This window comes from Nymphaea colorata, chromosome 3 (assembly GCF_008831285.2).
Source record: "Nymphaea colorata isolate Beijing-Zhang1983 chromosome 3, ASM883128v2, whole genome shotgun sequence".
In the NCBI taxonomy this organism is placed as follows: Eukaryota; Viridiplantae; Streptophyta; class Magnoliopsida; order Nymphaeales; family Nymphaeaceae; genus Nymphaea; species Nymphaea colorata.
In genome coordinates this window covers 4,785,738-4,895,109 of record NC_045140.1, presented here as the reverse complement: position 1 = coordinate 4,895,109, position 109,372 = coordinate 4,785,738, and the positions used below count along the sequence as shown (strand labels likewise).

General features: G+C 37.3%; 5 protein-coding genes across 15 annotated transcripts; 4 read left to right on the top strand and 1 right to left on the bottom strand.

Annotated features, from left to right (window-relative positions):
• Window positions 1-11,559: 11,559 nt before the first annotated feature.
• LOC116250258 (isopentenyl-diphosphate Delta-isomerase I) lies at window positions 11,560-17,505 on the top strand. The gene is made up of 6 exons (XM_031623855.2): window positions 11,560-12,170; window positions 13,902-13,957; window positions 14,834-14,925; window positions 16,517-16,619; window positions 16,712-16,849; window positions 16,939-17,505. The coding sequence occupies exons 1-6, from the start codon at window positions 11,920-11,922 to the stop codon at window positions 17,190-17,192; spliced, it is 894 nt and encodes a 297-aa protein (XP_031479715.1). The 5' UTR covers window positions 11,560-11,919; the 3' UTR covers window positions 17,193-17,505.
• A 4,495-nt stretch (window positions 17,506-22,000) lies between these two features.
• Window positions 22,001-28,866, top strand: LOC116251565 (poly(A)-specific ribonuclease PARN-like). 4 transcript variants are annotated; one of them, XM_050077184.1, is made up of 9 exons: window positions 22,260-22,398; window positions 22,595-22,698; window positions 24,063-24,193; window positions 24,350-24,538; window positions 24,625-24,737; window positions 25,804-25,920; window positions 26,330-26,444; window positions 26,545-26,760; window positions 27,890-28,866. In XM_050077184.1, exons 2-9 carry the CDS (start codon window positions 22,613-22,615, stop codon window positions 28,540-28,542), a joined length of 1,620 nt encoding a protein of 539 aa, XP_049933141.1. In that variant the 5' UTR covers window positions 22,260-22,398; window positions 22,595-22,612; the 3' UTR covers window positions 28,543-28,866. The 4 variants fall into 4 exon arrangements, with proteins under 4 accessions (XP_031481767.1, XP_031481769.1, XP_031481768.1 ...); XM_031625907.2 differs by lacking the exon at window positions 22,595-22,698 and having other exon boundaries at window positions 22,001-22,398; XM_031625909.2 differs by lacking the exon at window positions 22,595-22,698 and having other exon boundaries at window positions 22,001-22,398; window positions 26,545-26,747; window positions 27,890-28,064.
• Window positions 28,867-30,469: 1,603 nt separating this feature from the next.
• LOC116251387 (molybdopterin biosynthesis protein CNX1) lies at window positions 30,470-59,170 on the top strand. Of its 8 annotated transcripts, none has more exons than XR_007572759.1 (15): window positions 30,470-30,593; window positions 31,145-31,302; window positions 35,093-35,219; window positions 38,861-38,991; window positions 40,703-40,804; window positions 40,889-40,972; window positions 41,052-41,279; window positions 45,023-45,213; window positions 45,601-45,705; window positions 45,827-46,147; window positions 50,917-51,074; window positions 57,004-57,110; window positions 57,581-57,848; window positions 57,944-58,000; window positions 58,232-58,288. XR_007572759.1 is itself a non-coding variant. In XM_031625633.2 (15 exons), exons 1-14 carry the CDS (start codon window positions 30,485-30,487, stop codon window positions 58,442-58,444), a joined length of 2,091 nt encoding a protein of 696 aa, XP_031481493.1. In that variant the 5' UTR covers window positions 30,470-30,484; the 3' UTR covers window positions 58,445-58,487; window positions 58,740-59,170. The 8 variants fall into 8 exon arrangements, 6 of the variants coding, with proteins under 6 accessions (XP_031481493.1, XP_049932528.1, XP_049932527.1 ...); XM_031625633.2 differs by lacking the exon at window positions 57,581-57,848 and adding an exon at window positions 58,740-59,170 and having other exon boundaries at window positions 58,232-58,487; XM_050076570.1 differs by lacking the exons at window positions 30,470-30,593; window positions 57,581-57,848 and adding exons at window positions 30,604-30,726; window positions 58,740-59,170 and having other exon boundaries at window positions 58,232-58,487.
• A 4,648-nt stretch (window positions 59,171-63,818) lies between these two features.
• LOC126409881 (probable sphingolipid transporter spinster homolog 3) lies at window positions 63,819-66,708 on the bottom strand. Its single transcript, XM_050076590.1, has 4 exons — window positions 66,703-66,708; window positions 65,934-66,053; window positions 65,693-65,812; window positions 63,819-64,100 (listed from the first exon to the last, which is right to left on the bottom strand). The coding sequence occupies exons 1-4, from the start codon at window positions 66,706-66,708 to the stop codon at window positions 63,909-63,911; spliced, it is 438 nt and encodes a 145-aa protein (XP_049932547.1). The 3' UTR covers window positions 63,819-63,908.
• A 20,846-nt stretch (window positions 66,709-87,554) lies between these two features.
• LOC116250514 (uncharacterized) lies at window positions 87,555-108,354 on the top strand. The gene is made up of 16 exons (XM_031624184.2): window positions 87,555-87,706; window positions 89,441-89,599; window positions 90,664-90,716; window positions 91,128-91,165; window positions 91,859-91,949; window positions 92,230-92,335; window positions 92,435-92,505; window positions 94,529-94,598; window positions 98,164-98,226; window positions 99,080-99,151; window positions 99,233-99,334; window positions 103,025-103,099; window positions 104,992-105,105; window positions 105,489-105,605; window positions 107,210-107,266; window positions 108,042-108,354. The coding sequence occupies exons 1-16, from the start codon at window positions 87,680-87,682 to the stop codon at window positions 108,099-108,101; spliced, it is 1,275 nt and encodes a 424-aa protein (XP_031480044.1). The 5' UTR covers window positions 87,555-87,679; the 3' UTR covers window positions 108,102-108,354.
• The last annotated feature ends 1,018 nt before the right edge of the window (window positions 108,355-109,372 follow it).

The following is a 109,372-nucleotide window of genomic DNA, read 5'->3' as shown; positions in this document are numbered from 1 at the left end:
ACAATAGAGCAAGAGGAAGATGAAGAAGAAGAAAAGTAAGTCAGATTTAGGGGTTTCTTTCTAAGGGGATCCTCACAATCCTCTTCTACAGAGTGATTAAACATTAAGCATTGCTGGGTATAAATAGCCAGCCCCTTAGGTTTTCCCCAAATCCTAGCAACAGTTAGCGTGAGAGATTTTTTAGGAAAATGTTGAGATAAAGTTGAACTTTATCTTGTGAGAAGTTTTGTGTAAATCTCGTAACTGCAAAACAGTTACGAGATATCCGGATAGGGCTCAATGGCCACTATCCAACACCCAAAAGGATGGATAGTTTAGTAACTTGTTTCTTTTCCCATTTTGAAAGTATGTATTTGTGATAATGAAGAAAATAGGAAAGAATTAAATAAATATTCAATCTCTTATTATATTTTTAAAGGATAAAAATGTGCCAAGCCGCGAAGGGGATGATTTCTTGATTCCAAATATACATATCATGTATTTGATCAAATCAAATTATTTTTCTCTCTGCTTATTTGTAATAGCTTCCAGGGAAGCAACTGATAATCAAATGAAATGAATCATAGCTGTGGACAGCTGTTATGATCAACTATAATAATAATAAAGCTTGCTCTTTAGAAAAGCTTGGCATGGAATGGAGTGTCTCCAAACGACCTGATATTGGATACGTGAGGGCCGGTACGTGGTTGGTACTTATTTTGAGTGCCGTGAGGGCCGGTCACCGATATACAAGTTCAAGCATAATGAAACATCACAAAGGGGTATTGAAAGCAGATCTAGTACTATAATGAATGTCTCTCAATCAACCAAGTGATAGGATGAAATACTCCTCTACTCACTCGAATATGACATGATATTGAAAGTTTTGAATTCGTGGAATTGTCTTTGAAATTAGCAAAATTTTCAATACTTAAAAGGTGGAAATAAGGAACTGATGCCTTCATGCAAAGGCATTTGGTTTGGGGGAATTTGATTCTTCTGTTTCATTTGGATTCGAGCACCATGGAAAGGTTCAAGAAGGTAAATGGATCACGCGTTTAGGTGTTGCAGCACTAAACAAACGCCTCCTTTCTTTGTATTGTTGCCAACAATTCCCAACTCAAGTGCTCGCTTGTTCTTTTAAAAGAGAACACAAAGTAACCACGGATGAGCTGCAGTCCCGAGTCTCCTAATCGTGTTGCTCTTGACATCCTAACTTATGGATAATATTTTAATTTTTATTCTTTTTTTATTTTAAAAGTGTATTTTTTATCAATTCGATTCTCAAGCAATTGCGATTATGATACGATTTACGGATTCTCATGATAATTTGATTTTTAGATTCATTACAGAAAGCAATAGCGATATCATTAGTAAAATTTAAGTTGCAAATATAAAAGCTAAGTTATTTTTTCGAAAGTAAGAAATGTAAGCTTGCTCGAGCTCGATCAACTATACACCGTCAAGCGCTAGTTGGGCTCACTTAACTCTTTTAACTCATTTATGTTAACCTGTCTTGTTTTTTTACTTGTTTAACTACTTCAACTATAATGAACCATTTTTATGTAGTTGAGTAGAGCCGAATTTAAACAAGTCGAATTCTTATAACTAGAACACGAGACATTTTATATTTGGAGTATACATTTAAACTTGAGTTACACTTGTTACTCAAGTTGAGCTTTTTCGAGCGAGTTCGAGCCGAACCCGACTTGGCTTGGCTCATTGTCCTTTGAGGACCCATTTTGGATTCTTGAAAAGTTGGACTATATATTTACAACTTATTCTCTACCATTTCATCTCCTTGGAATTGATGTTCCAAATTATTCTCATCAAGTCTGGTATATTTGCGCCTTAGCCTCTCCTTCTCTCCTGCCTATACATGTTAGAGGTAAACTAATAACGTTACGTTTGCACCATGCAATCAAGAGTTGCATTTTAATAGATCCAGCTAAATTTGTAGCAAGTGAGCGTTGAGCTAAGGATAGCGACCGTACCATACCACTTAAAAATAAGCAACCATCACCCCAATGCTTAGTGAGAAATTGCTGCCAGTTCAAGTTAGGGTGGGCATCGGCCAGGCCGGCTTGATTCGAAGCCTCATTTTGGCAGCCCGTATTCAGGCCCAACCAACTTGGATGGAGCCCGAGCCCCGTTCGGGCCTGGTTCAATTTTAAATAGATATTATATATGTATGAAGAAAAATATATAAATATATATCTAAAATTAATAATTATTTTATTGAGCCCAGCCCAACCTTATACTAATCTGGGCTCAAGGCCGGCCGGGGGCCGGTGTCCACTCTTACTCAACGTTGTTGGTAAAATTGTTTCCATGCACTTAATTTTTGCAAAAAGGACAGCTGCCAATATAAAATGCGGCTACAGTAAAATCACATACTTATACTGCGACATAGGTCATGTTTTGAGATTATCATGTTTAACGCTTGAGCAGGGCTAAGTAGTTAGTTTTTGGGTGAATGGGGGTTTCCACCATTCAGAAAAGGCTGAAGCTTCCACCCAAACCTCTTATTTTCCCAATGTACAGGGTTTGTTTTTGGTGCTTCGGCATGTCGGCCCCGCCGTGCTTCAACTTTCACATCAGTAGTCCTTCTTTGTAACACAATGGTTGATGTCACATGAATTCAAATCGGACACAAAACAAAAATAAAGAGATAGTTAGTTTTAGTTTTCTCTTTAGAAACAGAAGTTAGGTTCGATATTTAAAAACAGTTCAAAACGGAAAACAAAACCTGATTGGGGGATGCATCAGCCAAAATCAAACTCAAAATTGACACAAGCAACAAAGTTAGTAATAAATCAGTTGTCAGCTAATGAAAGACAATAATTTAGCATCTTTCGGAAAATTTTTGTCAAATCCCAGCCTAGTCAGAGTCAGTCCAGCCCCGAGAGGCAGAGAATAGTCTGTTGAGTTGATAGGCCAGTAAAAGTCTGATCGTCAATTCGATTTTTCGTAGCCCCTATTTCTTTGAACTGCAAAGGATATGTTTGTGGCTTACCACTTCAAACTCTGGTGCCACAATAGCCTTAGACCTCATAGATAGGAGGAAAGGAGAAGAGGCTTCGCCCTCTATGTCCAATTAAAGAAAGTGAGATGACATCAACGATTTATGAACATGAACTTACATTACACAAATGGGACAACATAAAAAGAATTGGAGGAGGCAGAGTTCATTGCATAAACACACTAAAAAAAAGGAAACTGTAGAAGAAGGGAAAGTTCGGAAGATAAGTCATTATCCGGCCCAATAAATGCACATGACAGTAACATGCCATGGCAACATCAAGCATATTAAGAAAGCAAAAACTACTTGGGACCATGAGCCATGAAAGGCACATCGTCACAATCTTATAAGGAGTAAGGACATCAACCCCCAACCTAGAGGTCAAGGTCAAGGCGAGTGTTTATAGACCACGAACGGTTTGTGGTGGAGCCGTTTGGAAGATTTTTTTTCTTCCAGTTCTTCTCTTCAATGAAGCGTAAAAGTAGAATCTGATTGCATCATGCAACGAACTTATGTTTGGTTGTCTGCAGGTTACGTTTACGTCATGCACGTTGTCCAATGTATGTTGAAAAAGCTGGTGGCGAAACCGACAGTTTTCCTTTTTCTAACGCTTACCTAAGGCTCCGTTTCAAAGAAATTTTACCATGTTGGTACTGTTTTTTCCTGCAACATCAAACATAAGAAACTTTACCTTCTGTTTTTCATTGATTTTGGAAAAAAATTTCATGCAAAAAAAGTTGAACCTCTTTTAAGCCCGACTTTTTTTCATAGTAATTTTACTGTTTTGTGCATCAAACGACTTTACCTTGTGTTTTTCATTGATTTTGGAAAAAAATTTCATGCAAAAAAAGTTGAACCTCTTTTAAGCCCGACTTTTTTTCATAGTAATTTTACTGTTTTGTGCATCAAACGACTTTACCTTGTGTTTTTCATTGATTTTGGAAAAAAATTTCATGCAAAAAAAATTGAACCTCTTTTAAGCCCGATCAAACGCTGCCTAAGAGATACCACTTTAGAACCCCAAAGGCAGCACCCATATGCTTCAAAGGTTTTGGCTTGTTTTGAGTAATACATCATTCAACTCAAATGTCATTACACCATTTGCAGCACAAACAAACACCGTAAATACACAACATCAACCACGGGATTCGAACATCGGACCCCTTCATTGAGAGTCAGTTTATTGCGCCCCTTCAGGCAGATGGGAGAGTTAAGAAATGTCGCTTTTGAGTTCAAAACCTTGGATCTTATCTCAATTTTACCACTTTATTCTTGAAAAATTTTCAACGGCAGGATCATCCAATCCTGAAGCCGGATGGATAAAAAAAGTCGGGTGGAAAATATTTGTCTCACCTTCAAATACAAACAACCTGAATTTTTTTTTGAAAAAAAAAAATCCTGCTTCAATGTGTACATAACCAGAATTCTCTTGTTTATTGCCCTGCTTTTCCAAATACATACTACCTAGAGTTTACATGAAGATTTTGTTTACTTGCAGGAAAAAGCTGAATGCACGCAGCAGTTTTATTGACAAAGTTATAATTAGAATGCGAAATAAGTTTATTCTATGCAAGGGCAGTGCTGTACATATCGATAATGGGGTTGTTACAGAAACATACTCATACGGCTGATACGAATTGGCCAGAATGTCAGCTTTTCAGTGTTTATTTTATGCACATAATTTTATAAATAAATGTGCGCTCTTAGTTCATTAAAAGGGAGGCTGATGCAGTTGAATTGAGAGTATGAGACATTGTATTTGGCGCATATTTATGCTTCTCGTATCATTGGCCCAAATTGTTTCAGCGAAGCTACCAAGGGCTCATACAACACTATGTGTATTTATTGTGGCAAAGAAAGAATGCCTTGTCATCACTCGTATCACTTTCTTTAATTAATTTGAGAACAACAAGAACACGGTCTCAATCAATGGCATACTTGCTTTACCTTTTTTTTTTCAAAGTTTCTCCTTTTAGTTTATGCTATTAATCAAATATTTGCTTGTGTATTTTATTTTATATTTCTAAAAAATAAAATAAATAAGGTAGCATTTGGATGACACCCACCAACAAAAAAAAGTTGGGTAAAAAAAACGAGGCTTCGGTAAATGTGGTTTTTTAACGTGGTTGGAGTGTTGAGTGACACATCTAAAAGGGCGCTTTTATGAAGAAGTTAATGGAGGTTATGTTGGGAGTATCTTTAGACATGGCTCGGATCGTATTTTAGTCCAAAATGTCATGCTAGGGCATCGTTAAACACGCCCACCTATTAATATATTTTTTTAGTTTGTGCCATTAATCAAATATTTGCTTCTGTTATTCGTGTTTATATTTCTAAAAAAACAGAAAAAAAAAAAGCATTTGGACGACACACTAAAAAGATTATTTTGTAAAAATCATGTTTTTGTTAAAATTTAGTGTTTTAATTAGTCCCTGAAACTTGGTTGTGTGTTTGACCTTAGAGATGTCAATATATCTTATTTGAATTAAATATGTTTCTAAAAAATCAGATATAAAAAATTAATATTTTGTTATGAAATCAAATCAAATTTGAATATACATAAATACTTGATCAGATTCAAATTATTTAAATAATTATTATATATCCAATATATTTACATTTTAAAAATAAGCTACATTTTGTTCAAAACTTGAACTCAGATATGAATTTTAAAACTAGATTCAAATTGTGAATTTTTTCTTTGTTTGCATTCGAATCCGATTGTATGAAAATCTAAAAAAGCATATACATGTAAGAGTATATCTGATTCAAATTTGATCCGTTCACATTTTTATATAAACAAAAACCTAAAGGAGCACTTTTATGAAAAAAATTTGAAGGAGTCAAATTATTTTGAATTTTTTTTTTTTGGTTAAATTGATTTTTCCACAAATCTAGTTTTGATTGTTACTCTGATTCATGCCTTAGACGATGTTTTAGCGCCAGTCAAACGCGTCCAACCATGAGTATCTAAGACAAACAGCAATCTGCATCAGATATAGGTGGCAACTTGGCATGTCCGATTCAGCATTAAAGTTGCGTGGACCTCGTTTCACATCTCGGCCGGGTTGTGACATGACCCGCAATGAACCAGAACAATGGATCTACCTCTTATGATCTTATCCTAGATGTGATAGGAACAAGTAATCCGGTTCAAGAGGCCTGTATAAAATCAAGCGGCCACACCACGTTCTGACTGTCCATTCTTGTCATATGCTTGCCGACAGCATGCTCAAGTGCTTTGTACGCAGAGTTCTCAGTACACCAATCAAACAGGGTTTACAATGCGTGGGTGAACAAACTTACAAAGGACGTCGCGGTCTTGGCCTTTAGCTCCTCATCTAGTTGAACTCAAAGATGAACGCGGAAAGGCATCGTCTGGATCGGCATGTGTGTGTCCTTTTCGACTTGGATTTTCATTGGACGGAAATCACCGTAACCGCATGCATTTCTAATGAGTTTGAATTCATCCTTTTATGGACGTGGTTCGGATCTACCGTCGTTATTTCAAGATTAAGTTTTGAATCGCCAGCCAGCCCCAGTCTCTTTCGGCTCTGGCCCACTCGTAGGTCCAATCTAACTTATGCCACCTGTCATTTACATGTATAATTTTTAAATATAAAAGTTCATAAATTCAATCCGTTGACATTCCTTCCGACCTCAACACCAAATCTGAAATCCTATTTCACAATCTGAATCCGAATTTTGAATTGGATTTTATCAATTTTTTAAGAGTGTTAGATATGAAATATTTGTTTAAAAATAAATTCGTTCTAAACCTGTATCGAGATCCGATCAAATGTGATTTATTAAATCTGAATCCGATCTAATTTCTTAATGGGATATTAAAATTTTGTTTTAATATCTTATTTTTTGAGATTAATTCAGTTGGATATCCAATTTAAATCAAATATAATAACATCCCGACCGGTACTTTAAGTGCTCGACCCAAAAAAGATCGGGCTTTCTTCAGGGGTTCGATCTTTGAATCCAAGTAGGGCCGAACTGAATTTTAATACAAAAAATATATTATGTAATTAAAAAATATTATTTTTTTCAATATAAAAAATAAATTTTTCATTGGTTGGAGTGGGGCCATGGCCCAGGCGCCTCCCACCCCTTCCCTCCATCCCTGGACGCAACTAGGCCTGATAACCTATATATAATAATATTATTATTATAATATATATATATAATTTTATTACAGGCGAATCGGGTTTAGTAATGTTTATTTATATATATAGTTAGCTCAAACCCGGAATCAGGTATTGATGGTTGCGCAGTGGGAGTCGGACTTCTTATCGGCCCAGCACCTTCCTGCGACCTTCAAGAATGCCGCTAAGACCCTCAACCCCTTTTCAGTCTTGTGCCGACGTAAAATTCAACGTTTGATCTCTTTCTCAACAACGGCTCCCATCTGGTCAGGTGTTGAATTTGAGAGTTTCAAATTGAATAAAGTCAATAGTTTAGGTGACGAGTGTTATCAATGTCAGTGCATATCAGCCCCTACCTATGGAGGGCATTGGATTGCTCAAGAAACAAAAATGATGGGGGAAATTGTGTATCTTGGCATAAATCTGACTTTAGAACTCGTTTGGTAACGAGAACAATTTATTACTGTTTGCTAAATGAGAGTAGTGTATCTGGTACTTGCTCGTTTTATCACATGTTACAATTTTGGAAATTTCAATTTAATATAATCAATGGCCTGATGTTGGTTATCAAACTTAAGTATTTGGAATCCTAAGACATCAATGCACAAGTTGAGTGAACAAACAACACCCCAAAGTACTAAAAGTAGACCCTTTAACTTAAGGAGAACATGAGTTACCCATGAGCTTTACCTCTTTTCAGAGTGGTAGGATGAAATGCTCCCCCTACCCACCCAAACGTAAGCATAAGCATCACTTGAAGAAAACAAGTTGTCTAAAAATTAGCCAAATATTTTAAATGTTAGAAAGGGGAGGAGGGAGAAATTTCGAGCAAAAAGGCAATCCTGCTATTTGTCAACCAGGGTGTGTGGATAACAAACCACGTTTAGTAAGAGAAACTCCATTGATCTGCACCCATGTGGGCAACTGCCCACACATGGCTCTATCCCTTATATTTCTATTTAGTGTTGTTAAAAACATTATAAAATGGATATTTACGATGACCAGTTGTTTGACCATAATTTTTAATAATAGGATAGTGGTATCAAAGCAGACGATTTCTCGAAGGGAACTTGAAAGATGAGAACGCTGTGATGATAACAAACAAGTGGTGCTGAAAAATGTTGGCTTGTTTGGTGCCCTAAGGGTTTAGGCATGTTCGTCGGACACTGGTTCAAGTGACCGCGTTGGTGTTGGTCAGATGGAGATCACACATTCCGAAGATGGTGTCTGGGCGTCAGGAGCAAAAGGGCCAACAGAGCCGCTCGCTGAAACAAATAGAGTGAGACCCGACGTAGAAACGGATTGTCCAGGAGGGCAAGTGCCCTTAGTGTTGACATGTCTCGAGGAAGGAGCATGTGCACGGGTTGACAACACAGCTTGGAAGTTTGTAATTTAGTGGTCGTCGGAGATGTTCCGAACTTTACTAAGAAAAAAAAAAGTGCAAACAGTGACAAAAAAGTGAGATGATACTGAGGAATGGATGTAGATAGGCACTTGGAGGAATGACGACGTTCTGACAGGGCCTCATGGCCACGACTTGCTGATGGCCGACAATGGGATAAACCTGGGTGATGGTGTGCCGAGTGCTTAGCACTCCTCATCTAGTCTACAGTCCCGAAGAAAATATGAATGCTTCCGCTAGCTTAAGAGAGAGTCGGCTGGCCGAGGGCTTTGGGGAACGCCTTCGGTGCCGTGCGGGCTCGAGAAACTCGGCCCGTGACACATACTTTGCAATGATTTTTAGTGACACAAAACCAAAAAAAAACAACAATCTCACCTTTGCTGATTTCAATTTTTCTATAGGCTGGCAATTAATTGATATTTTGGCGGTTCATCTGTCCTTAGTTAACTAAATTCCAACAATTTTTCACGACATTGGTCACAGGTGTCACATTGTTCAAAACCGTGCGTTGCTCAAGCAAGTTTTGTCATTTGTGGTGATTTTCTGGCTTCCTCGTTTTTGCCCTGTGGAACAAAGTTCTTGCGAAGATTAACTATTCGATTTTGCGAGTTTCCTGTGGGGTGGGGTGATGGTGTGAGTGCAAGGGCCAACGCTTGATTGCATGGGAGAAGGCAATCAAGGATGGAGTCTCTTGGAGGTTAGGGAGAGGGAAGTGCAGTTTTAGTATGCTAATTGGGGTGGGACTATTGTTGATGAAGCTTTGCACGAGGATGAATGGAGTTTATAGGAGGAGTATGAAAAGATCCCTGTTTGTCAACCCTTAGACTCAGACATCATATTGAACCCGTCTTTTGGCCTCATGTTCTAGGGCTGACGACATTTGGTCGGGTTCTAGTTTGGGTCATGTGGAGGAGCCCTAGGGAAGCAACATTTGGACCAAGGATGCACATCCTTGGGTTAGATGGTTCGCATATGTAGCTTGTAAGGGTAGACTCCCGACACAAGATCGTCACAAGAAGAGGGGTATGTCATGTGAGAACAGGTACTCGGTTTATCAGTGGCGGAGCTAAGATTTTTCATCCGTGGGGCACTTGTGTAGGTGGCACAATGTTGGTGTGGGCATTGCATATAAATTTAGAATCATAACAATGTGAAGTTAACACATTATAATGAAATTTTTGATGGGCTGGAGTGGACAATAGCCCATACCAGCCAACAAGTAGTTCCGCTACTTGGTTTATCAGTGGCGAAGGTTCTATCCAAGTAGCTTCCAAAGTGATTCAGGGTGCTCGTTGGGTGGCCGTCAGTGCTTTGACAGGAGGGGAGAGTTATCGCTCTGCTGTCGTTCAATAACACCTTTTACAGAAACAGAATTGTTGTGCTTTACACTTCTTCATTTCTGTTTTTGAAGAGTATAGCTCAAAAAATGGCTCACTTGTAGGGGTGGAGCAAGAATTTTCATGAACAAAAAGACCAATTAAAGTTTCTAAATTTTAACTTCTCCTCATTATATAAAACAAATAAAATTTTCTAAAACTTATATGTAAATTAAAAAAAAAAATGTCCACCCTTGCTCACTTGAATTGAACATATGGCAAAAGGAAAAGGAGAACTGAGTCTCCCGCTGATCTTGCAATAGTTTTGTCATATTTTGTGAGATAATTGTGATGTTGACGTTATCTCCCTATTACCGCTGATGTGAGCTGCAGTTTTTTTTTTGTCTTTGCTGTTGTTTGTTTTTGTGTATCGCATTTTTATTTGATATTTGTATATCAGCTTAATAATATATTAGAGGATGAGTCCAGCAGGTTTGATGCGAGAAAAGTAGTCGGAAAAGTTGCTATAATGTCAATGAAAGTCGATTTACCTTACCTTTTAGTACACTCCTTACCTTTTAGTACCTTCCTGAAATTTGAGCAACCCCATGACGCTGATGTGCCCGGTTTTGCACCAGAGTACATGCGAACAAATTACCCCAACATTCATAAAGAAAAGGCACATTTATGACACAACAAACTTAACCCATCTTTTCCTATTATTGAACGACCTTGTTCAACTGAAATTCCAAATAAAAATGTTGCGTTAATTTTTAAATCCGGCGGCAACAATGTAAAAGCCGATTGTACGTTAGGCCGATAATAAGAAAGGGTGTGTTAGGTGTCAGAAATTAGATGAGATCCTTAGTTTAACAAGCACGCCATGTTTTTGTTTTAGGTTGTGTTTGTTTTACAATGGATTGAGATTCGCAATGATATGAGATCTATGGACTGAAAGTTGGATCTGTCTCCTTCTCTTTTTAATCGACTTTAAATTTATGATTTTTAACATGTACCATCCGACTTTAAATTTATGGTTTTTTTTTAATATGTACCATAAGTTACTGAGATGTTAATTTGTTTAAATTGAGAATCTCTGAAGACACACATTTTTTTTGCAAGATATGAAGGATATCATCACGACCTTAAATATTTACTCTTTATTTATTCATCTTTTTTTGTTAATTGTTCGTGCTTTTATATTGTTTTCAAATTTTTTAATTTAAGGTATTTTAAATTTTTATTTATTAACACAACTCTAAGGTTCGGACTCCAATTCAATTCACCGATTTACCGAAACCAATCGGTTTTCCGATTCGTTTCACAAACAAATTTTAATAGCATTGGACAAAACTACCTTTAATCGTAAATTAGAAGGCCCTTTTTAGGACGGGGAAATTTAAATATAAAAATCGATGTTTATAAAAAGACAAAGAAAACCTTAGGGCAGAGTCCGAGCTCTGGGAGTAGGGGTTCCCTTCTTAACCACCTGTCACTCGAACCAGCCTCGCCCGTGATGTGGTCAGATGGGGCAGATTTATGTGCAGGCACACGTGCAAAGAGGGCAGTCGGGTGCAATGGCGATGGGCGATGCTGTAAAATATTGAATAAGCAAATCAACAGATTCCAACAAATGTTACAACTGTTGCTTCCGTCGTTTCCGTCCGCCATGATTTTATGGGCACAGATGGATGGACCCATGGTCCCCATAGCCCGACATTCAACTCTTAAGAGCGGCGGTGGTTGCTCCTCTCTGTGCTCCTTAGATCTCTTCTCTCCCACGCTCTCTCCCACAGTTTGAGCGCGTACTTGTTCCCAGATTGGGACGGACCCCCAAAGGTCGGGCCTCTTTCTGTCTCCATGATTGTCAGCGGCGGGACTCGATAGGGAAAGGCAGGGAGAGAGGAGGAAGAAAGGGGCAAAAGGAGAAACTTTTCTTTTTTCTTTTTTAGTTGTTACCGAGAAATAAAGAGGGAGCCAGAGAGGAGGGACTCTGGCGAACTGGTGGCTTGCTATAAAAGCGGTCGCAGGCAGAAAGGGCGAGCCATGTCCGCTTCTACGACGCTGTTCCTCAGCAGAGCCATCCGTTGTTCGACGTCGCATTGTGCTGCCCTCCGGCCTTCCCCTTCCTTCGCGGACTTCCGGTCCCGGTCCCTGACTCTAGTCCGACAGATCTTACCCGCCGCCCGATCGGCGCCGGTCCAGCTCAGGAGAACCGCAGTGTCGGTCGTCCAGATGGGAGAGGTAGCGGATGCCGCGATGGATGCTGTCCAGAGACGGCTCATGTTTGAGGATGAGTAAGGCCTGCTCTCATCATCATCATCGTCATCTTTTCTTCTTTCCCCCACCCACGCCCCTTTTTTTTTTCTTTGACTTTTCGTATGCAACGGATCGGATAAAGAATGAGCACCTGAGTCCGAGAGAATTAGGCGAGTGCCTTTTTTGCGGTTTAATGCGCTTGCTTTTGATTATTTTTTTTTAATTTAGAGGAGTTGATCTGGAATGTCGAGATGGACGATGAGGCAGATGAGGACTTCGTCCATGCACAAGATGAAATGGGGGCTAAATCCATTCGATATTTTACGATTTTCCCAGATCCACGAGGAGAATTTCGTTACTAGGCCTTCTGTAGTTTCCAATGAGCAGGGCGATCTTCCCTTTTGGTTTTTGTTCCTTTTCTGCGTTGACCTACTTGTTTAGTTAGGGGGAGTGAATGCAGTAGATTTTTCAGAAATAAAAGGGGAAACAAGTGCATAATTTGAAGAAGCGCATGGATTGTTCTGACGGCTTTGGTGAAGGAAAGGGAAGACGAAGAAGGAATGAGGGACAAAAAAAAAAAATCCACGGAAGCTTGAATATGCTTCTTCATATCAGGACGTTGCACGTTTTTTAGCTTCCACCAGTGCGGGTCGAACAACCATTTGAAAATTCTGTTATTAATGTACGGAAATTGACAAACGTCATTTTTTTCACGAAAATGATTGCTTGAGATCCATTTGAGAAGCAACAGTAGCCGATATAACAAATAACAATGGCCGAAGTGTTGTTTCACATTTTTAACGATCGCAAATTATTTAACGGTAATTATGAATTGTTTAACACTTTTTAATCACTGCAAGAGGCTGATGTTTGGATAATCATGAAAAAGCATAATAGCCCATAGTCGCTTTCTTTTTCTCCTTTGAATTTGATTCAGAAGGCAAACGCTTATCACTTTAGCAATCTCGAAGAAAATGAAAGAGATTCTCCAACCTCCGTAGCTCCGTTACTTGGTTTCGAGTCTTTCGACTGTTAGTGGTGTGCGGAAGCGTCTAAATATTTCTATGAAAGTATTACCGCATGTAAGCTTAGGCTATCTAATGAGTGGGCCGATAATTACAGTTTTTGCAGTAAGAATTGTTTCTGTGTTTTTAACGTCACATGTTAATGTGATTCTGCCTTACGGAAAGGTGCTACTTTTGTATCACCAGACAATTGGCGTTTTGGCTGGATTATGGGACCAAAGGCATGATAATAGAGCAACCATAAACCCTCGACTTCGTAGTACACAATCTGACAGCGAGGCTGCTGAGCTTTATGGTGCATCGCTAAGGACAAGATGGTGAATGAGTTTATCCTCTTAGGACTTTCTTGGAAAGTGTCTGCATATTTCTGAACCCAGCTTATGCTGACTGATTGCTACAATATTTGATCTGTAATTCCAGATCCAGATAGACGTACAATTTTATGAAGTTGGATGCATTCAACTGGAGTTATTTGCTTATAACATGTAGATGCTGAACCCAGTGACAAATGCGAATCTTATAGCTAAAATTTTTTGCTTTTAGTATTTTGATGTTACGCAATTGTAATAAAGGACGGATGATACTTTATAGCATAATGCCCTTCTTCATGGTGTTTCTAGTGTATTATCTAGTTTTCTTAATGCCTATTTGACGTTTTTTAATGTGCACAAGAAGCAATAGGCAGTATCTTCCTAGTATCCATGAGCATAACTGTTTGTAATACATATTTTTGTACTTTGGCAGGTGCATTTTGGTGGACGAAGAGGATCATGTTATTGGCCATGATTCAAAATACAATTGTAAGTCATTGAATTTAGGTCTTTACCTGATACTCTTGCTTAGACAGAGTATGAATCATCAGAGTGTGAGTTTCCATCATATGTATCAATCATGAAAGGCTTTAGTGTTCTAAATCCTAGTAAATTAAGCGTACATGCTTTATAAATAATGGTTTACAATTTACATTTTACAAGAAATAATAGTTTGTTAAGCTCTTCAAGTATTGTTACCTTTAACTGGTGAAAAATGATTGTAATACTAATAACTCATCTTTCAGTAAAAATACTCTTATGTGGCTGGTTGAGGTCAATTTGAAGATCAGGCACAGTACGGCCAAAAAAAGCATTGGCTTCAATACCTATCGTGATGGATCAGTGGATTGAAAACATTTGTCATTGTCTGTGTGCAGTATTGAGTAGTCTTCTGAAAATCATGGGCTGAATTATGAACTTATTTTGTTATAGGTTCTCTTTTTACACCTTGAAAATTCATTATGAAAAATCCTACTTGCCATTCTGTTAGTCTAAATTTAACTTCTTTTGAGAAAGAATGCGAATATGGACCTCAGGTGTGATTTTATTACAAAAAGGTAAATTACTGGGGCCATCATCTCAGCATCTTTCCTGTATAAATCCATGCATCTTTGGAGAAGAATTGACAACTCATCTTGCTTTCCCAACCTTGTGTTATGGGTAAATCCTTGCCCTATACATCTACAGAAAATCATGTGAAATTGTTGATGATGGCAAGGGAAGACTGTCACATATTTAGAATTCAATGCACATGTATACAGTGTATTTATGTTCTTCAATTATACCCTTTCACGTTTCTTCTTCTTTATTTATCAAATAGCTTTCTATAATAGTCTGTTCATATCATTAATCTTGTTGTAACAGGTCATTTAATGGAGAAAATAGAAGCTGAAAATTTGCTACACCGAGCATTCAGTGTCTTCTTGTTCAACTCAAAATATGAATTGCTCCTTCAGGTATGTCAGTATTTTCGTTTTCTGACAAGCATATGATCAATTTTTGGTCAAACATATTGGTGTAGTCAGCTTTACAAAAATGTTGTGATTTGGTTTTTGCACCTAAAAAACACAGCCATTCAGTAACTAGCACCAGTTCAATTTGCTTATATAAGCCTAACCAGAGTCTTTTTGGGGCATGGGTACTTCTTTATATGCTTTGCAATTACCTTTTGGTTTTAGTAGTCCATTTTGCACATGAATGCATGTTTACAGCCACGGTTTGTTTATAATTGACAGTGTTGGCTTCTGCTTTAGTGTAGAAGCTTTGCCAGTGTGTGCAATAGTCATGTTTCGTGGTCCTTAAGGTTATTAGAAAATGCATAGAAAGAACAGGTTCTCTCTTTGTGACCAGGTCATTCCACATGAAATTATGAAAGAATTTGAAAGTGTTGTAGACTGGCCTGCCATTGCCGTGAAACCACATTTGGAATATGAATGTACTTCATTTGGTCTCTAGTCTCAATCCTAGCATGTACAGGCACCTAACCACCTCTGGAAGGGATTTACCTGTCCACAGGGTATGTTGTATGTACGTGGATTATGCTGTCTTATGCACTTAAAGAAGTAGAATAGTAAAATAATTTTTCCTTGTTTGTGCTATCGACATGCTGTTTATATTTTTCTTCTCAAAAGAGTGAAATTCCGAAAATGGCATGATTCTTCCGTGTGATGTGAATGTAGTAAGCCCGTGGAAATCTTTAGGATGTGGCATGCTAAGCATGGCTAAACCTAGAAGTTTGTCTGTTGATTTTATATGGATATTAAATGATTTCTTGTATCAAATTTAAGAGCTACCATGCTAATTTTTGTGGTTAGCGAAATGATTTGAGTCTATGTCACCGGAGTGTGGGGTGTGGGTGTGGATGCGACAATTTTTCAAAAAAGTTTGGGTGCGGGTGCAGCAAGGGTGTATATATATGTGTGTGTATAATATTTATATAGATCAGTTGTTACATAGTTATTTAGCTGTTTAGTAGCCTTATTTATTTATATTTATATATAAACTTTTTGTATTAAAGATAATTTAGTTATCTGCACATTGAAAATGTCAGTTTGACTCGGTTCGGCTGACCAAATCGAATGTGCTGTGTCAAAGAAGCACCAGCGTCGACACAGGTGCGACACGGGTGCAGCAGCCATTTAGAAGCACTCATGTGGCATCAATTTGAATGTGTGAATTTATTTGTGTTCTGTCTGCTCTTTGTGATCCCTTTATATTTTAATTATTGTAAAGTGCATTACTTATGGGTGTCAACTATGAAAAAAAACAGGTGATTGTGTGTAGCTGCTGAATTCCCTTGCTTTTCTCATTTCTCGGCAACAAAATCTTTTTTTGTTTGAACTATTTGAATTATAGCCATCACAGTAAATTGGTTCTTTTGTTGAAGTATATTCAGTTGGTGAAGTATGTTAGAAATTGTAAAACAAGCTTGGCGTGCCTCAGAATTTGCATAAAGAAACTCTTCGTTTTGTGAATAGTGCCTTTGTGTGGTTGATCCCAGTCATGGGTGAAAATTAGTAGCGTTACAGTTGATGTTCTCTTCCACAGCAACGCTCTGCTACAAAAGTTACCTTTCCCCTTGTCTGGACAAACACCTGCTGCAGCCACCCTCTTTTTCGAGAGTCAGAGCTCATCGAGGAAGACTGCCTCGGTATGTCACTGTAGATTTTCATTATTGTGTTTTTCCTTTCTATTTTTCCTTTGCTTCATTCTTGTTCATTTTTTCTGATCTTTCCTACCCAGGGGTGAGGAATGCCGCACAAAGAAAGCTACTTGATGAGTTGGGAATTCCCGCCAAGGATCTGCCTGTTGACCAATTTGTACCACTTGGCCGTATGCTATACAAGGCACCCTCTGATGGCAAGTGGGGAGAACATGAGCGTAAGTTTCCGGTGAAGGTGCCATTACGTTAACAGTTTTTAATCATTTCGCTTCTTTGTACTAAATGCTGGAGTGTTTCTTCTTTTCAGTGGATTATTTGCTTTTCATTGTCCGGGATGTTGAAGTGAACCCGAATCCAGATGAAGTGGCAGATATCAAGTATGTTAACCAGGAGCAGCTAAGAGAGCTGCTCAGGAAAGCAGATGCTGGTGAGGAGGGTCTCAAGCTTTCTCCCTGGTTTAGGCTAGTCGTCGACAATTTCCTGCCCAAGTGGTGGAATCATGTTGAAAATGGCACTCTGAAGGAGGCGGCAGACATGAAGACTATACACAAGCTAGCTTAGAAACGCTTGCCCATGTTTCATTGGCTTTTATATTGGTCCTAAATAACTGGAATTACCTAACAGCTTCACCAAAATGCGTAGCCTTAAGTTTCCGTCTCAGTTTCAGGATTTCTCCTCTTTCTCGGCTTGTAGTCTTGTAATGTTTCTAGACTTTTGATCCTATTCTCCTCTCTTGATCTTTGCCGAAGCTTGATAATATCATTAACCTTTACTGGAATGATATGTATAAGATCATGCTTCGAGAATGTTGTGCTCATCGTATGCATGACGAATGCTTTAATGTTGATAATATGAGATGCATGTTGTTGTTTTAGGATGTTCGATGTAGCTTGGCTTGAATGCTCTTCAAATAGTAACATACTGTAATATATCCACAGGTATTCACAGTCGCAGCAGCAGTAGTTGAAAGTCCTTTTATTTACGAACGGTGTGTTTAAAACCTGTTTTCTAGACAACACCTTTTTTTTTCTTTCTTTAAAGAATAAGCTTGGTGCAGCGGGTTTTTATGGTTCAAATTCTACTGCTTCGATTGTCTTTTGTTCAAAGATCACCTTGAGCTTCAGCTGCGTAACATCTGCCCTACCTGCAGGAATGTCTAAATTATACGTTGACATTTTTTATGATTATTCAGAGCAAGGATGGAGGGAATTTAGCATGAAGTACATGAGAACAAGAAAGGGACAATCTAACGAGAACCTTGAAAACCAAACTGCAAGGTCTTGTAGCAGAAGTATAAGAAAGAAGTTATTCTTGCTTCCCTTTTTTTTTTTTCAGTTGTCCTGTTCTCATCTTTCTGCTGGGGTAGGCCAATGGAATATCTCCCTTCATTTATCTGTGCTTTGGAGGTTTTTATCTCAGTGAAGCCTTTGAGGTTTTGCCCAGGGCTGGGCTTTGAGCCGGGAGGATTCGCTACAAGCTAACAAATCGTGAAGCCCCGTCATCTGGCTGATCATGAGCTCCTGACGGATGAGGTGAGGCCAATTTATCTTTATATGAAAAAGCTAAAACTACGATTCTTTCTTTCTATGATGAATCGAGTGAAGTTAAGAATTTGCGGAAGGTTAAAAAAAAATGAGTAAAGAATAGGAAAGTAAAAACTATTAAATTCTCTTTTTCCCTTTTTGTAGGCAAGTTCATGCTTGGCATAGTCTTGCATGATTAGACATCATCATCTATCTCTTTCTGTCCTCTATTGATGATATGATAGTGGCTTAGCACTATAGAAGAACTCATATTGTGAACAAGCATGCACATGCATGCTGCATACACAGACATGCGTGGAAGCACAAGCAGAAATATACATACCTCTTTTCCTTCCAATATCCTCTTCGACAGGTGGTGCTTTCAGGAGACGTTGTGCACAGATGGTAAGAAGAAGCTGTTTTGAAGGGTTACGAAAAGAGGGGTGATGGAAGAAAAGGGCAGAGGTTATGGAGAAAGCCTGCACCCTCTGTCTGCCTTATAAGGACACAGTTCCGAAAGTTGATCGAGAAATAAGTTGAGACGATTGCTCCTCTACTGATAGCAAGAAAAATGGAAGCCATACAATGGAAAAGTACCTGCACCATTGTCTTGGTGCGATCTGCCACCGTATAAAGGCCACCTGTCTTGGAGATAACGACATCTTGGGATGGTCCACAAATGGCTTCATCCATCTTGATCTTTTGAGGTCTTCACACGACAGTGGTGCTGGCTTCTTCTCTTGTATGTGCTTGTGTTACTTGATCCGTGATATTGGTCCCTGATAAACTGGGGATCCTAGAATGAATTGGATGGAAGCTATGTCAAGCTATATCGTAATCAATGACTGAAATCGGAACATTGCGAGATCTGGATCGCAATTTGTATCGATTAAACAAATAATTGGAATACACAAAGTGACGCATTCTCGAAGGGCTACACATTCTTCTTGCGGATCAATGATGATTATAATATCAGGTAACCCCGTCATATATTGATACTGCTCATATACATTTGAAAGTGAGATATTAGATTATGTAAAATAAAGATGCATACAAATTTGAGCTCCTAACCTTCTTTAATTCAATAAAAAATTGATAGGCTAAAAATCCTTTGAGAAATAACATCTGTCCAGGTAGCCTTGAACTCCACTTTTCCTGAAAAACAGTGTTATGGCCTTAAAATAGTTTGAATGTTTTGTTACATATTTGACCTCATTTGGTTTAGGGGTGCATGGACGGTGAAGTTTTGCCGAAACATACCGGCAGGAGGATGGCCTCCCACCTTTTATTAAACCAAACTGTACAGCTAGAGTAAGCGCATTAAAAACAAGAAATAGAGATATACAGACACGTACAGAGGAACAAGAAAATCTACTAGCCAATGGAAGACAAGATTTCAGGGGCAGGATCAAGATCAAACACAGATATTGTGTTTGTGGATCTCACCAGGGTTAAATTATTCTCTCACACCATATGCCATACAAGCCTTGATATAGTGCATAAATATTACAGGCCATTGACAAAGGAAGGTCAATCACCTTCATATGAGATACTCTGGGGCTTTGCATATATCATCTGGTGACATTAAGCATAGCAAGTCAGGTCGAGTAAGGTATATGAACTTACCTACCAGACATTGAAGCCTCCCTGTATCAACTTCAGGTTCGCACGAACTCACATTCAAGTTCGAGTCAATAGGAGTGTCTGCAGGCCAGACATTAATCTTCCCAGTCTCCTTTAAAATGTCTAAAACATATTTTATTCAGCACAAGAAAATGCCTTCTTTTTTTTGACAGGGCAACTTCAATACTAAGAAAGTACTTGGGTCGTCCAAATGGATTCTGCGTCATTTCCTATTAATACGATAACATCGACATGAATCAGAATCATAGTGACCTTTTTACCTTCTCTCTTGACAAAGAGAGTATTATTGGAGTGACATCTTTGGGATCCAATTTTCTCAAGCATTCTGCTAAGTTTCAAGTACCAAGCTTTAGGAGATCGTTTCCATCTATACATAACTCAGGATGATGTATAATATCTCATCTTCTAAGTCTCTTTGTAAGAAGGTATTTTTAACATCTAACTAGTGAAGACTCCAATTGTAATTGCAGGCAATAGACAGAAGTAATGCTATTTGAATGAATAAGTTCAAATGGTGCATCGGTAACGCTATCTGAAAATGAAAATTTCGGTCTAGTCATCTTAGCAAAATGACAGACATCACATACATGACTATCGTAAGAGCAGTTAGGAAATAAACATCTAAGTATGTGAGCCAATGGATGCCCAAGACGTTTGTGGCTTTGTGCCATCTTTCTCTAGCTTTGTTATTATCTACTCAAAGGTTCTTCAGTCACCAACATTGGAAAAGCAAAGTCTATAGTTCTTATTGGGTCAGTAAAAGCGAAGTTTCCTCCGTAAGGTTTTTAAATTCTGACCGGATTAGTCGATGATTATGACTAATCCGGCCAGAATTTAAAAATCTTATGCATGAACCAGTGCCGGAGCCGATCATGTTATATGTTGTGGCCCCTAACAGGAGACCGTGTGTTGTTATCTTGAAATAACCAAAATGCGCTTACTGATTAAATGGTAGACCATTCCTATAAGGGCAAAAGTGAAATATAAAAAAAAAATCCCCCACCAATTAAAATTACCAAAATGTCATTGTCTTAAAATGCAGGAACATGTCTTCCCATATTAAACGCGTGACATGGAAAGCCCCTCGTAGCGGAGCCATTTTTTTTTTGCTGAAGGCGCCAATTATTAATTTATTTATGTTTTAAGCTTTAAAGGATACTTATATATAAATAAATAAATAAATTTGGGCTATACACCAATTATTAATTTAGTTATTTTTTAAACTTTAAGGATACTTGTATATCAAAAATAAATGAAAATTTGGTTGGTATCAATGTAAAAATAAAACAACTTTTTTGTGGCCTAGTGCTGCCAATGGCCTACATCAGCCTGCGCCTACCCAGTTACTAGCTGGTATTACATGCTAGCAATATCGTCTACTATTTTGGAAAATTTTTGGTATCTAAAACTTTACACTTTTAAATTTTAAGTTTTCAAATCCTTTATATTAACAATAATACAAATTTGTATGTTTGAAAGTTATATAAATTATACCATGGATTTGTGAATTTTGCATCTCAGACTCCACTGATATCGAATCAGGTCCCCTCCCATCTGACTTGCAATGCATGAACTTGAGTTTGGGCCTCCTGTTAAATTAGACCCTTCGTTTTTAAATCCTCATAGTTCATGCTTCTTCAAAAGCACTAGCTTCCATGGGATGAACAAGGATATTTTTCAATGATATCAATATGGCTATGCATCTCGGCCTATACCTATCAGATTGATCCTTACCTTTGGCCATAGGACACAACTTCGATATAAGCGTGTTTTCAACTTTTCACTTAATAGACAAATTTAAAATTTATTTTTTTTAAATGCATAAAATAAGAAATAAGGTAATATGTTCAGATTACGTAATATATATATATATATATATACATATTGTTTTTGAGGTTATCGAAAGTGAGAAGCTGAAATCCTTCGGCCATCTTGATTTTTGTCTAATTATAGCATCCGATACAATGCATTAGTTGAACATGATTAAGAAACCGAAGTATTTTTTGAGTCTAAATTCGAATGGAAAAATCCACAGATCCATTAAAGTGGCCGAAATATTTTCCAGTATAAATTTCAATGGAGAAATCCACAAATCCATTAAAAAGTTGGCGATAAGTTCTTCTTTGCAAATTTTATGTAAAAAACGGCATTTAAAGAGACAGCTAGAAGTGCTATGCTTTTCCAATTGAGAAGCCCTGAAAGGAACATTTCCACAAACTAAACTTCTCTCCGCGCTTCCTAACCGGCACAAAGACTTCTGGAAATTGCAGCGTCCTTAAGCCCTAAACCCCGAGCATGTGGCCGAGACTGCGGAGGGGTTTCTGCAGCAGGAGCACGAAGGAATGGAGGGTGAAGCAGGTGGTGCGGTCGAACTTCGATTCCCTCCTGGGGGAGGTGAAGGAGCGCATTCGCGACGCCGATTTCATTTCCATCTCCACTCAGAAATCGGGGCTTTACTCTTCTCCGTGGCGCCGGATTCTTCCCATTGACACTGCCGAGACGGCCTACAGCAAAGCGAAGGACGCGGCGGAGAGATTCCAGCTCTTCCAGTTTGCTATCTGCCCTTTCCGCTTCGACGGTGTGAAGGTCGTCGCCTTCCCGTGAGTGTCTATTCATTTTTTCTTCATTTCTCCTTCTTGTCGTCATTCAGTCGGAGAAACTAGAAATTCTTCGCGTCCGTGATGTTTTAGTTTGAATGACGCCACGCGGGCTCTTTTGATGCACAATTTTTGCGTTCAAGTGGGACCTGCTTGATTTTGTAGATAATCGTGCTGGTGACCAGTGTTGTTTGCGTAGGTAATTACTGGTAATTTCATGCTTGGAATGCGTAAATTTATCTGGAGACGGGAAGAGGATAGCTGGTGCTGGTTATATGTTGGTGGGGCATGTTGGTTATGCTGGTAACGTGACCATCTATATATTAGAATAACTTCGGATTGTTAAACCAAGTGTTATATAAAGGTGTCCTTGAATTGGACACTGAAAGTGGAATTCATAATAGTGACCTGACTGTCCGGTCAGAGAGAATGATGAATGTGAGCGACTCCCTGGTAGATGGTTCTTTGTGATATGTTATTTGTTGTGTAGGATTTTAGGTGAATCTGGCATTTCCTGATAATGTATTTCAGAGGTTGTGGATCACAGATCCGGTACAATCTAATTGTTCAAAAATTTTGTAATGTCAACTCAGAAATCAGTATGTTAATCGTCACTTCAAGTTTCTGACTTTTATAATGCGCGGATGTGATATTCACCATTTTCCCCTTACATCAGTTTACGTGAATGTGTGAGTAAAATCTGTAACGATCAGGGCAGAAATTCTCAAGATTTTACAACGTTATAAGAACTTTTCTCGGCATCTAAAAAACTGAACTCAAAGGATTTGATCTTGGAATATGTGTCTACTTTTTAGGTATTTGAATTTTTAACATGATAATTACATCTGTGTGATTGAAGTTTAGGATTAATAAAACATAAAGGGTTAGTTTTCACTGTGGAAAATCCTGGTTATGAACGCCTTAATAGAGCCTAGGCCATCTTAAAATTAAGGACAGCATGCCATCCCAGTACAGCTCTATAGGGGCCTAGTCTGGGCCGAGGCAATCCAAAAGGAAATTAAGAAAAACTGCATATATATTGAGATTAAATTATCCATATCGAAAGACAAAAGTTGATATTAAAGGGTAAAAAAAGGAAGAGTACATGATGCAAATCGTCATACATATAAAGGACATGGAAATACACACACACACACACACACACACATATAATCATAATTATGACAATGAAAGCAGGTATGCATGACAAATAGATCTAATAAGTAATAGTAATATCATGAAAAGAGAGATACCTGCAAATAATTAAACAACACTCCCACTCAAAACTCAGCTCAATGAGTCAATAGAAGAAGCGCAAGGCCCCCACAAATATGAGAGGGCGAGAAGGAGCTAGTAAATATTTAGCTCAGTGGACAAGCAATAGCTAGAAAGCCAAACCATGAAAGGTTAAAATTTAAAAATGTTGAAAGCATGAGAAGCAGTTCCCTTTATAATTTTATTAAAAGAAAAAAAGAAAAAGTCTCATGGTTGTCTCCTAGTCAGGCCAGCTTAGTCTCTGAAAAAGTGACCCACTTGGCACCTAGCGCCTCTGCATCTGCCCCTGCATGCCCTTTGACTATTAAGCCTGACACTCCATCAGGCATCAGAATTGATGTCACTCTGGTTAAGATGTAGAACTAAAAAATATTCTTGTTGTTGCAATGCAGGTATAATTTTCACTTATTCCCAAGGGATGAGTTAAACATAGGCATGCCATCACACAGCTTTTCTTGTCAAGTATCATGCCTAACAGCTATGGCTCGTGAAGGCTTTGATTTCAATACTTGCATATACGATGGTGAGCATGACTAAAATGCAATTTTTTGCTTGTCTTTGATTGCAGTAAATAATTTTCCTTTCTGTTTTTTCTTCAGAGAAGCTTGTTTTGATTGAAAAGGTAACTATGAAAAAACTGATCTGTTTTCATATATCCAAGCCCTTCTTTAATCAACAGGCATTTCATATTTATCAAGAGTACAAGAAGCTGCATCAATGCACCAGTCTGCCCTTCTGCTTCCTACTGATCATTTACCATCACCTTCACAAAGTCAGTCAGTTGCAGATTCTGTATTCATTGAAAGGACCAGGTCTCGAGTCCTCCACTGGAGAAATTCTTGTAAAGATTCTAGCAATAATTCAGATGGTGTGCATCCTGTTACTACTTAATAGTGAAAGAACTTTTGATGAATTTTTTCTTAGTATTTTCTTGGTTGGTTTCATTTTCTACAGAGGCATTGGTGAAGTCATTACGGAAGCTTATATTAGGAAGTGAATTATTTGGATCAAGACCGTGCATTAGCGTGGATGTCTGCAATGACCATCAAGCACAACTAGTTTTAGAGGTGGGCAATTGAAGATAGTGTCACACTTTCAATGATATTTCCCCTCCTTTGTACCTTTCTCATGTGATATAAGTTCGTGCAACAAAATTTTCATGCTATGCGGTTTTTATGCAAATATTTCATACTTATAGCAAAATTTGATGTTTAAAACTTTAAATGTTCTGCCATGGACAAATATTTATATTATTTTTTATTTAAATGTTGCTTTTATTTTGAACTTTTTTTGCCATTTTTCATATATACATATCTACATATATATCCTGCCGTACCCCTGTACTCACATTTTCTAAAATTGTTGCGCTTGTACCTGCATCTCCGTACCTGAATCCATACCTGCTTCCATGTGTCTTAGCCCTTATGACAAGCTACAGCTGCACACGCTTGTGCATACTTATAGATGTGTGCATATGCCACACTGTATTAAAATAAGCTCCAATCACAAGATATCTCACATGATTACGAGGAATAGAAGGATGAATCACAAAAGGATTCATTTTCTCAACAACTAGGCACAAAGTGCCTAACATCAGATATAAAAGTATTTAATGACTGACAAACATCATTATTACAAGTGGCAGTAAATAACAGGGGCATCAGCCCCTCAATATATATGCACAAGGCAATCAATGGACTATAGGGCCAATGGCTACAGAATTAGCTATTTGCTATTTCAACATTGCTCAGATCAAAAGAAGATAAAGAATAATAAATGAATGCAAAAAGAATAAAAAATGAAAATACATTTACATTTTACATATATGTATACATGTGTTTGTGCATGTGTATAATATGTATAAGTGAACATGCAGACATTTAAGAAATGGCAAGCCTCGAAAATGCCAGTTGCAATTATGATTGTGATTCCTACCAGTTATGCAGAATGTGGGAAGAGGCTGCTTGAATTGCCTATTTTGATATGTATATACCTATTTGTTTGTGTGTCAGAATGGAATTAAAATCAAATAATTAATATTGCTGTCATAGCCATGTTTACATTGTCTGAGGCTGTTGTAGATTGATCTTGGTGCTTGTTTGCATGATCTTCACTCTGTCTGTGTTGATGCAGATGTTGGGTAAGTTGTCTGATGATCTTGTGCCCTTGGTCGTTCCTGACAAAGATGGTGCACCCACAGCTGTACGTGTTGTCTTGACTAGTTCAATTGAGGATAGAGTTCTTCTTGAGGTACATGTGTTCATGCCATTGTCACAAATTTCATTCTTAGTAAAATATCGGTGAGGTTTTTCTTGGGTATTTATTTGGCAAAGTTATTCTCATCGAGAAAGTTTCAGGAGAATCTCGGCAATATTTCAAAAATTATAACTAAAAAACCTAATTTTAAAAAAATCCTAAAAAATAAAAAATCCCAAAATCTCGCAAAAAATTCACACAAAGTCTGGAGATTTTCCTATTGGCGAGATTTTCAAAATTTCACGATATTTTGCTTTTTTTTATCTGCTTTCTCATAATATGGCAAGTTTTTCAAGAATTTCACAATATCCGTGACAGTGGTTCATGCCAGCTTTTGCTCTTTATGCTGGCTTTTTCGTTCTTCACTAACTGATACTGGTGCCTTTAATTGACATCTGTACAGAATGAGCTTAAGAGTCTCGAGGATGGACGAAACATGGAAGTTCGTGGTTTCAGAGAGGTTATTGATGCAATGTCGGACTCTCAGAAACCCATCATTGCATATAACTGCCTGAATGGTGATCTCTTATGGCTGTTCTTCTCTGATTGACTTGGGCTTAACCTTTAAATGTATGTGCACAGTATGTACTCATCTTTCTTATATCTATTGCTTTGCAGATTTTGCATTTATTCATTCTAAATTTATATCTCCTCTGCCACATACCATGACTGAGTTCATGTGTTCATTGCGGTTTGTCTTCCCATCTGTCCTTGACATCAACCATATATTAAAGGAAGTGCCACCCCTAAAGAAGGCGACTAATTTACATGCTGCTCTGTCATTTTTAAAGAGGCGCTTCTTTTTGCCCATTGATATGGAGGTACCACAGCTAGGTTTGTCCCTTTGATTAGTTCCTTTGCATTTTGTGAAAAGGAAATTAAGTTGTTTCCCTTTCCTGTGCTCACACAAGCACTCACTCGCACACAAGTTTAACCTAGAAACTTATGTATAAGCAGATGGAAAAATTTCATGAAATTTTTAAATTTTATTTGTATTGTACAATACGGACCCGTGTCAATACAACTTGTCTAGGTGAAGAAGACCTAGATTGTACGGGCTCGATATGTGATTACACCCATGTATCGTGCCCGTATCGGGTGTATTGTACGAGACAGGGAGGTGTATTGTACGATACATGCGATACACCCCGTGTCTTATGATACTGGATTAAAATTTGAAAAAGGGCCCCAAGGCCCTTTTCTGCTTCATTCTTTTAAACCGAAACCTTCTCTCTCTCTCTAAACTTACCTAAAAACTGTGAGAGGGAGAGATTTTGCTGGTTTCTCTAAAAATTGCTGATTTAAGGAAGAAACCATTGATTTGATGAACTCGTGATATAGTTTACTAAACTCTATTACACTCTAAGTTTAAAGTCTAAACTCGTATGTGATAGATGCTCTATAAACTTTTGATGGATCATGGATGTTTTAATATATTATTTTGAATCTCTTAGTCTTACTTTTCATTTTTTAATTTGTTGCTGATATATATACATATGCTTCATGAATGATGAATGATGAATGATGAATCATTAATGTTCTTTATGTGTGATGAGTTTTTTTTATATGAAATACATTGGTCTTGATTTTTTTTTATTTTTGGCTATATTTTTATTATTTTTGCTATTTTTTAATGTTTTTTTATTAAAAAAATCAATTTTACAATACGTTACAGTACATTTACACTACGTTACGATACTGCGTATAGGTCAGTCCGACCGATACGTGATACGATACGCCAGTGTCAACATTTTTTATGCCAATGACAGTGTGGTTCTAATCCTTCTCCAGTTAAATTCTGTGAGAAGATATTTGCCCCGGCCAGTCTTTTTCATGGTTAAAGACAGCAGTTTCAAGTTTTGCTGGCTTTGGCAATTGATATCCTGAGTTCAAGGGGCAATTCTTCTAGTTGTAAGCTCAATATTTTGTTGATACAAGTTTTGTCCGACTATTTTTTTTGCAGCTGATGGAGTTGCAGATGGTGAGAACCTTGGAAACAATGTTTTGAGGATAACGTTTTTGTTTGCAAAACTTTGTTCTTTGATGAAATTATCACCTTCTGCTGACAAGTCATCAAACAGTCACAATTATGCATGCATTGAAAGTTACACAAATATCTTTTATCCTTCCCGTGCTATCCTTCAAGAACCTGCAGATGGTGATACCTGCGTATGGATGGATAGTGAAAACAAAGTAAACACGGAAAATTTGATCTTCTTGTGGGGGTTTGGTGGATTTGTTTCATCAGAGGCTCTCAAGAGACAACTGTCTGGCACCCATGATGCTTTCGATGAAGGTTTTGATGTTCGGTTGCTGGATCGAAGCTGTGCAGTTCTATCCTTTTGGAGTGCCAATTCTGCTAAAAGGTTCGTTGAAGACATAGATTTAGGTCTTGATGGGTTCCCTGCACTGCATGAAATGGTCTGCAAGGGGTTGAAAGCTGCTACATACAGGGATTATGAACGAGTTTGCAAGTTGGGTCTTTGGGAGAGTGAACTAGCAGACTCTTTGGAAAGAGCAGCTAATGAGTCAATGGACTCTCCAATCTTGGTGGATGAAGAACCTTTGAGTGCATACAAAGGCGATGAATCCTCATTTCAGCTAAATGTTCTTTGAGAGTGGAAAGAGTTGGTAACGACTGGGTGCTTTTCCAATGTTGGTGAGGGAAGAGCCTTTGAGTAGATAACAAATAACGCATCCTTGCACAACTGAGCATTTGGATGCTCCATTAGTTCTGCAACCAGCCTTAAGTGTTTCTCCATTTTGTTGCCTTTGGGAGATTGTAACAGCATGTTGCATTGGAGGTTATTCAGAAACAACACACAGTTTGGATTTATCGGTGGCTCTGGTCATGAAGTACGAACCAGCGCTTTCTCAATGGCCATGTCGATGGATGAGGTGATTAACCATATTTGAAGTGCAAATCGAAGAGCTTCTAACAGGCATGTGGAAATTGCATTTTCCTCTTTTTCTTTTAGCTTCTAACAAGCTCCATTGGCTGTTACTTTTGTGTGTGTGTGATTCTAAGTGATGGATCTTTCAATATCTTTGTGTCCCTTCCAGGTATTACGCGCAGCTATGCCCATCCATGAGGTTTAATATGAGTTACCCAAAGATCATTTCTTCAAGGCCCCTGTTTTGATAGTATGGAAGAAAAAATTATCAGAGAAGCTTCCGGTATTCTTATGGGTCTTGTTATGCTTGTAATTGACTGCTAGAAAAATAATTGGTGAAAAATTTCTCATAGTTCTCGAGGAAAGTGGTGATTGTTGTTGCCTTTCATGTAGACTTTCTCTTTTCAGTAAATCTTGTGTAGTTGAATCTTTCTGCAGCATCAGTGAGTTCATCATTGCAGTTGTGCCGGCTAAACAGTTGCTTGAGGACCAGGTTCAGGTGGAGACAAGCCCACAAAAGAAGCAGGTTAGGAGGATCTATGAACTATGGTCACTATTGACCTTCCTGCTGGTCTTTGCTGGACGTATAGCACTGATTAGTCAACATGGGCTTGGATGGGACTGCCTCTTGGGCTTTTGCTGGAATCTGCACCTGGCCCAGCTCAGCCTGCTAAACTATGATGGGCACACCTTGATGCTACCAAGCCATGCCTCCTTACTGAACTCTAGCCACCTTATAATTTATTCCAACCCAATCAACGAGATAATGAAGGATAAAGTGGGAAAATACTAATTCTGCAAGTTTAAGTTTAGTTTTGACGGACTGAGCTAGGGGGACCCAGATCAATACCTCTCAGGCTATTATCAATAAACAAATCAAGCAATTCTGATGATAAAAATAAAACAATATGCAGTGAAATGGATAATATTTGTAAATCTGTGAAACTGATATTGCTCTTCACCACTGGTGTTTTAGCCAAAATTGAGTGGAGGAGAGTTAGATTCGCTCTTAAAGAAGTTGTTCTTAGCTTGTCAGGAGATGACATGCTAGAATTGTAGCGAAATTGAGCACATACATAAAAAATGGAGTGACTGATACTGTGGGAAAGTGACTACTTGACACATTGGAAACTAAATTGGACCAATTGTAAGATGAATTTACTGGAACCGAGCTTGAGTTAAGCTATCCTCAGTGCTATGAACATATCTTAAACTTGATCTAGCTTAAGTCGACTTAGTTGAGATAACTTTGTAGAACTAAAGTTCTTAAGTTGTACTTCATGGGCCACTAAAAGTTAAGCTGATTGAACCATAAAGAACTGGTCCTAGGCTTGGTTCAGGTTATAGACAAAAGGCAAAGCTGAAAAACCTGCCATTTCTGGAAAAGCAGGGCCTGCTGAACTCAATTGAGCTAAGTTAAGCCAAAATGAGCTGAAGATACATGCATTTTTTTAACTCGATTAATTCAATTAAGAGTTTATCATTTGATATTAAAAATTAGTAGTTCCTATCTTTAAGCATTTATTTAAGAATGTCTCTCAAGAATTGAGTGATTTTTAAAAGTTAATAATTGATTGAGCGTGTTTTTTATATATATCTAAAAATAAAGAACAGAAATTTGTAGAATGCAAAAAAACTATTTTATAATTAGCTTTTAAATATAAATGCTCTTCGTTAAGAACCGCGTCAAAATCTCGTCGTACTCGCGGAACAGGGAGAGAAAAGCAAGCAGGTGTCTGCAGCGGCAACTAGTGGATCCCAAGCTGACCAAAGGTAGGGGAGTCTCTCTTCTCTCTCACACACACACATTTTCCAATCTTCGATGATTTGTTTCATTTTGCGTCAAACTTGGATCCGATGTTGTGAACTTCCGTGGCTCTTCATTTGGCTTTCTCCAGGAATTAAGGTCCTATATTTCGTGAAGACTAAGGCCTCTAAACTTTTTGGTATCTCAGTTGCTTTCAGTAGGAATCAGGAGTCTCGCACTTGTAGATACTGTTGGCGTTTCAATTTGTTTTAGGGAGAATATTTAGTTCCTGGCGTACACTTCGCTAACGCGGGCCATTAAATTTGTTGTAGTTCCATTTTGACTTAGGGTTTTTAGACGCGGGTATTTCAGTTCGCCTTAGGGGGAATTTTGTCGTTATTTTTTTTGACCGATGGTCATTTTCTTAGTTCATTTTAGATTTCCCAGGATGCCGTCAACCTTCTTTTGTTTGTCTGGATATCATAGGAGTTATTTGCTTAGTATTTCTTTGTCTATGGCGTTTCTTGTGGATTTTTTTTTTGTTCCGGATAATTGTTACGTCTTTCATTTCTACCAGGCACCATGTTATCCGTGGACGACGCGTTGAAGGCCGTGCTTAGTGCCGCTCAGCGTCTAGAGCCTGTGACCGTATCACTTCAAGACGCATTGGGATTGATAGTAGCTGAGGATATCTATGCACCTGACCCCTTGCCTCCCTACAGAGCATCCGTCAAGGTCAACTGGAAGTCCTTTCACCTTTAATGTGGTTACGCTAACATGGTAGCTATTACATTTTTACATGAGTATATGGTTGTTTGGTACGCATAAACTATCGGTGTACTAAAAGCCAAGTAGTTGGAAGTTTTGCTCAAATTTTAAAACAGTATTTTCGTTGTGAATTTTGTTGTAGAACTATTGATGCATCTTGACGCGTAGGTGACGATCGCTCACAATAGGTGGAGATTACATGGTTAATTAATTCTGTTAGTTTTGTAACTCTGTCATGATGATCTTGATATTCTCAGAAAAGGGATAAATGTTCTGTCATGCTCACAATTTCAAGTTTTCTCAGCACAATGGAGAGTCTTCCTAAAGGGAGGACAACTCCTCACGAGCCATAGGGGGCCTTGAGAGGGAATGTATTCCCAGTTACCTTTTGTAAAGCAGCTATGGTGCTATACTAGCTGTCCCAGTCTTCTCCACTATACGTTGAACTTCTCTCCCAAAGTTTTATTGTTTTTTGGATCGTGAATGAAGTGTCATTCATTCATAATATGAGAAAATGACTTAAAATCATCCTCACTCATGCTCACTTCTGTTCATAAGGGAGTGCTTCACAAGAAGATTAGCTAGGAAGAAGCTCAGTTATTAGCCTTATGATTCTTAGAACTTTAAATAGAACTACAAGTCTCTAACTGCTAAGGCAAATTAACTCAGAAAAGCTGATTTTTCCTTAACATAAAACTTGAGCAGCCTATGTTGTTAAACGCGTGCCTAAGCCCCTAGGCTTGGCTGGGTGCCTAGGCTGGATGTTTTAGGCACCCTACCACTTGAAGATGCTTAGGACATCATCTAGGACACTCAGACCCACCTAGATGCTTGGTTGCTTGAGTTTTTTTCTCTTCCTCATCCCCTTAAACAACCTATCTTCTATGTCACATGGGTGCGAGTATGGTACGGGTTCGGGTACGGCGGTATGGGTTTAGAAACGACAATTTTGAAAAATGTGCGTACATAGGTACGACACATTTTATATTCTAAAAAATGATAAAATAAAAAAAAAACATTAATAGTAAGAAAATATAGAATCTTAGTGGAAGGAAAATGTAAAAGAAGGGAAAGTTCAAAATTAAAGAAAAATTAAGTTTGAAAATATAATTTTAAATGTTTTAAAATGCAGCCGTACCCGTGTCGCCGTACCCACGTACTGACATGGGTACCTAGGCAAAAATGACGTACCTGTGTCACGTAGCCTATCTTGTTCTTTTTGATATCATGTGATTTACATTAAAATTATATGTATATATGTCATAGCCACAATTGTCGCGTTATTTTCGAAAATATTGCGATAATAATTAAAAAATGAAGAAAGGAAAATATTGCAATATTTGAAAAAAAACGTTAAAAAATCAAATTATCACGAGTTTAACACGGATTTATCGTAATTTTTTCATTTATGTTTTTTTTCATTTTCTGTTTATATATTTTTTTTCAACTTTTGTTTCATTGTTTTATTTCCTCTTGTTTTAGATATTTAATGTGACCTCCCAAATGCAATACAATACTTATTAGTTTTTCATTTCTTGTATTTTTAACTATTTGATCTTTTATTTTTTAAAAAACTCGAGTTTTTTTTGGCTCTGCTGAAAAATGCCCGAGAAAACCTCACCGATAAAAACCCGACAACAATATTTGTGGCTATATATATGTATATATGCACACACACACACACACACACATAGACACACACTACACTAATGATTGTAGCATAGCTACACAGCCTACACTTATATGTAGTATTGCCAATATAGTTATGTTCATATGTTGTTTTATGTTTTTAATTGTTTGGAATACACATATGCTTGCATGTATATATGTGTTCATGTGTGTTGATCTTTTGAGTTCTTTCTCTTGTTTATTAGAGTTAACATAAAAGGCAATTTTAAGACATTCAAAGTAGTAAACAAAGTTGACATGGAAGCTGTGATTGTTTTGAAGATTTATGTTCCTTGTTTTTTAGAAAAAAAAGTTAGATTAGTAATTTTAGGATTATTTTAGGCTTTTAGATCTTAAAAATTAGAATTAGAGATTAATTAGTTGGTGTATTGAAGTTGGTGCTCTAATTGCAAAGTAGCATTATCATTTGTCACAGAAAACCCATCTTTTTCAAAGAGGACTTGGTAAAAACGTTAAAAACAATGAAAACAAAAAAAATGTTAAAAACCCATCTTTTCTCTTTTTCTGAAAAAAACTCCAAATGAATTTTCACGTTTTTTTTTTGCATTTTAATCACATTTTTTCTCGTTATTTTTAGATTATTTTTGCTTTAAACTTTAAGGTTTAAATTTTCAAACTTAAGTTAAATTATTATCTTCATTTCTAACAGTACTAAAAGTCTAAAACGTCATTTTTTGCCAATTTATCAAGTTTTTTTTTTATATTTTCTTAGTTTTTCAAAATTTTCCTAATTTGTAGGAATTTTTTTTTTACCGAATTTTGTCCCGGATTTTCCCGAGAATTTCAGATTTGTAGGAAAATACCCGAGAAAGACCTCGCCGTTTAAAACCTGTTAACAATATTTGTGACAATGCAAAATAATGATGGTGAATTCTAAACTTGTTCTAATTGTGCTATATGCCCATTAAACTTTAATTGTTGAACTTTGCTAAATTTGCTATTTCAAGCTTTTGCTTATGCTTGTTATAGGGTGTGTCGGGTGAGCATTTTCGCCTATCAGGTATTGTAATTGTTATGGTATTATGAGTTGATAATTGTAGGTTATCCTTGAAAATACTTCATTTTTGCTATTGCTTTTAAAAATTTAACATTGCATTTTTGTTGGTTTTTTTTTTTTGGGACGACTTATGTGCATACCCTGCCCTGGCTTTTGGCTTAACTCACTGTGTAGGTTGTACCTAGCACTTCTGATGACATAGTTAAAACATATTGTTGCAAATATCAGGGAGAGATAATTTGGCATCTTTAGCTTGAGAGGCATTCCCATTATGGATGTGAGAGAATCAGCAAACATGTAGCACTGTTAACCATTGTATCAAATATTGGCTTTTTTGGAAAAAAACAAGTTAAAAAACTGACACACAAAAATAAAAAAGAGCTAGAAGTCATCGTATTTAAAAAAAGTCAAAAAAAAAAAAGATCATGATTTTATGAATTTTTCAGAATGATTTTTTTTATTATATTTTCATTTTCTTTTGAGATTTCTTTTTAAAACTTTAATGACTACTATGCATTTATTTCAATTTTTTTGTAGGAAATTAGTTGAACATTCAAAATTTCATAATTTTTTTATATATTTTATTTTTTTGAATTCCTAGGGTTTTCCTTAGAAAAACAAGCTTGCAGGTTAATACCCGAGAAAAACCTCAGTTGTTAATAGTTAAGGCTGATATTTGTGACTATGCTGTTGACTACTTGGATTTATCTAAAATCTACAGTGCAAAAGGTTTATATGTATATGTGCCTACCCTGCACAATTAGTTAGTTTGTAGGAGTATAAAGCTTTTCAAATGAAATAGTTTCAAAACACAAATGTATTCCTCCATGAAATTACTTTCTTTTTTCCTAGCTTGTGACGTGTTGAAATCCAAGAAACAAGGAGCCATGGCCCATGCAAATGTAGGAGCACTATTTCATTCCTTTAATAGTTTGGCAGCAAGAATGCAATGTCACTTGAGATTTGATCATAATTTTCCCTTACTGTTTCCAGTATGACTGTTGATATGTCTCATGTAAGCTGCTTTAGAAGTCTGGGCGATAATGACTCCTTATAAATTGTTCTTCGTAGGATGGTTATGCTGTAATTGCATCAGATGGGCCTGGTGAATATCCTGTAATTGCTGAATTGAGGGCTGGGAGTGATGCTGTTGGCTTCGTTGTTACTTCTGGAACTGTTGCTTATGTGACAACTGGAGGCATGGATCTTAGACCCAATCTTTTGACTTAGTAGACATGCATATACAACCAATATATGTTCTACAAACTGAATTCTACTTATTCTATGTGAAATTACTACTTGTTTTTCATAGTTGTTGTTATTCATTAAATTTATAATTTGTTGTCATTATTTGTTAGTGCTGGTTTATTAACTAAAAGGTTATCTTATGATGTTCATATTTAATTTGGATCAGTCTATCGTGGTTGGCATCCACCTTGAAATGAGAAAATATTAGATAAATTCAGCGAGTATTACATGAATCGCAGCTTAGATCCAATGATGGTTCTGAAATTTAAGTATTCTTCTTTTAAGCAACCGTACTCAAACACAAGGCAGACAGGGGCGTGTGCATGTGTGTTTTCTGTGTGCATTTGCATTTGCTTGTGAAAATGTTATCTGCACAACCATGCAAGCTTTATAATTTGCTTATGAGTTACAGCAAACTGAATGTGTAAGATATAGCTTCTTGGCATAAAAAATAATTTATGAGTTACATTTTTATCCCTAAAAGTTCCTGAACCCTACTGTGTTTCTGTGTGTATATTGCTAAGACACTACATCAGAATTTGAAAATAATAATACATATAGTAAGTGTACGACCTAGTCTTGCCCAGTTTCAAACTAGAAGGAAAATGAATGCCCGATGGTTATGAAATTCGCAGTCAAACGTGAAAGCTAGAATAGTTCAAGACCCAGTAAGACTAGGGTGTTATGGTCTTTGGTCGTGGCAAACTTGTAATTTTCAGTCATGACCAGGGGTAGCTTAATAATTAGCTAGTCAAAATTAAATTATGCTAATCGTGATTAAGTTTAGCTAATGACAGTTTAAGAACTTAAGCACCCAATTAATGATGGGTTTGAACTTTTAAGCTAGGATTAGATACTAAGCTAAACCGGAACTGAACCTAATAATTTAAATCTAATTAATTGAACAAACCTCCTCAAAATATATTATCGCTTTTCTAAACCTCTTCAAGATAGAATAATATAAAATAGAATATCATAAGTAATAACAAAATAATAACTTTTGGCTATAAATAGGGGTTGCAACCCCCTTTGGGATTCAACATGCGGGAGAAGAGGAAGAGAGAGAAGAGAAAGAGGGGAGAGGAGAAAGAGGGAGGAGAGAAGGAAGAGAGAGAAGAAGAGAAAGAGGGAGGAGAGGAAAGCCTGAGTTTATCATTATGATGTAGGCAACGACCTAGGGCTGGTTTTATATTTTCCGATTGATGGTATAAGGGGAAAGTCCGAGAACAACCCAATATATCGTACCAGAAATGAAAAGTTCGAGAATGACACATGTTTTGACTATAAAGAGTTGAACCCAACTGTAAAACATAAAAGGGCTAGTTTGGGTGGTGCAGGGGTCTGAGGACCGGCGTGATCGGAACCTTCCCTGAATGCAAGGATTGATAAAGTGCTCATTCCCGGGCTACTTAGAGGAGCCCATCCTCATCGTGAGGCATCGAGTGTGAGATGCAGTTACTACAATAACACAGTTGAGCTCACTGACATGTGAGTCACGGTAGTGGTTACCCCAAACTATGCCAATATTCCCGGTTTCTTAGTGTTTGGGACCGTAAGCCGCACAATGGCCCGCCCTAAATACTCCGACGAGCTGGGTGGCATCTGTGATCTTACTCAAGCGGGGGTGCTTGTGTAGGTATCATTGAAAATCATGCTATTGTGAATTGCTTGTCTATCTATTTATTTGTTTGTTTAATTCTTTTTACTGCTATTATTAATGTGATCAGTTAACTGTGTAACTCAGATTAAGTCTGATTCGCTGGATTGGCGAAGAAATCAGCAAACCAAATTTAGTGATGGAGTGAGCTTACTTTGAACTATGATTTGAGTATTATCACCAGTGTTGGAGTGAGCTTACTTTCAGTGATGATACTCACTCATTATTATTAACAATCAATACAATACATAAACCTTACACTCAAATGATATATCAGAGATCTTGCTATGATTTTCATTGTACTTAGCAGCTGTGTTGATGCTATGACTATCTGACTTCATTAGGTCCTCACTATATAATGGATGATGCTCATTGATTGGGTGACTGAAAGGATGAGGGATTGTTGGGAAGTAATGCGACAATGTCATATACGTTTTCCTTATGCACTTTTGTTTGTACATACTTCTATAACTTTATGGTCTTTGAGACTAAGACTTGAGAGCCGTGGCTCTCCAACATATGTATAAAGTAATGTTTTTATTAATATATGTTTTTCCTTAGCAACATTAACTGCTAGGATAGAACGTGCCATGCGCTAATTGCACAAACAAGTTATTTGTATGCAATAGACAGATCGGGCCTGCCAACTACGTAGGTGAGATTGTTCTGCTTCTGCTACACACAATATATATATATATATATATATATATATATATATATATATATATATATATATATATATAAATACACTGCATCTATTTCCTTTTCGTGTTTGTTGTGTATGACATTGAAGAATTACATAATGTATACCACGACGATTGTCTTTCTGCACACATGCATGTGCTTAATTCTTTTGCAAAATGCATGCATGAAAGTTAATTTTCTTGGGACAAAATTTTGATTAAACAAAATTAGCTAGAGTTCCAAATTATTCAATGATACCATCAATATATCTTCTATGGAATTTTATGAATAATATTATCATCTGCGTCATAAAGAAATTTAAGAGAAGATTAGTATGCCATTGTTATGTGACTACCGTTTTATTTCCTCAAATGGAAAATTTCATTCTTTTGAGAAGAGAAAAAAAATCAGTCATGAAGAAATACAGTTGTGAGCTTCTCTGCTAGGACACTAAATTTGATACTGAGAGCTATTTCATGCAGTGTTCATTCCACTTTGCCTACTTGCTTACATTTCTATTCATCAGCCTCCTTTTGACAAGTGAAATGATTGTCAGTTTGTCATGAGCTCGGGCATAGTTATCCTCCATCAAGAAAGAGGAAGGAGGCAGACTGGTCAGAAGGCCGATAGTACATCGGCAAACTCGGTCTGAATCCGAGGCTTCCGCGTCCCCCTACACTTCTTCTTCACTCGAGCCGCCCTTCTGCTCCCTCGGCCGTTTCACCTCCTTTGCCACAATGGCATAGCATTGCCTCCTCTATGACCTCAAACAATTTTGTCATGCTGCCAGTCTGTCAAAAAAGATCCGATGGATCCTTGGCCGGTTTCACTCGGTCAGACTTTCTTTTTGTCTGTACTTACCGACTTGTATGGTTTTTCTATTTCCAGAAAATGTAGCTCTGTTTTGCCATATTAGCTTTTCTATATGACAATCCGCTTTGTCTGTCTGCAGGAATGCACATGAGGGATTCCAATCCCCTAAATGCAATATTATTCATGTTATTTCTTGTCTACTTCTAAGTGTGACTAGTTCAATTTCAAATGACCAGGATAAGTGGGGATGCTACACTTATGAAAGTCTTTTCTTTCTTTCCAAATGTAATGATCTTTTGATGTTATGTTAATGGAGGCCAAGGTCTCATTTTGCATGTAATTGATTTCCTCCTATGAAATTGATCCAATTGCTATGGATTGTAGACTGATTATCAACTATTACTTCATTTGATATGCATTTCATTTGCTTGTATCAGGACCTATTCCTGAGGGTGCAGACTCTGTCGTCCAAGTTGAGGATACTGAACTAGTTGCAGATACAAGTTCTGTGGTAAAAAGGGTTAATATATTAGTTGCAGCAAGCCAAGGCCAAGATATTCGCCCTGTGGTACCATTGCTATTATCATTCTGCCTTTTTCTGGGTGAGAATATCCACAATTGGCTCAGTGCTGCAGACACTGCAAGTCTGAGCTGTTAAGACTAATAGTGCTGCGGTGTTACTATCCAATTGTTTCTGTTTCTTTTAAGAGAAAAATATTTTAGGTGGCAAATGGAATGATGTATGGAACATAATATAATTTCCCAATTTATATACCCTCAGAATTGTCGCACTATCAAGCCGTTAGTATACAAGCTATCTTTATGCTCTTAGTAGAGTAGTTTTGGTCTATATTAAGCACAGAAAATGAATAATCTAGGTTAATGGTTTATAAGAAGATTAACCAATTGGGTTGTCTTGTGAAATCTGGAAAGTAAAACTACATAGATTGGATTTATATGCACCCATTTATCTTATTACATTTAATGCAACATTCATAACAGTATTTGACTTTCAGTATTGAGATTATGCTGGATTTTGATCTTCAACTACACCTCAGTCTAAGAGGACAAAAGGTGGGGCTTGTGAACATGGCAGGATTTAATTGGATAGGTATATATTTTTACACTTCCCAAATCTTTGCTGGGATATGCATGAGTAGGATTGATCCACTAGAGGCCTCAGAAACATGTATGATGATATGGTGTGATAATCCGTGTCCTAGTATTCCTGGTGCTCTTTGTTGCCAAATTGAAAGGCCCAATTCCATGTAATGAGAAGTTTGTTACGTAAATAAAATAATAAGTGTGAACTAGTTATCTATAATAACTTGTTCCGAACCACCTTCTGGAAATTAAGTTCCATTCGTTCTTCTACTCAATGTTTCATCCATTTGCTATTGCTGTTTCTGCAACCAGAAATAATATAATAGTCTCTGCGGACAAAAAAACCAGAAAAATGTATGATTATGTGCAAATTTAGCTAGTCAAGAGAAGTGTTGTGTAAGCAGAGGCAGAGCCAAGAAGTTCCGGCCCCTGCCCATAAGAATTTGCTATTTGATGGTTCACTGAACAGTGAAAACCCTTTCATGTGGCAACCATTAAGATTTACTGACTAAAGTTGCAGAGGACATTCTCTCAAATCTGAACCATTTTCTTGATATAGAATGTGTTTCTAATGTTGGGATTATTACAAAAAGCATGTTTTTTTAAAAAAAATGCATATAAAATGCGAGAAATAAGTCAACCGTTTAAAACTTAAAAAAGCGCCATTTTTTGAAAAAAAAAAGCCAAAACAAAAAATGCATTTTTTTCCATGCTTTTTCTTTTTTTATTTTAGGTGCTTTTTTCACTTTTTTTAATGTCAAACTGCTTTTTTTTATTTTGTAGTTTTTAGTTTTTGCTTGTTTACTTATTTTTTGATGTTTGTGTTATTAGTTTCTCACTAATTTTATTTTCTCCTAATTTTTAGAATTTTTTAAAATTTTTCAAAATTTACCGTATTTTTCCCATTTTTTTCTAGCTCGCTGTATTATACCAAGAAAAACCTCACCATTTAAAATGCAAAAATATTTTTTGTGACCACGATTGGGAATCAAATTTGCTTATTTGTACAAGTGTTCTGGTATGTCTCACGTGTCTTTTTAAAAATTAAAATCTATAATTATCTTTCTTGCACATGTTTCTTTCTGTAAGAATATTGCCAACTTGTCTGGAAAATCAAGAAAAAATTGTCATCTAATCCGTACTCCTCTGAATCCTATTGAAAATGTGTCTTTCAGGGATATGATATTGAAAAGGATGCTTTGGTTATGCGGGCAGGTGAGCTGATTGGCACTGCTGAAATTGGTTTGCTTGCCACCTTGGGTGTGATGGCAGTCAAGGTAAGCCTGTTTATCTCTTTTTACTTTTATGTGTTTCCATGACATTAATGTAATTTTGTGCAAGCTCTCTTTTTCTGCCTGTAGGTCTATCCAAGACCAGTAGTTGGAGTTTTATCTACTGGTGATGAACTTGTGGAACCTGCAACTCGAAACCTTAACTGTGGCCAGGTAGTGAAAGTACAATTTTGGTCTATGCTTATATGATGGCATCTGAAGAAGTTTACTTGTTTGTGTTATTATCTTGCAGATCAGGGATTCAAACCGTGCCATGCTGCTGGCAGCTGCGATGCAGCAGCAATGTAAAGTGCTAGATATGGGTATTGCTTGTGATGATTCAGAAGATCTTGAGAAGATTTTTGACACCAGTATATCTTCCAAAGTTGACATAATTTTGTCTTCTGGGGGTGTTTCAATGGGGGATAAGGATTTGGTCAAGCCTCTGCTGGAGAAAAGAGGAAAGTTCTATTTTGGCAAGGTATGCTTGTTACTCATTCTGTGTTTATACTTGTTAGAGAAGCTGGGAATATTCCCTTCAACTTGAACTTAGATCCTTGAGCTTCAGATACCCCGACCCTTCAGCTCCAGCAATGTCATAAATTCCTTGCTTATGTCACATTTAAGTCCATGTCGTGGTCAAGTAGTCAGCTTGATTCTCCTAGATCCATTTTCTTTCTTTCTGCTGTTTGGTTTCTGTCAGTTAGAAAGTTAAGGGTGTCTGGTAGCCTGAAAAAAAGTGAGGCAAATGTTTTTTGTCGTGAATGGAAGGTGAAAAAATTGTATTGAAAAAGTCAAACCTCCAGAGATTACATTCTTTGTTACCCGAAAATTTCCCTTTTTAAGTGGTGAATAGGTGAAGGTTTCAAAAAGGTTTCACTGGTGTTTGATTTGGGAATGTATGGACAAGTGATTTCACCCTTCTAGTATACACTGAAATGCTTTCCAGGGAATCAAACACCTCTTAGTCAGTAATGCTTTAATACTAAAATATAAACCGACTTCATGGAGCATTATATGCATGTTGGAATTTGGGATTTTTGCCTAGTCGTATAGCAACATGCGTGGTTGGACCCTGCACTGGTTGAGCATCGTTTCATCCTATTATTTTAGAAGGAGCAAGCCCTTGTCAAGTTGCTGAAGTCGGTGAGAGAGCAGTATCACTAATTGAAAACAGTTTTAGTCTACTTTCCATAGAACTTTTTGTTCCCGTATAGGACTTATCCAATTGGATTATGGCTCAGATCGATTGATATCAGCTACAATGGTGAACTCATGTGTGACCATATTGTGCATAGGGCATTGGATACTAATGGATTTCTATACAATGTGAATGCTCAGGTTACTTCCTTGTATTGTCCCTTTGATGCTATTCTTGATGTTAATTTTCACAAAATCTCACCCTTGTTTCAAATATTAATGTGAGTGTTGAGTTCTTAATTTTTTTTTATTGGCTTTCTGTTATTGTGGGTTATTGCAGTGACATAATCATGCATTTACTGGGTTGACCATGAATGATAGCCGATATGAGATCAGCTTGCTTGTATGAACCATGTTCAGTGCAAGCACATGTTCCATGATAATTTTATTCTTAAAGAAACATATGACACATTGATCATACCACATTGATAACTAGAGTGAAGTAAGGGGGAACGTTGACGACTTGGAATTGGATCAGTGGAGAACATGTATGGTTAGGTTTCATTTGTATTTTTCGTGGAATTTGGCATCGTGTTGTTTATGATCTATATTACATGAGTCAGTGCGACATTTTCCAAAAAGGGTTGGTTGTGTGTGTATAAGGGTATCTTTATGTTTGCAGGTTCCTGTAAAGAGCTTATATATACATATCTAAATGAAATCATGTGACTGCATCAAACCACAAAGTATATATAGCATCATGTACCAACAGGCACACCTATGCTGTATCTGCACCAACCCGAGTCAACTCGGGTTTGCTCTCCTGCTTGCTGCCATGTTACATAATTGTGACAGTGATAGTAATTACCTACTACTTGTGTGACATGAGTGCGTGCACGGCTACGGACAGGGGTCCAGAGCATTTTCAGAAAACTATATATGTATATATTCAAAATCACAATTTTTAAACCGATAAATAAGTAGAATAACTAAGATGCCAAAATGTGCACAATAAAACTTGATTGCATTGTACTAAACGGCGCAGCACTTGTCACACTCCTGCAACCCTTTCGTTGCTGGAGAGAAAGAGAGAGGTCTCCCTTGGAGAGGGTGTCACTGAAGAAAGAACCCATCCATGGACAGGTAGAGAAAGGGGTCTCAACAGACCCCCTCTGGCTTTTATAGCTGGACCTTGGAAAAAGGACAATATTTGGACTGGTCAAGTTTGACTAAGTGCAAATTTGGACAGTGATGTACTCAGGTGCATTGAAGTGACATGTCAAGTAACCAAGTCCATGGCATATCTTATGGTGCACCCATTTGGCTACTTGAATTGTTTCTATGTGACATAGCCTAACTGTTTCTGTGTGAGTTAGCCTACTAACCAAACATCTGATTGTATTGTAGGTTGGCTAGGTAGTTACCATCAGTTACCAATGAGAAATTAAGTGCCTTATTCCTTTTCTTTTGAGTCCAGTTGTTGGAGTGGAGGTATTGAAATCCACAACACCATGGGTAATCACTACTATATGTACTGTTCGTAACTTCGTATTGAAGCTCTGGACATTCATCTGTATTTCCATGGGGACTTTGTTACCCGTTCTACGGTTGGATCTTTGGAAGTTCTGTGGATAGCAATTTGTACAGTTTTGGAAAAATATGCAATAGCTGATCGAAGACATCCAAGGAATTGAAAAGATAGTGTCTTGAACTTTCAAGGTACAGGAGAGAGAGGAGTCATGGATCAATATGAGACCCTTGTATAGACTACTTGCCACTTAGGAGTTGGCAATGCCTAGGGATAATAAAAAATAAAATTTCTTCAAAAGTGCATTGGCCTACATGCATAGTCATGGTCCCACAATTATGTCGTCACTAAGGTAGCCTTAAATCCTTTTTGTTAGTTTCCACAGTCAACTATGAGAATTGATCACCACTAGGTAGAACTCTGCTATGTGCATCAAAATGTTGTTCCAGTATAAATTAGTATTTCATTGATTAAAACTTTCTTTTTTGACATCATCTGAGTAAAAGAATGTGTAGTCCTGTTGAAAACTTTGATTTGAATGAAACCGTTAAGTTTTAGTGGCTGGATGGGCAATTTCAGACAGGCTTTTCCATGACAATAAAGAATGGGTATGGAGAAAATGAAATGAATTCCCTTTCCTGAGAACCTCTTGTAGTTTTAAGGAATTTCTCTTGAGAAATTTGTCTTGTAATCCACCTATTGTCGGATTGTTTTTGTGCATTGCTTTCGTCTTTGAAATTGCTTGGGCATAAGATTCTAAAAAAAAATGTTTAGCTTAGGACTTGCTGAATCCTCCTGGGCAGCCTAGTCCTTTATGGTCCACTTGTAGCAGCATCACTGCCCAGGCATGTCTTGTTGCCTTTGGCGCATTGATTTAATGGCTAGGTTGCCTTTATGGTCTTCACCTTTTTCAGAGTGCTACTAGCAAAAAGCACGTGTCCTTGCATCTTAGTTCCAAAGTGAGATTAAATTTTTTAGCAGCATTTATCATGAAAATGGAAAATATGTTGTCTGAAGTCAAAAAGATGAACCACCAAGAAACTGGTCTTCTGGAATGAACTTCAAACTTGTCTCAATTATCTGTAAGTCGGTGTTCAGATAAGCGTCGTGTTTTAGACTCTCATTTCAACAATCGCTGATTATTAACAAATATGTGGTTTGGTATGTCCAACATTTGTGGGTCTCCTTAGGTTTATGTGCTTGTGGAAACTCTTGTTGACCTTTTCTTTTTTTTTTGGCTTGATATCTCAATTTGTGTGTGTTGATACTTGATAGTACATATCTAATCAGCTATGCATTTATTTCTTAAACATGGAAAATACGTGCTCTTTGTATCTTATGTAATCCTTACTGTTTTGTGTGAATTCAATAGGCTAGAAAGGATCTTTCTTCTTCTTCTTTTAAATAATTTATTTTTTGGGTTGCGATGTTCTAATCTGTTATATTGTTGCTAATCCCACATAGTTGGATAGCTTGACTCTGATGGCATCCTTTCCTGTTAAAAAGATTTAACTTTCGGTTATATATTTAGTTTTTGACATATAGGTTGCTTTCAGGTGTTAATGAAACCTGGGAAGCCATTAACTTTTGTGGAAATTACTGTTGATTCAACAATGGGAAGGTCACCAAAGAAGATTCTTGCGTTTGGTTTACCTGGAAATCCTGTGAGTTGCATAGTTGGTTTCCATCTTATGGTTGTTCCAGCAATTCGTTGTCTGGCTGGATGGGCAAATCCAAACCTTGAAAGGTTGGTAAAATGACTCAATGTTCTTGAGGCTAAACTTCATTTAATATGATTGGGTTGTTGAAATTATACTTCCGTGATGTATTTATGCGGTTAAAAGCAACCCATTCTTATGTTGGGGTATGCAACAGGTTGACCTGGTTCTAACTTTCAAATAATTTTCTGCAAAAATATTTTCTTCTTGGCAATAAAATGTAATTTCAGGTTGACTAATATTATTTGGTTCTCTCAGACCATCTCTATGATTTTAGACATGTCAAACAGATCAAACATAGTTTTTCATTTTTGGTCAAATGACTCAATTTTATGTTTTTGGTAGCTGTTATGTGTACATTCACATTGAGCATGGAATTCAAGTTACTGGACTGAATCTTGGAATTAATATGGCAGAGTATCAGCGCGTCTGGAAAAACCAATTAGGACAGATCCTGTCCGTCCAGAATTTCATCGTGCCATTATTAGGTGGCAGTCCAATGATGGGACTGGCCATCCAGGGTTAGTATGACCAAATTGTTATTTGTCCGATGAAGGCTACATGTTCAGTGTAAGAATACTCATTAAAAAGTTTTACGCGTCGTGTGTCTGCTGTGTAACATGTTGCTTCTTGGGTTTGCAGTTTTGTTGCGGAAAGCACTGGTTTACAAACAAGTAGTCGTCTTTTAAGTATGAAAGCTGCAAATTGTTTACTAGAATTGCCAGCAACAGGCACTACACTTCCTGCTGGAACATGTGTTCAAGCTGTTGTAATTGCGGATATAAGCAACTTCCATGCATGTGTGATGCCAGATCATGCATCTTCCTTATGTAACAAGAAGAACAGGGTTGCCAGCAGTGTGGGAAGTGAACTAACAATCGAACAAATCCAAGATGCAAAGGTCAAGGTTGCTGTTCTTACTGTGAGCGATACAGTCGCATCTGGGTCAGGTCCTGATCGTAGGTAAGACTGTTATGATGAAGTTTGAATGTTTTTAATTCCCTAGTAATTGAAGCATTGCCAGCTGCAGAAGCAATTTTCTTCATATTTGTTTTTGCCAGCTGCAGAAAAAATGATTTTAATTTTTTGAGGCTTATTTTAATAATTCCATAACTATTTTGAATTTTTATCAGTGTTTTGTAATAAAATTAGTAGAAAACTCAGGTGGCGTCCTGGAAAAAAGGAATGGGAAAAATCTTTCTGATTCCCATTTTGATGTGTGTGATGACTAAGAAATATATTTCTAGAAATTTATTTCTTAGTTTGATTAAAAAGAAATATATTTTCAAGTTTAGTGGGATGCATCTGGTTCTTGGTGTTCGTTTGCCTCCAATTGAATCCGTTTAGATTCTTCCTTTTTAGTTTGCCTACCATTCCAACCCACCTTCTACGTCATTTGTGGTTCGATCTCCAATTGACTACCAGCATGCCGTACTTCCTGTTTCCTGCTTCTGAAATTTTCAGCATGTACATTTCCAGATTTCAATTCTATATTGCTCAGTGGTTTTGTTCCCAGTCTAACAACTTTGAAGTAAATGCAAGGAGCCCAATGAATGCCACCACTTTGTTAATCACAATATGTCCAACAACAAAGTTCAAACATTAGCTACAACTGCATATGCTTTCAGCATCCTCAGCAAGCGGCATGTAACCTCAAAAGGTGAGGCTGACATGCATCAGATTTGGAGACATGGCCACATACATTTGACAAAATCTCAAGCCATTGTTTGAACTAAACAACCAACATCTCCCATTACAGCTGCCAAGGATCCAAGCAGTTCATATATGCGTTCGATCTGTGCTACAGATCTGTCATCATAAAAAAACACATTTGCTTTTGCATTTATCTCAATCCAACTGCAACCTGACTGCTTCCTTGCTCCCTGTTTCCTCATTAGGGTTCTAATGCTTGCAGCATCTCACCACATTCCTCTTGCTGCATACATATTTGAAACCAGTACATGTACTCCATCTATAGGCTGCAAATTCATGACTTTTTTGGAAGGAATTTCTCCCAGATTCAGATTCCCATGAATTCTACAAGCACTGAGCAGGCTGGGAAAATAAAACTTCCATTGAAGAGAAGCAAATGAAACGCTTTCATAAAAATTCTCGTAGAATCGATTTCCCATTCAGTGGTTAAAAGATCATCAGGAATTTCCCTTATAAATTTCACAGCCTCATTGAGGTGACCAGATCGACCAAGAAGGTCAACCATACAGGCATAATGTTGTGGCCCAGGCATCAATTTCCAATCGTTGCACATGGAATTGAAACATCTTCTCCCTTGATCTACCAAACCACCATGAACAGATGCAACAAATACAAACAAAACCAGAAATAGGCAATGGCACGTGAAAGGAAATGCTTCTTTTAAGTCAACAGAGTACAAATCACTAGCATCATTGTATTTCAGGCTGCATTACATAAGGCAAGATTAACAAGAAAGTGATCACCCTCATGTATGAATAGGCCTTCAGATTATAGTTACCGACAACTGACAAAAATTAGTGCAACGATAGTAGTAGAGCAAAACCAAAATAAACGTAACCACTGCTATCAGAGGCTTCACTCTGAAATACCTACGTGAAGTGGTGCCTTTGATGTCTCTTTGGTAGATCTTCTGGAGCGGGGGCTTTCTGTTTGCAGAGGCTTCTCGATTAAGTTATTCTTCTGCTTCTGCTTCTTCTTCTTCAAGGGCACGTTTGCTGGACGTAGCCATGGATGATGCAGAAACAGAAAATGAAGACGAAGGAAAAGGAGAAGAAGAGGCGGAATGGAGAAAAGGTTAGGGTTTTTCTCTGTAAAGAGGTTTCAGGGAGGGCAAGAGTATGTGGATTGGAGAGGTCTTAGGTGGATGAGCTACGGCATCTAGGAATCACCATTTGAGACCCCTCTGGTTTTCATAGTTCACATCTCGGAATCGCTGCCTTTCGCACAGACGGAGAAAGGCAGCTGCTGCGGAAGACGGAAGGGCGTTCCCTCTTTCCCCTTCTTTCTTCCTCTCGCATGAAAGGGAGCTGCTGCGGGTGATGGCGTCCCCTGTTTCCCCCTCTTTCTTCCTCTCGCACGAGACTCACGCCTTAACGGGCATTTTTTTGCTTCTAGAAATATGTTTCCACCCTCCGGGGTGGAAACATATTTCCGGAAATATTTTTCCGAAAACCCATCCAACGGGCAAAAAAATTTTTCTTCGTTTGATGGGAAGGAAAAATTTTAAAAATTTGAAATTTATTTCCTGTTGAACAGTGCATTTCCAGCCGAGCAAACGTGCCCTCAATGTTTCATAATTTTGTCTGTTGTTTTTTATTTTTGAATTTTTTGTATGCTCTAGATTTTTCCGAGCAAAACAGAATTCTTGGTTAGTATCCAAGAAAAACTTCGCCTCTAAAATCCAAGGACAATACTCATTATTTGTGATACAATGAGTATGACCTGTGAACTGGTGATCCATATTTGAGCCAAGCCAAGTAGTGCCATTTTGTCTTTCAAGAGCAAGATGTTTTGGCTCTTAGTTTTTTGTCGTACATGCCCCTGATGCATCAAGATACACCTCTGTGGCATGTTATTTCACAGGGGCCACTAAATTGATGCAAGAAAAAGTGTTGCAGAGTGACAGCTGTTTTTTAACGAAGTGATTAAAAGAGCAGCATAACACACTGTACATTTCATGTTTGTCATGAAGACTGCCATCTTCATGTGGTTTTCTAGGGTACCTTTGTGTGCTATCTTATTAAAAATATTCTCTGATGGTTGTGTGAATACCCATCTTCAAGTAGTTATTTCCAAATTCTCTTGCTGAACCTCTGAGGCAGTATAGACCGGATCTTAGATGCAGACCCGTTAGGCTTATTTGGGACCTTTCTCTATTTTGGGTTTGGAGTTTTTGTTTGTGTGGACCCAAGAACCAATTCGGATCTTAGGATTAGGCCCTTTAAAAGGGCATATTTTCTGGTGATTAGGGCTAATTAGCATTGTGAGAAACCCTAATTTCTTTTGGTTATTGATTTCCCTTGTTTTTTTCGGCACTTTTCACTTGGTTTGCATTCTTTGGTGCCCTTCCCGCGGGAATTAGAGTGAGGAGCTCTAATCACTGCATCAACCTTTTATTTAAAGCTAAATTGTTGAGAGACAGACTAAGTTTAATTTATTTTGCATCTTTGGGAAGAAATATGTAACGTCCCCTTGCTACTTGTTTGGCCTCCTAGTCTGGGAATCTGGCATGCTTCGAGATATTATGCTTCTGGAAGATGATATTTAGTCCTTATGCATGACACTGGTTGATAACCATCGCTTGGTTATCTAACAGTATTAGGCAATTTTAGAGGGATCTCTCTCTTTTCTTCAGTTGGTTTCTTGTTCTGTGTCATTTTTATTTTTTGTGTTCTCTGTCGCCTCTTACTCTCTCTTTTGCAGATTTCTAATTACTGTAGATGATGAAGTTGGTTTGATTTCTTGGCTATCTTTTGCAAAAGTGTGTTGTAGTCCTTGATCTGCATTACTTCCTGCAAGCATATGACGTATGGAATTTTGTAGAATTGAAAGCACTCTAATTGTTCATAGTATTATCTGAAGAACATGTGTTGATAATATGAAGAGAAACATCAATGGCTGTATCTGTTAATTGGATGCACACAATGAAATGTTTGGAGTTGGAGCTTCAGACTTGGGAGCACACCATGAAATATTGGTCTGGGACAAGTGTGGTGGCAGGCCGACTCTTGGGTGCTTCAGTCGGGCAGCCGTGACCTCCCACGCGAGCCCTCTTCGAACTTCTACAGGCTCCGCCGGCCGACCCACTACAGCAGCTCCCGCCGGCGCCGGCCGACCCACTACAGCAGCTCCCGCCGGCGCCGGCCGACCCACTACAGCAGCTCCCGCCGGCGCCGGCCATTATTTCAGACAACATATTTTGTAGCTCCCCAAACCCATAAGTCCTCTTCTGCAGAAAGCCAGCAAGATGAGTGAACACCATGGCCCTTCTCAAATATTAGGCTGTTATATATTGTGCATCATTATAGAATATATGTACCTCCTTTCGAACTTCCGTCATGAGACATAACAATTCTTCAACAAAATCACATAAACCCTGTATTTAATTTCATGGTAGTTAGTTAAGCAATCAACATAAGCTACACGTTTGTGAATTACAAAACAGGGCTAGTTTGATTTCAATGGAAGATGAGTTTACCTCATCCTCTTGTTCGCTTGGATCGTAAAGACCTGCGTTGTACCACCTCCTCTTCCATCCATCAGATAGAATGGCAAAATCATTGGCCTTGCATTTACATGGTGTCGTGAGTTATTGGTACGACTGGTGGTCAGAGAAATTGTGCCAATTGAGACCTTCGTTTTTTTGTTTCTTTGTCATGTCAAAAGATAGAGTGGAGAAACTTGCTCTGTCTCTCTCAGCCAGAGAACACAGGGGGAAGGAAGCTGATGTGAAGCTCCCTCCTTCTGGACTAGAGTCTCTTTTGGGCAGAGTTCAGAACCTTTCTCACTCTGTGTGTGTGTGTGTGTGTCTGTGTGCGTGGAATGTGGACCCAGAATTCAGAAAATGTGTGCATACATTCCCTGAATCCGTTGCATTGACACATCTTTGTTTGCTTTTGGAACTATGTAAGCCATACATTATCAGATCACTTCATTAAACCAATTTCAATTTTGTGAACGACTATAGTTATAACAGAGTCATGGACCACTAAATTCTTTTGCTTTTATGCTGATTGCAGTGGCCCAAGAGCAGTTTCTGTTATAACTTCCTTATCAGAAAGGTTGGGGGGAGCAAGTGTGGTTGCGACAGCAGTTGTCCCTGATGAGGTGGATAAAATTAAAGAGATTCTGCAAAGATGGAGTGATGTTGAGAAAGTCGATCTGATACTTACTTTAGGTTGAGTTTTTTTATCCTGTGTTCCAATGCAAAGGTCCTCCGTCTCCCCATGCTATATACATATGTGTGTGTGTGTGTGTGTCTATGTATGTATGTAAATCTGGTTTTGTTTCTTTGTGAGTTTGGCATCTAAAACTCATTTCCTTCTCTCTATATACATATATATGTGTGTGTGTGTATGGGTGTACATGTTTTTGTGGTTGTCAAATTGTCTTTGACTTCTAAAACTCATCTTACTTGTCCAAGAACCTAATATGTAAGGAATATGTTCAACCAGTCCCATTTTGCGCCTGGTGTAGCAGACCCTTATTGTTGACATTTTTCACTCAATTCTATAATCTACCTTATGGATTGATCTTTACATTCAAAACATCATGAATTTAGTCTCTTTAAGAACTGAAATTTTCAAGTATTGGGTCTGATATATTTTTGCTTCATCTTGCATGTCATGCTGATATATATGTCTCTAAACACGGATTTAATGTGGAAAACCCTTCAAAACTGAAGGAAAAAACCACGACAGATGTGGAGGAACAACGCTCACTAGCTGCAGTTCTCTCTCTCTCTCTCTCTCTCTTAATTTCATTAAAAAACGAATTAGGGTTAAAACACCCCTCTTAAGTGACGGCAGTCACCACACTTAAGAGATGTACAGGTCGGGTTTGGACCAGCGACCCATCTAGATACAAACTCGTTAACGATCCCTCTCAAGTTGGGCATACATGTCAAACATGTCCAACTTGCTTACATTCTTCTCAAACTGAGTAGACGACAACGCTTTTGTTAACACATCTGCAAATTGATCATCAGACTTTATATATGGTAAGACAAGCTCCTTGGAGTCAATTCTCTCACAAATGAAATGTCGATTAATCTCTACATGCTTGGTCCTATCATGTAACATTGGATTGTTTCCAAGATTTGTAGCAGACTTATTATCCTAGTACATCTTCATAGGTCCATCAATCTTAGTCCTGATATCAGCCATCAACTCTTTTAGCTAGAATAGTTCATAAACTCCTATAACTATAGCACGGTACAGCCTCTGCACTCGAACAGGAACATACATCTTGCCCTTTACTTCTCCACACTACCAGGTTACCTCCCAAATAGATACAATAACCAGTGGTAGACCTTGTATCAATGCAGCCAGCCCAGTCAGCATCAAAATATTCTTCAATCTTCAGTTGATCTTGTCTCACATATAGGGCCTTACAGGATTCTTGTTCAGATAGCACAAGATCCTCTCAGCAGCATTCCAATGAGCATCAGTAGGAGCATGCATGAATTGACTCATCACATTCACGGCAAATGTTGTCGAGTCTAGTGAGAGTTAGATAAATCAACTTCCCAACTAACCGTTGATGTTTCCCTTTAGCTTCATCATCAAGCAGCTTGCCAGCTTCCCATTTTTAATATTGATCTTAGTACTGACATCCATTGGAGTAGGAGATGGTCTGCAGCCAAGTTTCTCGGTCTCTTTTAGCGGGTCAAGAGTGTACTTTATTTGATTTATGACAAGGCCAATACTTGACCTAGCCATTTCTATACCAAGGAAATATTGTAACTTTCCAAGGTCTTGGAGATCAAACTCTGAAGCTAACATCTTTTTCAGCCTTGTAACCTCTTCTTCATCATCTCATGTAACTATCATGTCATCCACATAAACTAAGAGAAGAGCAATCTTGTCCTCCATCTGTTTCACAAATAGGGTGGGGTCTCCATTACCTTGATGGTATTCATGCTTGTTCATCACAAGTTTGAGGCGTTCAAACCATGCTGGAGATGATTGTTTAAGACCATACAAAGCCTTTTTCAATTTGCAGCATTTTTTCTGTTCTTTCATAATCGGGGTTAGACTCATATAAACTGTTTCTTCCAAATCATCATTAAGGAAGACATTATTCACATCAAGTTGATACATTTGCCACTCCTTTGAAACTACTAAAGCAAGAATCACATGGGCAGTCTTCATCTTTGCAATTGGGGCAAATGTTTCCAGATAGTCTATGCCATACTTTTGATTGAAACCTTTTGCGACCAGCCGTGGCTTGTATCTTTCCATGGTTCTATTAGGTTTATACTTAATTGTATAAACCCACTTTGATCCCACAAGATGTGCATCTTTAGGAATATCCACAACTTCTCACGTTCTATTCTTGTGAAGGAATTTCATTTCCTCATGCATGGCAAGAACCCATTTCAGATTCACCTGAGCCTCAACAACAGTCCTGGGAATAATAAAAGTAGAAAGAGAGGATCTGAAGCATTTGTAAACTCTACTAAGCTTTGAATAAGATATAAAGTTACTAATAGGGTGCATAATACATGACATGGTCCTTTTTGTTAGGGCAATAGAAAGTTCTTCAGTGTTCCTATCATTTTTGACATCTTCATCATGCTCCTCACATATTGGACTTGGCTCATTCGAGGGTATCTCAGGATTAAGATTGGTGTCTTCATTCTTTTTATCTTCAACGAGGTGCCTCCTGGAGTAAACTTGTCCAAGTAAATGATCATGCTGCCCTTCACACTGCCCAATAGTATTTGGTAGTTCAATATCATTCCCATATTGCTCGGTCACATCAACTTCTCTATATTGTTCACTCTTATAGTCTAGAAAGTTGGCAAACTGAATCTCTTGCAACTGAGAATATTCTTCCCCATTTCTTCCCAAAGTCTCCCCCTGAAGAGGATTCTTTTGGAAGTAGGAAATATGCTAAAAAAATGTCGCATCTTTGATCACATAACAACGCCCTATGGAGGGATCCAAGCACTTATACCCTTTTTGTGTAGGAGGGTAACCCAAGAATTTACCTTTAATGGCCCAAGTATCTAATTTCTTGACATGTGCATGTGGACTGTGATTATGAATGAAGCAGACACAACCAAACACACGAGGGGGAAGAGCAAATGGATCCCAGCCAGGCGTTGACATCGAGTAAGGAGTCCGCCCATTCAACACACGACTGGGCATATAGTTGTTAAGATAAGGACTGATGAGTACAACATCACCCCAATACTTCTTGGGTGTTAAAACGTGTATAAGGTTTGGGTCATGATGTCTGGATCTGGATCCAGATTCAGACGCCATATTAGGTGTTTCCTTTTTAACATTATGTTTTCTCATTAATGGCACAGCTGTAATATTCTTTGTTTCTAATAGGACTTATTAGTCCATTGTGTAAAAGATTGATTTTATAATATAATCTTAAGGTTCAACAAACAGTTAATGCTGCTGCCGTCCCTATGCTTTGGCACTTCTCTTCTCCTTCTTTCTTGTTTTTCTGGGGATAAGTCTTTGGTGGATGACACACTAATCTGATATTACAAAATCATAGATTGGCACATGTTGAAATAACAGGGCTCCAATGACATCAAGCAAATGATAGTTCTTTCGCTTAGCAAACCCCATTTTGAGGTGGGTTATAAATACAGGATGTCTCATGGACAATTTCCCTTTTCCGAAAGAATGTTTCAATAGAATGAGAAACATACTCACGAGCATTATCAGATCGAAAGATCTGAACAGAAGTATTATACTGTGTTTCAAGAAGAGTAATAAATGTTTCAACGACATGAGCCACTTCACTACGATCTTTCAACAGATAGACAAAAGTGCTGCCAGAGTAATCATCAATAACGTAATGAAGTATTGGAACCCATGACTGGAGGAATTGCCAAAGGGGCCTCACATATCAGAATGAATCAAGGCAAAAGCTTTATTAGATCGACTTTCAGAAATAAGGTACGAAGCCCGAACATGTTTAGCCAATTGGCAGACTTCACATCTTACTAAGTCTATGCTAATGCTGGAAAACAAATCAGGAAACAACAGTCAAAGTAAAACGAAAGGAAGGTGATCGAGTCTCTCGTGCCATCTCAAAACAAGCTGAATTTGATCATCTTTATTCTTTTTCTCATTGATTGTTGTCATAAGAGCAGTCGCAACCTTCAATGGCATTTGATACAACTCTTCAGAAGCAAGACCAATCCCAATCTTCCTCCTCGTCATCAAGTCCTGCAAAACACATTGATCAACAAAAAATATTAAGTCACTGTTCAACTCCTTGGTGATCTTGCTGACAGACAAAAGATTCAAAAGAAGATGAGGGACGTGAAGGGGCATTATGAACTAGATATTTATTTAATAACTCAAGACTCCCTTTCCCAGCTACAAATATAGAAGAACCATCTGCTAGAGTGACCCTCTCCTTCCTAGAGGAGCGGTGGTATTCCTAAAATACCTTGGGATCTCCAGTCCTATGGTGTGTGGCACCACTATCAACAATGCATCCACCAAAGTACAAATTAACTTTATTACCACTCACGACAAGGGCACGATTGATCTTCACATCATTAGAGGGCTCATCCTTGTGAACATCAATGCGCTTAAGTAGGCTTGAAGTTCACGAATCTGATCGGCTGCTTACGTTCTTTTTTCACCAGTGTAATCAGCAACTTCAGGACCAACGGCCATCTTTTTTCCTCCTGGGTTCTTGCTGCCAAGATTATTCTTCCTTTCTGGCTGGAAATCCCAACAGAAATCAACCGTACAACCATTATTTTTTCAATGTGAGAATCTCTGAATGCCTTTCTGGCTCGATCCTGGAGCACGACTAATCAGGACAGACTGCGTGTCGGGCATGGTGTCAGGCGTGGTGTGACCGGTGAGCTATCTGCCACCAGGGGTCCTCAACCTTGTCCAGCGACAAGAGGCGTTGATTCAGGTGGTTCACTCAGGTGATGGCTCCAATGGCAGCGGACTTAGGTGACAGCTTCAGCAATGGCCCACTCAGATGGTGGCTCCAAAAGTTGCTCCAGAGATTGCTCACCAAGAAAAAAAGTCTTCTTCGATCCAAAATTTAGCTCTGATTATGGATGTCAAAGAAGAGAAGAGGAACACAGATCTAACGTGGAAAACCTTTCAAAACTGAAGGAAAATCCACGACAGAGGTGGAGGAACAACGCTCACTAGCTGCAGTTCTCTCTATCTCTTAATTTCATTAAAAACATATTGGAATTAAAACAACCCTCTTAAGTGACGACAGTCATCACACTTAAGAGACAGACAGGTCGGTTCTGGACCAGCGACCCATCCAGATACAAACTCATTGACACAAATTACGTCTGCAAAATTATTTTTCAGAAAAACAAGTCAAGTGACAGTTATGTTTTCTTGGGATAATCTGAGCTTGTAAGTCTGTTATTTTTACTGTATTTACTAGGAAACATGACTATTTTGATTCTTGTCTCTTAGTAATTTCTATGCAGGGTAGTTCCTGTGAACATTTTCTTAAGAAATGTATAATTAACAGTATAAAAGTAAGCTAAAATAATTGTTTCTTGAATTTTCTTGATTTCTTGCAACAAGATAAACAAATAAGGAAGTTTTGATTATATAAAGAAGCAAAAGGAAGAGTGTGTGTGTTTTTGTGTCTGCAAAATTATACTCAGACTAGATCAACTGGGATGTGTGCATCTCTAATATATGATTATTCTAGAGATATACTGATATTCTTATGGTATTGGGATGCTTCGCTGATATAGTCAGGTGGCTCCAAAATGACTATCATGTTTGGTTGTTTCAATATACAGGTACTATTGGTGACTGCACAAAAGCAGAAAGAATCGTCATGTTTATTTGTTAATATCAAGCTATCATGTGAAATATCTGTTTGGGAGATATCATGAAAAAATTTAGAAAGCTATATGAATTGGAAAATAGCAGAAGGATTCATGTTCATTTGTAGACACAATGAGATAAATTAATAGTCTAGATGGATGCTGTTTGTCTTTAAAGTGTTTTTCTAAACGTAGGGCTACACATATTTCCCTTATATCTAAAATGTCTTTGCAGAAACTATGCTTCTTTTTGTAGCGGAGGAAAGAATAACTATCTTCTGATATGTCTTTGTGGCATTTATAGGTGGAACGGGCTTTACTCCCAGAGATGTTACACCTGAAGCAACAAAATGTTTGATTGAGAAAGAGACCCCTGGTCTCTTGCACGTAATGATGCATGACAGTCTGAAGGTATCATTTGCCTCAAAGTAAATGCTTATATTATGGACGTTTAAGGCATTTCTTTGCAGCTATACGCATGCCAATTTAGAGAAGTGTCAACTTCAGAAATGGAAGGTGAAATTTTGATATTTCCAAAAACTTGGTTATATTTAATATGGGCAGAGTCTTTGTACGCTAATCTTGTATAGTTCAACAAATGGCAGTTCATATGTTCAGGCTTAAATTATCAAAATCAGAAGTCTGACACAGGTCATTCAAGACCATAAATGGGCTAGTGGGGACTAGTTGGTCTGTTTCTGTTCAAGTTGATTGACTAAAAATAAATAAATAAATACTATATATACAAAAATGAATATAGAAACATATAAAAAGCACAAGGTCAAGACGAATCACTGGTCTCAACCAACTAGTCAGAATTTTAACTATAGGTTCTGATGTGGATTGCCTCATTTTTCTGACATATATGTTCCAACTTCCAGTTATATGCTCACATGTAGGGAAGCATGTGATTGTGCATCTGCCAGACTTTGTGGGGGCATTTTCAGAAGTCTACCTGGAAAATCATTTTGGTTCTTGGAAGAGCCCATATGGATATCTTGCCACTTTGTTTTGAGATGTTAAATATGTTATTGTACGTAAAAAGTTCAATCTAAAGCAGGACATTTTTTGAAGTGGTTGCATCTAGGAAGACATTGCTGTTTGTTTGCCTGTATAAAACTGCCAAAAGTATGGCTGGCCTTATTGCAGGTGTATGGTTTTTTGCTCCTTGTTCTTGCCTTTTTGCAGTTCCTCAAATCAGCTTTTTAAACTCACTGTGGTTCACGTTTGTTGCTCTGGAATAGGTTACTCCATTTGCTATGCTCTCTCGTGCTGCAGCAGGAATAAGAGGATCAACCCTGGTAAAACCTTTTTCCTCCATCTGTTTGAAAATCTGTTACTGGAGTTTCCTGGTTGTGATATCTTAAATAGTATGGCATGTTTCCTTCCACAATCTGCTTTAGATCCCATATATGAGCTGGAGTAATAACACTTTTAGCATTTTCTCTGATTAAAGGGTTGGAGAAGTAGTTAGTTCTTCTCAGCGTTCTGTTTCTGCATGCTTATTTGTGTTGTTACTCCTGCTGTTTCAGATAATCAATATGCCAGGAAATCCAAATGCAATGGCAGAATGCATAACTGCGTTACTCCCTGCACTTCCACATGCATTCAAGCAGTTGAAAGGAGACAAGAGAGAGAAGCATCCACGTCATGTTCCTCATGCAAATGCAGAGCCAACAGATGTGTGGGAACAAAGTTACAAATCAGCATCTGCCGGCTCTGGAGGTTGCCCTTGCTCCCATTGAGAGCCAAACATGAGAGTTTTAGTTCATTTGCAACGAGGCATAGGTAAGAAATCTTGCCTATGTAAGGGTATATTATTTTCGACCTGTGAGATTAATTCTTCTAAAAATCAAATTATTGTTGCTAAAATCATATCATGCATTTTCTCATGTTCATTTTATGCTGAGAAATTGGATCTCTGACTAGTCACGATTTCGAGAAACAAAAAGTTAGTTGGATATTCTTTACTTTTGATGGGAACGGCGATCACATAAGGAACTAAGAAGCGTTTTAATTGGCTTTATTTGGCTTTGACAGGTAGGTTCATTGACTTGAAATAGTCGACACCATGTCTGACTGTTGGTTGTTGTCAAGTGAAGGAAATCTCTGCTTCGTGCTTTCGCACGTCGTCTAGTGGTTACTAAGGTGTAACAGGGAGATGTTTCTTTCAGACTACAGGTGCATCGTGCATGTACTTATTTTTTCTTTTAAGGGATCAAGAAGCTGTTGATGTGAAATTGTGAATTATAAAATTTTCGTGAAATTGTGGGTGTTACGACTTAGCAGCTTATTGATGCTTGATAGGGAACTAATTGCAATCAAGTGCTTGTACTCGCCAGGTTGTATATGTGGTGTCTGGAACAAAGCAAATCACGTGCATACACATGCAGGCGTGAGAAAAGCAGGTTGCGTTGCCATTGAAGACATGAAAATTTGTTAAAGCTGCCATTTTAATGGCTTTCTGTACTTTCGAAACGTTGAAGCTTCCATTTTAATCGCACTCTTGAATAAGAAGCCAAATCGTCTCAGAATCGGTAGATAGCTGAAGCCATAATTACGTGTCAGAACTGGTAAATACCATGTCTGCAAAATGGCCAAGGTATGGTTAGAGGATTTGTAGTATCGGATTCTAATCCGATCTCTGATGCATTTAGGATCCGACTTATATGCTATCCTATCAAATATTTTTAAGTCACTTAGTAAAAGTATCATTTTCATATTTTCTCTTTTTATTAAGAGTTGTATGGGACTTTAGGTGAGCTTAGAGTTCCTTCAACTTAAGTGTAGCACCTGTTACCTTTTGCAATCCAGAGAATTAGTATCCACTGGAATCAAATTAACTCCCACTGGCCCACCAGCCCAACCAACTTTCAAAACCACAATCAAAACCACACGAGTTGTGAAGCCCTACGGCTGGTCTCCGATGCATACTTTGGTTTGTGCCTGAGTCCGCAGCCATAATGTTCGAGTTACATCTGACTGTCTGCAGCCAAAACCAGATAATTATCATGGCAGATTACTTTGTGCTTGCCTGTCACCCTCATTCTGATCAGTGCAGGTTCTCGTTTATCATTTTAACGTGGCGACAATGGTTCTTTGTGTCTTCGCTTTTGATAAATATGCATTGGTACAGCCATGTGGTCTTGAAATTGCTTAATAATGAAAACCGCAGCTATGGTTGCATCTCCATGCATTGTTTACTTGAATTTTTGTGGCTGTGAATTCCATCATAATCAACTACAGAGGGACAGACTAGAGAGAGAGAGAGAGAGAGAGACATTGAGAAAGGGGGAGAAACGTATGGGAAGGAACGTCAGAAAATACTCCCAGTAACGGATGTTGACATTTTTTACTAGTATATTCATCTTAATTCCATCCACAGGGTGTGGCATAGGAACTTGATTTATACATTAAGATTGTCTTGGAAATATTGGCACAAGAAGGAAATATCATTTCGCGCTAGTAACTACACCCTCCAACTATGGAATATTTTCAAACGCCTACAAGTTGTTCGTAAGCTCCTATTCGTTCTCAGGCAGTTGTTTATGATTATGAAAAGGAGTGTTTGAATTCCAGTTCTTGTTCTTATGTTCTGAAAAGCTAAGTGGTGCAGGTGCGATAAGGGTGGGGATACGGGTACAGACACAACAATTTTTACAATTCTCGGATACGCGGATATGGTAAATATAATATTATCAAAAATTATAAATTGAAAAAAAAACATTAAATTAATAGTTCACTATTAAAGTCACAAACAAAACATTGTTTATCAATATCATCATTCTAGTCATTTATCAGAAAAACAGAAAAAAAGAACCCCAAAGAAAAAGGGAGAAGAGCTCAACTTAACTTAAAATCTGTTTTTTTTTTGCTTGGATCTGGTCTAATCCAGACCCGATCCAAAACGTATCTATGCCGTATCCGCACCCGTATCCCCGTATTGACACGGATACGTGGGCCAAATAGGCGTATCCGTGTGACTTAGCCGAAAACTGATGGCAGGTTAAAAGATTACCTTTTTTTTTAACCAGTGATTACCCATTATTAGAATATAATTGAAATATAACCTTGGGGATGAAGCAGCATTACCAACCCCATCTACAATGCCTTCGGTTGTCTTGATAGTGCTCCAAAACATTGAAGGGTATCGATGGAACAGAAAACTCTTGTTCTCTGCAAAAGCATACCCCCAACAGTACCTTATTCATGTTTTTTATGAGAATGCCATTGCTATAAAATTCAACTTGAGCTAGAGGAGGAAACTGGGAGCATGCTTGCCATGTTATGCCGTTAACATGGGAAGGCATGTTCCCACCTTTTAAAGCATGGGTATCTTGGTAATTATTTATGGCCAAAATGTTCAGATTTCACTTTTGTCCTTGTAGGGGAAGATGCTTCATTTAACAAGTAGAAGCATTTTGGTCATTTTTAGCCTGTAACACATAGTTCCTCATTAGTCATAACATATAACCTTCTCTCGAGGAAACCATACTTGGGTTGAGATCTTGTGGATTGGCTATATAAAAACTCGAAATTAGTACTTTGTCCCTATGCATTCTTTGGCTTGTACAATGAGTTTACTATAATGACACAATACCTGTACCTTATATTAGTACAACTTTGCTGATATGTAAAACAATATTTCTAAAGCTAAAACTAACATTTCAATTACGTTTGGTATGATTCATTTGTTTTTAGTGTTCTATAGATAAGTTGAGCTTGACTTGATCAAGTATAATCTTATTTAGCATGAATCACTTGTGGATATCCGTTCCTTTTAACTGTTTGGGCCTACCCATAACTGTTTATTTTGAAATGACGTGAGATCCTACATGCACGTTATGTTCAAGCGATGCAAAGGGCTGATTTTGAAATAAGCAAGCTGTAGAGAAATACAGCTTAAGACGTTTAGATTTTGGGAAAACCTTGAATATAATGTCACTTATTAGGTTTGCAATTGAAGAACCTTCTTATTTCTGAAACTTGAGGGTGATTCTTATTTTAATGTTTTGAATGATATCACTAATTTAGATAGGTCAAAAAGAAATAATAACTATGTTCTTTCTACCAATCATTTTTTTTTTAAATTCTATATCGAACTGCTATTTCAATAGGTGATTAGATAATCGCCAATGTCATACAAGGAAAGGGTGGTTATACATTGTTCTTAAATTTCTCTCAAATATATGATTTTTTTTTGCAACCTAATTTACGTACACTTATCTATTATTTGAAAAGCTTTTCTCTTTTTATTTGTGCATACACATTCAACGAATATCTCAGCCTTGTCTACCATGTCCATTCCCATATGTCATCAACAAGCTCTTCTTAATCCTAAATGGAAGCAGACGATGCAAGTAGAGATGGATGTTTTACTTTCTCGAGGTACATGGGAATTGGTTTCTCCTTCATCTGATGCAGATATAGTTGGTTGGGTCTATAGACTCTATACTGTCAAATATCTCTCAGATGACTCGAATGAGAGACATAACTTATAAGGGTTGCTTGGTTAGCTAAAGTATATACTTAAACTTATGGTGTGGACTTTTTTGAGACCTTCTCTCATGTTGCCTGATAGGAATGGTTGTTGTTGTAACTGTGCACTATGGATGGAGTCCCTTTCAACTAGATGTTAATAATGTGTTCCTTTATGGTGATTTGGCTAAGACCACTTACATGCAACAGCCGCCTATGCTTTGAATAGGAGAGTGTTTACAGGTTGAAGAAAGCCAAATATGGGCTTAAGCAAGCCCAAGAAAATGGTTTCAAAAGCTATATGAAGTGATGTTGGGTGTTGGTTTTTAGTGTTCTCCGTCTAACTAGTCATTCTTTACTAAAAAGATCATGAAGGACATTCTAGCGATGGTAGTATACATTGATGATATCATTTTTACAAGGGACTCTAAGGAGGAGATTGTTGAAACCTATATGTACTTGCACAAGTACTTTGTCACTAAGGATCTTGACCCACTCAAATATTTCTTGGGAATATAGATAGCAAGGAGTAGGGAAAGCTCCTTGTGGGAATATCTTCTTGATTAGCTCAAGCAGACCCGGATGCTTGGCACCAAACTTGCAAACATTCCTATGAATTTGTATCTCCAATTGTATGAAGATGATTCAGAACGATAGATAGTAAGTCATATCGGTCACTTATTGGCAAATTTCTATAGGATACAGTTATTCAACCATACATCTCTCTAACCATGGGAAAGTTGAGTCAGTTTATGGAGAAACCCCAGAAAATTCATTAGGAAATAGCCATGATGATTCCCAAGTACTTCAAGTCACCTCTTGGCAAAGGACTTTTATTTAAAAAATGCGACCCTCTTAACATCATAGCTTACACGAATGCAGATTATGTGTTAGAGATCGGGTATGGGATCACGGGTCAGGTCCATTGGACTGACTCGATAACAACCATAAATGGTGTGGACAAGGAAAAAAGGGGATTATAGCAAAGAATAGTGGGTGTTTCACACTAATCTAGAATTAGGGTCGACATGTGCGTGTGTTCCTCAAGGTTCTCTTGTAAGGGGTTATACCTATTAGCGGTGGCTGACATTATGTTGGATTGATCAATGACAAGAGATATAAACTAGGTATTGTATCTTTGTAGGAGACAATTTAATTACTTGGAGGAGCAAGAAATAAGTGGTAGTTGCAAGATCTAGCATAGAGTCTGAGAATAGAGCAATGGCTCAAACTACCACTGAGATGCTAACCTGCCTTGGAATAAAGGATTTGCTTCCAATGACGACGATATGTGATAATAGCGCAGCAACTTATATAGATAACAATCTAGTATTTCATGAAATGACCAAATATATTGTAGAATGTCATTATATTCGAGATATGGTTCAAGCAGGAAACATTTATACAGTTCATGTTTCCACGTAAAAGCAAGTTGAGGACATGTTTACTAAACCCTTATGATCTTATTTATATTTGGATTCTCAAAATGTTGCAACAAGTTGAGCAGGATAAATATATATGCTCCAGCTTGAGGGGGAGTGTTGAGAAAAATAGCTAAGTGTGTTGGGCGGTTATTAGAATTCTAGGAAGTTGCTTAGTGAACTAGTTAATATTTTTTATTTTCTTAATGGAATTATTTGTAATCTGTATATCACCCCTCTAATCTCTATTTAAGATAGATTAAGGCTAACCCAATAGATAATTCTCTTTTCTTTCTAACACATTTAACAATTAAGACATAAATGCAGTCAGAACAAATTGATAATTGCATGAAAGAATTAAACCGACACAAACCTGAAGAACACCAACAAGTGGTGATGAGGGCACATCTCCAAAAATAAGGATGGAGACAGTAGACATGGCCATCGAGAGTGGTCTCAAACTGGGTTTGACACAATGACGGCACACATAGTTCACAGGAGCCTGCACACGCAGGACCAGCAAAAGTCCATCAAGCAGGAGCATGTAATATGTATACTACTTGCTCCTCGAACAGCAAATCATTAGAGACAATCACACAGCCAAACCTTCTTCCTACTTTAGTGCCCTGAAATAATTTGTGAATCTAGAACATATGTATTTCAAATTGAAATTTACAGAATATGATCAAATTTAACTCTATATCATATACATGCACATGGTGATGTCTCCGAAACATAGCCAGAAATACCATTCTTAGGTTTTTAAGGGTGAGGTTTTCCTCAGGTAGAAATTATTTTTTTGGGGAAAATTTTGGCGTTTGTTTTCAAAAAACGGAAAAAAAATCTCAAAATTAAGTAAAAATACAGTCAATGAGAAACCAATAAAAAAACATAAAAGTAGACAAAATCATAAAAATGGGGCCCTAGTGATGATAAAAATGACGAAAAATGGTTTAATTTAAGTTTGAAGTTTCAACCAAGGGCAGAGCAGTCAAGGGACCATGGCCAGCCTCAGATTTTCAGAAAAAAAAATTCTTCTTGTATTTTTCAAAAATTTTAAATTAGTCTATATGAAAGTTTTGAAAAATTATGCTTTGGTCTCTGTCAAAACTTTGAAACTATAGTTCCCCCACCCCACCCAACAAAAAAAAAAAAAAGGAAAACCTTCTAGCTCCACCCCTATAGACAACGACAACTAGAACTAAAATTTGACCATCATAATATCATGAAGGATATCCAATATACCAAAGTAGAAGTCACAAATGAAAAGTAGAAAAAATGGAACTGGCAAATACACGACTACAATCAAGATGAAAATTAGAAAATGGAGACTGAAAAAAAAAAAAGAACTGGCAGGTAAAGACCATAATTTGATGGCAACAATGCCTTTTTTGTAAATAACTTCAATGATGGGAATAAAAACGAAAAAAAAGGTAAAACAGTTGCGATAATTGCGTGTTAAATATATGTTTGTGTTTTCTTTATAGAGACACTTTTTTTTTTTTACTTTTTTCACCTTTTTAACGTTAATATTACATTTTTTGACATCTATGGTTATATTCTGAAGATAAACCAGCTTAGAAAAATCCTACTGTCCACAGTCAAGAAAAAGTTTGGGAGCGCATCACACTGTAAATTCTCTAATGGATCAGAAACAAAAGGAGAAAATGAAAAATTCAAAAGCTTGAAATTCCTAATGCCACCACAAAATGCTAAAACATAAAGAAGACATTAAAAATTTTTGAACAGAAAGCAAGAGAAGCTAGAATGCTTGAAGAGTACAAGAGACATGTCAACATATGCTGTATCGCAGTGTCAGCCTAAGGGCTAGCACAATTCACTACTTATCAAGAGATCATGGTCATTAAGCCGTATATACCCACATTGCATGATATGATAGTTTCTCATATGAGATATCCACTAATTTGGCATTCAAAGTTAACACAAAGTTGTTCATACAATTAAAAAAAAGTGTACAAGATATGAAGCAACATTTTTCCTAAGTGCAGTAGCACATGGCGTTAAAATTGCATATACCATAAACCAAAGGAAAGAAAGACATAATCCCTATCAAGCAAGCAAGAGAGAAGAGACCTGTGTTGCAAAAACAAGCAACTCGCCAATTGAGAAAAGGATCACAAAACCATATAACTTGGGTGACAAGAAAGCACAAAAGCAAAATACAGCTCCAAATAAAGTTGCACCAGAGAGAAGCTGCAAAAAGAAATAAATTGTTAAAATACCTGCATAGGCAGCAATGCTGCGACATTTTAATACAGGATCCATAAGTCAGCATGATCCAAACAACATATCAAGCAGGCAAGAGAGAAGAGACCTGTGTTGCAAAAACAAGCAACTCGCCAATTGAGAAAAGGATCACAAAACCATATAACTTGGGTGACAAGAAAGAACAAAAGCAAAATACAGCTCCAAATAAAGTTGCACCAGAGAGAAGCTGCAAAAAGAAATAAATTGTTAAAATACCTGCATAGGCAACAATGCTGCGACATTGTAATACAGGATCCATAAGTCAGCATGATCCAAACAACTTCACAAAAAAGTGACAACATTACTTTGAAATTTATATAAATTCATTAAGCCTAAATATTAAGCATTAAGTTTGTAATGAAAAAACTTCTACAGAAAGTTTAAAAAAAAATTATGTTACAAAATTAGGGCTTTCATTATAAGAGACCATCACTATGTCTATCCTCCAAACCAAAGAATTGTAATTTTAAGACTGTTAAATGGTTTCAAGACTCCAAGGAATAAGTCATATAGAATACAAACTTATTCATTTTGATACCCACTTAAGCATTGAGAGCAATTGAAGTGGTCAATTTCAATGATTTAAAATGAAAATGTGCAAGTTGCAGGTAGCATAAGCTTGTTATTACATTATGTTTATGCAATTCATGTTTTATCTTTTTCGAATTTAATATGTTTAGCATAAAAAATTAAGATTGTGATTTTTTTAAATTAACATACATTGAATATCTAAGTTTGCACCTTTGAGCCATACGAAGATATTGGCTTGGATGTTTCGATCTTTATTTTATTTTATTAAATTTTATACTTTACACTTTAAAGACATAATAAATTACCTTCATTTTCATATATAGACATGTCACACAAGTGTAGGGTTTAAGTACAGTTTTCAAAAAAATTGGGTGTGGGTTAGGTGAGAGTAGTCACACACGGGTATGGGGCATTTAAAAAAAATGGGTGCAAGGACATGGCCATACACACACCCAGAATATTATGCATACATACATACATACATACATACATACATATATATGTATGTATATATGTATGTATGTATAACAATAACAAGGTGCCCCCAATATAAGTCTTACTTATGGTTATGGGGAAATTAAAAAAGATTCAACTCCATGCAGTTTTCCATTGTGCATGAATATTTCAAGATAAATGAACATGCTAAATAAATTTAAGTTCCCAAGAAATTAATTAGACACAAGCCAATTAAGCTGCTCTCTCTCTCTCACTCAACCTACAAAGGGTGCAAATTCCATTAAAAGATGTTTATCTTTTCAGAAATGTGATTAATTGGATGACTTGAAATCTTGAATTCATGCAGGTCTCTCTCTTCCTATGTAGAGTATATGAGTATTAAGAGGCATTAAGGGGATGTTTGATGGCCTGGAAATATCGAATTGGAAATATATTTCTGAAAATATACTTTCTGGAAAAAAGGAATGGGAAAAATATTTCTGATTCCTATTTTGATGTGTGTGTGATGACTGAGAAATATATTTCTGTGTTTGATGATAAGGAAATATATTTTTCACATTTTCAGAAAATTAATTCTTAGTTTGATAATAAGGAAACATTTTTCCACATTTTCTAGAAGAGGAAGATTGATATAGCACATAAACAACAATAACCAGGAAAAGCGTAGACGCATGTGGTAAATTTCAAACTTTACAAGTGGTAAACTTTTAAAACACAATATGATAGGTTTTACTTGCAGCCACGTTTTCTTAATAAGAGTCATACTTTTCATTATGCCCAAAAGCAATGGAAGAAGTGTGAGTGTCATCTCCTTTCCTGTAAATTTTAGTCACGTGCACCCTTCATCCACTACAAACAGTGGTCTTATATGTAATTCAAAAAAACTTGATTAATTAAACCAATTATCGTCCAATCAGGAGGTTAAATGATTAGAGGTGATTTTTGGAACCTCAGAATGTTGGCTCTCACAAAGGACTAACCCTTGAGACCAAATTTACAGCTGACAAGCCCCACATTTGAGAAAACAACATAAAATATACATTATTCAACAAAGTAACCCAACCATAGAAGGCTATGCCCGAAGTTGTAACAAGATATTCAGTAAAATACACCAACAGTAGTCGGTAAAGTATACCAACAATAGGAACAACACAAAGAGAAGAAGGCTGCCTTGTGCAACAGAAGATGCAGAAACAAAGGGAGCACTATGAGAAAGCAGGCACGCAGGATGAAGTAAACCAGTTTACTTGAGCTTTTTGCGATGGAGTAACACGGCAACAAACAGCAGTTCTTGATAAAACAGCCAATTCAGCAAACGATGCACATCTATGCTTGTGTAATCTCCAAAGCCCAACCATCAATAACAAAAGCAACATCCTGGATGCAAAAACCACCAATTCTAACTCCTTTTAGAGAACTCAAAGTATCCACTGGCACTTTTAACTGGACAAAATTATACCATTTTCTATTGTGTGCCTAGTGACAATACATTAGCAGCAAAATGATACTTCAAAGTATTCGGATATCTATGAGTTACAGATAAGGTAGTGATACCCTGAGAGGGAGAAAAAAAAACTTGGTGAATTTGACAACATGAAAACAGATTTGAAATGGCTCCTCACATTCATAAATTTTGTATTATACAATTTATGCAATTACTTGAGATATAAAATGACAAAGTTTGCACCTTAGGCTCTGAGGTGCTTATTCACATTGTAAGCAACACCCTTTCCAAGCTCCTTGCAACTTCATCTTCTGTCCTCCCATTTATTAACAAAAGCTGTCCTTTTGGCTCGGCAAGATCTAACTGACATAAGTTCTACTACCATTTGATAGCTTATGCATGACTAAGTAGTTTCTAATAGAAAGCGCAAGAAATAAGCAAGATCATGTCCAACAGAAACAACATCAGTAAGTTTATCAAAAGGAACAATACTATTAGATCTGGATGCCAGCAGTTTTCCTATTAGCTTTCTCACGTATGCCAACACCATCTGTGCAGGCCTGAGTCTCCATCAACAGCATCACAAAACAAGATCAAGGGCATCTTCCCTTCATCCACATACTGAAGATCTTGCATGTAGGAAGAAAAGAGAACTAAGACCACATTCTGATCACATCCACATACAGTTTGCACACAAAAGAAAGTTATCAAATGCCAAAAAGAGAAAACATTTCAGCTCTTTGTGACGATCTGCCTTGATGAGACAAAGTGACCTGGGCTAGTGAGAAAAGAAGAATGAAGCATGACTAACCAGGAGAAATTAGGTTGCAAGAGAGCGCTATCCGAATGGCTGTATTTTGTTTATCACCAGTAAGCATCCAAAAGTTGATTCCAGCCTTCCGAAGCAGATCGGTTGTTTCAGGAACACCTTCCTGCAATGACATCCAAAAGAAAATGAAGACAATCTACTAAAGTCAAACCAAAAGGAAAGCTCTCGCATGAAACGATACCCCCCAGAGAAGGAAAAAGAGAATCACCTGCAGACGGTCTTCTATAGCAGCAACTCCAAGAACCTCAAGACTGTGTTCCAAACGTTGGCAAACTTCAGCACTTCTCCACTAAAGGGAATGATTTGCATGCATTGACAAACTTTACATCTTCATTATACGACTCAAATATTTCACCAAAGACAGAGTTCAGTCAGAAAGAATCACTTGAATAGAAACCATAAAGTAGAGAAAAATCAAGATCTCAAAACTAAACAGCTCACCTCCCTGTCAACTAGAGAAGCATTAGCCTCTTCAAACAACACAGACCATTCTCTATATTCATCTTCTGATAATTCTCGCCATGCCAAGCAAAGGGTTCGCAACACCAAAAGCTGACCACCGATTCCAAAAAAACAACAAAACCCTAAATCTTCACCATTCATGTTCAAACACTAACCTTTCGACAAAAACCTTGCAAATCTGCTCACAGAGGAACAATCGAGAGAGGAAGAGACGGAGGGCTTCTTCTTCAGCAAGGGCGAGAGAGACGACGAGGGGAGAAGGAGACTCTGAGGGTGAGAGAGAGATGATGAAGGGAGAAGGAGACTCAGAGGGTGAGAAAGACAACGAGCAGCAAGCAGGAGGAGGTAAGGCTGCACAAGAGTCGAGCTCAAAACATCAGCTCGACTCGAGCGACTGCCTTCCAGCTTGAGCTCGACTCGAGCGGCTTGTTTAGATTGTTTATTATCGGTAATGCTTTCCTTTTTAGCTGCATTCGAAGGCTAGCAGACGACGTGGAGATTACCTTTTTCGCTGCATTCGAGGGCTGGCAGATGACGTGGGGAGGAAGAAAAGGGCGCGTTGGGAAAAGAGAGAAAAAGGAAGTGGGGAGGAAGAAAAGGGCGTGTTGGATGCTACTAGTTTAATTACAGAAGTTGAAAAATAAACAATTCCTAAAATGTGGTTGCTTGAAAGGGCAACCCTGTGTCAATTTAGATCTTTGACTTGTGCTCCAACTCCTCCACTGAATGCATCCGCCCTTACATTTCTCCAAAAGTGCCTGCGGCTGCAATGACCAACTTGAAAAAAATGAGAAAATAACCAAAATCCTAACTTGAAATCTATGTTCTCTAAATTAACTGGACCTAAATATAAACAAATTTGAAAGACCGTGAAAGAAACCTACACGACTCTGACTTAAGCTGTCATATCACACTCAAAATCCTAACTCAATCCAGGAAAAAGTTAGACCAATTGAAACTTGTTTGGTTTCTACAAGCAATCTAATTTCTGCACATATATGTAAATTTCTCTAGCAAAAATTCTTTGTTTTCGACATCAACTTTGCAACCACTGGGTCAGATCAGATTCCCTACAATAAAATAAACTAAACCCAAGGGATAAGTCTTGGGAAGCAAAACAAATCAATCATCAAATGTTAAAGTCACCCAAACATCCACAGTTTTGGAATAGAATTATGCAACAATCTCTGCAATTGTAGGAGATTTTCGGTGTAAAGGGTGTGGTTTTGAGCTCTCGGGAAATGTACATGCATAACACTTGGCTTCCTACCAATTATGACAAGCTAACAAACAAAAAACACAAACAAACAATGACGGGATTTACCTGTCTTTGTGCAAACTTTTGCAGCTAGCATTAGTTTCTGTTTCAGCAAAAAATTTATGTAAACTCACTCAAATCAAATTGGATGCCACAACTTTGTTGGGAACTCAAATAAAAACTTGATTTTGAAGTACAAGATCAAACTCTCGTGCAACATGAATCGGCTTTTCCAAAACCACTGTACACCCACAAGAACACTGATGAGTTGGGCTTTTAAACTTCGACATCAGCTGCATGAATCAGAAGACACTGACAATGTAAAAACAAAAAAAAGACACTAATGATAAAAAAGTTAAAAGCTAACGACTCTTTAAAACCCTTTCCTAAGCAAACCTTAAAAGAGAAATCAACAAAAATACTGCCTAGCCTTCACAAGAAAACAAATTGTGATGGGAACATGGAAAGGGGAAGATGGAAAATTTATTACACTCAGCATGAGTGGAATATGTTTGAGGGGTTTCGTCTATTCTACGAATGGACTAGCGGTTTGATAATAAAAAGGACAACATTTTTCAAAAATAGAGGGGCTGGGAGTTCCTCATATGCCATGAAGTCAGGAAACATTACAAGAGATGTCACGTGTTTACTTTTAAATAGTTTACAAATCATCAATTTAAATTACAAGCAAAACGTGCTCGTGTTGTGTAGTTGATATGCCTTTCATTTATCCTCAATACCGTACAAGCATCGGGATTCATTTCGCATCAATGTTGTTGAATCTCTAGAAGGGAAGCCTTTAGATTTTCAAAAAATGAACACAAAGTAATCATCCTCAACCTCTTAGAAAATAAAAAAGAAGAGCATATATTGTCCCAAGGATCACACATCCATGAAAGATTGACGCATTTCAATTCCTTCGAGTTCAGCCTTCATGCCATTTATCTCTTGACAGACACCTTTTTTGTTTTTCTTTGTTTTGCTTTTTTTTTTTCTTTTCTACATTTGGCTTTTGGCCTTTTCATTTTTTCTTGCTTTTCATTTTCTTTTTCAGGCTGACCTTCACCTTTGAGGGAATACCTCGCCACCCCAAAGGCTACTACGAAGCTCCACCGCTTTGGTGGTCAAGTGTAGTTTTGTCACATATCAAACCGCTTCACCTTGCGGGTTTTCAACATGCTAAAAGTTCATAAGTCATTATCTTCGCGGCATAGACATAAATTACCTATATGCCTACCCGGTACTCTTGATTATTAACCCAGAGGAATAACTACACAAGCCCCGAGCCCATCTCTCAGCTCTTATTTTGCTACCTGCCAATATTTTATAAGGCATTATGACTTCTCTCTTAGGATATTTTTCTACTAAACCCTTACATACACTTGATCACTAGAGCCAATAGCATCTCCTAGTCTAATGATAGTTGCTTTGAAAAGGTTCTTGTGAAGTGGTTAGTTTCTCTGCATAGCTCTCTCTCAGCACATGATGGAGCTGTTACTCATGAGTAGGTCGCACTTTATTTTCTTTTGTTTTCTGGTGCCTTACCAAATCCCTTGAATAGCAAGGCAATAACCAAATTAAGATGGAATATATATATATATATATATATATATATATATATATATATATATATATATATATATATATATATATATATATATATTGTACATTTACTATGTGTATACGTATACGTTATGATATTATATGGTATATAGAATATTATGTATTATATACATATATAATATATCATGCATTATATATAGGTAATACATATGTTATGAATTTTGCAATGTATGTTATAACATACGTTATAACTGTTGATGTGCTTCAGTTTACGGGTCTGGGTCTGGACCCAATCCAGTCTGTGTTCTTGATTAGACACTACTTATATCTTTGAAGAGAGAGAGTGTCTGGCTGCTAGTGGGCGTCAGACCTCCTCTATCGTGGTTTTTTCCCTCTAGTTGAGGGGTTTTCCACGTTAAATTTGTGCTCGGTGACTATTTTATTTTTTTTGTGTGTCAACATGGTATCAGAGCCGACGAGTTTTTGAAATTTTTTGGTCGTGCTCGTGTTGCTTGTTCGTGGGTTTGTTTTTTATTGTTGTCATTGTCTTGACGCCCGTCGCTTTGTCCGTTCACCCCATCGCCCATGAGCAACGTCGCCCAACGAGCAAGTTACCTGTGGAGTCTATTGCAAGAGGACTGCGAGGGATATGTGGGTTATCTTAGAACAAATGTATGGCCAGAAGAAAAAGATTGTTTGAGTGTGTATCAACTGATGAAAGATGTCTATGCACTACGACAAGGGGATATCTCTGTAGCAGACTTTTATGCAGCTTTGAAATCCAAATGGGAGGAACTTGACTACTATTTTGATGATACTTGGTATTGCCCCCAAGAACAGGTACGTCATGTAGCCAAAGTGTCACACCCCAACCTTTTGACCCTCAAACGAATTTTTTTTCTAAACATAAAGCATTGAGGTGCGACTACACAACAATTCAAAAAAAGACGGAGCTATGTCATTTGAAACCATGGGGGAAACTTTCATTTATATAACAATTTCAATTCATACAAAATCACATCTATGTGTATGACAAAAATGCCTCAAACCACAACTTTGATGTCAAACAAAAATAAGACATCAAAGAGACCAAACAATGACGCGCCGACACTACCAAAGACCCAAAACCTCCACAATAAGATGTGAGTGAAGCCATCTGATCAACTTGCTGCCTCGGGTCCGCCAAAACCTAAAAAAAGAAACAACTGAAGGTTTAGCCTTCACTGTATGACAACAAGCCAGGAAAATCCCAAACCCTCTTAGGTAGCGCTCAAATATGAGAATATACAATCATAAAACAAATCATCATCATGTCGTGTTAGGGCATAGTCACATCATTTGCCAAGAAAGCCCTTAATATAGACCACGACATGTAAATGTCACTCAATAAACATAGTAACATGTTTTCAATTCACATGCAAGGCACGAATAAACATGTCATTTCATTCATATCATTCACATGCACATCAATCATATACATTTCATTTATATACCTTTTATTTCATTAACTTCAGTGAATTGACAGTTCCCGTGGGTGCAAACAGAGGTACGTGCACACCGCGGGCGGTCCATAGCCGAGAGACAACCCCCGTGGTGGCCCAGAACAGTATGGATCCATTCACCCATTGCAGCGGTAGAGCACTCATCCATGGATGTGTGAATTCCAAGGAGAGATACTCAGCCTTCCCTAGGACACCCAGGTTGGGAAGGTGGGAGCCCAACGCTCCAAGCACATCATACAACAGTACCCTGGGGCCTTGCACTGTCTGCGCTCCCACCCAAAAAGCCGAGTATTACATCCTACCCTCCTTAAAGAAAATTTTGTCCTCGAAATTTAGATCATAACTCAGTGCAAGAACAATGCAAAAACAGACGAAGATACTTCTTTCTCATATCCTCCTCAAGTTCCCATGTGCTCTCCTTCAACCCATGGTATTGCCATTCTACTTTCACTAAGGGGATTCTCTTCGTGCGAAGCACTTGCTCTCTTTGATCCACAATTCTAATAGGTTTTTCTTCCATTGTCAAATCATCTTGCACTTGAATACCTTGAAAGTCAATCACATGTGTAGGATCGGGTATGTACTTCCGAAGCATGGAAACATGGAAAATATCATGAACATGACTCAAGTTAGGTGGTAGTGCCAATCTGTATGCCACCTCTCCGATCCTTTCAAATATCTCAAACGGTCCAATAAACCTCAGACTCAACTTTCCCTTAACACCAAATCGAAAAACACCTTTAGTATGTGAAATCTTTGAAAACACATGATCACCAACGTCGAAAGTCAACTCTCTACGTCGAATGTCGGCATAGATTTTATGTCTACTCTGAGCAGTCAACAACTTCTTCCTTCTTAATTGCACTTGGTCGGTGTAGTATTGCAATACTAAAGGGTTCTCGATTTTCCCATCACTCAATTCAGTCCAACAAACTGGCGATCTGCATGATATTTCATACAAAGCCTCAAAAGGTGTCATCCCGATACTAGAGTGGTAACTATTATTATATGCAAATTCTACCAATTTTACATGTTTATCTCATTATCCTTTCCAGTCTAAAACACAAGCACGCAACATGTCCTCTAAGGCCTGAATGGTCCTCTCAGATTGCCCATCAGTTTGGGAGTGGAATATTTTGTTTAGCTTAAGCTTAGTACCCAATGCCTTTTGCAATTGCCCCCAAAAAATAGAGGTAAAACGTGGATCTCGATCCGCAATGATAGATTTTGGCACTCCATACAATCTCACTATCTTACCAATATATAACTCTGCGAGACTTTCTAAAGACTGACTGATTCTTATTGGTAGAAAATGACCGGATTTCGTAAGTCGATCAACAATCACCCATATGGCATCATGTTGTCTTCTGGTGTGAGGCGAACTAACCACAAAATCCATCGTAATGTCTTCCCATTTCCACACGTGGATATCAATTCTTTGCAACAAGCATCCTGGCCATTGATGGTCTGCTTTGACCCGCTGGTAAACTAAACACTTTGCTACATATTATGTAATTTCACGCTTCATTCCAGGCCACCAAAAATCCCTTCTCATATTTTGAAACATCTTTATACTGCCAAGGTGTATAGAAAACTTGGATTTGTGAGCTTCATCAAGCAACTGATGCTTCACCTCTACATCTATAGAGACCCACAATCTGTGTAGAAACCGCAATGAACCATCTTCATCTTGATACCAAGAAGAATTTGCCTCTTTGCTTTCTTCCATGTTCTTAGCAAAATCTGGATCTTCCTTTTGCTTCAATATAAACTCTTCCATCAAAGGATGTCGTATCACGACAGTCATCGTTGTTTTGTTCTCGTCACAAAGGTGAGGTTGCCAAGCTATCACATGTTGCAACAATGTCCAAGAACGAGTCAACATACTGCACATTGTTGCCTTAGCATGCCTGCTCAAAGCATCAGACACCACATTTCCCTTGCCTGGATGATATGATATGGTGAAATCATAATCCTTTAAGTACTCAATCCATCTTCTTTGCCTCAGATTTAGATTCTTTTGGGAAAATATATACTTCAGTGACTTGTGATCTGTAAACACCTCAAACATTGCTCCATAGAGATAGTGTCTCCATATTTTCAGTGCAAACACAACCGCTCCCAACTCCAAATCATGAGTGAGATAGTGTTGCTCAAGTACCTTCAACTGCCTTGATGCATAAGTCCATGCACGGCCATGTTGCATCAATACACATCCATAACCGATTCCCAATGCATCAGTGTATACTATAAAACCACAATAACCTAAAAAGTTTCTAACCGCAGTTGCATTGCACGGCGTCTTTCAGCCTTGTACAACCGACACCTTAGCCGGATCAACGGAAATTTCATCCTTCTAGATCACATGATCAAGGAAGTTTACCCTCTCTAGCCAAATTTCACATTTTGAGTATTTGGCGTATAACTTATGCTTGTGCAAAAGACCCAACCTCTGTCACCAGGGTGCGTCTGTTGGGCCACTGCACTCGTGTCGACAGATGTGGGTGCGGATACGGGTGCGACCCAGATTCGCACCCCAGAAGCACCCGATCGAAGTTACAGTAAGTGGCTTTTCGTGGCTCTTTCCTTCTTCTTCCTTGCTGCCTACTCCAACATCCTCTCATTCACCATCGAAATCGTCAATCCAGACCTCATTTCCAGCTTCCTCCCGCCTCCCCCACGAGATCTGTCATTCTACAAAGAGAGAAAGAGACCCTCATTTCCAGCTTCTTCCACCCCACGGGCTTCCAATTCTCCTCCCGCCTTCCCCACATCAAAATTAAAACTGATGGTTTTAATGTTGTAGAACGATTTTCTGCCTATTCTGGTCCAGGAGTATCTTACAAAGAATATCCCAAATTATTTAATTTGATAATTGGGTTATCATGTTATGTCCTTAAAAGACAAGAAGATCTTGAAACAAAATATAATAGGATTCTACAAGAACTACAAAAACCTAAATCTAGCTCGGAACTTGACAATCTTATCAAAAAATTTGATAAAAAAAAGTTAGATTCTGACCTATCTAGAAAAACTATTACATGTAATATATTTGTATAATCTGCATATTAACATGTGTACTATATATATATATATATATATACATATTACCATATGTATCCTTAAATATTGTATAGTATAGCATTTATGTTATACTATATAGGTATATATAACATGTATATAGTATCTACTGCTAGATATATATACATAATATGTATAACTTATATATATATATATATATATAATATACATGTATGTTATATTATATAACATACATGTATATAGGTATATGTACTGTATAATGTATATTTTATATATTTTTTACAAATGTTATAAAACTTAAACGTGCAGAAATATGTATATCTTTGCATATATCTTTGTATACATATGTATTTTTGAAATAATATCTATATATACATATATATATATATTGACATAAATATATATTGTATATACATAATGTACAAACATATATGTGTTACATATGTGTATCATATATATGTATAACATGTTATGTATACATGTGTTTATGTTATATATATTTCTATGTGCATTTATCATGTATACAAATATGCTATATGTGCACATATATATAACATATATAATTATGTATTATATGTTACATATACAAAACATGCATTATATCTGTCATATATAATACATACATACATTTACGTATTATACACGACATATGTGTACATACATGTTATACATAATATATCAAATATATATTGTATATTATATATATGTTATATATGTAAATGGGAGCGAGTGAAACTTCACCCGCTCGAAAGTCCGAGCTCGCAGCTCGGACTTTCGAGTGGGTGAAGTTTCACCCGCTCGACACGTTTGCCTTTTCACCCCTCTTCCTCCCGCTCGACACGTTTGCTTCTTCACCCTTCTTCCTCCCTCCGCTGCTCCTCCTCCCTCGCCGTCGCCTTCTCACCTTCGCACCAGAGGCGTCTGCCGGTTCCCTTTCTCCCTTTATCTATTGCTCGCAGCTCCGCTCCTCCGCTGGTTCGCCAACGCCACAGTCGCCGCTCTCAAGTAACGGTTTCTCCTTTTTTCTTGCTCTGTCCCTTTCAGAAACACCCAAATCGATTTGTTCTCTATTTTTACACATTGTTGTCGTTGTCTCTCTTTCTCTCTTGTTGTTGCTTCTATTGCTCTTGTTGCCTGTAGATTCCATAGTTTATAGAGAGAAGGAAGGGGACGGTAGGTTGAGCTACGCGGGAGAAATCTGTCTATCTCTCTCTCTCTCTTTCTCTGTTGTTGAGGTCCAGATTTCTTAGACGTTTCGTGTTTTGCTTAATAGTTCAAGATTTAGTTCTTCGCTGACCTTTATCTACAGTCAGGAATTCGAAGAATTTTCTGTTTAGTCCGTGTTTTTTTTTGGATCTCCAGTAAAGTATTTGCTGGAGGGTTTTCGGTACTGAACGATCTCTTTTCAGGGTTTACTGAATTGAGGCTTTGTTATAGGAGGCGGAGTTGAGATTAGTGTGTTGAGTGTTCGTAAATTTATATTCCATTTTGCTGCTTTTAGAGGAGTGTGGCTTGATCTTGTTTGGATTTGCGGTTGCTGCTTTCGTTTGAATTTTTTGGTGAATTTTAAAGTTGCTTCTATCAAATTTAGTGTTTTAGCTCTTTGAAGAAATTCAACACCAATTCTGTTAATTTTGTGCCTCGGTGTCTCTTGCTCGTGAGTTTCTAAGTCTGGTTTGGAAAGAAACTCAATCAAATACCATGAAGTTTGTGTCCCGTTGCTTCTTTCTTCAAAATTTATGAGTTTGATCAGATATTGTAAATTTCTCTGATTCCGTCTAGGTTAGAAATTGTTCTTTAGCTGACTATGTTTTTCGTTTCTTTGTCGAGAGCATCTGTTTTGACGTCCTTTAGTTTCTATCCAAATTCATTTAGGTTTTGCCTACCTGTCACTTGTTTCTTATCTTTTGCATGATATCTAATTCATTTAGGTTTTGCCTTCCTATTCATGCCCTTCGCAGCTCCTGCTCCGTCCTGCCTTCTCACCGTCTTACCACAGTACCACAGTAGAACGAGCTCGCCTCTCCGCTGCGCCGTCGCCTCTCTGCTCCTCCACTGGTATGCTTTCTCCCTTTCTCTCTCTCATGCCTTCCCTTTCTCCCTTTCTCTCTTGCCCTAAGTTCTTCTAGATTTGGGCGTTTCATTTGCTGAGGAGTCTCTGCGTCCCTCTTTGCCGGCTTGATGTTTTGTTCTGCATAAACATGAAATCTTCGGGAGAAAAACTTGATTTGGGCGTTTCATTTGCTGCCCTCTGTTACTGCCCTCTCCACCGCCAGTTGCTCCTTATGCCAAACAGTTGCATATGTGCCCCTTGTACATATACTAGAGGACAAAATCAAGCATCAACAAGGTAAACTAGTTGAAGCAAATAGACGTGCTAATGCTTCATTTGTTTTTGCTGGTTGGCTACTTAGTATGAATGTCTTACAGCAGAAGAATAAAGAAGGGGCACATATGCACAAACCTATGATGGACACCTCACATGAAAGCATTTCGAAGTGGAACCAGAATAGTGAACTTTCTGAAGCAGTTTTATATATTCAAAGCATGCAAAGACATACAAAGAACCTGGAGAAGGACGTGGAGGATATCTCATTCTTTTGCTTGTCTGTTTACATGAATTCTCAGTGTGATTGATCTCAGGGAACATGCAAATTTGTTATACACATCATTCCTGATATATATTGATCAATGATTTTTTTTATTGTTGTTTTACTTCCCTTTTTCTGAGTCAGACCATGTACCTTGCTTTGTTATTGTCCTCATTCCTTCTAAAATGCTTGTTACATTACAGCTGCCAATTCTTGAGTCAGGCCATGCTACATCCTTCACAGCTGAAAGAAGCAATGAGGCCCAATCTCTACTCATGAAATTTGGGGAAGCACAAGAAACCATGAAAGAGACAGATGATGTGCTCAATGCATTGCTAGATGCCTATGAAGCTGCTAAGCATGAGACTGTAAGGTGGAAGAAACTTGGGGAAGATTTGATGGTGGAGAAGGCTGCCCTGATTCAGCAAGTTCAAGAACTAAAAGATTCCATACAGCTGAAAGAGCATGAGTATGCAAACATAGAGGATCATTTTCAGACGTTCATGTCTGAAGCTAATGATTCACTTTCTTTGTTTGAAACAATGTATATGCATTCTGTTCTGGTTTCATGGCCGACGATATGCTGTTATTTGGTAGTATTGTATACAAATGAAATGAAGTGATAATTTATTGGTAAACATATGTTGGTAGTATCTTACTGAACCTTGGGTTTTATGAATGCATCAAGTTCTGAATCGCTCTATATTCAATTAAGGTTTTTGTTGATTATGCGTGCGTTCTGGATGTGTTTAACTAAATTAATGGTGCGATCCATGAGATGGAAGAGGGGCTTTCTGAGGAACCTTGATGTATTGGTCTTGAATGGATTCTGAACTTTGATTTCGACAGTTTTATGCATTGGTCTTGAATGGATTCTGAACTTTGATTTCAACAGTTTTATGCGTTGCATAATTGATTGCTTATTGTTGTTCAGTGGAATACCTTTTGTTGTGAATGGGAAAGGTGGATAGTCGGAGGCAAATTTTGAACTGTCGATATGATTTGATCTTGATTTCCTGAATGCATAGACAAGAAAGAGCAACCTTTTGATGCCTTCCTTTGTCATCTCCCAAGTCAGATTTGGAGAGGAGAATACACAAAAAAACAACATTTACCATGTTAAATTCTTCATGTGCATCAAACAGGGTTAAATTTACCATGTTAAATTCTTCCTGTGCATCAAACATGGTTAAATTTACCACGGTAAATTCTTTCCACCCATCAAACAGAGCCTCAGATTGGAAGAGGGAGAAATTTCATCCTGTAAATTTTTCCAGAAAAATTTACCATGATAAATTTACCGCCCATCAAACGGGCCCTAAATCATGATTGATTATGTCAAGTTTACACATAACCTGATTTTTCTCCCAGTATTTCTGGGGATTATATATATATATATATATATATATGTATGTGTGTGTGTGTGTGTGTGTTTTATATGTTAATATAATATATACATATATGCTGTATATAATATGTAACATATATATATATATATGTTATATTATATAACATACATGTATATAGGTATATGTACTGTATAATGTATATTTTATATATTTTTTACAAATGTTATAAAACGTAAACGTGCAGAAATATGTATATCTTTGCATATATCTTTGTATACATATGCATTTTTGAAATAATATCTATATATACATATATATATTGACATAAATATATATTGTATATACATAATGTACAAACATATATGTGTTACATATGTGTATCATATATATGTATAACATGTTATGTATACATGTGTTTATGTTATATATATTTCTATGTGCATTTATCATGTATACAAATATGCTATATGTACACATATATATAACATATATAATTATGTATTATATGTTACGTATACAAAACATGCATTATATCTGTCATATATAATACATACATACATTTACGTATTATACAGGACATATGTATACATACATGTTATACATAATATATCAAATATATATTGTATATTATATATATGTTATATATGTATATTTCATATACTCACACACTCACACACACACACACACATATATATATATATATATACACGCATATATATATATATATATATATATATATATATATATATATATATATATATATATATATATATATATATATATATATATATATATATATATATATATATATATATATATATATATATATATATATATATATATATATATATATATATATATATATATATATATATATATATATATATATATATATATATAGATAACATTATAGTGTCAAATAGTGTTACAGTATTATATAGTGTTATATAATGTTATAATGTTATAATATTATATAGTGTTATAGTGTTGTTACGTCACATAATGTTATAAAGTGTTAGATATTGTTATACAATGTTACAGTGTTATACTGCATTATAGTGTTATATGATGTTAGATAGTGTTATAATGTGATATTGGTATAATATTATATAGTGTTATAATGTTATTATGTTATAGTGTTATATAATGTCATATTGTTATATAGTGTTACATTGTGTTATAGTATTATAATAGTTATAGTGTTATATGCAATTATAGTGTTATATTGTGTTATAGTCTTACATAGTGTTACAGTGTTAGAGTATTATAATGTTAGAGTATTATATACTATTATATAGTGTTATATACTCTTATATAGTGTTAAAGTATTAGACAATAATATAGTGTTATATAGTGTCATAGTGTTAAATAGTGTTATATATTATTATAGTGTTATATAGTATTATATACTGTAATAGTGTTATATAATGTTATATATTGTTATAGTGTTATATAATCTTATAGTGTTATATTGGGTTATAATGTTATAGTGTCAGTATCATATATATTGTCATAGTGTTATATAGTATTATATACTGTAATAGTATTATATAGTGTCATAGTGTATGTAACGCTCGGCATTGCGGGTCGGGTCGGGGTCCAGACCCGGACCCGAGCTCCATGCGCAAGAGGAGCCCGATGTCTCTTCTCCCTCACCTTCCTAAGCCGTCTCCCTCTTCTTCGTCTCTCGCGGGTTCGCACAATAGAGAGAAACAAGAGGCAGAATGAGTGGCAGCGACGATGGGGTGAACAATGGCGGCAACAATTGAGGAACTGGCGGAGGTGAAGGGCGACGACACTGCGGTAAACCCCTGTTTTCTCTCCCCCGCTATTCTCTGTGATCTTCCCCTCTATGCCGACACTTCTCTGTTGTCTCCCTCTCTAATCCGAGCTCCCTCCCGACAGCTCTCATGTCCCCTCTCGTCCTCTCGTCTTTTTCCTCGATCATGTCGTCCCTCTCCCTCTTTCCTGCGCACATTGTCCTTCTTCCCTTCTCGCTCTCACATCTCTCTCTGCTCACTCTCTCTCTCTCTCTCTCTGCTCGAACCCCCTCCCTCAACCAAACATTCTCTGCTCTTTTTCTCTCTTGAGCCAGACCTTTCTCCCTCACTCGCTCTCACTCGTCTTCAGTCTCCTGCACAGCTATCGTGGGCCTCTTCTAGCGACAGACCCCTCTCTTAAACCTCTTTTTCGTTGATTCGCACTATATTGATTACCGTTTGGTTGGATTTCAACTAGGAAAGTCAGTCTATAACATTATAACACTATACCATTATAACCCACTATAACATTATAACATTATATAACATTATAACACTATATAACATTATAACACTACATAATGCTATATAACTCTATAATACTATGTAATACTATATAACACAATATAATGCTATAACATTGTGTAACATTATATAATACTATAACTCCATATGACACTATATAACACTCCATGAAAATATTTAGCGCAATATGACACTATATGACACTACATAACACTATATAACATTATATGACACTATATAACACTATAATGCTATAACATTATATAACACAATATCTCACTATAATGATGTAATGTTATATAACACTATATAGCACTATAACACTATAACAATATGTAACATTATATAGCATTATAACACTACAACACTATAATAATATATAACACAATAACACTACGACATTATATAACACTATATAACCTTATATAATACTATATAACCCTATCGAACACTATAACACTATAATGCTATAATATTATATAAGACTATAACGATATATAACACTATAACACTATATAACATTATATAACACTATATAACACCATAGCATAATGACATTATAAAATTCTATATAACACTACAACATTATATAATTCTATATAACATCATAATTATGACATTATATAACTCTATATAACACCACAACACTATGACATTATATAACTCTATATAGCACTATAACACTATATACAACTACAACTCTATAACACTATAAAACTATATAACTCTATATCATTCGAACACTATAACATTGTACGACTATGTAACACTATATAACTCTATAATACTATAACATTATAACCCAATATAACTTTATAACACTATATAACACTTATAACATTATAACACTATATAACATTATAATATTATATAACTCTATAACCTATATAACACACTACATAACACCATATAACACTATATGACATTATATAATACCATAAGACACTATATAGTACTATAACGCTACAACATTATATAACGCTATATAGCACTACAACACTGCAACACTATGGAAATATATAACACTATAACACTACGATATTATATAACATTATAACCCTATTGAACACTATAACACTATAATAGTATATAACACTATACTATAATACTATATAAGATTATAACGCTATATAACACGATAACAACATATAACATTATATAACACTACATAACACTATATAACACTATAACACTATATAACATCATATTACACTATAAAATTATATAACACCATAACACTATAAGACTATATAAACTTTATAGCAATTTGACGCTATAACACAATGACACTGTATAACACTTTATAACACCATATACTATATGACGCTATAACAATATAACATTATATAACAAAATATAGTACTATAACACTATATGCCACTAACACTATAATTGTATATAATCCTTGGAATTCACACATCCATGGACGAGTGCTCTATCGCTGCAACGGGAATGGATCCATATTATTTCAGGCCACCACGGGGGTTGTCTCTCGGTTGTAGGCTACCCGCGGTGTGCATGTACATGTGCTTGCACCCATAGAAACTGTCAATTCACTAAAGTTAATGTAAATGAAAGAATGTGAATGTGAACAAAGCGTATGTGAATGAAGCGAAAATGCATGAAGTGAATGTGATTGTGAAATGTGGTAAGTGAGGCCTTTGAGTGGCCTTCACGTATCGTGACTTATGTGAGGGGCCTTCTTGACAAGTCATGAGACTCTATGCCCAATCACGGCATGATAGTGATTTGCTTTCATATTTGTTATATCTCTTATTTGAGCCCTTACCTTAGAAGTTTAGGGATTTATCTAGCTTGTTACCATACTGCGAAGGCTAAGCCTTCAGTTGTTTCTTTTTTCAGGTTTTGGCGGACCCGACGCAGCAGGTTGATCATATGGCTTCATTCACATCCTACTGGAGAGGTTTTGGGTCTTTTGTAGTGCGGACGCATCTTGTTTTAGTCTTATTGATGTCTTGTTTTTGTTAGACATCAACGTCATGGTTTTGGGACATTTTTGTCATGTGTTATTGAGAAATGCGAAGAATTTTTATATGAATGAAATTGATTATATAATGGGAAGTTGCCCCATTGTTTTGAATTGCATGGCTCATTTTCTTTTGAATTGTTGTGTCGTCGCACCTCAATGTTTTATATTTAGAAAAAAAAATTATTTGAGGGTCAAAAGGTTGGGGTGTGACAGTTAATGTAAATGAAAAGAATATGAATGAAGTGAATGAAAATGATATGTTTATGCATGAGTGGCATGTGACTTGTGAGAGTGTTATTGTGGCTATCAAATGGTTTTTACATGCCGTGGTATATGTGAGAAGCTTTCACGTTAAGTCATGGAAATGTATGCTCTACCACGACATGATAGTGGTTTGCTTGTGTAATTGTTATTTTCCAGATTTGAGCCCTTACCTTGGAGGGTTAGAGAGTTATCTGGCTTGTTGTCATAATGTGAAGGCTAAACTTTCTATTGTTTTTATTTTTCAGGTTTTGGAGGACCCAGGCAGCAGGTTGATCAGATTGTTGAACTCACATCCAATCGAGGAGGTTTTGGGTCAATTGTAGTACCGACACATCTTGTTTGGGTCTTATTGATATCTTGTTTTTGTTAGGCATCAATGTAATAGACATTTTTGTCATATGCGTTATTGAGAAATGTGGAGTAATTTTATAGGAACGAAATTGATTATATAATAGAAAGTTTGCCCCATTGTTTTGAATTGCATGACTCATTTCTTTTTGAATTATTGTGTCGTCGCACTTCAACGTTTATGTTTTAACAAAAAAAATGCTTATTTGAGTGTCAAAATGGTTGGGGTGTGGCACCAAACCATGTTTGGACTGATGTGGGAAAAAAACTTTTTTTTTTCATATTGGTGTCTTTAACTATCAACACATTTATATATATTGTTGCCCTTGAAGGGAAACAAATTGTTGGTTATACACTTGAAGGGAAGCAAATTGTTGGTTATACACTTTCACTGTTATCACATGCAATGCGCCTCCCCCCTTAAAGGTATGTGAGTTACAGAATTAATGTCTCTCCACCCAAAATTTCTGGTTTCATCATTATAATAGACTATATGGAGCCATAAAGGTGCCATATTAGTGAAATTTGCTTCTTTGTTGCTATGTTTCCCATGTCTCCTTCAACAATTCAACCATAATATATTTGATTGGGAAGCATAAACTAAATTCAGCTAGACATCACCACTACAAACACTACCCAACTAGATCAACATTAAAATTTGGCCAAAAGTCAAATTAGAGTTTATAGATCATTAGAAGAAATAAAAAACTATAAGTTTTAAATATTTAAAATCCAAGATCCACCATACAGTACTACTATTTCAAATTGCACTACAAAAATGTACATTAGCGACACAAACTAAAAAATAATGTGTCAATAGAGGCTAGTCTTCTTTTATGTAAAACTTTTGAAACTATAATCTGGCTCCTCTCATGAAAAGTTATTGGTTCCGCCTCTAGATTTACTTGTGAAAAGCAAAGACCAATTAAAACAACCAGTGGTGGTGATGTGTGGTGGGTGCGCCACTATTTATTTGGACTACTACTGACGCAATTTTTCACATGAACAATTTTTTGTATTATTACCAACACGTTTTTTACATGTTACTCACTATAATCTTTTGACTACCTAGCCACCATTTTCGGTGACATGTTTTTCTCTTTTTCTGTGACAAGGAAACTGCATCAACAATAACATATTCGCTAACGCATGCACATTTCATTTGTGAAAGTAACAACAATGACCTTTTCCATTGACATTTGAGATTGTGTTGGTGTAAATGTTAGTAAAGGTTTTACTGATATTTTAGCTGTTCGCTAAGGCCATTTTCTTTGTAGGATAATATATATATATATATATATATATATATATATATATATATATATATATAAACATGATTTCATGTATTTACATGCACAACTCTTGTCATGATAACTGCATGCAAGACATGCATCAGCCGCTGGAAAAGGAAATGAACAAATAAAAAAATTGGTAGGTTATAATTTGGTGCACAGGTCTCATAAAAGTTTCATTCCTTGTCAAATAGCTCAAATGTTGGTAGTGGTGGATCCAGAAATCTTTGGCTAAGAAGAACTAAAAGTTTAAATTTTAAACTTTAAGGGCTTCCACTATAAATAATAAGTAAAAATAAGATATATCAACACAACGGAAAAATATTGAGAACTAAAATACTTTTTATTGCTTCAAAATGATAGGCAGCGGTCAGCTAGAGTGCTTTCTATGTTAATGGGAAAACATTTTTCACGGACAAGGAAAAGTTCCACAACATGACGCGATTTTGTGAAATTATAACTAGGATATTGGTTTTGTGAAATTAGAGCTAAGATGTTGGTACCCCAGATGATATTCAAAGGAAGGCCGGGAAAGAGTTTGCAGGAAACGAAGCCTAATCTCCACGTCATCGCTCGAACATTTGCGCGGTGAGAATCCTTGTGCGCCATGGATTGCCATCTTCTTCTCCCGCAGGTGCTGTATTTTCTCTTTCCATCTGCCTTCGTGTTGTGGGTGATTGATTGCATTTCTATAGGTTCGTCGCAGTTTCCTATGGTCTCAAACCACCATATTAGTCCTTAAGTAGTTACACCGAGCAAAATCCATCGCATTTCTGGGGCCGGATAAGACGAAGGAAGTGAAATGAAATTCTCTAACTACTTTCCAGATAATCCTGATTAGTGATGATGAGAAGGCTGCTGCCGCTGTGTGTGTGTGTGTGCGCGCTTGCTTCTTGGTATAATCTTGTGACGAGTAGGGCACTGTTTTGCCTCCTCGGAGAGTTGCTGTGCATGTGTGTGACTATGTGTGCTTATTGGCGTCATCTTGATGGTGAATGAATCGGCACTTTTTTCCCTCTCGAAGAATTTGATGTTCTTCGTGTCTTTTCATTGGGTTTACATGATATTTGAGGATGCTTGGTTTACATTGCGCACCAAAGTGAATGGGGACAATCAAAGTCGGTTAGGACTATGGTGCTCACTAAAAATAACTAGTAATGGAATGAGTGATGAAGAATGGGGGAAGACTTGGAACGTTCCAAAGTCCAAACTATTGGTTGTTTTTTGTGTTACGGCTGCCTCATGAAACTGCAAATTCGGTTATGAGGTTTCTATTGAGTATTGACCGGTCAGCAAGTAGACAGGTGAAGCATCTTACTTCTTACAGACAAACTTAAGACGTATGGATCTGTTATTAGCTGCTATGAAGACTACATGGCATGCAAAATTAATGTCAACTCTACAAAATTAGACCATTGAGTCTAGCATGCAACATATATCAAGCATAACGTGCCTTACTTGGGTGCTGCCAGTCCATGTAAACTTTTGCATTGTTTGTCAGTTTTTATTGTGTCGGAAGGCATTTACTTTCTTTTTTATTGCTAATATTTTGATGAAAATAGGGAACTAGTAGTCTCTTTTCATTTACTTCTGTATCCTACTTCTTTGCATTTATTGCTGCATGGCATGCAAGATATGCTTCTTTCAGAGGCATTGCTTTCACATGCTAGAGTTCTTATGGGTTTTCAAGCAATTTGAAGACGTTAATTATACATGTAGTTTTTTTGGCCCTGCAAGAATCATTCTCACTAATAGCATTTGCTGACAATGTTGTACAAGTCATATATACCCATGCAATATAATAAGATGTGTTGCACTGTCAGGTTATTTAACCATATTGTACCGTATCAGAGACTATTTTCTACCACAATTTACTATATCAGCCTGAGATCATGAGATTCAATGCCATTTTTTTTGTTTATTTTCTTTGGTTATTAGAAGAGGGAGCAAGTCACATATAAAGAGTTTTTTCAAGCTTCAGGGTTAATGTAGCTTAATTTTTCATTTTATGATTTGTCTGAACTTCCCTCTTTTTACAGTTCTTCATTTAAATTTCTGTTAATTTTTGTTTTTGCATCCTATTTTTGGCTAGAAACACATTGTACGGGGTCTTATATGAATTTACAATGTCCTAAGGCCTGCGTTGTGCCTATTTTGTCAAGCTTTTATGATAGGTCTTTTCCTGTGGACTGCGTGTTGTAATTTGTTTGTTCAAGTTATTCCTTGTAACTTTTGATCATATTATAGCACTTTCCCCCTGCGATCTGTGAAATTTGAGATGTGATACCACTTACATGGTTATTTGCTTAATTTTTCTTGATCAAGGATGCTGCATATTTATATCTAATAGCATTGTACTTGTTTGTAGGCAAAACAACCATTTAAAGGCAATGCTCTTTTCACTCAGAGTGCTGGAGAGAAAAAGACTCCTGTGTATCTTAACTTCTCCACATATTTGAATTCTTTTATATGCTCAACTTCAGAGAGGAAACGTGGTTTTGGGGCTCAGCCTGTGAAAAAAGGGAAGGTACAGGATATCTTTTATCTCTTTTCATTGCAAGGATTGTTTTGTTCACATTACCAGAACCCTCTTCTGAATGTTCACAAATGCACACTACACAGACCTTCAGAAGTGTCGCCCTTACAAATCCAATCAGGTGCCTAACAAGTTGGCAAGTTCTTTTTTTTTTCAAAATCCATGCTAGTGGTTGCGATGAAGAATGAACTGTGAAAGCATCATCTTTGGTGTCAACAATTTACAAGACCTCCATGCTCTTGAGTTTCTCTTCTTATTCTTGGTGTCTTGCGTGCTGCATTATTATCACCTGCTTTGTTTTAACTTTTAAGTAATGACCCCCATCTGTTAATCATTACTCTCTTTCACTGTGTGGACCTTTTACGATTGTCTATTTTTCAGCATAGTTTCTAATTTGTCTGTAATTTCACATGCTGTAAGGTTTCAGTTTGAAAATACTGATTTTTTTTTCTTTAACTTTCTTTAATTTTGAATTGGAATAAAAGAAAAGGCTATTGGAGAATGAAAGTGTAGGTCTTGTGACCTACATGTTGCTTTATTTAATTAGTCAATCACTTGTAGGTGATATGAGAAAACAAGCGAGAATAATTGCACTAAGCACAAGCACATAAAGTTGAACAATAATGTTGAAGGTTACTACTTAGAAAAACATAGTAAAAAAAGGGTTTTACCCTTTAATATATACAGGAATGGTCTCAGCTGAACTTGCTGTTGGACCATCTCCACCGGCTCGATTGCTACTTGATTGCTGCTAATATATAGCTCAGTCTGGCCGAAAGTCAAGCTTAACCAGAACATGAGCTGCAAAACAATGTAAAAAAAGATAATTATGGAAACACAAAAAGAACAACAGGTGGATGTATAGAGGAAGAACTAAGAAATGACATACTTATCCTTGATATCACATATATGGTCTTTTAAATATATATACTAGTATGCATATACATCTATAATGTATACGTTTTTATTTTCTGTTGACAGATGGTGTTCATTTATGATTTTTTTTTTTTTTCACAATTATTATGTGCTCACTAGCAAATCATGGAAATTACCAGGTTAGTCGTCTCGATGTTCCAAAAGAAGACAAAGATGTTTCATCACAGCCAAGGTACACTAGAACACATACTGCATGAGGATGGTGAAATTACATCATAGATCTTGTTGAATAAACGGGAACTTTATTCCCTGCTGTGTGGCTTTGAATGCTAGCTATGCATGCCACAAGTGTAAAATTTTCACCAAAGAACATGGACTGACACCTTTTGTCAGAGCTTGTAGGATTTTTCCTTCTGGAGCTGTTGACTTGCCTTTGAAGTCATTGAGTTAGGAAGAATTTCATATATTCCTTGAATTTAGTTGTGGTTAACCTTGATAGTTGAATTATTTTGGCACTTTAAACAGCTTTTACTATCTTTAGTATGAACCGAGAAATTCATCTGTTTGTCCACATCTTTTTCATTTCTGTTATGCAGGGCTCTTCTTTTGTCCTCTTGTTGATATATCTGAAATTTTGCTACAGGAAGCTCTCATCAGGGCAATCTGAAACTTCAGTCAGTCGTAAGTGTTTCCTGTTTTGCCTACGTATTGATTCAAAGTTTCAAACACAGGCACAGACCTGTACCTGCTTGAACACAAATGTGCATCCCTATTTATGCACAAAAGGAAGTGCTTGTCACCAAAAGCTGGTGCAACATAGACCGTTGTTGACTGAATTCCTTGAAAGCCTGAGTGTTATGTTCTTCTATTCTGTTTAGACCTATTTTAACTTAACATAGAAAGTCCCTGAATGATGATTCTTCTTTCAATGGCACATAACTTCCATATGCAGGCTTTTGTCTACATGTATAATATGGAAAATCATGATGCTTCATAAAAGCATGCCCAAATTGGGGAAAGAAGACTTAAGTGTATATATGTGTGTGTGTGTGTGTGTGTGAGAGAGAGAGAGAGAGAGAGAAAGAGAGAGTAGTGTACAACCTCATCTGCTTCTTTCCTTATTTGCTTTTGTTTTTATTAGTAATCTTTCTTTCTACCACTTTAAGAATTAAGTTCTTGAATATGCTCGTAAATCAGAAATGACAATTTAGTTTGTGATTTGTTTAGTCCATTGAGGTTTCTTTGAAGGTTTGATTATTTTCTCATGTTTGTCATTTTTCTTTATGATTTTATTCTGAAGGATGATAAATCTTTTTCATTTGTCACTACTTTTCTGCTTCTTTTGTAACTAATGTTGCTTTCCTTGTCATTTAGAGGCACCAAAGTTATCTAGCAGCGATGGAAGAAGGTCTGAAAGTATTGTATTTGATAGTAAATTTAATGAGAAGCTGGAAGCGGTCAGAAGGTGAGGTAACAGTTTTCAAACTTATGGCTTATAGTGGAGTTTTGATATGTTTGTAACCCCTTTTGAGTATTTGGCAAGTTAATAGATGAGGGTTCATGTTTAATATCTAAGATTCCAGTTGCTAACTCTTCATTCTGGCGAATAATCAATATTTAGAAAAGGAAAAAAATCATTTTCTTGCTCTATTAAAGTGTAATTGACCAACTTTAGCATGATGTACGTTTGTTCGCTTAACAGCATGACTTTTTGCCCTCGACCTATCCTTCCACCCATTTTGCAGGACTGCTCTTGAACAGAAGAAAGCAAAAGACAATACACAATATAGAGCTATTGACTATGATGCCCCCATTGAACCAGAGAAGAGTTCAACTGGACTTGGTGTTAAGGTAGGTAGCTTGATTTGATAGTGTGAAGAGTTGGGCAGTTGCTTATGCTTTACATATGTTACGATTATGGCCTGTAGATTGACAAGCTATTTGCAACAGATTGGAGTTGGTGCTGCTGTCGTGTCATTGGGATTGGTATTTACTTTAGGAGATTTTCTTCCTTCTGGGAGGTATAAATTGAGTGCTTCCTTATATCTACTCCATTTTGGTGTATGAGTTTAGATGAATACTTGTATTGCTTATTTAATTTTTGATGCATTTCAAAATTTAGATCATCAGGGAGGGATCCACTGAGAGGGTGGGGCGACCTGAAAAGGTTGCCTCTACCTCTTCTAAAGATAAATTTGGCTTGTTAAAGAATTGGGTAGTCCTATGGCTTGACCTATTAAACAATAGATTTCAAATTTTCAACCAGGTTTGGCTGACCCTGGCCTTCATATCTACATCTAACCAGGTGAAAGATTCACTGTCTTTGTAGAGTGGACCTGTACAGCTGGGCCACAGGGATCTAAGCAAGGCATGTCTTAAAATTTTGGCATTAGACTAACCAAGTAATGCATGTGTTTGGTCAATCTTGAACTGGTCAACGTCCCATTTGCCCAAGGAACACATGGGTTTGGTCTAATTAGTTTCTCATTCCTTGTTAGAGCCTATATGAGTGGAAGCATAGTGAAACTGGGGTTTGGTTTGGTTGAGCATCCCACTAGAAGTATAATGTGACATGGGCCAAAAACCTGGCTGAGGCAGGCCACTGGGAACTGGAGGAATTACCTGTCCAAAACATCCACATTTTGGAGACATCATAAGGTCACATACAAGTTGTAACTCCAAAAATATTTAGTCCTATATGGAAGATTGTGAGGGATTTTCAAGAACTTATAAAGGGGGTTACTGAATAGATGGTTGTTCTGGTTCTTATCCTTTTTGGAGTTGGAACTGAAACTCCTAGGGGGCGTGTTGGGACCCGCCAAACCAGGTGCTCGAGCTCAGGCGTAGGTCAGGTTGTTACAGTGGTATCAGAGCTGGTTCAACACTCGGACCTAGGGTCTCACACGCGCGGACACATGTTCCTTAAGGTGGGTGGATTGTAACACCTCAAAAATTTAGTCCCGTATTGAAGATTGTGAGGGATCTTCAAGGACTTATAAAAGGGGTCGTTAAATAGATGGTTGTCCTGACTTCTATTTCTACAACTTTAAGGCCCTTCAGTTGTAATGCCAACCCATCAACAACCCCGTAAATCAACTGATGTTCAGGATGTGACCTATCTTCAACAACAAATGAATGAGCATTGCCATTTGCCTGAACCAAAGTACCGAACTGCAACCTGGTGTTTTCTTCACTTTGACTTCATCATCATTCTTAACCTTGCAGCTCCTTCCCACTTCCATCCTACTGCATATATATTGGCCATGGAAACATGGGACAGAGCACTTGAGGCGAGCTCCAGAATTCTCTCTGCAACAAGCTCTCCTATCTTGATTTCTTGGTGAATTCTGCAAACTCCCAGCAGGGCACACCATATACCAGCATCAGGTTTAAACGGCATGCTTTGTATTAAATCCAGACCTTGTTGGATTTTCTTTTGCAACCTAGAAGGTCAGGGATACAAGCTTAGTGCTCTAAACGGAAATTGTGATTTTTTGCCTTGTTCTGTCTGTTACTGCTGCTTTTAATGGCCTCTCATTTCCTTGTTTTCCTGAAGTCTGAATGCTGAATCAAGAAATAGTGAATAAAGAAAACAATGTTACTAGCTTTTGACATCTGGTTCAAAAGTGAGGAGGTAATAGGGTTTAGATGAAAATATGTCAAACTGTTACTGTTGTTAACATGGCAGCATCCAGAAAATATGAGATTCTATCAAGTCCATGATCAGAAGAATTTTTAACAAGATATTGCTTATGGACTCAAAAGTAAAAGGGTGAACTTGAGGTTTAGCGAGTGTTTTATTTGTTTTAGATTTCATTTATTATGCTTCTGAATATGATTCTAGTTTCAGAAGGTATTTGTGGTTGCCTGAACCGGTGATTCCTACATTTTTGTTGTCGAAGAGCATATGCCATGGTCGCTTTTTGATGAACCTTCTTCTCTATGTTTTTGCATGTTTCTTTTATATTCCCAAATATCTAAGTCTTTCTCTTTGTGTCTTTCTTCAATGTCTATTGTCATCTTATTTGTTGGTTTGTCCCCCAGCATCAGTACCAGTAGTGATTTCTCAATGGAAAGCAAGAAGCTACCAGAGGAGGAGGAAAAGGTTCTAAAGGTGAGCAAATGAAAGGATGGAAACGTTTATATGCTTATTTATTCTTATTAAGCGGTGATGCCATCGGTTTTTAGTCGTGATCTAATGCCGTCAGGGTTAGGAATGTAATGTCACTGGGCCAACTAAGTTCACTGACTAATGCATGAACATCTAATCAGTCCGTCAATCATGTTGTTGCAGTTATTTAAATGTTATAAAAAGGCACCCTCTTGGAGTATGTTTTAGTCCTTGTGACCCAAGATGCATAACTTGATTTGGTTTCCGTTTGCTTTGTTTCAGTTTTTAGAAATTTCATGTGAAATGAGAAAGTTCTGTTCAAGTCTTTTGTTCATAATTTCATATGCCAACCCGTTTTTTAACCCCAAATGTACATCTACTGTCACACCCCGACCTTTTGACACACAACCATTTTTTTTCTAAACATCAAGCATCGAGGTGTGACTACACAACAGTTCAAAAGAAATGAGCCAAGCAATTCAAAACAATAGGGCGAACTTTCATTTATAGAACAACGTCATTCCATACAAATCACATCCCTATACATGATAAAAATGCCCCAAAATCCTACCATTGATGCCTAACAAAATAAGACATCAATACAAACGAAGTAAGACGCGCCGGCACTATACAAACAAAACCCAAAACCTCCCCAGTAGGACGTGAGTGAAACCATCTGCTCAACCTGCTGCCCGGGGTCCGCCAAAACTTGAAAAAGAAAACAACTGAAGGCTCAGCCTTCGCAGTATGGCAACAAGTCAGAAAAATGCTAAACCTTCTCAAGTAAGTCTCAAATAAGAGAACAAATATCAACCCATCTATCATCATATCGTGTCAGAGTACGACATGTAAAGGCCACTTGATGGCCACACTAACACAATGTCAATCACATGCGAAGCATGCTTAAACATAACACTTGCATTCAGATCATTCACATACACATCAGTCACATGCATTCCATCATATACATCACGTTTTCATTAACTTCAGTGTATTAACAGTTCCTGTGGGTGCAAACATAGGCACGTGCACACCGTGGGCGGCCTACAGCCGAGAGACAACCCACGTGGTGGCCCGTATGGATCCATCCATCCGCTGCAGCGGTAGAGCACTCATCCATAGATGTGTGAGTTCCAAGGAGAGACACTCAGCCCTCCCTAGGACACCCAGGTTGGGAAGGCGGGAGCCTACGCTGCAAGCACATCACATAACAGAACCCTGGGGCCTTGCACCGCCTGCGCTCCGAACAGGCGAGACCAGTGGCAAAAGCGGGACAACTCCCAACACATAGCCACATCCCACTGGCCTCTCATCTCTTATTCATTCATTATTATCATTATAGTTACACATTCACATGACTGGCTAGCACATGAGGTTAGTACACTTCACGAGTGCACCCATACCTCCAATTACCTCCACATGAGGTCTATACATACAGTAACAGTTATTGCTAGCCGTCATACCATACGGGTACAACTACCCTCCAAATCATCCATTTGCATCATTGCCCATGGCAATGTATATGCAACAACATACACATTCATAACGATCATCTCATCAATCACATCTTTTGAAGACTTAGCCAAACCACAGAGAGTAGTCTCGACCTGCGGTTGGCTCATAGTTGTCCTATGCAGTTATCATTCTATGATGCTTTCTAATGCACAATTGGGGTCGAGGAGACACTCGACTCGATACCCCGCCTCATCTGTCCTAAACAGTTATCAATTCTAGCATGCACATGCAAACGCGTAACACTTTCAAAACAAACGACCATTCATATCATATAAGCAACATACATATACTCATTTACAAGGCAATCAATCAATTAACATCACAATCCTAGGATCCCCTGATCCTAGGAACACACAATCACACATTGGCCTCAGGCAGGGATTTGCCTGGAATGCCGCCATACCTGTGGCGCGCTCACCAATTTCTTCAAAACTCCTCGAGCTTTGAACTCAAGGTCGACGGGACGTGCCCGGTGTACCTGCAAACATAAACCAAAGGTAAGATTCTTACTAGAATACCTAAACAATTCAAACAAATACAAACAGAATCATTGAGGCACGTGTCATCGCCTCAAGAGGGGGTCGACGGGTAGTGTCGACCAACAAGCTCTCCATTAGGCCTCCTCCTTACAACTTGACGTTGGCACAAAATATCAAAACCCACAACCATCAATCAATCCATCACTAACACCTTCCTCAATAACGTTCTTTAATTAAGACATCCACCCCAAAGTCACATCCAAATACGTATATTTCCCCAATTAACTTCATGACACACCCGTTCACAAAAGCATGTGTTACGTGCACCCTAAGGCTGTTCTAAATCTTCCCCACAACCTCACAATCTCTACCATGCTTCCCTAATGCTTCGAAAATTAATCCATCATGCTTAAATGATCATCAAATGTATGAATCTTCGCTTTCCAACATAGTCATAAGCTTTCCCCCAAAAACAAAATCACTAACATGCATTCCAAATAATTAATACTAAGCTCTTAGCATGCTCAAACAGTAATTATACATGCTTTAATCGATAATATTCAATAATTTGGGCTTGATTAGATCTTGCTCACCCCAAAACAAGAGTCCGAACTGTTGTAACGTCTCCGACAGCCACCCCAAGCGCTCAATCGATCCCCAAACGGCAAAAATCGTGCCAAGACTCCACCACCTAGTCGCTGATACGAGGGGAATAATACGTTCCCCTAGCTGCAAATCGACCAAACCCACAATATAATCAAAATCAGCGAGAAGGGGCCTCAAGGGAGGGGTTTGTCATAAAAAAAAAACCTACGGTAGATGTTAGGTAGGCTGAAAACGAGAGGGAGAAAGGGTTCGGTCAAAAGGGGAAAAGAAGGCGGTGAGGTGAGAGCACGTGAGGGAAGGGAGAGAGGGCGCTGTCAGAGAAAAAGAAAAAAAAAACAGACAGAGAAGAGAGAGCGCCAGAGAGACGAGAGGGAGAGAGAGAGACGGAAAAAGGGGAACAAGGGGGAGACAGACAGAGAGGCGACAGTGGGTGAGAGTGGCGGAGGAGAGGAAGGGAGAAAGAAAGGATAGGGAGAGGGGGAGACCGATGGCTTACCTATGCAACACCGTCGCCGCCACCGTCCTCGCCGCTGCCGACACCACCTCCGTCTTCTTCTTCTTCTCTGCACTAGCCTGAGAGCACCCAGGAGATAGACGAGAGAAAAGAGGGAAAGGCGAGGGAGAAGAGCCCTCGCGTCGGCTCTTTGACGCCAAGGGTTCGGGTCCGGGTCTGAGTCCCGATCCGACCCGACCTGCTCAAAACATGACGAGCGTTACATCTACAAGTTAATGGGATCCATTTCAGAAATTTTTGTAGTTCACTGGTTCCATTTTGATAGGGGTTCCATTTTGATAGGGCAGTTCACTTGCAGTTTGTCCATTTGTTTTCTCTGATCTGTAGGTCATCCTCTGTTGTTATTTCTGATCTATTACAGACACTGAGTTGGCTTCTAGTTGTTATATATCAAACTCTTTTTTATGTGTAGAAAGCTTTTAGCATTGTTATTGATGCTTAGACTTTTGTTCAGGCAAGACTTCAGCAGTATGAGGTGGCACTTAAGTCTTCCCCAGTTGATAAAGATGCTCTTGAAGTGAGTCAAGATTCTTGGAAAACTCTAGATATTTTTAGCTACAGATTTATGTTATGTATGTGAATGTCCATGGCTTTGTTACATGCTCTTGTTTTTTGAAATTATTTGCAGATTTGACATGTTAGTTTTGACCAGTCACAAAACACAGTTTTTTCTTGGTTTTCTTCTTAAAATGTGATTTTTCTCAGGAAATTCTCAGAAATTCTGAAATTTGAAAAATAATAGAAATTATGAGATAATGGGCGTAGTATTTATTTTGCAAAAATATAAATAAACAACTAGGCAGCTTTTTAATTGTGAAAAAAACATGATTTGCCAGGAAGATCTCTGAATAATATCATGATATTTTGTTTTTGAAATATTTGAAAGGATTACTGTATTTTGCCAGCATTATTGGCTGATTGGGATTAATGTTGCAATATGTGAAAATGTTGGTGACGTTTGTGATTAAGATTTTGCCCTTGTCCATATAAGCGGATCTCTTTTGTCTATTGATCATGTTCAAGGCAGTTACCTCTATAAGGTCTAAAATGATCTGAAACCCTTTCATTGGTTGGCTGTTTGGCCACTAACCAACTGCAAGAATTTGTTTTAGTTATGCCTTTACAGCTTGTTCCTCTCATCATATTCTATGTTTGTCAGCAAAGTTGCTTTTATGTACAGATCTTCCCAAGCAGTTATTTGAGCACTTTAGTGTGTTTTCTTGTTTGTGGACTATTATTTTTTATGGCAATGATGCTCTATTGATGTCATATGTAAATTAGTTGTGTGCTTTTTAAGGTTTTTGTATGGGTGCCAACTTTCATTACATGTTCTCCATTAGATGTATCTTTATTCCATAGTGGCTTTTCAGGGAGCTGCTGTAACTCTTGTTGAATTGGGAGATTATGACCGTGCTGCCTCTCTTCTTGAAAAGCTTACAAAGGTTAGGCAAATACCACCCTTTCCCTCTTCTTGGGGCTGTCTATGAGTAACTGTGACATGATTTATCTTCTATGTTTGTCAGGAAAAGCAAAAGGATCCTGATGCTTACCGACTTCTTGGAGAAGTAAAATATGAGCTTAAAGATTACAGTGGAAGTGTTGCTGCTTACAGAAATTCCCTATCAGTTAGTATTTTGGAATTAAATTGTTCAGATTTCCTTGAATTTGGTACTAGAGGACCATGCCTTGCTTTGCAGGCCTGAGGATATCATGTTATGGCATCAATTTGACCAAATCATTTCAGTGCCTTGGAATGAGAACTGGAAATCTCATTTGGAATAGTTTTTTTTTTTCAAATATCCGGAAATGATAATTGAATAACAAGTTAATATTCAATTAGAACACCCTATGATGGTTTTTTTAGTAAAATTTCTGACACTAATGTGAGAGGATTTAAAAAGAGGGTGAACAACCATTCTTCATGTTTACATTCTCATTACTGCGACTTAATCGATCTTTAGTGTGTCTGCTTATCTGCATAAGGAAACAAAGCTTACGTCACATATGTTAAGATTATACGATATGGATCGGGTCACCCAGACCCGACCCATTTGATCCACACGCCCACACATCATGGGCGGTGGCATACTTGTAATTATTAATGTTGTTTTGTGTATTTTGTTTTGTACCCTAAATTGTGATTAGTATATAATAATAACTAAAGGCAGACATCAAGGTTGCTGCCCTCTTTCTTCTCTCTCTTTATTGCACGTGCAGCCTATTTCTCTCTTCCTCCTCTTGCATCTAACTTCATCTGGTAGTTTGGTATAAGATATCAAAATCTTACAACATATACATGCCAAAACAGGCAGAACACCCATGTTGATTCGACTTGAGTGCTTGTGTGGATTCAGTTCCGACATAGCACCCTACTCAGTCAATGAAAGTCGGGTGCTTTTGACCTCACCTACCATACTTTTTGGCAACAAAAAATGGAAAACTTTTCCGTCTGAAAGACAAAAAGAAACTTTTATTCTCTTCTTTGCCACTCCATTATTTTCCAGTGATTGGCAGCTTGACAATATCAATGGGGACCTGCTCTTTCTTTTTCTCTTGTCTTCACATCACCCTTGTTCTTCTTTGGCTCTTCCTTTCCTTTTATTCTTTTTTCTCTGTCTTTTTCTTTCCCTCCCATTTCCCCTCCCCTCTCTGTCTTTTTAGTCATGTACAAGTCTCCCTCTCTCTCTCTCTATCTTTATCCTTAAAAAGGACGATCACACCTGGTTGTCCTGTATGTGTAAGGTATCGTTTTTTAAAAATACCCCCCTGTTGTTGGCTGCCAACATTTTAAAAATAAGTTTTATTTTATTTGGCATAAGTTTTAGAAATAGACTAAAGTGACCTTCAAATAAAATTTGCTTTACGACAAAAAAAATATAAACATGTAAAATTTAGAAAAATTGCAATAGGGTGCTTAACATTTGAGCACGAGCAATTAACATATGACCACCTATGTTTTTTGAACTAACAAAGAGGAACTCAAGGTTTTTTGGTATAACTCTCAAATCACTGCTCCACCATGAAAATGTGAGAATAGATGTATAGCTTACAAAAGTGTCCCTGTAGATAAACTAAATCTCAAAAAAATATTTTAAAAATTGCAAAGTTAAAAAAAGACCCTTTCTGTCTAGTGACACTAGGTGAGCTCACGACTCTGCATTCATGACAAGCCTGAGATTGATGAAGGAGTTTTGGGGGGGGGGTACTCGAACCCTAACGTATGTGGTGACCTAGACAAGATAGAGTCGTCGCAGATGTCAATCTACACATTGAACGCACAACACCAGTGTTGGTGGAGAGAATGACCGAGTTGATGGTGGCAGACTTTGCAGTAAAGGAATGGAGGGAGCAGCCCACCTTCTATGTTGATGTACAGAAAGCATTTAGAGACAATACCTGAAGGAACATCACCCTAGATCTTCCTACTTTGGTCTTGAGATGTGCTGCCATCTAGCAAAGATCCTTATGTGAATCTGAATAAAACTATCGTCGCATAGCAATGAACAACAAAGACCATTGCCTCCCCACCTCCGTCTGGCAAGACTATCGCCTGATAGGTAGTGTCTTCTTTTTCTGTTTCTTTAAATCATTTTAATTGTTTTCTAATACTATTTTGAGATTTAGTGCATGAAGAAGAGCTTTTCTGTAAATTATATGTTTATTATCACATTTTTTTATAGTGGGGCAGCAATTTGAGAGTTATAATAAAACCTTGAGCTCTCCTTTGTTCGAAAAAGTTCGGTGGTCGTCTGTTTATTGCTCAAATGTTAAGTGTTTGGTTCTAACTTTTTCTAAAATTTATTACTTGCCAGTTAACACTCTCTCTCTATCTCTCTCTCTCTTGCAGCACTTGCACCCAAATGTTTTAAAATTCTCGCACTCACACCTGCATCCACACCTGCATCAGTACCCACACCCTACACCCATTTGGCATAGAACTAAACTAACAACATACTATGGAGGTTGTACTTTGTTGGGTAAATAATGAAATGTGGAAGTTGGTGCTCTTTATTGGGCTACAATGACCACAAAAAAATGTGCACGTGGGAATGCATTGGTCTGTATTCCTTTAGGTATTGCCTCACTTTTTGGTTCTGACCAAAAGTATATCTGATGATATTTTTGTCCAATCTGAACTTGTAAATGTTTATTCTGAGAGTACTTTGGAAAAAAAGTTTTGGGTTTCTCATCACCAAGTTTGCGTGCAACTTGAGTTGTTGATTCGTCACCTAGTAAAAAAACTTGAGTGTTTCGCCATCAAGTTTTGTATGGAATCTGAAGCTATTGATTTTTCACCTCTTCACACATACAAGTGTCACAAAATAACCAAGATATAACACATGTTCTGTATTGAATGGAATATGATAAACACATCCATCAGTTTAGTTTAAACTAAATAAAAAAGCAGGTTTATCATGTTCAAAGGGTTCTATGGTGGGCCCAATCAAAACATGTGTTCCCACAAATTTCAAATTTATACAGGGTCAGGGACTGGTTTACTTTAGGCCCCATGCATTGTGGTCTTAAAAGTGCAATTGTTTTATTGTGTTTTTTGTCAATTTACTCAAAAACATGCATTCGGTTGTAGTTATTCAATAACGAAACTGAAACTTTTCATTGTCAACTTGCAATACAACATCAGCTTTTGACTTTTTCACTTTTTAAATTTGTGTTCTCTACCAACTTTTCATAATGCAACTATGTCTTTTTAAGAGGCCTAAAAAGATGGAGATATGTGTGTGTGTTGTGCAACTGCAGTTACGACAACTCTCAATGAAATATGACAACTATATCATTTATGTTGCAGCAAGTCAAGCTCAAGGAATGTCTAGGGCAACATGCATAAGTAATGAGCTAATGCTGACTGTATCTTACAACTTGACTAGTTATTATTTTGACACTCATGACAAATGCAGTCTTTTTGATACCATGGTCTCATGCATCTGTGCATGTTTTTTTGCCATTGAGGTGATTTGTGTGTTATTATGCATTCTGAAAATGGAAACAACCATTGGCTTTCCAATGTTGGCAAATAGTCAATAAATTAGTGGCCGGTTATTTTTTCTTTTACATTTTCCTCTTTTAGATGGCATATAGATGAGTGTTTCAGAAATTTTGGTTACATAAATTGGAACTTCTACATCGTTTTTGCATGGAAGAAGGTGAATTTTCCAAATAAGAGTGTTGTTGCTAGGTTGTATGTCTATTGCTTGCTCTATCCTTATGTTGAGCTTCACGATTTGGTCTCATGGATGATATGTTCATCCCATTGCATAGATCTTTTATCATATGTCTTCATTCTTTGTTTATTTCAGCTATCAGGCATGGATAATTTTGAAGTACTTCGTGGTTTGGTGAATGCTTTGTTAGCTGCTGAGAAGCCAGATGAGGTTCGTCCATTCTACTTATTACCATTGCATCTTCTTCCTTAGAAGGAAAAGAACATAAAATTCCACATTACATGCTCCTCTTGTTTGTAATTAACTTACTGAATAACATATTAGCACTAGGTTTTGTTGGCTTTATTAGCTCCTGTTATAGGTATGGAAACAACAGGTGATGTGGTGATGGTAATGCCGATCTGTATGGTTCTGAAAAGTGAACAATTAGTGTCAGGTGCAGCATAAATTGAAGATGCACTTGGATAGTGTAGTCATATGGATGGATGGATGGGGTATTTTTAGGTAAAAGATGAATATAATTTTGATGTTTTTTTTCCTTATGTTTATGCTTTTTCTTATATAAATGATGTGCAGTGACCCCTTCATATGTAGTCTTCAGGAAAGGAGTTTCTCTCTGGCTGATGCAAAAGTGGTTTTTTTAGCTCTTCCATGGAAGTTGCTAAAAAGTTTATGCTTTCCATGCTTTGGATTTTTAAATAGAAAAGGAAACCAAAAAGGGTTTGTGGTTATGCAATATGAACACTTCACTTGGCATGTGTCCCTTGCATAAACAGTCAACATGTCATTGATTATTGGGCACAATTGGAGGCTTCGTGCAAATGTTAGACCTGTTGTCAAACTAGTGAAGATTTTGCCATTAGCTCAGCAGGTTCCTTTTATGGTCTTGATTTTTTTTTTTTTTTTTCGTTTGTGTTGTTTCTTTATTCTCTTAAGATTGTTATAGATATCATTATTGGTTGATTTCATTGATTATGATTTCTTAATAGTTAATTATGATGATTTAGAACTATCTAATAGCATGCACTTGAGAAGGTATTCATGCTTTATATATCGTGTGCATGTTAGTTTTGGATGTCAATGCTCTCAATCTGGTGGGCTATCCAGCACTTTTCAAGTTCTTATTTTCTCTTCTCTAAAGTCTAGCCACACAGATGCACTCAAAGTGTCCAAAAATTTTGGAATAGGAAAGGAAATCATCATTTTCTATGTGTAAATTTTTTATGACCTAAGTTTTATTTTTACATCAAATACAAAACTGTAAATCCATGATTCATTTCTTTTCCTGAACCTCACTTTTTTGGACATGTAGAATGCATGAAAGTATGAAACAATTGGGTTAACCAAACACAAATTAAAACTATGGAACAGGCTGGATGGTAGATGTGCTGGTCGGCCAAATTGAAGGCATGTGCTTGTGTGTGTGCATGGATGCATGTGCTTTGTATGTGTGATGCTAGGTGATTAGACTTGAGAGTTTCAACTTGAAGGCAGTTAATATTTCTATATTTGGGATGCTTGGCATAAACTGTGTATGTCTGCCTAATAGCCTGCCCACAGATTGATGTTGGTATTATCCTTGTCAATGTAGTTTCTCCTTTAATATCTTGTCTCTTGTAATTTTTCAATGACCCTTGTCACAAGTTGTCATGGTTCTAGTTCACCGAGCTGCATTTGATGCTTCAGTTTACTGGCAGTCTGAGTTTTTATGATGGTGTAATAGCAAGATTTCGTATGTAAACACTTAGTTTCACATGTTTTAAGTGATTTATCTACACATAAGAGATGAAGGGACAACATTCCTGAGGATGTAAATTAGACAGAGATGGTTGGACGACCTTGGTGGGTAAGCTCCCCTAGATGCCTAGTGCGATCTTAACTAAACTGGTCCAAAGTCCTTGTGACCAGTTAAGGATAATTATGAACTTTTGTTCTGCATTTTGATCATCCAAATTTCTTGTTACAATGTTAATTGCAACATGCAGGTTGCAAGTAATTACATAGACAAAATCCTATTTTTGACCTGAGGATTTACGATTTGTCTTATTGGAGATAATATGTCATCCTCTTGCAACGTCCTGAAAGAGGTGCTTCTATTGCAGGCTGTTCAGGTACTTTTGGATGTTCGTGAACAATTGAATGTTGAGAGTGGGAGAAGACCTGATGTTTTTGCTGAGACTGCTGGCTCAGATGTGCAGAATGTCGACCCTATTCAAGTGAGCCCCTGGACATTGTTGAATACCTTTCTCTTGTTGAAAGGTCTACGGCTGTTACTGCTTTAACTCACAGGAGCATGTAGTGCTGGTTTCCTATCCAGGGATGGACATAAAAGATGGATATACTACGACAATCTCTAACTCAAGTTGCACTCAACACCTTATATATGTGTGTGTGTGTGTGTGTGTGTGTGTTATATAGTCATGTGCTCTAGCAGTGTAATTGATCCTTGAATATCAAGTCGGTTTTCTACAATATCCATGTGACTTGTTTGTCGGTTGTCACCATTAGGTGGAATGGTTGCTTTTTCCTTTTTTGTGTCATTATGGACAACCAACAATATAATGCTACTATTAACACTTCATATGCTTCCCTTGTGAAGATTGATTTACTTCTTGGAAAAGCTTACTCCAACTGGGGTCATGTCAGCGATGCTGTTTCTGTTTATGATCAAATTATCTCTGCCTATCCTGATGACTTTCGAGGATACCTTGCAAAGGTATATCACCTTTTGATTTCAGTATTTGTTGATGATATATTATGTTGATTTAATTCTGGTAGCTAGTCTGTAGCATGCTAACTGCCATTTATCAAAGACAGTTCAAAACATGAGGCATTTTGTGTCAGTATTTGGTTTATGTTTTGGTTTGTCTATGATATCAGGACATAAAAAGTTATGTTTGGTGAAGATAAGATTACACAACCTTCCAAACCTACAAAAAACCCTCTCCTCTGGTTTCCAACTCAAGCAATTGTTGTATCCCATGAGAGGCTGCAGACATGGCAGAGTGGAGGAGCCAAATGATGATTATAAATTGTAGTCCAACTCAATGGAAATGTAGTCACAATCAGCTTGTTTCCATTTATTACCCATAAGCTGCATAAAAGCTGTTGGTAGAATGGCTATGAGTGTGGTTCTTGTCATGCAGGAACATAAGCATTTTCTACATGGAAATAAAGGAAGACCATGCAAGCAGTCTGGTTGGATGTGCTAGAAAGTAGATGTGCACCATGTATTGAATGACTAGCATTATTTGATAGTGGTGAGATTGATGTGACTCCTCAGATACACCATAGATCAGAAATGTCAAAACATGAATGTGAAGCACTTTTCTGAAAAATACATCAAAGTTTTGTTATAGTCTATCTCCTCCTGTGGCTATAAATTGGACCATCCAAAGGTTTGGTGCAAGGGGTAATGTGGTTGTCTCCTGCTCCCTAGTTGACAGAAGTCAAAGACTCAGAGATGGAGTGCCATATTTATTTTAGAGTAATGGGAGTTCAATGAGTGGCATACCACAGCTTAGGTTGATCACAAGCATTTTAGGAAAAAAAATATTGACTTCCTGACATACTAGAAAGTAAAATTTCAAGTCTCTGATGCTATTAGTCGAAAGGAAAAATAGGGCCCAGGTGAGTGATCACTCATAGAGAGTTTTAATTGTTTCATTGATAGTTCTAACGTGAGTAGAGTCTTCTTCATCCAGGCTTGCAGTCAGTATTGAAGTGTCAAATGACGCTAGACTGAAAGTTAACCGTGAAACTGTTGAACAGGTGCATCATATGTTTTATCATTTTGTCATGACTATATCTTTGCAAAACTTTGAGCAGGAAGCTCTCTATGTTATTCACACATCTTAGTAATTTGTTGTGTCATTAATATGGCTTCAATGTTTTAAGAACCTTATTTTAATGTATATATGTCTTTGTCTATTGTTATTTGGGGCATTTTAGTCTTTATTTGTAGTTTTACTAGGGTTATTTTAATCCAAATGTATTATCTCATTGGCCATAAATATTGGTGGTTTTGAAAAAAAAAAAAAAAGGAAATGGGAAAGTAAAGAAAAAAGAAAAAAAAGGAAAAATTGCCAAATGAAAATTTAAAACATATCGTTTATATTACTTTTTACTCCTTTTTGTCAGTTAAAATGTTCTAAATATACTTTAAAGTTCAGAACTATTTGTTTTTCCATCCGTGTTGAACAAGATGAAAATGTATTCATATTTAACTTCAATTAGGCAATGATGAACTTAATGACCTAAGCCTTTTTTTGCATGTGTTCACCATCAGAAAAACCTCACCAATGCCGTACTTTTTTGTAGGGTATCATTTTGAAAGAAAATGGAAAGGTTGGGGATGCGGAACGGATGTTCATCCAGGTACAGATTTTCTGGCCCTCATTCATATCGGTGTAGATTTTCAACAAACCAAGTAATTTCAACAGGCATGATATTATTTATGTTTCCAATGGTGCTGAATGCTAAATTTCTGATTAATGTGCCCAATGCTAAATTTCCGATTATTGTAAAGCTCTCTTTTCTTTTTGAAATATAACAACAGTTCCATAAAAAAGGCAAGTGGCACTTCATTGATTGCAATCAGTTTTTCCATCACTGTGGGACCAAATAAGCCTACGAGAAGATTTATTTGATAGTGTAACATGTTGGTTCTCTTATGTGTTGTACTTTTCATAGATATCTCAGTTGTGGCACGTGGGATTCATCGGAATATGAAATTAAAGGAAATACACCCATTGACTTGATAGAGGAAAGAGAATTGTCAAGCTTTAAGACACATTGAGATACAAAGGTAGTAAATGAAGAAACTGTTGGCAAAATGATGACAGCGGAAGTACCCCCAAAAAAAAAGCCTCAGTGAGAGAAATGTTCAAGCAGTAATAGGTTATGCCAAAGGATAAAAGCTTCTAGTGTGTTTAAGGTAGTTTAGAGAATTTCTGCCTTCCTATATTCAATTGCCACTAGTCCTTTGCGGGCAGCCTAGTAGATTCTCGATCTTGTCATATGCAGATTTGTGTTGCTCAGTGATTGGAAAGTTTGTACCTAATCATGTTTCATGTTTCTTATATTCTTGGTTCTTATACTATGCCTACACCTGTTCACTCGATTGCTTACATCTTCTTCTATTAAACTACAGGCTAGATTCTTTGCACCAGATAAAGCCAAGGCACTGGTTGATCAATATTCGCGTCGATAATAGTGTGCATATTGTGATTCTGCTAGGAAGTCAACCATGTAAAAGGAAATATTAGTACGTTGTTTTATGTACCAATGATGATTGCAGCAAAGCAACAAAAAGTTTATGGATATTTGGCATTTTTTCAAGCGCTAAAAGTTCAGAAAGGGAAATGTCGATATGATCATGTCATGCCTCTCTCTCCATCTCAAACACTTGCTTTGTATATACTATTGCCAAGCATTGATTAGCTTTACCTTTTGAACTTGGAACATTTTGAATTCTAGTGATCCTTATGAGTTGCATTTGGATGGTGGTCTGTAATGATGTTTCCTGGGTACTAGGAAGCAGTGATCCTCTACTATCCTCTCTCGTCTCGCTGTGTGTGAGTGTGTGTGGTTTAATTAAACATTTGACAGGGCCCTGGAGTTCTTTAGGTGCAAAAGTTGGGTGCGGTTGCAAACATAAAACACCACCACGGTCAAATGAGGCCATATGCTTGTACAAGGACCACCTATCTGAAACATATGGTTCCTGGCGGTATTTCATGTCACCAGTCAGGTGATCTGGTCTCTGTTCGGGAAGGTTTCGATGTCTTCCCAAATTTGGATATGCATTTGCTTGTACAGTGGCCTATTCGATTCTATATTCTCCTTCCTATAACGTGCATATTAGTGCTCATTTCTACTTCTGACAGACCCAGTTTTGAAGGCTGCTCCGTTTCTTATACAAAATATGCTTTTTAGACTAGATTACTTGAGTAAAATATATCAAGAACCATCTGAACATCCATCTCTCTCTCTCTCTCTCTCTCTCTCTCTCTCTCTCTTTTATATTGAGGAGTGTTGAGTTAGTGGCTTGGGCTAACATGGCTGGGTCTTATCTCTTATTGAGGAGTGTTGAGTTAGCCGTTCGGGCTAATATGGATGGTTCTTATCCCCCCTCTCCTCTCCTCTCCTCTCCTCTCGCTCGCTCGCTATCTATCTATAGTGTAAGCAGTCTGAGAGAGTGGTGTGTTCCAACCATCAATGCCTATGAGAAGTGTTGATTTGGATTGAGGGTTGCTGTTCTTTAAGTTTCCTAATAAATCTTAGATCTGAGGGGTTCTGAAATCCATGATACTTGAAATGTACATTTTTTTTTTATCAAAGTGCGGATTTCAGCATTCACCCTCCATGTGGGTATCAAATCCATGTTATAATGTAAAAAGCGTGGATTTGAGAGGTGATCGGACTTCAAAACTGCGAATCTAAAATTCACGGCGATATAAAATCAGACACGACCTTAGGGGC

Bases quoted from the DNA above. Each gene is read 5' to 3' on its own strand.
- LOC116250258 (XM_031623855.2), top strand. From the start codon at position 11,920: ATGTCCGCTTCTACGACGCTGTTCCTCAGCAGAGCCATCCGTTGTTCG. The intron at 12,171-13,901 runs GTAAGGCCTGCT...GTACTTTGGCAG, and splicing joins CGGCTCATGTTTGAGGATGA to GTGCATTTTGGTGGACGAAG. The intron at 13,958-14,833 runs GTAAGTCATTGA...TTGTTGTAACAG, and splicing joins CCATGATTCAAAATACAATT to GTCATTTAATGGAGAAAATA.
- LOC116251565 (XM_031625907.2), top strand. From the start codon at position 22,094: ATGTGGCCGAGACTGCGGAGGGGTTTCTGCAGCAGGAGCACGAAGGAA. The intron at 25,921-26,329 runs GTACATGTGTTC...ACATCTGTACAG, and splicing joins AGGATAGAGTTCTTCTTGAG to AATGAGCTTAAGAGTCTCGA. The intron at 26,761-27,889 runs GTTTGTCCCTTT...TTTTTTTTGCAG, and splicing joins TATGGAGGTACCACAGCTAG to CTGATGGAGTTGCAGATGGT.
- LOC116251387 (XM_031625633.2), top strand. From the start codon at position 30,485: ATGCTCTTCGTTAAGAACCGCGTCAAAATCTCGTCGTACTCGCGGAAC. The intron at 35,220-38,860 runs GCATGGATCTTA...TGCTTGTATCAG, and splicing joins TGCTTATGTGACAACTGGAG to GACCTATTCCTGAGGGTGCA. The intron at 51,075-57,003 runs GTTGAGTTTTTT...TGGCATTTATAG, and splicing joins CGATCTGATACTTACTTTAG to GTGGAACGGGCTTTACTCCC.
- LOC126409881 (XM_050076590.1), bottom strand. The intron at 65,813-65,933 runs GTCTCTTCTCTC...TTCTTTTTGCAG, and splicing joins TGCTTGTTTTTGCAACACAG to CTTCTCTCTGGTGCAACTTT. The intron at 64,101-65,692 runs GTCTCTTCTCTC...CTGCGTGTGCAG, and splicing joins TGCTTGTTTTTGCAACACAG to GCTCCTGTGAACTATGTGTG.
- LOC116250514 (XM_031624184.2), top strand. From the start codon at position 87,680: ATGGATTGCCATCTTCTTCTCCCGCAG. The intron at 92,336-92,434 runs GTAGGTAGCTTG...TATTTGCAACAG, and splicing joins CAACTGGACTTGGTGTTAAG to ATTGGAGTTGGTGCTGCTGT. The intron at 98,227-99,079 runs GTGAGTCAAGAT...GTGGCTTTTCAG, and splicing joins TTGATAAAGATGCTCTTGAA to GGAGCTGCTGTAACTCTTGT.